Source organism: Sprattus sprattus (assembly GCF_963457725.1).
Source record: "Sprattus sprattus genome assembly, chromosome: 1".
In the NCBI taxonomy this organism is placed as follows: Eukaryota; Metazoa; Chordata; class Actinopteri; order Clupeiformes; family Clupeidae; genus Sprattus; species Sprattus sprattus.
Genome location: NC_137920.1, coordinates 51,394,995 through 51,533,576, shown reverse-complemented (window position 1 = coordinate 51,533,576; position 138,582 = coordinate 51,394,995). Strand labels below are relative to the sequence as shown.

General features: G+C 43.4%; 5 protein-coding genes across 5 annotated transcripts in view; 3 read left to right on the top strand and 2 right to left on the bottom strand.

Annotated features, from left to right (window-relative positions):
- Positions 1 to 2,968, bottom strand: part of LOC308370211 (scavenger receptor cysteine-rich domain-containing group B protein) — a gene marked incomplete at both ends in the record, with an annotated part of 10,775 nt that extends 7,807 nt beyond the window's left edge. The window contains one exon of the mRNA XM_080844830.1: positions 2,860 to 2,968. Within this exon, the coding sequence (XP_080700956.1) occupies positions 2,860 to 2,968 (109 nt within the window). The remainder of the gene's footprint in view (positions 1 to 2,859) is intronic.
- A 13,958-nt stretch (positions 2,969 to 16,926) lies between these two features.
- Positions 16,927 to 99,361, top strand: tspoap1 (TSPO associated protein 1; the record flags this gene model as incomplete). Its single annotated transcript, XM_080835784.1, has 30 exons — positions 16,927 to 17,955; positions 58,521 to 58,628; positions 58,960 to 59,088; positions 61,512 to 61,688; positions 65,403 to 65,537; positions 70,003 to 70,164; positions 71,711 to 71,794; positions 72,007 to 72,096; positions 72,695 to 72,817; positions 74,013 to 74,117; positions 74,836 to 74,886; positions 76,106 to 76,138; positions 77,802 to 77,976; positions 78,797 to 78,892; positions 79,798 to 80,006; positions 81,348 to 81,454; positions 81,559 to 81,668; positions 81,922 to 82,818; positions 83,067 to 83,218; positions 83,450 to 83,962; positions 84,297 to 84,626; positions 87,523 to 87,669; positions 90,099 to 90,186; positions 91,647 to 91,789; positions 92,530 to 92,698; positions 95,701 to 95,754; positions 96,802 to 96,917; positions 97,151 to 97,222; positions 97,681 to 97,818; positions 98,885 to 99,361. The coding sequence occupies 30 exons, from the start codon at positions 16,927 to 16,929 to the stop codon at positions 99,131 to 99,133; spliced, it is 5,991 nt and encodes a 1,996-aa protein (XP_080691910.1). The 3' UTR covers positions 99,134 to 99,361.
- A 14,675-nt stretch (positions 99,362 to 114,036) lies between these two features.
- Positions 114,037 to 116,726, bottom strand: supt4h1 (SPT4 homolog, DSIF elongation factor subunit; the record flags this gene model as incomplete). Its single annotated transcript, XM_080834032.1, has 5 exons — positions 114,037 to 114,166; positions 114,268 to 114,321; positions 114,425 to 114,480; positions 116,431 to 116,537; positions 116,658 to 116,726. 5 exons carry the CDS (start codon positions 116,724 to 116,726, stop codon positions 114,099 to 114,101), a joined length of 354 nt encoding a protein of 117 aa, XP_080690158.1. The 3' UTR covers positions 114,037 to 114,098.
- A 13,840-nt stretch (positions 116,727 to 130,566) lies between these two features.
- On the top strand, positions 130,567 to 133,121 carry hsf5 (heat shock transcription factor family member 5; the record flags this gene model as incomplete). Its single annotated transcript, XM_080834165.1, has 6 exons — positions 130,567 to 131,083; positions 131,212 to 131,562; positions 131,736 to 131,830; positions 131,943 to 132,443; positions 132,591 to 132,726; positions 133,066 to 133,121. 6 exons carry the CDS (start codon positions 130,567 to 130,569, stop codon positions 133,119 to 133,121), a joined length of 1,656 nt encoding a protein of 551 aa, XP_080690291.1.
- A 2,918-nt stretch (positions 133,122 to 136,039) lies between these two features.
- rnf43 (ring finger protein 43) overlaps positions 136,040 to 138,582 on the top strand; it is a gene marked incomplete at its 5' end in the record, with an annotated part of 72,770 nt that continues 70,227 nt past the window's right edge. Inside the window, 1 exon segment of the mRNA XM_080832923.1 lies at positions 136,040 to 136,279. Within this exon segment, the coding sequence (XP_080689049.1) occupies positions 136,040 to 136,279 (240 nt within the window).

Genomic DNA, 138,582 nt, shown 5'->3' with positions numbered 1-138,582 from the left:
CGGTTAACTGCATTCTAACCATCTTTGGAAAAGATTATAAAAAATACTGCAAATTAACTGATATAATTTCTATATGTGAATTTTTTTTTAGACAGATGGGGTCCTGTTGGTGACTAACAGAAAAGGCACTGTAAATCAGCTTAACTAAAAGAACAGTGAACACGTTTGATTTCCCTCATTCACCCTAAATAAAGTGGAAAGCCAAGACCAGTTGCCAGTGTATTGTTGTCTTGTGGCTGTTGTTATTGTTATTGTTGCTGTGGCTGCTCAAACTGATCTTTCAACAGGGCTTTTTTGCAGAGTGCGTCAGTATGAGCCATTAGAGCACTCGATGACTTCTGTGAAGTGAATTAAGGTCAAGACATTCCCATGCTCCTATAGACCTCATCTTATAAAGCACAGAGGAACTTGTTTCAGGTTTCACCTTATCACAAAGAAAGCAACAGGGTTTTCCTCAACAGCCATTTTAAAAATATAGGTCAACTCACAGGCTTTTACAAATGTTTTTCACCTAATGCCCAGCCCCAGGCGCCTGAGCATCAATAACACATAGTATACATGTTCACTGGTTTTCTAAGTACATGACGTTTCATAGTCTGTGCTTATATCTTGATATATAATGAGAATCTGAACTCACTGGGTGTGGATCTTCTTGTTACTTTGACATCTTCTGCAGAAAAGGGGAGAAATGTTATTGAATTCATCAGAACTGAAAGTATTTGACACTCAAATGGATTTCCAAACTATTTCCAAAACATCACATGGTTCCAAAACAGAGACAGAGGTGGCCTTGGTGCCTGTGATCTAAAAGCAGGTCCTCCTTTGCACATGACATGCCTCAGGATCCCTCACACTGACATGCCTCACACTGACATGCGTCAAAATGACTCACACTGACATGCATCAAAATGCCTCGCACTGACATGCCTCACACTGACATGCGTCAAAATGACTCACACTGACATGCATCAAAATGCCTCGCACTGACATGCCTCACACTGACATGCGTCAAAATGCCGCACACTGACATGCGTCAAAATGCCTCACACTGACATGCCTCACACTGACATGCCTCGCAAAATGCCTCGCACTGACATGCCTCGCACTGACATGTGTCAAAAGGCCTCACACTGACATGCAGCAAAATGCCTCGCACTGACATGCCTCACACTGACATGTGTCAAAATGCCTCACACTGACATGCATCAAAATGCCTCGCACTGACATGCATCAAAATGCCTCACACTGACATGCGTCAAAATGCTTCACACTGGCATGCCTCACACTGGCATGCCTCGCAAAATGCCTCGCACTGACGTGCCTCGCACTGACATGTGTCAAAAGGCCTCACACTGACATGCGTCAAAATGCCTCACACTGACATGCGTCAAAATGCCTCACACTGACATGCGTCAAAATGCCTCACACTGACATGCGTCAAAATGCCTCACACTGACATGTGTCAAAATACCTCACACTGACATGCGTCAAAATGCCTCACACTGACATGCATCAAAATGCCTCACACTGGCATGCCTCACACTGACATGCGTCAAAATGCCTCACACTGACATGCATCAAAATGCCTCGCACTGACATGCCTCGCACTGACATGTGTCAAAATGCCTCACACTGACATGCACCAAAATGCCTCACACTGACATGCGTCAAAATGCCTCATACTGACATGCGTCAAAATGCCTCACACTGACATGCCTCAAAATGCCTCACACTGACATGTGTCAAAATACCTCACACTGACATGCGTCAAAATGCCTCACACTGACATGCATCAAAATGCCTCACACTGGCATGCCTCGCACTGACATGCGTCAAAATGTCTCACACTGACATGCATCAAAATGCCTCGCACTGACATGCCTCGCACTGACATGTGTCAAAAGGCCTCACACTGACATGCGTCAAAATGCCTCACACTGACATGCACCAAAATGCCTCACACTGACATGCTGAAGAACTGACATGCGTTAAAATGCCTCGCACTGACATGTGTCAAAAGGCCTCACACTGACATGCGTCAAAATGCCTCACACTGACATGCACCAAAATGCCTCACACTGACATGCTGAAGAACTGACATGCGTTAAAATGCCTCACACTGACATGCGTTAAAATGCCTCACACTGACATGCGTCAAAATGCCTCACACTGACATGCATCAAAATGCCTCACACTGACATGCATCAAAATGCCTCACACTGGCAGAATGCCACTCACTGACAGAATGCCTCACACTGACAGAATGCCTCACACTGACATGCATCAAAATGCCTCACACTGACATGAACTCATCACTTAACCTCTTCCACAGAAGTGGCCCACAATGGCAGGGAATAAAAGAGGCTGAGAACACAAAATTCCACGAACTAAAATGTCTGCCTTTGATGCATTTCTGCTCCCACCCATACCCATGAGGACAGCCACGAGGTCATCATTTTCCGAAACACTCGAAAAATCATCACGCTATATCACCACTTTGTAAGTAGTCCTGTCACCTGCATGCAGAGCTATTATATATCAGTCACTGAATTTTCAGCTTCCTAAAAAAAATCAAAATGCAAGCTGTGTACAACAGATGAGCGATCAGAAAGATATTTCATGATTGTACTCAACTACCTTGAAGGTAGGTCCAAGCTCACACACACACACAACACACACACTGTCTCTCTCTCGCCTATCTTTCTTTCACACACACTCAGACACACACTCACAAACACATGCTCACACATGTCACACGCACCATAATCACAGATACAACAAGAATAAGAGAACAGATCTCCCTCTCTCTCTCTCTCTCTCTCTCTCTCTCTCTCTCTCTCTCTCTCTCTCTCCACTCACCATGCTGCAGCAGGACAGTGATGGACAGAAGAATAAGGCAGCCCAGCAGCAAGAGCAGCACACAGGCATCCAGCCTCCGACGCCTGCACATGCAGTCCTGAACACGCATAGCACTCAAAGTTGGGGGATCTGCCAATACACCTGAAACACACACACACACACAAACAAACACACACACACACACACACACACACACAGAAACACACACACACACAGAAACACAGATGAGTTGGTGTCATACTCACATTGCCCAGCAGCATTTTTGTATCATTATCCCCCTAGTATGTAGCTCCTCTGTACCTGTTTTTGTTTGTGTTTTCTCCTTGTTGTTTGTTTGTGTTGCCAGTGTCAGGGGAGGCCTTAGAGCACCCCTCAGCAGTCCCAGCTGCAGTGCCTGACATTTACTATCATCGTAGCCTGCACTGCTGTCAGGGTACTCATTGGATTCTTTTTTTTTTTTTTTTTGCTGGGACAGAGTACCTCTGAAAACCACAACAACAATAACGATAACCAGTCTGAGCCCTGCAGCCAGTTGGGCAGTGGCCTGCGTCAGTATTGATAGTGAGGTGTCAGCAGAGAGAGAGTACAGGACGAGGGAACACAATGTTTTTGAAATATCACGTGATTGGCATGTACACATGTATGCGTATGTATGTTGGTGTGAGTAAGTGAGTGTGTGTGCGTGCATGTGTGTGTGAGTCTGTGTGTGTGTGTGTGAGTGTGTGGGTATGTGTGTGTGCGTGTGTGCATGTGTGTGTGTGTGGGGGTATGTGTGTGTGTGTGTGCGTGCATGTGTGTGTTTTTATGTGTGTGTGTGTGTGTGTACGCGTGTGTGTGTTTGTTTGTGTGTGTGTGTGTTTGTGTGCATGTGTCCTCGCGATCGTGAGTTTGTATCAAACATTGTATGATTGATTGACACCAGCTACACTATGGTGCTCCCTGGGTTGCTGAGGCGTGAAGCCGGCCCATTTCCCCAGGCCTCACTGCCCCCTTCCCTTACACACCCTGCACACACACACACACGCACACACACACACACACACACACACACACACACACACACGCACACACACACACACACACACACACACACACACACACACACACACACACACACACACACCCTGCACACACATATACACACATACACACACACACACACACACGCACACACTACACCATGATGGCCTCAACAGTGGGGGCAGGTGGCAACATGCAAATCAGTGATGGGGAACTTGTCTGCCAACTTCAACTCAAGCACACAAGAATTATTTCACATTCTAACACTGCCATACTGAGCGCAATATTCATCCACTGACATTAGGCAACTTATGCTGTACGTGGTTCTTCGGGTGTTAAAGAGATACCAAACACAAATATGGTACCTAAACATATTGTGTCCTACTCTATACATTTAAATGACAAGGCATTTACTCAAAATGTTTCCTGATTACTTAAGGAACACGATTGGAAAAGAAATCCAACCCACACTCTATGATTGATGTTATCATGAGGACAGTAAACAGGCGTCATTGCACACTGTGTATTATATATACCACGGCAGCCCAGGTTTGAATCATATATTTTTTAATTTGTTAAGATTTGCTGGTACACCTACTCCACATGTTGAATATGAGATGAAGATGGTCACAGGAGGAGTATACTATATTATAATAACAAAAACAACTTAGTAGCTTATAAAGCAATAAAGCAAACTAGAATGCGTTTCGTGAACGAACTGCGAGAGTGTGCTTGCTCTGTTGCGGCCATGACCGAGAGAACAAGTGCCTTGGAATTGGGGCAGGTGTCAGCTCTCCAGCTCTCCCTGCTGGATGAGCATGCACAAATGAGTATGCACAAATGAGTATGCATGAGTGAGTATGCATGAGTGAGTATGCATGAGTGAGTAAACATGAGTGAGTATGCACGAGTGAGTATGCATGAGTGAGTATGCATGAGTGAGTATGCATGAGTGAGTAAACATGAGTGAGTATGCACGAGTGAGTAAACATGAGTGAGTATGCATGAGTGAGTATGCATGAGTGAGTAAACATGAGTGAGTACGCATGAGTGAGTACGCATGAGTGAGTAAACATGAGTGAGTAAACATGAGTGAGTATGCATGAGTAAGTATGCATGAGTGAGTATGCACGAGTGAGTATGCATGAGTGAGTATGCACGAGTGAGTAAACATGAGTGAGTATGCATGAGTGAGTAGAGCCCTGGTATGGAAGGTGTCTCTTAATATTCCTAGTTATACAGTTGAATGGAGAGGGACAGAGAGAGAAGAGGAACCGTGCGCAGGTGTCAGTGAGAGTTGTCAGTGAATCACAGGTGCAAGCCAGTTTAATGAGCCTATTATGATGTCATAATGCCTCAAAGTTCTGCCATGCAAGTCTATGGAGAAAAAAGGTGATGGAAAAAGAGGAATAAAAAAGGAGTGGCAAGGAGTACCGCCACGAAAAGTCATAGCAGCTTGCACCGGATCGGGCCGGACGTTTTGGTGTTTGAACGGCGTCTCTATCTCAATCGGGCGAGGAGTAGTTAGCTGCAAGAAAAACTACTAGAAAAAAAAAATAGTAAAAAACTAAGAACAATAGTGTGCTTCCCTTCGGACAAGCACACTAATAACCAAACAAACAATGACCAAAAAGGAACATTTATCTTTATATTATCTTTATTTATGTTTCTTTTAATATATCAGAAAAGGACTTCAACTGAACTCATATAAAATTAACCTGTTCAGATATCAGGACACATGCATGTGTCCTTCTGTCAAAGTCAAAGAACATTCTGTCCAATTCAGCCTCTAGTCTCTCAGCCAACCACCCTGAGAAAGAACTCTCAAATTTGCCAGATATATGTTGATCTTTGAAACTTTTATAGGGTCCACTGGCCAAGGCACGTTTCAAAGCTAAAAAAAACATCTCCCTCTCTACTTTGAAAGTAATGAAATTGTAGGTGTTCATATGAGAGGGCATTATACTGTCACAGGTGCAACGCTAGGCCAGCCATGCTGCTTCCAAGTACATCTGCTTAAGAATTTGAATTCCTGGGAATTACGGTTGGCAACAGCACGATTGGTTCATTGGCTCTCCTGACCAATCTCATTTCAAAACTGAGGCATTCAGCAGCATGTGATTTTCCAACAAATGTGTTATAAAAATGTCAAGGTCACACTAGAGCACACAAGGTCACACTAGAGCACACAAGGTAACACTAGACCATGCAACACTGCCTGAATAGCAGTCATGAAAACATTTCTGTAACAAATTCTGTAACTTAGTTTTTTACGCAGTACAGGGGGGATTATGAGTGGCTAGGGGCATGTCACTTTTTTCTGTTTTCCCAAAATCCCCTCTGACCTTACCCTGGAATGTGCACCAGTGTGGGGACGATTTTCAGGATCCCAGAGTGGGGAGAGAACTTGATATTCGCCGGCCGGAGATAGTGGACATTCCGAGGCCCGGGGCGCACAAAAAGAGGTCTCTGCTGTCTGTGGTCCCCATCGTCAGGGGCTAAACGCTGCTTCCTGCGAATCTGTCACTGAAATCCTCCGAAAACGCTTAGGCACCTGATGACACCCGAGGGGCGCCTCCTGTCTCCGCTGCTCGGGTCGGAGAGGGGAGCGCAGAGGAGTGGGAAAGGCTGAAGAAACGATGTGGACCACGGAGCTCTGCTACAAAATCAGGCTGTGTGCTCGGGGTGCTTTGGCCTCATATGACAACACTGTCATCAAAGACATTCCTCACACTTCCCACCAAAGAGTGATTCAAAGACTCTTATTGCTACTATAACTACTTCATATTTACATATTTATCTTGGCCAAATAGTATTTTGATGTTCTGGATTATGCCATATGTTGAAACAATCATGCTTAATCAGACCCCAAAAAGCAGGAGTTATATTCATTACTCCCAATCTCTTTATTCTCTGGTATGAGGAGGCTTAGCACAGACACTGCAGGCCTCTGGCTTGGGACCCGTGAGCACGGCACAGGAGAAGGGGCTATTGGCCTCACTGTCATTCCAATTAGGTTCTGGGGAGTTTTTAACACAGGCTGAGCAGCACACTCACTGCAGTAGCCATCCATCTGCGTGCCACCCTCACAAACCGCTCAGAGCTCGGCGGACAAATGGTTCAGTTGTGAGGGATGAAAAATAATCTAGTCCCCAATGTTATGTTTTTCAATACTCCATTCATAGCTGGATGTAGCGTGGATCCGCTGGGGAATAATGTCGCCTTTTGTGTCGGCCCTGCTTCCCCTCCCTCTTCTCTCCTCCCTGCTCAGGGAAATGGCTGAAAGATCTCGGCCCCCACAAAAATAACATCCTTAAAGTCGGAGATAACTCGAGGTATGACACTCTCTCACACATTCTAAGCAAGGGAGAAGAAACTTTTTGCTTTTTTAAATCTTTACTCATTATTTCTGTCAGTCTTTCCCACAGGCCCTTGTCAATCTACCCTGCTTATGAGACCTTTTTTGCATATCTAAGCAATCAACAAAGATAAAAAATACAGCACGGAAATCTTCAGAAATTGCCACCATCTGGCATATATAACGTTTGAGTGCATTATTCTTACATATCTTTTCAAAGTTATTACAACAGCGAAGAAGTTTTGTGAATTCACCTTTACAAAAACAGAAAAAGGTTTGTCATGGGCATTAAGCCTCCTTATACGTCAACAACACTTGACATTACCTTGACATTTGACATATCTTGACATTTTGATATATTTGAAAAAAAAAAAAAAAACGTATTCAGTCAAAACAACAACAAGACTGTTTTAATCCATGCATACACATCCATTAGAATATAAAGTCTGAGTAATCTCTATGTTTCTAAAAATCACAAGCCCCAAAAGCAAAGATATAAGAAAGCTTGAGCAGCATACCTGATCACCAGCTAGAGTGCTTCCTCACAACGCGAAAAAGAGTTAATTTCCGTAAACCGTAAATAACAACCTATTGGTGTGTTCTCCTCAGATTTGGAAGTTCACAGGACAGTTTCCCAACCCTCACAGTAAAGCCTTGAGAGTTTGTGAGGAATTGGGAGGAAAAAAAATACACTCATCCAGCTGTACAAGAACAAAGTCTTTCATCTCCTTCAACCTTCCGTGACTATAAGTACCTGGCCTGCCTCTAAAGTATTACGTATAACAAAAACACAACAGCATTGTATGGTAATGTCCTGTTGCCTTGTATCTGCCTGCTTTGCGTTTAAAAGAATAGGAATAAAGAGGGGAAGAGTTGAAAGCCAACCCTTTACAGGTAGCCTGGCATCTCCAGTTTCAGGGTAGCGCGCACGAAAAGGTGCTGTCTTGTTCATCTAAGGGAGTGTACAGTCACAGGGATATGAGGTGTGGGGGAGGGATTGTGTTGTGTATCAGTGTGGAGGGGTGTGAGATGTGTCATTCTCTCTCTCCCCCCTCCCTTTCTCTCTCTCTCTCTCTCTCTCTCTCTCGCTCTCTCTCTCACGCACACTCTCTGTATCACTGTGTGTGACAGTGAATGCGTGCATACCATAGGTGTGTGAACATCTTTCCCATTTCTGTGATGTTTGTGTGTGTTTAAAAAAGATCACTGCTGCACCCTGCTTCAGTAATGACCCCACTGGACATTACCTCAAGGGCTTGGTTGTCTCATTTCTCCTAGTCGTAATGGAGTATCACCTGCCTAGAACATGTGAGGTGAGCCAGTGGTGCTTCATCAAATCAGAGGCTAACATCTAATTAGCCCATTACCCTTTCTGGATCTTGTAATTGTCATGAGGAGGTGAAGAACAGCTGTCGAGTTACTGATGTACCTGTTGTCTCACATATCCCTAAAGGACAATGTCATTGAGGAGAAAAATGTTGGCTAACTGCAATATTCCTCAGTGGCTACGACAAAAATGTTTATGGATTATCTATAACATGACTAACTAGATTGGTGATAGTAAGACAGTGTTAAACAATATCAGCAACTGTAAATCACTTCATCTGGAAAACTAAAGTGATTTGCATATATAACCCCAGGTTTATTGTCATTGCTGGTTTTCTAATTGAGACTCTAGACCTTCCTTTGTCTGATTCATTATCCTAATCTTCCTGTTACACAGAATAAGGGAGCAAGGGGAGGTAGAAAAGCAGAAATGAACAATGAAAGAAATCGGAGAACTTCTCACACAATTTCAGTTGCTTCCTCACTATAGGATTTTGGTCAAATGTCATCCATATTTTTTGGCAAAAGGACACGTCAACAGATCCATAATGATTTCCTCATCCTCTTTCTAACCACGTGCCAGGGCAGTCTAAACCTACGGATGCTGGTGATGGCCTAAACAGACCTACATTGTACATTCAATCACCAACACAAGTGTAACCCGTCACTCTAAGGATTGATGTCATAAAATTAACAACAAAACAAAATGGAGGTGATCCGATGTCATCCCGGCATTCTTCTGAGCAAGCTGAGCGAGGCCCGCGGCCCCTTCTGAATCAGGCTACGGACTTAATAGCGATGGCCTCCCAAAATGGCTAATCCTGCCTGAGCCACGGAGAAACGTGCAGTCAGCGCCACTCCCATTGTTAGGGTTTCAAGGGCCAATTCAGGGCCTCTTCCTGTGGTGTCAGCCAGCTGAGCGAGCAAGTCAAAATACTCTGATTCTGTTTCAAATGGATAATCCCCGGCAGGAAGCCACAGCAATTGCAGACTTGGAAAACTGAACACCGCCACATTTGGGATAATATAGCCTGGATGGGCCGCAATTTTTTCATGAATCCTTTGCATGAAAGTATACAAATAAATCTGACGTTTAAAAAGTGTTAATTAAAATTGACTGAGAGTACTATTACAGAAATGTATGATAGACCAGTTCATGGATTTGTGCATTTGTACTACCTATACTATACATAAACCTGCTTTTACTTAAGAATACACTTCAACTGTACATAGACCTTTCTACGTTACGGTGCTGTGAACTATTTACTATTTGCTTTTCCCCTTAATTTTGTCCTCTCTCTTTATCTCTCTTCATCACTGTGATTTTGGAGGGGTCCAGACTCCGTGTCTCCCATCGGACGGGAGTGTGAGCCTGGCAGAGTGGTGAGGACACACCATTAGTGGCCTGGCCCTTTTACTCTCCCAACCTGTTTCTCACAAGCAGCCCCTACTGCCAGAAAGTAGGTTACGTAAAAAAAAGATGGAACAAACAAAGGGAAGAGGAGAACAGAAACGGAGCTGATTGTGTTCTGCTGAAGAAACTGGGAAGGTGATACAGGACAACATCCTGGAAATGGAAGCACAGAATTGGGGGGGGGCACTAACTTAAGGGGGGGGGGGGGGGGGGGGGGCACTAACTAATTTTCTTGAATCGAGAGGAAGAATTAAACTGATTAGCACATGCAGAAAGCACCATATTAACTTGATTCTTGGGTCATTTTCGTTTCTTGTCAGTGGTTTTGAGGTGCAGCTTCGGGGACAGCACTAGGGATAGATCTCAGCATTCAGCAGCAGTGGCATCATCAGGAAACTCAGGCTGAAGATACAGCCCCAGGCGGGAAGTGTTGTCTTTCCGAATATCCACACCCATAACTTTTAAGAGGTCATTCTGTAGGTCCATTATGGGTTAGGTGTAATAAAATAGGGTTCTGTAATATAAAGACATGAAAGAATTAGCCAATTTGTTGATTGTATGGTGCAAAAGGTCTGGAGATCGGTACAAGGTTATGTCATACTGCAACAAAGCCAAGTCCCAAATTCTCCAGCTTGATACATATCTTGTCTTGTGACATCCTGTTACTTTTTTCCAAGCAAGACATTATCTTAAAATGGGTCAGGGTATCAATTCCTCTGTACATTTTTCTAAATAGGCCCCATTTTTATGTGTATGCGTATACATATGCGGGGAATTTCCTTCCCAGTTGCACTTCAATAATTGCTTTACACAGTACAATTGCTACCAATAACAAACTACATTTTTAAAAGAGATCTTATTTTCTCCTAAGCTTCTACTAAACATTAAAGAGATTAAAACTAAGATTAAGGCCTACATCTGCTTCTAAGATTTCTATTGGACAAAATTTCTCCTATGGTGAGGAAAGATCTCAACAGGGTCACAAATCACACTCAGTTTTTACCAAATAGTTTATCATCCGTTATCTTTTACTACACTGATCCATAATTGAAACAACAATGATATCACATCTAGGTTTCCTGAGTTTCCTGAGAAGATCTGCTTTTGAGAACTCAAATGTTCCTATATGTATGCAGTATGGAATCCACTCTGAAGTTGTGAAGTCACAAAAGCTTCACAAAAAAAGTTACCTAGCAGCACGAGGTAGTCTTATCTCTGCTTGGTAAATGTTGGCTGAAGTTGCATATCATCTCAAATGTCATTTGTTATCAGAGCACGGCTAAAGGTGTTTATTTTCAGCTCAAAATGCTAAACTGCCAAGTAAAGCTTACATTGCCCTGAACACGCCATGGGAAAGATTCCAGCCCATGAAGAAGATGATCCCAGACCCAAGTGCCCCCCTCTCTGTCAGAGCACCAAGCACTGAGGCCCTGTCTAAACGCATTAAAGATATTTGGGCTGAGAAGAGGTGTCTGATGTACAGGACAAATTATAGAAAGTGTACCTAACCTGTTTTGTTAAGTGCCATATTATATGAAGGATCAAGCAAAGAAAGGTTGTAACTAGATATTTCATCTAATTTTAAACTCATCCCTGGCCTCAATTTACACACAGGTTTCGCAAAGAAAATCTGCAGGTTACTGATTGTAGTGTCAGAGAGTAGTGGCACTATCACCTTATATATATCCTCCACATTATGTATATCACTATATATATATATATATATATATATATATATATATATATATATATATATACATATAGTGTTGATGATGTTGTTGCTGGTGCTGTTGAAGATGGTGACCTTTACAATTATGACCTTTATAATCTTCATCATTATCACTGTTACAATTTACGTAAAATGCTCATCACGTTCACATTTGTCTTGCACACTTTGTGTTTTTTTTTTTTTTTTTACTTTTCTATACAGAGTATCTTTACTGGAAGTTTCAGGCCCTGTTCGTACTAAATGTACTGTTGCACATGAAAGGGCCACATTGTTTATGAAAATTGAAACATGAAACATGATAAAATGTGAATAGTTTTTGTTATATTTAGCTTTTTCTGTTCTTTCTGTAATCACCTACTTACCTATGTTCTTTTTCTGTGTGTGTGTGTGTGTGTGTGTGTGTGTGTGTGTGTGTGTGTGTGTGTGTCTGTGCCTGTGTGTGTGTGTGTGTGTGTGTGTGTGTGTGTGTGTGTGGGGGGGGGGTGTTACATATGGAGAATGGTAAACATATAGCTCAAGAAAGCTGTGCCACCATGGGGTGTGCCAACACTGGCAGGAGCTAATTTTCAGTAAACACATAATTGTTTACATACTGCTCCTAGATGCTCAACACATTTAAAAATAGAAATAATCGTTGATCAGATAAATAGAAGCAAATGTGTTTCTTGGTCGCTAGCTCATGATGTTCATCAAGCTTACCCTGGTTTTACACACTCTCTCGGCCTACCTTACAATGAAAGACTGACTCTCCTGGTCCCTGATGTGTCAAACTCCCTCAAAACTCTCTCCGTATTGATTTCATTGATTGATTTCAAAGTCTTTATGAATACTAATAGGAGCCAATCCATTTTTGGAGCCAGTCTCTATATCATAAACATCTCAAGCAGCAAAATGAATGTCACGCCAGTTCGAGTTCCAGCACCACACCTGCCAGGTCCAGACTGGGCCTCACTATGCTCACTCAGTGATGGACACGTTTGTCTGCTTGTTAAACTGCTGGCTGTTTTTTGACTTAAAACATTTAAATTAAATGACATTGCTTTCTTTTGTGTTTTCAACATTTCCATGTCATTTTTCATTTACTTTCATGTTAGTCCATTTTTACTGTCAATTCCACGTCTAGTTCCCTACTGCCTTCAGCATGCTACTAAAGAAAACAAATCTACCTGCCCGCCTGTTCCACTGCTGAGGTGCAAAGTGTGTGTATTTCACATACAGGTGGGGGCGCCACTAGGCCCCACATTCATTGGATGTGGTGCAGAGAGCACTCAAATGCAAAAAGAATTATAGTATTATTGGAGCTTTAGTAATTTTGTATTGGATTTAAATTACTTCTGTTAATTGGAGATTTATAACAATGCAAAATGTAAAATGTATGCAGGCCTACATTACATTCAGTTATTGTCAGCATTCTGATATGTATGTTACTCTGACCTCAAGCGTTTTACAACAAAGGGATTCTATGCATGGTTCTACACCCAGCCCCTCATACGGCTAAGAGCAGAGGTCACCATTTCCCAATCCCAGGAGATTTGCTCCTGACGTAAAAAGAAACTTAAGTCCTTCCTGAGAGTGAGGATATGTGAAACGACCAGCATTCAATGGTTTTTCTGGACAAAAAAAGAGAGAGAGAAACGACGAGAATAAAGCGTAAACATTTCACCCTTTCATCTTGGTCAGGTGAGTAAACAAGGTATAGATTTAGGTGGAATGGGAGCAACTGTGTTTTTTTCTTTTTTTCTGACAAGCTCAAACTGATGGGGTGAACCAGGGCATAGAGCCAGCGTGAGAAAGAGAAGTAGAGGAGAGAAAAGGAAAAACAGGTGGGAATATCAGATATTACTTTTGATGAAACTTGATATTACTTAGGGGCTAGGGTTCATGAATACTCAGTGGTGACACTCAACACTACTGTGTACTGTATGAAAACATATAGCACAGCAATGGCACAAGTGAAGTCTCAACTGTCACACATCTGAAATAAAAACAGCTGTGGGTGGAGAGGTACCTGTGTCAGTGGAATGTTCTGGGGTAAATAGAAACCAGAGAGCAGCTGTCCCAGAAACAAAGACAAGGGAGATCAGGACAACTGGGTGTGCACTCTTGTGCCAAATTGATCATGGACACTAACAGGTTAATTCTATTTGTGAGGTGTTTTTCTTTTTAAACTTCTCTACACAGCATACCTTTATTGGAACATGTCAGGCCCTGGTGTAACAACATGTCACAGTCCCCTGTTGTTTAAGATGACAAAATGTTATCTGGCTTCTAATTGAAACCTTAAAATCAGGCTGTGACTCAAATCAAAGCCTTTTAGGGGACTGTTAACCCCCTAATAAATGCCCAACTATTCAAATGTGTGTGTACCAAAGGGCACAATAATGACAAGTGAAGCCATTTAAAATGAAGATAGGAGTATTTCTTCTTTTGCTTGATCTTTTGCTCTTTGTACAATTTCTTACTTGATATATTGATTGCAATGCATGAGCACAATGTTATATAAACCTATGAGAACAAGGTTAAGGCCTGGCTCAGATGTCCTGCTAGTAGGTCTGATGCAATACCAGCACACTGTCTTAAACCCAAATTACAATTCTCACAAGCTTTTTAGATCATTTGTTGTTCAGAATGTTACAATATTATTATATTTTTAACCTTAATAAAGGGCTAAACTAGTAGTAGATCAATAAAAGCAACATATACAGGGAATTACTTACATATAGAAACTTATCAGAGGCTCCTTTACAAGTGGAACTAAGGGGAAGAATCAGAGTGATATTTCTGATGCATGGTTGTGATTCCCATCACTTAAATAGTAGCCTACGATCTCTGCTGTGCCATTGTAGATCACATTTTTAGTTATTGTTAAACTGTAGGTATTGTTTAACTTCTAAATTACAAGAACCCATGTGAGCTCATGTGAGCCCATGCGCTTAACCCCGTGTTAGGGGATTTCTCTAGACACTGCTAGTATCATGAACAATTGGCTTAGGCTTGCTGTAGTAAATTAAGTTAAGGTCTGGTGTCTTTTAGAATGCTAGATGTGCAGAAAAGGGAGTTAGACTCTTAGTCGCCATGTAAATGGAGGTCTTCCCTCTTATGAATATTACAATTTGATAATTCTGATTGGAGTTGGCCCAGAGCCAGTAAGAAATGAACAGATAATATTCTAGGATAACTGAGGTCTATATAAAGGGTTACACACTTGTGTATCATTAGAACGACTACGCGGGTCCTTCTCTTATTGTCTTGTCTGTGACAATAAACTAAGCTTCCAGCTCTTTTCAATTATGCCTCTCAAGTCTTTTGATTCCGAAGTAAGACACCAGTACCTAGACTGGCCACTACACCATATCAGAGGTATTTCAGAGTAAGGGGAACCTTAAACTAAATGTAAGCGAAAAGCATTGCCTTAAATATTAATAGTTGAAATTGAAAGTCCTGACATCTAGCAATCTATTTCACGCAGACCAGTAATTAAGTATTTTTTTTGGTCTAGGACTGTTTCTTTTCTTATGTATTTTACACGTGTGTTGTGAATTGTTAGATTCCACACCAAATGCTTATAATCCTGATATTTAGATTTGCACAAATTGTTTTAAATATTTCGTGAATTTCCCTTACTTTGAATACAACTGAGAAAAGGAGGCTTAAACTTATCTTTATTCACTATATCTAAACACAATTAGGCTACTTGCATCTTTATAAATGTTTAAACCAAAACAGATCAAAATCAAATGTTTAGAAAAAGCATTATTATCATTGATGTCAGGCTGGTCAATTCCGGCCAGAACCACAATAAGTGTATCCATGTTGCGTACATAACATGATGGATTCAAATTGGTTTTTTTTTTACTACGTGAAAACATCCTGAACAGTAAACCTTTGTGTCAGGACATTGTCACGACCACAGGTTGGCGCTCTTGTTTAAGCTAATCCACCTTCAGTCATCTTGATGACGGGACGCCTTGAAGTGGGGTCAGCTGGACAGCAGTGCCTGGTGCAACTGGTGTTTAGTAGCCTCCTCCTACGGATGTTGAACGTTCGTTCATTGAAAAAGAATGTACGGCTTTCAGTATTTCCTGACGAAGATTAAATGTTCCTTATTTTAAACTGTTAGTTATAATATCTGAGGGATATCTGAAGCAACCTAATGCTCTAGCTTTTCAAGTTGTGCTACCCTCCCGAGTGTGGGAGGTAAGTGTTTGTTTGTTTGTTGGCTTTCTCACCATGCTTTACCTGACACCTAACAGTAGCTCTCGTCCATGTGCATCTTCCACTCAACTGAATTAAGGCAAGCTGTTAAAAATGACGCATTACATCTTCAGCATGCAAGTACGTTTAGGAACAGTAGTCGCTGTGGAACGTTTCGAGGAATCCTCTTAAAACCCCGAGATGAGGCTAGGTGCCCAGCTAGCCACATTAGCTTTATCCTCTACCCAAGCTGTTATCCGCGAGACATTTTACAGTTACTTCGGCTGATGGACGTGTTTGGAGGTGTTGACCTGTTAAGCTAATTACAGTGTCTTTGTTACAGTATTCAGACACCATTTGGTTGTCTACCATTTTAGAGAGTTGAACCGTGTAGACTAGAGTAACTCAGACTTGTTTACCAAGAGTTAACACACAAGTTACAGTGTTTCCATACTGATGGCAACTCGGTCCCATTTCGTTCTCAGGATGGTTTAAGGTAAACCTTGCACATCAGTGTCCATAGCCTAGGTGAGGTGATATGTTTCGTTTGCAAGGCTGCATCTGAAAGTCTAATATCTAGGTAACTAGTGTAAGACCCATGAACAGGAGCGGTGATGTACCCTGCTCTTGGTTGGTTGGTATTGTTATCATTATGCTCAGTTGTGCACAGCTGTCTCAATTTTGAGTGATATTCATTGTATGAATGAACCGCAAGCAATTCATTACTTGACACAGTTAATGCCCATGGTTGTTTTTTTCATTTTACAATATCACAATGCTGGAAGTCCATTATACTGTCAATGTGTCTCCATGTCTCCACTGCTCCTCCTGACATTCATTCATCTCTGCTCTTTTCAGTGCCACATCATTCTACTACTGCATGCATGTGTTTGCATTTCACTCCCATAACCCTTTGCATGAGTTCCATTCCTCCATCTGTTTGCATGCCTGCCGCCTGAGACCGAGTGAGCCGCTCTCTTCAGTGCGTTGGCCTCCAATGTGTAAGGCCTCAAGCGTGGGAGCACAATGGGAAAGGACAAGGGTAACTCTGTGATTTTCTCCTCCAAGAGAGGCTCAAGGTGCGGCACGCGCTCCTGCGCCAGTCCTGGCGAGGCCGAGCGCGAGATCGAGAGGCTCCGCAGCGCCTTGGAGGTGGAGAGGTGCCGCAACAAGCAGGCCTACAGGAAGTACTCCCTGGAGCTGCGGCGTGTGCGCGAGGAGGGGCGGCACGAACGGGAGCGCGCCCTGCGGGAGCTGACCTCCAGGCAGGAGCGGCAGAAGGCCCTGGAGCTGCAGCAGCAGCGCGAGGCCCTGGGCAGGGAGCGCGCCTCTGAGTTCAGGCAGCTGCGCCACGTGAGGGACCGCGAGAGGGAGCGCAGCAACGTCACCTTCAGGCAGGTCCGGGAACTGCAGCGGCTCCTAGCCGAGGAGCTTGGTGGCGGCACCGGTTTGGGCAAGCTCGACCCTCAGGCCGTGAAGGGTCTGCTGTGCGGCCAAGGCAGCGGTGCCATCTACCGCAAGCTGGAAGAGCTGCTGGCAAGGCTACATGGGCAGGCGAGCGGGGAGCAGGCGGTGCTCCTGCAGGGCCTGCGCCAGGAGCTGGAGCTGGACAAGAGCCGCCTCATCTGCCACCTGCTAGAGAAGCACGGGCATCCTCAGGCCCCCAAGGTGGCCTCGACTCCGACCCCAGCGCCCAGGCGCCGCGCGGCCAGCTGTGTGCACCTGCCCTCCCGCTCTGTCTCACAGGGGAACCAAGGCGCTCCCGGCAACCCTGGAGCCCCCCTGTCTCGTGCCAGGTCTCAGTCCCAGAAGGCCCAGCGGTCTTCTCAGCAGGGGCCCCTGAGGAAGAGGAGCAGGAGCGGGCGCAGGAGCGCTGCACCCCTGGGGAAGCCGCAGCGCTGCTCCAGTCCTGTGGAGAGCCAGGCGATCCCCTCTCAGCCCTCTCCCCATGCAGACTGGGAGGTGAGGCCCGCCTCCTCCTCTTCCTCCTCCCCATCGGACCGGTCCCCTACGCCGGACAACTCAACCCCGTCCAGATGCTCAGAGGAGGACATGGTGAGCTCCTTCCCAGCCCTCACATTGACATGTAGTTCAGGCTTGTTTTGGTGGAAAACTTTGTTGCATAGCAACCCCCATGCACTAAGTATCCAAATAGAGCCTATTTCTGTCATCCAGTTTAAACCATAGAATATCAGCCTGGGCTTCCTTCTTTTGTCTTCAAAACAAGTTCAGTGTTCACTTCCTTTATGATTAACAGTCTAGCTTCAGGGAAGGATGTCGTTAACATAAACTAAAAAATGCAATCTTGCAGCTTTAGCCCTATACAGAAGGGCCAGTGCCACCCAATATATTCTGTTCTGGAAGGGATTCATGGAGGAAGTGGGAAGAGATGGGGCTTGCACTTAGAAGTAAATTCCTTGAGGATTTTACCTTGTTTTTTAGAGTTCAGGGGAATTCTGCAACTGCTGTTAAGAGCTGACATTGCCCATTCTCTATCCCTGCTTGGTTTGAAATAGCTCCCCAAAATTTGAAAGTGAGCTCTTTGTGCTGTAACATCCTAATCATAGCGTCCGTATGTGGTTGGGAGTGTTGTAGAGTCATGTCATATTTGCCAAACCAGATGAGACGGAGAGCAGTTTTCTGGAGCAGGGTGCACTCTCCTAAAATGCTTTGCTGTAGCGTTATGGACAGGCCAAATCTAGACAGATGTTTCTGTCCTGCTCAGAAAGAAAGAAAAGGGATGGTTAGTGCCCAATATTACAGTTACCCCCCTTTACCCTTATCGGTGTTGGACTGAGGGACCTGATGATGGCAGTGTATCATAAAAAATGTCAAAAGGCAAAGCACCTGGCTGGTATTTCCTGACTGTCTGAATATCCAGCTCTTATATTGGCTGTAAGAAGCTGGCTTACTGACACATCCTGTGTTATTATCTCCAAACATTTCATTATCATAACATTTCATTATTCATAATCAGATTTCTTTTCAGAATCAGAATTAATTGCACAAAGCGTAAGGCCACGAAGAACCTTAAGACCATTAAGCCGGTATGAAGCTGTCTAATCCATGATAAAGTGAAAGCAGAGTGTCTGACTTGTAGGACCCCCTCTTTGTGCTGTCACAGCGTCTGTTAGCTCCCTACCCGCTTAATAAATAATGGATCACACCATTGCAAACTAGAGAATAGCAACCCTCTGGCTGCTCTGTCTTTGGCTCCCTTAATGGCTGTCATTAATTTTTGAGGGGAAATTGCCATTTCCATTTGTGTCAGTTCAAAATGTTAGATTTGTGCTTTTACTTGGGAGTATTTTTGATTGCCGGGTTTTGTTTTGTATTGTTTGTTTGTTTTGGAAAATAACGACTTTAATCAAATGTTTAGCCATTATGCTATAGTATTTGACATGTTTATGCTTATCAGTGATTTGCATGCTTTACACCAAGCACGCGGTACAGTATTTGGACCCCCTGGGTTGAGGTTAATGTGAATCCCTGTGGCTTCCATACAACTGTCTTGCTTCCCATTATGCAAATGAAGACCACCCCAGTCCCACAGCCGTAACATGAGCACGGAGGCATGACTTCCCTTCAGAAGAGTGCACAGGCCAGTTTTTCACTCATTGTTCTTCTCCAAACGAAGAGAATCTTTTCAGTTTTCCTGGAGAGGACAAGCTGGTTTTCTTGCTCAGTTGGACCACATAAGCAGTGTCTTGTCCCAGCTAACACATCTTGTGGTGGTGGTGGGGGCAGCATGTGCATGTCTGTTTATCCTGTCTAGTCTGTGGCCTTAGCTATTTGAAGCTGAGGGGTATTTGTGGCCTCCGAGCCCTCCTGTCAGTGGCTGTAATTGAACTGCGGTTGTGAATGGTGATACTGAAGAGTCAGCTGACATGCAGAAGGACCTGCCATCCTCACAACCTCTTCTCTCCAAGCCACGCTGTCTTTATGTTTGTGTTTTACACTCAGGCAGAAAGACTAGGCATTTTCACAACCACTTCTCTCCAAGCCACGCTGTCTTCATGTTTGTGTTCAACGCTTCTGCAATCTCTGTCTGCTTCTCTTTTGCTGATGCGTGCCCTTTTTCCCGTTGGATCCCTTTTAGTGTCTGAATGCTAAAATGAGGGGGTGCTTTCCCTATATGTAGTAGGATTACGCTTAAAAGTCCCCCATAATGGGATATCTGTGTCCTAAGAGGTTGTGTTTGAAATGCACAGCTGTCTCTCCAGCCATGATGCCTTCCGCCATTCCCAGGGAGCATTTTTAGATTCGATGGTGATTGCCTCTACCTCCACACACACACACACACACACACACGCCCACAACTCGTTCCTCTGCCTGTTCCTCTGCCTGTTCCAGTGTTTGTCTGTGTTTGACCCTCGCTGCCCTCCGCCCTGCCCACATGTCCAGCATGCCTCTGGTCCATGCAGGCTGCCTCAGTTCTGGCCCAGGCACAGGTGGGTCAACACTCCGGCTTCTGAAACACCCCCGTCACATTCCCTGTGTGGGCTGTTCCTCCTACCGCAGCACACTAAATCATGGGGTTCCTACGGAAAAGACAGCCTCTCATGGCTGACGGGGCATATTTATTTCATGTCATTGGGATGGGCAGGAAGTTGATATGACGGTTTTACAAAACTTTTCCAAATATATAATGTTATGATCTTGTCTGTCAAGTATTACAATTTTATCTTTTCATTGTTTTGGTTTCACTTGTTCTAGATACTATTGGTAAGCTATCAGGGTTATAAAATCATTATAGTATTATGCTCAATGCTTCAATTGCAGTGAGAAGTCTGTTTTTTTCCTAGGCAGATGGATAGAATGAATCATTTTTCTCATTAGATAAAACGACTTCTGTGTTTTGCCAAGGGGATTTCACTTCAGTCAAAAAAGTTAACGGATTTGTAATAAATTGGATTCTATTTTCGTCTGTTACTCAGCATATTGCAGATAATAAGATCACTATAATCATACTGTTCCCAGCATTATAAATGTTCCCTGAACAGTAAGGCATTTAACAAGTGACTTTTGTGCAATTTGAGTCATCTTTGTTTACTTCTTCAATGAGATTTCAAACGATGAAATGGGAGTGTGTGACCTTATCACTGCCTCAGGCTTATGGAATCTGATCAATGCCATACATAATTTGTAATCTGTAATATAGATTTTGTATCTGTAATATAGATTTAGTATCTGTGAAACCATCTACACTTTCAAAACCTATCTACAGATACGGATTTCAAATACGAAATGTATCTACACTTTCAAAAACTATCTACACTTTCAAAAACTATCTACACTTTCAAAAACTATCTTCACTTTCAAAATGTGTTTACAGATACAGATTTCAAATACGAAATGTATCTACACTTTCAAAAACTATCTACACTTTCAAAAACTATCTTCACTTTCAAAATCTATCTGCAGATACGGATTTCAGTTACGCATTACGGATTTCTGTTACGAATTACAAAATCTTTTTGGCACTGTTTTTACAGCCTTTCAAAAGAGCCAATCAGCGCTTTTGGCAGATTTTCTAAAGCGCCAATCAACACATTGTATACTGTACTGACTAGCCAATCAGCGCTAGCTTGCTGGCAACTACTGGCCCGCTCATTATTCAATAGTTATAACCTAAATCTGCCACCGCTCTGCCTAGGGAGAGATCTGGGGTCTCCCCCTCACGGTTTGAATACAATTCGGTGTACGAACGCCGTGGGGGAAGTTAAACAAGCATGCCTTATGTCTGGCCCAAAGGGCTGATGAACACCTGTACTATTAAGTTAATCGTAGGCTCTGGCGATTCAGAGATCGCTTGGCTGCAGAACGCATTGTGACGAAGACTCCAGCTTGCTGCCTCATATATCTCTTCCACTGAGACGCTAGAAAACTCGCTTCCACAAAAAATACACAATAAAGCGTTTTCAAGGACTTCAGAAAATGGTTACAAATAGCCTACCCCAAAGTGCCATGAAAAGAAACGAAAATGACATTGCAAGGTGGTTTTGAAATCAGGCTGGTCATTATCCAGTTGTTGAGGATGCATATGCACTTAACGGTATACCCCCACCATTACTTTGCATGTGTCTGGAGAACAACACAATAGTAGCCTGGATACCAGCCTGAACTCCGCCCACAAAATTTTTGGTCTGGAGATTCAGTCTGGAGTCGAGTTAGTTGGGAGGGTTTAAACGGCCCCGAAAAGTGATCTGACCATTCAAATTGTAAGGGCGGGCTTTATACGTTGATGGACAGATATAGAGAGAATACCGGTATACATCGAACAAAGATGGCGCCGTCTCGGAAGCTTAGTGGGACATATTTTATATGATTTAAGCTATCTACACGACTTTTATATGTCTACATTGACTCGGTTAGTTGTGTATACGCAAAACGAGTGTTGCCCAGGATTATGGGTCTTAACTGAAGCACTCTAGAGCATTATTGATAGGTTATGCTAACGCGTAGAAAAAAAAACCATTCAAACGAATGGTAGCTTCTAGCCTTGAGTGCTAATTAAGTAACATCAACAGATATGACAGCGCATTCATTTTGAAAGAGGAACAGAGAAACGCGATCAAGGCATTTGTCGATTGAAAAGATGTTTTTGCCGTCCTTCCTACGGGATCAGGTAAAAGTTTAATCTATCAGATGGAAATACTACGTTGCTCTGATTGGTTCTAGGTATCCAATTCAGCGAAGAGGAATTTTCTTTCCTGGTTCGTTGAAACACGCCCCATAATCACAGCCCAATAGTCCGGTCTCAGACTCATATTCTGACTAGAATTATGAGTATGACATCGTCAGGCTAACACAATAGCAGTCTGTCTGCTAAATGTTCTCATCGTGATAATGGGTCATATGAATACTGTTCATGGTTAACTTAATTAAATGTGAATAGGAGATCGGTCACGAAAATGCTAACGTTAGCTTTCGTTGGCTACCAAAGCAGATCCTAATAACTTCCATACAACGACAAGGATCTTTGAAACAGGTGGAACGAAGTGTGGAGTGAAAACCACTGACTATGATTGTGCGTTTTACAATGACTTTATTAACAACTCCAAATATAGGACTTCTTACTTGTGCCATTTCTCGGTCTCTGATCCACGACTGCTGCATACACCGTTTCACTCAACTTTCCCAGCAAGCTAGCGCTGATCAGTACAGGATACAATGTGTTGATTGGCGCTTTAGAAAATCTGCCAAAAGCGCTGATTGGCTCTTTAGAAAGGAAGTAAAGACAGTGTCAAAAAGATTTTGTAATTCGTAACAGAAATCCGTAACTCGTACTTGAAATCCGTATCCGTAATGCGTAACTGAAATCCATATCTGCAGATAGATTTTGAAAGTGAAGAGAGTTTTTGAAAGTGTAGATAGTTTTTGAAAGTGTAGATACATTTCGTATTTGAAATCCGTATCTGTAGATAGGTTTTGAAAGTGTAGATGGTTTCACAGATAGAAAATCTATATTACAGATACAAAATTTATATTACAGATCAGGGATTAGAAACGGTTCAAAGAACGAAAACGAAAACAGGTAAAGAACGAAATTTTGTGATGAACGTAATCGAAAACCGGAACAAAAACAATTTCAGCTGTTCCGGAGTGAAAACAATATTTTCAATTTTAAATAACCGGTTAATAACGTTATTTTTCGTTCCAAATAACCTTTCTTGAAATATTGTGGGAATAAAATAATTGTTAAAATAAATCTTGAAATAAAGTTTTATTCCGGAAGTGATGGGCTTGGCTACCTGCCCGCTAAATGTTACCCAGACCGCCTTGCTGAAGTGAAACTACTGTTGACACTAGCGAGCCGCGAGTAGCCTAACAGATCTGCAATGATTGTGCTGCCTGTGCCCGTTACCTAGGTCAGTGTAGAGCGTGCCTTTTCGCCTCCCAAATATATCCTGTCTCCTTTGCGCAGCAATCTGAAGGAGAATGTTTTGGAGGACATACTTTTCCTTAAACTGAATAAGCAATTTGGTATGTAAGCTATCTGTTGTCCATTTCAAATAGGCTAACTCTCGAGTTAATAGAAGAGAGTAGGCATAGGCCTCTAGCTATGGACATGAGTTGTGTTTATTTTGCGCGTAATGGAGAACGTTTTGTTGGAGATGCTTTCCGAATTTGAATGTAGGCCTAAATGTGACCGGCTGAGTTTGTTGTCATTTTGTTTTGAATAGCCATGGGTCTAAGCTGCTGCATTTCTTGCTTTCTTTTTTTTGAACGGACTTCAGTTCGAAAGACATGTTTGCGTTTAAATGGTCCTGCAGCCTAATTTCATGTTGCCGACTGGATATAATGTTGTTTCATTATTTATTATAAGTTGTAGGCAAACTCCGTTTCCACAACGTTGGAAAAGTGCGCATTGCATTTAGCCTATAGGCTTCACGCACGCACCCGAATAATGACAAACATTAAGCACGCGCCCCCCCCCCCCCCCCCCCCCCCCCCCGCATAATGACAAACATTAGGCACGCGCACCCCCCCCCCCCCCCATGACATTTTTGAAAAGAACGTTATTAACCGTTCTTATATAAGGTTCTAACCGGTTAATAACATGAAGAGAAGCATAGGAACACTGGAACGGAACAGAAAAATAATGTTTCTGGTCAGAACGAAACGAAATGAAAAATATTTTGTTTTTAATCCCTGTTACAGATACAAAATCTATATTACAGATTACAAAATATTTATGGCATTGATCTGATTCCATACAGGCTCAGCAGTGTGAAGGCAGAGTTGTCTAGTGTTTTTTTTTATCCCGAGAGGATTTGGAGCAAAAGACTCTCTTAGCCTGTGTGTTTGGAAACACGGGGCAGGTGACCAGTGTCATGTCGTCAGACTCCTCTCATCTTTAATCTGGACTGAAGTCGACCTCTGCTTGTGCCTCTCAGTGAAATTGTTGTGATGGGGTCACACAATCAACTTGGAAAGCTAGCAAGGCACTATGACACTGTGTGTGTGTGTGTGTGTGTGTGTGTGAACCCAATGAATGAGACTGATAAAAGTGCTCAATTCAGTTGTAATAAATCCCACTTTCCAGTCCAGTCGAATAAATTCCCATTTCCAGATGTGCTTAGCATAAAGAGCAAAGTGCTAGTGTATTTAATAACTTGTGGAATGAATGAATAAAATATTGAGTTTGCTGAACCTACTTGACCTATTTTGAACTCAGTCTGAAAAATTCATAATATGTTTGCTGACAGCTTTATAAGTTTTATACCTTTTCCTACAGAGGTGGAAGTCTGCTTTTATTGGCTTGTAGAGTTACATATGCACTGCAAAGCCTGATTGTATGTACATGACTGAAAGTGTCGTGTTTTGTATTTGTATCTTCAATAGCAGTAGTAAAGTCCTGTGCGGTTTTTAAATCTTCTGTCTCCATTGGAGGGAAGTCATGTCAGTTCAATGGCAAAGTGTGTTGCAGTCAGTCACATTTTGGGAGGTCTGGGAGGGGTTGGCAGAAGTAGGTCAATGTACAGTACCCCTCCCAAAATGGCCTCCAGAATTTCTGGATGGGATTGTAAATAATTGATAAAAGGCTGAGTGCCACCCAAATGGCACAGCATGGAACGGCAAAGGGGGAATATTTGTTTTGTTCAGAGCATTTTAAACAGTTTCCATTTTTTTTGTGGTGGACAATGTACTAGCAGGGGTCTAAAAAGCCCTGTGTTTAAGAACCCTGACTACTTTATTCAGTGTTGTGATAATGGCTTGTGTCTCTTCCCTGGGATGTCTGCATGTTTTCTTTTGTTTACAGATGTAGCCTAGTCCTTCTAACTTTCTATGCCATGCTGCATTTAATCAAGTTTTTCCAAATGGAACATTGACAAAAGCAGCCATGAATTTGATTTGAAATGATGTTGTTTTTTTCGTGTTGCTGATTTTGGTATTTATATTTGAACCATTGCAATGTTTATCACTATTGTGGAACAAAACAATAGCCTGGCATCTTCAGTAGGATCACTCACAAAGCTGATCATTGTTGTGTTAATATTAATGGATATAGATTTGTGCTAAGCACATGCCAAATCTCTGAATATTACATGTGCTGTGAGCAGGATGACCTTCAAGTTCAAGTGTTTTTATTTGTCACATACAATAAATTGAAGTGAAATGTAATAGGGTATATGCTCCACACTGTTCAAAAATAAATCAAATATAAAATAAATGTATTAATTTATGAAGATAAAATAAAAAATGTAAATAAAATCAAATTTAAAAATAACTCAAATAAAAATTAGGTGTTGAATTAAAAATTTGAATTTAAGTGTCTCACTGCCTGTGGATAAAAACTTAAGTCTCTCAGTCCTTGAGTGTAGGCTTCGTAGGCGTCTACCCGACGGCAACAGGGTGAAGAGGCTGGCATTGGGGTGTGTGTCATCCCTCCTGATACTTTTTGCCCTCTTGTGATAGATGTCATTCACGTTGGGTAGGGACGCTCTGATAGTGCGCTCAGCTGAGCGCACCACCCTCTGTAGGTTGGCCTGGTCTTGAGCGGTACAGCTTCCGTCCTGTGAGGACGCTCTCCACAGCTGAGGAGTAGAAGGTCCTCAGGATGGGAGGGGAGACCTTGAATTTCCTCAGCCTCCGGAGGAAGTACAGCCGCTGCCTGGATGACTGTCACATGTTGTGTGTGGAGGGTCCAGGTTTGGTCCTAGGGAAGACTACTGAGAGGGAGAGGCTGGAGACCCACTGAGCATGCTGAGGTGCAGCTTATTTAGAGTCAAGGTCGTGCCTAGGTCTGTCTGTTTGTCTTTTACCCTCTCCCACTTGAGCAGCAAGCAAATAGTGTTTTAATTTTTTTTTCAAGCGGGAAGATAAATGACATAGCACAGCTTATCTAATAACAATGACTTTTGCACAACTCCTGTGTGCTGTTTTTATTTGTTATTGTCTGGGCATTGGGCTTTATCACTGTGTGTGTGTGTGTGGGGGGGGGGAACAGGAGACACTATGAGGTTATTTTTCAGGGAGGAATTGGAAATGAATGCTGGAATGTGAATGCAGGGAGAATTTATGAGGATGGAGATGAGCCTCAGGACTGACTTGTGTTACGGTTGCATTTATTAACATTGGTTATGTTTTGGTATGATCGAGATACTAGTCTTACTTGTGTGTGTGTGTGTGTGTGTGTGTGTATGTGTGTGTGATGGACAGAATGTTTTATTCAAAGCCATACTACCGGAATGCATCAATTTGCCACTTTTTTTTAGGGGTGTGTGTGTTTTTTTTATGAGCACCCACTCTCAGAATAGCAAAACACACATACTTACTTTCTCTCTTCCTCACACACACACACACACACACACACACACACAGAGTCAGTCAACACTGTACCCCAGAGGCCGTGTTATAAAAGCAGCTCCTTTAGTTTGTTGACTCGTGTACTCTACAGCCTTGAATAGGATCATACATGCGGCTGGACATTAATATCATGGATGGATGAGGTATGGCATACCCTGCCCCGCCCTGCCCTCGGGCCTGGATTCACCCCCTGCCCAACCCCTGCCCAGCGGCGGTCTGTCTCCTCCAGCTCTTGGCATGGTGCCATCTCTCCTGCAGGTGTTTATGACAGAAGAGGCTCTGCCTGATGAGTTCCACGGCTTAGTTTTTAAATGGGGAAGCGTGACGGAGCCATTGGCCCTCCCACACACTGCCGTAACAGTTTTAGGCAGATAATCACTCGCGCTTGCTTTAGCCCTGCTGCTCTGTGCTTGTTCGCTGATTGCAGAGTCCCAGGGTCTGCTTTTACCCAATAAGCCTTCATTAGCCCCAATTTCACAGTGAACGCTGAGGGTTTAAGACAGTGGAACAGAGACTGCAAGGTGGCGGAAGCATTGCTGTGATTCTTGAGTGTTGCTGTTAACTCAAAAGGCTTTCATTGGTTGGCTGTTATTGGGGTTGGTGTGAGAGGAGGCGCTGAGATAATTATTCATTTTAAATACTTAGGGTTTTATACTGATGAAGAACTAGAATGATCTGTTGAAAAAACGTGCTTGCTTTTTAAAACGTTCCATGTGAAATAACCTTATCTTTCAGAATAGGTTTTTGGTAGCAGATATGGTTTACATTTTACGAGATTTTATGGAATTGTCAGAGACCTTGGTACATTACATCATCAGTATGCTATACGAGAAAAGAAACGGTCTTGGTAAAATTCACTTTAATTTGTATTTCAATCGAACCGCATATTTTTGACTGCATGTGCCACAACAAACCCTCCCAAGACCCTGCTGGGACTGAATAGTGACCTTTCTGGTCAGATTGAGCAGCACACACAGCATGCTGGCCAGAGTGTCTAACTCTGTGGGGGACATGGAGAAGGGGAGAGTTTGTGTGCAGGGTGACATTGGCTGTCAGTTTAGTGTGGTCATAAATTGGACCCCATGACTCTGGAGTTATTGTCACAAGTCAATCTAGTGTGAGGCCTCCTGCGATGGATAACTGAGTGAGTGAAACGGCTGTGATGTGATTTGCAATAACACCCCCACACCCCCCTTAACGATGACTTGGTCTAAATGAAGTGCAGTCTGGTTTGAATTTTGTACAGCTCATTGGGTGGGCATGGTTTTTATGTTTTCTCAGTACACACACACACACACACACACACACACACACACACAGTCACACTCATAAAAGAGGCTTACCCAATTTTGGTGGAATGTAATCTCCCAGGAGTGACGATCCTCATCTATCTGTTTGCTATGCTGAAAGGTAATTAGTAAGAGAAGCAGAACAGCCTAATGATGAATCTTAATATCGGGCACCAGAGCGGAAGTTTTAAGTTGATCTGACATCTTAATTCTGTCACATTTAGTAAAACTGCCATGTTGCCGAGAGGATGTGAGTTTTCATCCAAACAGCAGTGGCCCATGTGATGGAGGATCACATGCTTTTTATTTGCTTTGCATTAAAATAATCTGTTAGGTTTTAATCAAATGTGGATCTTTTACAAGAAGGCAATGTTTTGGTGTACCTGTTATAAGTACAAGTCTAATATGGAGCATAAGTATAGAGCAAACATGGAGTGAAATGTTATATTGAGCAAAGTGGTGGTGAATATGTTTTGTGCGCGCACCATCCCATAGCTTTACTCCAGCCTCCCCGCAATGCTCTGCTCTGCCTCTTGAACAATCAATAGGCAGCCAACATCATTCCAGCGTCATCTCCATGGAAACGAGCTCCTGATGCAGTCAGGATTGGCTCCTTCCCAGAGCCTGGCCCTACGTGATTGGAGGATGGAGCCTATCTGCCCCACCCCCTCCCCACTCTTACCACAAACACACACTCACACACACAGTCTCCCATTTCCCTCACCCACACACAGATCTCCCCTCCTCCTCCTCCTCCTTGTCCCCGCATCTTAATGTGGTTATCAGCCCCAAACAGTGATTAGGCAGTTCATTGAACCTCAATGCACGGAGCGAACTACGGCAACGGACAACCAACATTTCTCTGTGGTCGTCGCTGGAGACAAGACGAGTGCTACACATGGAGCGACCCCCGCACAGCACCTGTCTTCATCTCACAGGCAGAGGAGGTGACTGAAAAGGAGACCTGTTAGTAAGGCTGGCTCTCCACTCCGGATTTTTTTTTTTTAAGCGAGGCGAGGACTGCTGATGTGAAAAAGCTCTCTCTCTCCCTCTCTCTCTCTTCCTGGCCGTCTTCTCATCCACCACTGGATTCACATGAGACGCACTGACAGATCGGGCTCTGTGTGGACGAGGGCTGTCATTTGCGGGAGCACAGCAAAGACATGGCCCTTAGTCAATGGAGAAGAGAGCAGGCGGACTCTGGCTATAAAGCGCAGTGAGTGTGTGTGTGCGCCCATCACTGCATCTGAGGTGGTTGAACCGCTCTCCTTCTCTCTTTCTCTCCGGCTTGCTCTACCATGCAGAAAGAGCTTCATGACAGTTACTGGCTCTTTCTGGAGAGAGGCTTGTCCTATTTTAAAAAACCTCCACAAGAACGCTTTCATTTTGCTTTGCGTCTTTAAGACCACATGACCGTTGTTTTTAAAACATTGACAGAGATGTTTCCATGCAGCAGGGAGGTTATTTTGGTCTGGTAGCTGTTGCTACTGATGCCCCAGTGCTGAGGTGCAGGCAGCTGCCAGATGGGGACTGCATTGTGACTGTGCCATTTTCCTACCATCAAAGGCATCAGCAGACTTATTAGACGCTATATTTACTCTCTGATAAGGCTGCTAATTGATGAGCCAATCGCACTGATCTTATCGCTCTCGTTTTGGACTGGATGTTCAAATTTCCTGGATGGGTTACCTTCTTAACTAAATAGGGGTTCCTGCTCTCTTTTGCTCTGTCTGATATCCCTGTTGAGAGACGGAGAGGAAGAATCGGAGGGCGAGTGTATTCCAGTGGTCTCCTTTGAAGTTGTTGGAAGTAATCTGCGCACCCCTCACCCCCTCTGCCACCACATCCTTGTCAATCAGCAGGCGTGTTGCCCTCCCGCTCAGTGTGTGGTCCTGGCACTGATTTGAATGTGCCCCTCATGTGGCTGAACTGATCTGTCTGGGTGTTTTGGCCGGAGAGAGACGGGGAAAGAGAGTGAGAGATGTACGACCTGTGCACCAGGCCAGAGCCTCCACAGGAGCAGCAACAGCAGCAGCAACAGTCCCCTCCGCCGGAAGGTGAGCCGGAGGGCCGAGGGGACGCTGTGAAGACCCCCACTGCCTCGGGACCGCTGGATGGAGATAAGAGGGAGCAGGGAGCAGACTCCAGCCAAGATGATGCTGCTGCCCCCACCAAGTTTACCACAGCGTCCAACGTTCTGGGGAAACGGCAGCACTCGCTATGTGAAGGAGTGAATGGCTGTGAAGTTGCAGCCTATGGGAAGGTAGGTGTGATGCATAGCCTTGTACACTTCCATGCAGGCATGGGGATGAACATGATGGAAGGTTCTATGGATCACGTACAATATGACAAGGAGAAAGGGATACGAGCAGGGTAGCGCTTCTGATGAGCAGTGACTGTGCATTAGCTCATCCTTTTGTTGGTTTCCCTTGATGATGCAATTAAGGTTCTCCCTGTGGATATGTGCCAGACAGAAAGCTGTGAAAGTCAAACAAATGGCTCACACGTCCCTGAAGAACTGGGAATCCAATAAGACAGCAGAGAGTGAGCAAGTGGGCAAGTGGCAGATGACATGGAGGAGGTCTGAATGTGGAGTTCAGTTTGTGTTCTGGGCTTGTTGTTTATTTATCCTCTTGAGCTCTAATCTTTAAAGCACAAATTGAGTTTGGATCTCGTGCAAGCATCGATCATGGGACACGGATGCCATGTTGCTCTGCTTGGTCACCTGTCTCCTATATAGGGCAGTGGCTCAGTGCTGCTGATGCCGTGATCGGGACGTCACAGTACACTACGGTTTGCCGTTGCTATATTAAGAGACAGAGGCTGACCTTAACCCATATTTCTCACGGCTGCCGTGCCAGAATGGAACAGTGGAGGATCCACTTAATGGTGTTTCATTGAAAATCAATGAGAGCAGAGCTAAGATTTCCCCTTGTTTCCATGTAATTGTGCTCAGCCGGCGTGGTGTGAGTGTTACATTGTTGCTGTGAATCACATAGTGGTTGTCAACTTGTAGGCTGTGGAGTTTCACTCGTGTGTCATTACAAAACACATGCACACATGTGCAGTAGATGACGTGTCCTAATGCAGTTGTGTGTGCACATATCAATTTGTTTACACACACAAACATCCAAGCACTGGCATACATTCGGCGGTGTGATACAGGCTAATAAACATGCTGGCCTTTCTTGAACAGAGGAAGTTGATTCAGATCGCTTGGCATATGTTGACTGAATTTGAATGGATATGAATGATGGTTGGAGCCTCCAACTGGAAAATATTCCAGGGTTGTAATTCTTATTATCTGTAACTATTTAGTTGTTGTTTGCCATTTGAAACAATTAATTTGATGAAACATGGCTTACAAGATCAGCTGAAGCTTACTGAAGAATGAATGGATGCTTATGAAACCTGAATCTTCTCATCAAGGACACAAGAGTTCATGGGGTACAAGGTGAATGTCTGTCTTGTTTGTCTGGTGTTGGTAAACATGAAGGAAAAAGCTCTCTTCCTCTTGCTTAGTCTGATGTGGAATTGGAGAGGGGCGATTTAGGGGGATGAATACAGAATGCAAACCACATGCAAGTGTGATCATTCCGTCGGGTCTCTACAGAGAGAGACAGACAATCACTTCTGCCTTGCATGCTTAAGCCTGCTGACCCCCACAATATTTAGGGGAAATTATTAAATTAATAATCTACCTTTACAAGTACATTTAGTTTTTAGCCTGAAACGCCCAATTTCATCCTCCCTGTTAAGTGCTGCGCTCTCTGCAGTGGCTCATGATTGTGTAATTGCATTGGTAGTGCTGGGGTGGGAGGTCCGAGTGATAAACAGGAGCCTGAGGGGGCATTGTGCTCTGCCTCTGGCTATAGCATCCGTGGCAGGTCTGGCTGCTTTGGCTGGGAAGACCAATTGACGTGATGCATTAGGGATGGTCTTGTAGACCTTTTAGCCCAGCGGGGAGTAGGGCAAATGGGGGCTGCTGGATACCCTCCGAGGTGACTATTTATTTTCGTGTGTGTGTGTGTGTGTGTGTGTGTGTGTGTTTGTGTGTGTGTGTTTGTTTGGGTGGGGGGAGGAGTTTTATCTGCTCATCACCATTTGCAGGCATAATGAGCTGATGTGGTTTTGTTTCATGGTCTGCGCCACACGCTGTAATGAGAACCTCAGCGTGAGGTGTTGCCGTGGGCTGGTAGCCTCTTAAAGCCCCCTACGTAGTAGAGTGTGATTGACTGTGGCAGTTAGACAATCGCCCTCTTCTCTTTCCAGATGCTGAAATGGATGATGCTAAGGGGTAGCAAGTGAAACATCGGGTGAATGTAGAAAGAGAGGCCAAGGGAGAAGGAGAAAAGTAAATGAGAAAGGATGGTGAGATGGAGGGGTACTAGAGAGGGGGGAGAGTGAGCTGGAGGGGGGAGAGTGAGCTGGAGGGGTACTAGAGAGGGGGGGAGAGTGAGCTGGAGGGGTACTAGAGAGGGGGGAGAGTGAGCTGGAGGGGGGAGAGTGAGCTGGAGGGGTACTAGAGAGGGGGGAGAGTGAGCTGGAGGGGTACTAGAGAGAGAGGGGAGAGTGAGCTGGAGGGGTACTAGAGAGGGGGGGAGAGTGAGCTGGAGGGGTACTAGAGAGGGGGGGAGTGAGCTGGAGGGGTACTAGAGAGAGAGGGGAGAGTGAGCTGGAGGGGTACTAGAGAGAGAGGGGAGAGTGAGCTGGAGGGGTACTAGAGAGAGAGGGGAGAGTGAGCTGGAGGGGTACTAGAGAGGGGGGGAGAGTGAGCTGGGGGGGTACTAGAGAGGGGGGGAGTGAGCTGGAGGGGTACTAGAGAGAGAGGGGAGAGTGAGCTGGAGGGGTACTAGAGAGGGGGGAGAGTGAGCTGGAGGGGTACTAGAGAGAGTGGGGAGAGAGCTGGAGGGGTACTAGAGAGGGGGGAGAGTGAGCTGGAGGGGTACTAGAGAGAGTGGGGAGAGTGAGCTGGAGGGGTACTAGAGAGAGAGAGAGGGGGGGAGTGAGATGAAGGGGTACTAGAGAGACGGGGAGAGTGAGCTGGAGGGGTACTAGAGAGACGGGGAGAGTGAGCTGGAGGGGTACTAGAGAGAGGGGGTAGAGTGAGATGGAGGGGTACTTAGAGAGGGGGGGGGGGGGGACGGGACTCCCCACCCCCACACTATTAGCTGCTTATTATGTTACAGTGCAAGCCACCTCATATTGTTCTTCTTACGGTTTATTATTATTATTCTGCAATAAAAAATAAATAAATAAAAATACCCAGTTTAAATGATATCAACACCATTCTGGAATTAACCAATCTGCCCTAATGCTTGGCTTGACTGCCTTTTTTTTTTTTTTTTTGTAATGTTTTTTATCGCTAACTTTCCCATTGGAAATGGATGGGGGCAAGTAATACGTCTCTAGTGGCACGTTTTAAGTATCATCGTTTGCCCAGCAGTAGTTTGCACAAACTTCTACACAATAAAATCCCCTGCAGATTTGGATTTGGACTACAGCATTTTCAATCAACTTTAAAAAGGCCTTTATTCCCTGTCCTTTTCTTAGAAGTCACACTGATTTTGCAAAATGATAGTGTAGGGGCAGAGTGTGCCACAAGGACATTCCAGACTGATGGGTCATTACCTTTTGACAGTGGGGACTGGGGACACCTAGTGTGTCCTTTTTTACAATACCTCAGCACCTCTGAAAATAGTTTTGTTAAAAACTGTTTACAGTTAAATTACCAACATTATAATAATTACATTCTTACTGCTCATAGCTTATTGTTGCTGAGTTCGTGCTAAAAAGCAGCCCCCTTTGGGATCAATGTTTTCATATTGGGGAAAAGAAATATAAAAATGTCAACAGTCCTCAGACTCCATAGGGGTCAACACTTTGTGATATTCTTTGAATGTAGGCGACCATGGCTGTCACTTTATTGGATAGTACCAGGTAGGTCATTCCACCGACGAGGTACCACTAATGACAAGAGTCTTGATTGCTTTCTTTTGCTCTGAAGGAACAAAGTGGTCAAGTTCTTCCTAGATCTTGATAATATGCATTGCCCATGGAGACTATCAACTCATTTTGAACATTGATTGATTCATATTTTAATAGCAGAGTGTGTGTTGTTTGCTGCCAGAATGTCAGTGGGTCATTGGTGTTAGAAAATCACTGCCTTAACCTTGTTACATATTTATTGCTCATCCATCAGGTGTTAGGAGAGTCAAACCTTTCTTTCACAGGGCAATGTGTTAACATCCACGTAATTGTCACATCTATCTCAGATTTTTTTGTGCATCAGTGTGTATTTCCATTCGTGTTTTTAGTTAGTTTAAAAGGAAACACCATTGTTAGTTCACTTATGCATTAGCTACAGTATGGTTGTGTGACATAGGATCTGATTTACCTCTGCCTCTCAAAGACTATAGTGCTATGTGTTTTTCTATTTCATCAATATTTCAGAGTCTGAGGCTTCAAAATGTCTTGGATGTTTAATTCAGGGATTTAACTCTTGTGGCATTTATATGAATTTGGACATGATTTACGACTCTGGTCACTTTTATGACCTAAATGCCCCTAAATAATTTAATTGAGGTCTTTCCACAGCATCAAATGGCATTGGGAGGCCATGAATAAATTCACATGTTCTTGTTAAATAGAATGAAAATGGGGCGTTTTTATACGTCTGCTTTAAAGTGAATTAAGAGGGCCTTGAGCTCATCATAGCATAGACATACCAGCCTTTGTCTAAATGCCCCCAGGCAGTATCTTGGGAGACCTAACATGTCTTTCCTGAGACTGTGTCCTCAACGCTTTAGCTTCCTGGAGCATCCCTGTACCTCAACCCCCAAATCTCTCAGTCCTCACCGGTGACATGATGACTGTCTTCATGAATAATTGCACTATTTCAAATCCTAACCCTCCCTCCCATTGTTTTTTGTTGTTGTTGAGTCTTTTTGTTGTTGTTGCTTCCCTTCTATCATCCTGGCAATTGGCTGAATCGCCTCGTTTGAAGGCCAGATTAGCTTTATGAAAGCTTGCTGTGTCTGTGTTTGAAGTTAACCTATTTATGGTTTTGGGTTTGTATGACACAACTGAATTCAGCTATAAAAATTAAGTCGTTGCTATTTTCTCCTCAGTAATTTGTCAGGTCTGACTGTGTGCAGTGTTGTTTATTTCCCTTGTCATACGGCTAATCCTGTGAGCTGAGGAAATAAGGTGCTGGATAGACACACACACACACACACACACACACACACACACACACACACACACACACACACACACACACACACACACACACACACTGCATCTGTTCCCCTGTCAAATGGTTGCTCTTTTGTCCTGTGTTGCCCAAGGTGACACCCTGACAAATGCAGCATATATGAAACTCATTCTGTTGCAGCGCATAGCGGATTCATTGCAGATTTGTGTTTTGTCAGTCTTTTAATTAAGTTTTGCTCAATGAGAAATATCTGGCATTGAAGGTTTTTAAATAAAGAAAGTTCTGTGTGATAAGCACTTGATGGGCGTTAATGGCCTCACAACAGTTTGAAGGAAGAATAATATTCACACTCCCTCACTGCTACATTTCAACCTAAAAGAGGTGGAATCAGGCCAAGAAAGTTGAACTCCTTCATTCCAGAAGTAAGCTAATTAGTGTGCTTGCCCGAAGGGAAGCACAGTATTGTTATCGTCAAGTTTTCTTTATTTATTCTCCCCGTTTTTCTTGCAGCTAACTACTCCTCGCCCGATTGAGCTAGAGACGCCATTCAAACACCAAAACGTCCGGCCCGATCCGGTGCAGGTTGCTATGACTTTTCGTGGCGGTACTCCTTGCCACTCCTTTTTTATTCCTCTTTTTTCATCACCTTTTTCCCCCATAGACTTGCATGGCAGAGCGCTCTGCCATGATGACATCATAATAGGGTCATTAAACTGGCTTGCAGCTGTGCTTCACTGACACCTGCGCCAAATTCAAGGAACCTCGTCTCTCAGTCCCTCTCAATTCAACTTTGAAAAAGAATAAGAGTAACTACAGTTTCTAACCTTGCTACCGTATTTCCACTTCGTTAAGGTGAGTTGAATGGCAGCATTTTCAGTGTACTGACTGAAATTTTAATGGAAACTGATGGTGTTAGCCGTAGCAGCTAACGTCTCCCATCCATGGGAGTATCCACTGGCAGTTTCAGCTAGCCGTAACAGGGGATACTTTTCCTTAATTCAAGTTGTGAAGTAAACCTTTTAAGTTATTCATGAATTTAGTTGTGTGGATATAGTGGGTTAAGGCTTGTATTCCTACTAGGTAACGTTAGCTATCCTAGCTGTGTTAAGCAGCTGTAATATCTGAGTACGGGGCTAAACGTAAGCTACCTAGACCTATACGTTGTAGATATGCAAAAGTAGCTTATACTAAAAGAATGGTTACCTTGTTAGCTCACCAGTTTATTTTGTTGCTAATGTGGTTGGAGAGGACCGATAGCGTGAGTTAACATTAACCCGTGTCCTGGGAGTAATGATTCATGAGAGACCTTGAACCATTAGGTTACCTGAAAAACGTTTGAGGATGTACCTGGACACAGCGTAGCTATTGTAGTGTGCTCAGTTTTCGAAAACTACACTGAAACTAAGAAGGATAACTATGACTAAATGTGACTAAAACTAATATGCATTTTTGTCTTAAGACTGAATCTAAAATAGCTGCCAAAATGAACACTGATAGGGGACCCCTTAATCTGCAATTCATGGTTGCTAGCTCTAATCAGATGTACTAACTAGGCTTATAAGAGAAGACTAACTTTTTATGCCAACGAACACACTAAACCCTTTCACAATAAACAAGCAAACATGAGAGAAAAACAGAGCAAGCACACTCTCGCAGTTCGTTCACGAAACGCATTCTAGTTCATTTTGTTATCTGATTAGCTTTCCTCTCAGTCATGATCCCTCAATTACATCCCAGGGAGCGATGAACTTGAGGTTTGGCAGCGTTTCAGAGATCCTTTCCCATCCATCGATCCAGCCAGCCGGGCATGTTTGCTGCTCCATTTCTGCTGCTAAAAGTTCTCAGGAACTTCCTGTTTTCAAAGTTACTCTTACAGTGTGGAATGCCTTTGTTGGAATATATTTTTTATGATTGATCTGTCAAATGTAATTTTCTCAAGAAGTCTTTGTAGTACATTATTTCTTTTAATCTTGTTGCTTCGCGGACATCCCTGTGTTATGTTCTGAATCTTTCATGTATTGCCGCTCAGTATCTTACTCTTTGACATGAAGGCACCAGATATAAAGGAGTCACAGGATAGAAGAGCAGAAACCCCTTATCTTTCCTCTTCAGTTTCATATTCCTATTTCACGTTATCAGTGTAGTCCACCCAAGAGGCCATGCTCCGTGTCCCGTCTAAAAGAAAATCATTCAGATCCCGGGTGCTTCTGCGCAGTGAAGCAGATAGAAACAAACGGGAGAACTTTCCGTTCAGTATTACTTGTAATTGTGGTAAAGCACTATGCAGGGTATCCAAGTATTTTAAGAATAACAAACTACAGGGGGTAAACACTGACACCTGCAAATGAGATGATTGACTGGGCTATTAACCCTTCATGCTGCATTTCTTCATCTGGTGTTTTAAACAGCACTTATACTGCTTGGAACAGGAGATACTTCCCCAACCTCCCTCTGTTTTTGGGTGTATATGTGATATATATGTATATGCCCCCCCCCCCAAACAGGCTCCTCTGTTGGGGTGCCAGTAACGCTGTCTGCCTTATTTGGTCTGCCAGCCTTGGGAGGTGTCTGTCACACTTGAAAGGAGTTTTCTTGGTGTTTGCCTCAGCCACTGGTTTCAAAGCCACTGGATGTGTCTCAAGGGAATCTCAGGGAGCTAAATGGCGAGACGCATCACAGGATTCCAGCCAGGCAGCGGACCGTCTGATCATGTTCGATTGAGCAATGTTCTGATAGCTGAAAAAAGGGTCTAGTCTGCTTTGTCCTTTTGTCCTGTTTGAAAATAAGCTCTTTCTTTTGAAGCTGTAGAGGAGGGATCAAGATGTGAGGCTCTTTCTTCCTCTCCGTCAGAGGCTGTGTGTGTTTGTGAGCCCCGCATCTTCCACTTTTAAATGAATGCAATTCCCTCATTGCCCTCGGTATAAACACATGACTTCTGTTCATCAAAAATGCACGCTGCTTAATGTTGATGAAAAAAAGATCAAAGCCTGACTCCATATTTATTTATTTATATGTAATCCACATCAGAACACCAAAACATGAATATGGATTAGCTTGGCTAGTCAACCGACGGTGCTGCTTCAGGCAAATTCCCCAAACAATTTGGCCAGCTCGACTGGGAATAGTCATGTCTTTTCAATGGAGGTTTGTGTGGGTGTATTTCACCAGGTTGATTGACTGATAACATTGTGGGATAGATAGTCCGTTCGTTAATGTCAACGTCCTAGTCTCCCACCCTTCAGAGCTTTGTTCCATAAATGTAGGCTGGGAACGAGGCGCCTCTGATCTCTATCTTCCCACACTGTGGCTCTCTTCCTGTGATTTGAAACCTTCTTATCTGTTAATGTGTTTTCTCCTTCAAATTGCCTGTGGGAGGGAGGAAACGGTAGCATTTTTCCGTCCTGCTTTTGGGTTTACAGGAATCAGGAATTTTACTACTTTTTTTAATGTACAATGTATGCCCCCTAGCAGCCATTACCATACGCATCAGTGTTCCTTTCAGAACAGTGAATTATATAACCCTCCACGCTTGTTGGCATGCCACTGTATATTGAGACCCTCTGATCTGGAGGCCCACATCTTCCTATAGTGGTATACTGATATCACTCACGCTTGTCTTCATGTCCCCATGGTCAGTGTCTTTGTGTTGTGGCGAATTAATGGGTCTGTCACTTATATCTCTTGTTAATATCTTGTCTGATTGCGATAAGATGAAACAGTTCTCTTTTTTGTTTTGGTAAGGGGTATCTTTGTACAGTACAACAGTGTATGTGTAGTGTTTGGCGAAGGCCGCCATCTCATTCTTTCTGGTAACCATGTCTGTGAAGGAGCTCTGCTTTCTTTTCTTTCCTTAAATACACAAACAGCCATTTCTCCATGCACTGTAACGTGTCCTCAGGTAGCTGGTTGGTGTGTTCTGTGCGTGGTCGGGTGCATGTGGTTTCTGTTTGTTTAGGGGCCTCTGCCACTAGCATAGAGGAGCTTTTTTTAGAAGATGGTGAGCTGTTTTTAGGAGCTGTGTAGGAGGGGCCGTTCTGTTGGGGTTAGAATGCGGTGATGAAATATGTGACCCTTTGCTTTTGTCATTCTCATTTTGGTCATCCCTGGGGGTCGATGACCCTACGTTATCCTATCCTATTTCAGTGATGACCCCTCCAAGCCCCTGCTCCAGGGATGAACCCAGTGTTGAGATTGGGGATTCCAGCACAATGTTGAGAAGAATATGCCCTGTCTCTCTTTGTACCAGTACTATAAATCTTGAAATAGGCTACACACACACACACACACACCCTGATACCTATTTCACTGGGTCTCTGGATGAAACAGAGTGGCCTTCTTTCAAAGAAAGTGTGTGTTGTTGCTTGTGATCGTGCATGTGAATATGCAGTGATTGTGTGTGTGTGGTTGGCCGGCAGGCAGGCCGTGAGGGTAAATAATTGATCAGAGCAGCAGAGATATTTGTCTACCCCCTAGTGTGTCGTCTCATCTCCTCCACACCTGACAGGTCAAACATCCACTCAGTAAGGTCCACTCCCGACAGCCATCTCAGACACAACAGGCTCTCTCCTGCAGGGGTGGAAAGGTCATTTGTGAATAATAGTAGGATATGCTGACGCAATGCTTCTGTTTCTTTAGTATTCACCGGCATCAAAAGCCAATTTGGTCATTTGTTCCTGTTTTTGTTCCTTCCAGGGTTATTTCAGTCTGGTCTGCCATTGTGTGCTCATAGAGCCAACCCCAGAGTTAAAGCATCTTCTGTGCTGTCTGAGGGCCATGGCCTCTTCAGTGGCTTTACCTACACCTCCTGGAAAATGTATTTGGGTTCTCTTCTATATCTGTTTTTAGAGGTACAATGTGTACAAGAAATCATTTTGGAGCGTGTAAAACTAGCAAGGTATGTAGATAAATCCAACAGACTTGCCTTGCAAGCATCAACAACAGCAAAGACTTTCTGTAAAATAAAGGACAATTTGAAGGTGACAAACATTGCACCTGTTTGCTTTTACCCTTATTAGTCTTTAATCATCCCAATGTCACACTTATTAGGTGTGGATGAGCCATGAAGGCAGAGTCCCCCCCCCTCTCTGTGTAAACACAAACACAGATACACACTCCCATTTACCAGCACGTATTCACACTGGCCCTTTCATTTGAGCTATTTAGCCTTTACTGTATACTGCTGTTGTGATAGAATGCCCTGCTGCTCCATGCTCCGTCAGCACATGTGGCCTTGCATTTGAATGCGACTTATAATTCACAGCCTGCGCCCTGTCAGTGGAGATGAATGACATTTTGTATCGCTTTCTGCAACCGTATCACTCTGACAAACCCTCCTCCTCCACGGGAAAATATGAACCCGGTTTGATTTTTTACCCATGTGTGTGTTTGTGTCAGTGCTGCAGACTGCACATTTGAAGATCCATCTATATTTTTAGACATCTATATTTTATGTGTATGTGTGCATTCTTTATTTTTATTGTATTGCACACAATATCATCATCTCTCTATTTTTGTTCCAATTCCCTCTCACTATCTTTCTCACCCCTACCCCCCCATCCCCCCCCCCCCCCCCCACACACACACACACCCCACTTCTTGTTGTTGGTGTTGAGCGTCTTATTTGCCTCATTAGAAGCTCGTTTAACCCCTCATTGCCTCAGACGGTAGGCTTGGGACTCCCCGTCTGTATTAGCATTCAGCTGAGGGGCCGACCCAGACGCTCACACAGAAGCTCGCGCAGACGGTCACTCTGGCTCACCGCCGCTCACCTGGGATGACCTGCCCTCTTTGACATTTCACTGACATTTCACTCAGCCCCCCTTTCCCAAAGGGGCGGGAAACGTCCCCTTTCTGAGAGTCATAGAAAGCACCGGACAATGATGGGAAGGGTTGGGGGTAGGAGGAAGATGGTGAACAGCCAAAGAGGATGGAGAGCACTGAATTACAGCGTCCTGTCCTTGCCTTCTACTTTTTATGCTGCCTTTGCCTTTGCAAAAGATGTTCTGTGAAATGATATGTCTCCTTCTCCTCTGTCCAGTGGTGCCTCAAGCGTATTATGGCTCCTTTGTTGGAGTTCCACAAATACTTGTTCGTTTCCATCCAACCCACCAGAATGGCCTCAGCATTTGCAGAGATAGGTTGGGTTATGATGCTATAGATTCACAGGCTTATGTCTGGACAGGTGTTGGGTTGGAGTTGACTCGAAGATCCTCATGAAAGGAGTAGTGTTTGATAGTCCCTACATGTAATGGTTGAGTAATCCAAGACAGCAGCTTATAACAATAGCAGAAAGAAAGGAGATGATGCTGTCCTGATGGTGTGAGTGGGTTGGGCTGGTTCCCCCTCTCCTTTCAGGGGGAGGACTGTGTGCTGTTCAGTCTGCTTCCTGTCTGGATGCATGGTCATCTTCATCATCTGTTTACTCATGTGAGTCTACCTTCAGCTATGATGCTCAGCTAATTATGTTTTACCTTTTGTGTTTATTTCCACACATATATTCAACCTTTTAGTGTTTTACTTCTGTAATTAAACACTGTGAACAATACAAGGTTGTGGCTTCATGTCTAGAATGAGAGAACAAAGCAGCACATAAGCTTGTGGCAGTCCCATGGCTTGCGTGTCCTCAAAATGATCAGTAATATGTCAACACACAGATCCACTCCCCTCCACTTTTCTTGTGATGGGCCACATCTACCACAATCAGCAGTCTGTGTTGTCTGGTGTGGATCATCCAGTCTGGAACACCGTTATGAGGATTGGTGGAGAGAAGCTCTTGTCGTCGCATCAGTGACATTGATGAATGAGGGGCTGGGCGTCTTGGTGTGCGTCTTGGCTGGCCAGAGCAAGTTGTTTGTTATCAGATGGAGGTCACTCCTACTGATTGACACCAGGAGACGAAAGCCCTCCACATGTCTGGCCGAGAGGAGATGAACGCCCTCCACATGTCTGGCCGAGGCACTTGTTTAATACCATTTTGTGCTTTTCATTCCGGCTTGAAAATACAGTGAACGTGTTTTCACTTCCCAGAGTTCAGCCCTGCCATAGATGGTTTGAAAGCAAGATGGATGACTGAAGAAAATAAGCCCAGACAGACACAAAGGTCAGGCAGCATGTCCTATAGTGCGGGGCTTTAAGGCTGGTTTGTGTAGGTGACATTCAGTATCGTAACAAAAATACACTAGACCCGACCAGACTTTTAATAAGGCCCACATATTTGGAATGTTGAATAAAGAGCAGAATATACTTCATATTGCAGGCCTTTCAGATCTTCCTTTAGTTCAGTGACAGGTTGCTAAGTACCTTGCTGCACCTCAACCCACAGGATTAAGCTGACAGGCTCCAGATCTCCTTGTACAAGCCCCAGGGTGTTATTTATTATGGCTAGACTGTGTCATACAGTGATAGGAAGAGGCTCTTTCCCTCTTCAAGAGCCTTCCTATCTGAGCGGGAGATAGGAGCTGCCGCGCTGCAGGTGAGCACCCTGTGGACTGGTCTGGTCTGGTGGGCTGCTTTCAACCCGCACCTCCTCCTGTGGGGCTTGGTGGAGAGCAGGGCCAATCAGGGCCACCCCAGCCTCCTGCACTCTCTGTGTCTGCCATTGCTTACAGTGCAGCAGAGCTCGGTTGTCCATTCCGTTTTGGTGTTTGATTTTCAAGGTGGATATATGAGCTAAATGATTGCATCAGCCTCAACTTTAATTTATACAATTAACTTGTTGTAGTGATAAGAATATGATGACTTAAGGAGATATTAGGCCGGTAGGTTGCAGAAGTTTGGATGGTAATATTGGCTATTTCACTTTTAGGTTTTGCTCGATTTATTTTTCTACATGGATCTGCAGAATTGTACGTTTACCATGCTGTGCTGAAATAGAGGTGAGGGGGTTATGCAATTCTGTTTGAATGTTCTGTCAGGATTAGGCTTTATATCCTTTTGAAGCCTAAAGGGTTTGAAGACATGGTTGTGGGGGGAGAAGAAATTAAAACTGCCCCCTCACAATACCCGCAAATTCACAGCCCCAATTTTATGCCTTCCCAGTGCTTAAATGGAATAATTTGCCGACCCCCATTTTGTCCTTTTTGCCTTTTCCTTACTTAAAAGGGTCCAGACGGCTCGTGCTTATTTTATCGTGCTCGTGCTTTTTATCACTTCTGACCTTGTGGCAGTAAATGGGGTTGTGTTTATTCAGCTGCCCCAGTGATATGATGAGGGGGGTTCGTCGGCACGTGCCGTCTGAGCAGTAATTGCTCAGCTCTAAGGGCATCGGAGTTCAGGGGGGTGGGGGTAAATCAGAGACGCCCTCACCCGTCGTCTTAATTGAAGGGAGATTTGTAGGACGAGTTGCTGAGCTGCCATAACCAATTTACCACCTGCCACTCGTGTGGAGATGCCACGGCAGCCGTGTTAACACCAGCAGCGGTGAGGTTGTTCAGTTATGGCACGGGATTCGATTTGTTTGTGATCTGTTTTGTTTTTCATTTGACATAGGAACAGCATTATAATGGTAGCTGTTGTTTCTGATGACAGTTTGCTGTTGCCACCCATCTTCATTATTACCATGTGGCGCTGTATTTGCATTCCATTAAGACATGTGTCTAGCATGACGAGGAGAACTGGCTGGAAAATGTGCTGGTTTTGTTTTTGTCCTCAACTGAAGGTCAAGACAAGCCTGGATGCTAAGACAGTAGGGTTGCTTAATAATTCTCCCTGGCCAAAATATTATCGGAACCCGCAAGATTTAGTTTTGGATTTAGTTTTAATTTTAGTAACTAGTTTTAGTTTTAAAGTTTTAGTTTTAAAACTTTAGTCTTAGTTTCTAATTTCTTAGTTTTGGAGACTCTACCCTGGAACATGTGCTGTGATATGAATCTTGCTTCCACTCCAAACCAGTGGTTAACTGCAAAAGACTATTCAAGGACAGAGATTAGCACGCCTTTGTTGGAAAGTCTCTCCCCCTGCCCCCCGCCTGTCCCCCAAACCCCAGTTTTGCAGATGCTCCTGAAACATATGGCTATAAGCCTGCACCTGGGGCCATGTGCCGATTGGCCATTTCAATTTGAGCCACAGCCTGAGGGGAGACCGCCACAGTCGGAGGCCCCATCCTCTGGAGCCAGTGGTGTGTTGAAAGGGGAGGGAAGAAGGGCATGCACAGAGGGTGTATGAGCCGGGCCAGGGGAAGTGATTTTTGGGGAGTGAAAGGAGTGGAGGAAGAAGTCTATTGTTTGGTTGCCGAGCCCCACCGTAGCCTCCGAAACAACCATTGTGAGGTGTCCGCAGGCAGTGGATCCATGACGGATCACAGGGGGGAAGAGATGCGGTGTGGAAGATGTCCACCTCATGTTTAATAGATGTGGAGAGAGTGATGGGTTAGCAATTTTAGCTCCTACAGCATGAAAATAGACTACCGCTGATTTCATTATCAAGGGCCTCATTCAATTTGATCCCGTAAGAAATATCTGGTAATCCCCTTTTCCTCCCCACTCTCGGATTGAGAAATTTAACCTCAGTGTTTCACACCGGCCTGGCTAAGACCTCTTATATACTGCAGATATTAATTAGACAGACAAGTATTAATCTGCTGTCACTCTTGGCAATCTTGAAGTGACGTTTTCTCTAATCTGTTGTCATTGGAAAATCTCACTGAAATTCCAACTCCTGTGGTTTTGCCTGAGCTCCAGTTTGCTCTTGAGGGGGAGTAAGTAGACACAACTGTGTTTGATAAGGAAGAATAAATTGACCTTTTGGTTAGCAGTCCCTTTTGATTCCAGAAGGCTGGTCAAACTGAATGGACTTCTTAAAACTGTACCCCCAGCTCTGAGCCGAACTCCACCCACAGTATCATTTTGAAAAATGCTCAGAAGTCGGCGAGGAGCTGAGAAGGGGGGTGTTAACATTCTTAACACTGGAGAGGCTGATTAGATGGCGTTAGCATTCTTTTTTATATGTATATACATTTCATGATTAGCATCGACATCAGCCTTTCAAGGTTCAGGATCATTTTCAACCCATAATATGCCCATTTTATTCAAATGGTGAGTTTGGTAATACTTACAACATATTCCAACCCACTGTCCATCCCTTTACTGGCTATACTAGCCCCATGTAGAGACGTAACAACTTATATATTCTGCACTATCACTTTGCTCTTTGCACTATCCCTTCGCACACACAAGCACAAGAACACTTTATTTCTTTGCACTATCCACACCAGCAGCACAACAACACTTTCCTCCTGGTCATCGACACTGTCACAATCATTGCATTCTGTACCATAGGGTCAGACCCGTTCTTGTATCTGTAAACACCCCCACTGAATATGTTCTCCCTATGTGATTTATGTATGTATGTATGTATGTATGTTGGTGAGGTGTATAAGCTACTGGAGGACCTACATTTCCCTCGGGATTAATAAAGTGTCTGTCTGTCTGTCTGTCTCTGCATGCATTGATTTGTTTCATCACAGTATACCACTCTAATGGCTCTGCCAGTATCTTGACAGAAGTTGGCCTGTGACTGGAAAAGCTGTCATTTTTACAGTAAAAACTTCTACATGCTGAAAGCGTCACATGGGACCAGGAAGACTTGGCATCTGCAAACTGCTGCCAAAGAGACTTCTAACACAATGGTGATCCAGATTAATGGGGAAGATGTATGATGGGGGGGAAACTGCTGAGTCTGAGGCCAGCAAGCCCTGCTGAATGTATGCACTTCAGTGACAGTTTGAAACTAAATTTGACATAGATGTTTTACTATGTGGGGCTGCATGATGGCCTTGTGGAAATAACCACTTTCAGATTTTACTACCTACCAGAGAAGATGTTTCTGTGATGAAGAGGCTTTATTTTAATATGATGCATGCTGAGATGATTACACCAGCAATTTTTGTAGAGAAAAGTGGTTAAATGTAGAGATCTTACTACATTTTCATCATTTAAATGAAGCTCTTGTCTGGATTTCTGTCAATGAAGTAGAATCTTTGGTTCAAGATTGTGGACACTTCAAATGGTTGTTCAGTGTTCTGCAGCTATCACCATGACCACATAAGTTTATATTATACAGCTGCTGCTTACCAGTACGTGGCAAGCCTTTCCATAGATCCTTTTAAATACAGATGTTTGTATAGACTAGTTTATGTGAGCCATATTAAAGTCCCTTACAGCTCTCTAATTGAGTGACAACGTGTGAACACGGGATGAACATATAAGTCATTTTGTACAATTTTGAAAGAGCCAATACCATCATATTCATTCTGTCTGTCTGACCAATCGTAGCATCACTTATTGGAATTTCTCATCACTCATTTCATACAAATCATCATGAACTAGACCAGGATACAAGATTAGTTTGTCTGATTGTACTGACCTACTTTTAATAACTGTGACCTATTTTTCAAGGACGTGCAGCTGTTTCCTTGCAGATGTCAGAGGTTTAAAATACCCATGGCATGACTACTCCCAGTTGACAGGCAGAAATATTTAGCCCGACATTTAATTTACAGAGTATGACAGAAATGGAAATGTCACATTTCCCATTCAATAGCCAGTGAAAAACTGTAACTCATGCAGAGCTCATTTAGACCTGTCCGTGTTCTAGTTCAGTTGGAAATGAAACCTTTCCCCCAAACCACATGAAGGAGTTTCTGTGGCGATGCTGGTTTTATATAAAGGCCGAGTAGATCTTTAGATCTTAGGTAATTTTTATTATGTTTTATTTTTTATTTTTAAAAACTACCATGCATTTCATATGCCTACATACAAAGATCAGTCAGTTAGCTAGATATATTTATATCCTAACATCTGACTCTGTGGGATCACACACATACGCTGTTGCTCATAAAACATCAAAGGCTTGGGGACCAGAAACCAGCAGCGTGTTAATTGAAGTTACTTACGTGTCACATGATTTTAGACATTAGACTATAGGCATTAAAGCCTTTGATCTGTCCCACTAATCACCAATGAGATATTGCCTGGAAAGAATAGGCAGTAACATGGTGTTCAAAAGGTGCAAGCATCTTCAACCCTTTAAATCACATGCCTCGTTTTTGTGTGCTTATTGATTTATTTCTCTTGCTTAAAGTTTTTGCCACCCCAAAGGAATACACAAGCTTACATTCACACCGTCTCCTAATAGCTACATTTGTACATTTGACATCCAGATGTCTGAGGATCAGTCTGGCATTAGTAGTTAGCTGAGTGAATAGTCTTTGTTATTCCGTAGCCTATGATGCCCTGAAATGTTTGCCTTCTTTCCACTGGCAGATTTGACCCTCAAATAAAAACTGGTCAGGCGAGGATTTTACGACTAGTGCTCACACCATAAAAATGTAAGGACAGATTTTGTGGGTAGTTATGTTACAAACATCTATAGCACCCATAATCGATAAAATGAACAAATTCAAATGTCATTACATTCAAATTACAAATTCAAACCTATGCCTACAATTACTACATGACATCTGAGGTTCCGATCTGTTAGTGGTTCTTCTGAGGCCACTCTTGGCTAGCTAGCCTGTGTGCTGTACAGAACATGATAGTAAGTGTAGAACATGCTTGCAAGTTCTCTAGTTAAAGAATATTCAGATGTGCACATTCGATACATCTGTTATAATGTCCAAATATGGCCCTGAATCTTAATTTTTTTGTTAAGTTAGCCAAGTTGCTTCTGCCTCAGGCTTTTAAGGGTCCTGTTTGAAGCTCTGTTGAGCAAAGAAATTGGTAGGCCATGTTAAAGACTAGTGGGATTTCTTTTTTCAGGTTGCAATGAATATTTCAGGTCTAAATTCAATTTTATCCTTGGCTAACTTTTGCGGCTCTGCGTAGATCTACAGAACAAAAAAAGTAACCTGGCAAATAAATGCCTTGAAGTGTGGTTTGGGACAAAGACAGTTGCTTTAACCAGACATGCATCATGTAGTAAACCAATACATCTATTTGAAAACCTTGAAGGGCAGTACTAAAGGTTGAGAGAATTGAATTACTGATGTCTGTCCTTAAATATTAAATTGATTTTGGGATAAAGGAATCAATCGGCGGGCACTGGTTATTTATTGAGAATCTTCTATACTGTGGCTGCAGGCTGCATTCCCAGACATGTAGCTCGCCGATGTGCAGCATCAATCGCTGCCATCGCTGGTCCTCCAAAGACCTCACAACATGATCCGATTTATGTGGCAGAAATGAAATCCGCTCTCATCATGGGTAACCAAAGGGCGAGCGGTGGAGATGGAGCAGAAGCAATAATGGGAATTCTCTCGAGGAGGAATGCTGTGTGTGGGGGGGCAAAGCCGCCATGATGGAGAACATGAGCAGTGTGTCATTGTTATGCAGATCCGAATCACAATAGAGGACTTCAGAGGAATGTCACTGAGGCCTCTGTTATTTATTTCCCCCCTCGCTAAGGCAGTCGCTTTCTCAATTTGCTTTCTTTTCAATCGCTAATAGCTGATTTTAATGGAAGGCTCTCGGATCACAATATATTTTGATAAAGCGAGGGGTTTAAATCTAGTTTTTGAGGCACACAAAGTGGAACTCATTGTCTTCAGAGGTCTCAGACATTTATGGACTGCCTCCTCTGAACACCCATGCACTTATCTACCACTTACAGACCGCCTCTTCCCACCAGCAGTCAGGCACGCACACCCCTCTGTCAAATTAAAACCATCCATCATAATTGACAAATGAAAAATAACCCTGTTAGCAAAATGTCCAATCTCCAGTCACCGCACATGGTTAATGGATTAATGGGGGTCATTTAATGGCTTGCACTAAAGTTTTAGTCTAAGCTCGAACGAAACAGCCCCCTTCAGTATACTCCAAATTAACCATTTGTGATCCACGAATAGCTATAAAATTGCTTATTTGAAAAGGATTTCTCTCGAGTAAGTATAGACAAAAACCTGGAATAGCCAAACAGGGAAATCAAACAACAAACCATTACTGACTTTAATAGCTCTAAGGGTGTGGAATATGTCTCTTCAGTAGTGGACAGTCTGCCAAAGGTAGAACTCTCTCTGTTTGTGCGGTTGGCCTGAGGCCATTCAAAATTCAGGTTCGCTAAATAAATGAAAGAAAAAGAGGTGAAAGGTTTTTCATTGTGCTACAGTGGATTTCCGTGAGCTAAACGCAAATATGTTGGCCAATGGTTTAACATGAGCACCACCTGCCTTCTTTTGAGAAACTTGCACTCTTCAAGTCTGTTGCCACCTGAACAGTAACTACTCTGGTTAACTAATGGATAACTTTCGTCCAGAATCACGGTCAGTTCAAATTCACCTGTGATATGTAAACACCCCATTTCTTCTTCAGATGTATTTGTGCGCAAGTGTATGGATGGTCCTATATATTTGTAATACTGGTATGCACATGCAAGGACAGGTGTACATTTCATTACTTGCCCATTCAGGAAATGGCCTTGTTGATGATCATATGACAGTTCTGAATTGTGCCCATCAAATAAGCAAAATAACATATACAGCAACATTACATATTCTCAACCAGTGGATTCCCAGTTCATTAACTTGCTTTTACAAAACAACTAGGCTGCATCTAAGCTAACAGCTACACCGATATCTAAATAAAACAGAGCATCGATTCAAAATCCTGGGCCTTAGCTCTCTATCTGTCGGAAACAGGCCTGATATCAACAAAGCATCCCAAGTAACCCCATTATGAAGCTAATGATTCAGTGCGGTTGCAGGAATGGCACAGAGGGAGCCATTGATTTGGGATGCCATCTTAACGAGTCAGTGGTGCTCCATGGAACTCCGTTCAATGGAATGCAATTATTTCCTGTCCCTTTCCTGGGCCATTGTTTGTTTCCTTCCTCCCTGCCTGCCTGCTTAATTAAAGCTGGGTTGCAGATCAGCAGGGCTCCCTGTGGCTCCGTTAGGGAGACTGGGTTGCAGATCAGCAGGGCTCCCTGTGGCTCCGTTAGGGAGACAGGGTTGCAGATCAGGAGGGCCCCCTGTGGCTCTGCTAGGGAGACTGGGTTGCAGATCAGGAGGGTTCCCTGTGGCTCCGCTAGGGAGACTGAAGCAGGGGTCATTTTCCATCCATTAGCACAGAGGTACAGTAAATTCAGACATGCATCCGTAAATCACTGGACTAATCAGTATATGGGGCAGCTGTGGCCTACTGGTTAGGGTTTCGGGCTGGTAACCGGAGGGTGGCCGGTTCGATCCCCGACCAGTAGGAAAAATGTGGGCGGGGGAAGTGGTAGAGCACTGCTCTCCCATGCCCACATCCACGGCTGAGGTGCCCTTGAGCAAGGCACCTAACCCCGATCACTGCTCCCCGGGCGCCGCTGAAGGCAGCTCATTGCTCCGGGTTAGTGTGCTTCACTGTGTGCCTCACTGTGTGTATCACTACCCTGGATGGGTAAAATGCAGTTCCAGAGCCTGGTTTTCACAGGACACGTTTTCTGTAGAGGGAGGGCAGCCCTACTTAATAACTGAGCCAGAAATTCCCAGTTTGTTTTCGCTTTTGTTTGCTGGGTAAAGTTGGTCAGCCGTCCTTTGTCCAGTTCAAGAGATTTCCCAAGATGCCCCTGCGATGGGACTCTGGTCAGTACAGCTTGTGAATCGAATGAAAGTGTACCGCACCTTAGCTATTCTTTCCCCAAATCGTTGCTTATCAGCTTGTTCCTTTCAGATCCTATTTGGGGGGGAAAGCAAAGAGACAATAAACGGGAACAACACTCTGGACACCTTGTCTTTCTCTGACAAACAGGCTTCAGAGAGTCTCAGTGGAAATCAAGGCTTTTCAGCCAAAGCCTTTATTTAGCTTTTTTGTCCTTTTTTTTTGCTCTGAGACAATCCCCTATGTATGCTTTCTCATGTCGACTAACACGAAGAAAGCGCTGATGCCTGTGTTTTGGGGCAAACCCTACAGGGAGCCGGCATTAATGTGTCGGCCCTATGGATCTTTAACATAATCCAACCCAACACGGGTGTTGCACATGTGCCTCCGTGCGAATAAGCTATTCATCAATTTCTCGTGCACAGTACCCCCTCAGAGATTTTGCATGTATGTATGTGTCTCTCTTTGTGGGCTTCTTTTGTTGTTCCGACTACATGTATTTGTCACAGCATGAATTGTCTTCCATACCCCAGTATTCTTGCTGAGGTTGCACCTCTGGGAGCATGATGCTGTGCTCCACTACCTGCACAGCAAAACATGGAAATTCAAATGTGTTTTTGAATGCATTAGGCAAGGGTGACCTGAATTATCATATGAAGGCTTAAGTCACTCGTTACGTAGAACTGCTAGACCTTGGCTAAGCAGAATATATTTACACTACTCTATGGATATCACTCCATTTGTGTTTTAAGCTTTCATTGAAGAAGCGTCCATTTGTATTAGAATGTGTTATTGTGTTATTATTATTGTTATCTGTTTCCCATTGCACATGGCTGGTACCGCTAGGGGTGGGCAATTATTTTCCCCAGGGGGCCAAATGAGCAACTGAAAATATTTTGGAGGGCCGGGCCAAAATGCCGAACTCAATTATGCATAATAAGAGTAAGAGTTTATGTTATTATTTGGCAATTCAAATGTGATGTTAGCTTTCAAAAATATAATTTATTAAAATTGAATTTCCAAAATGATAAACAAAATGTGTAACATTTGACTCATTTTCATTCACATTAATAACAAAGGGCATTTTGAGTTTCATATACTATTGAAACAAGGATTTTCTTAGCTTTCTAAAGACATCACATCATCTTTGTAGCCAAAATAAACAAGACAACAAGTCACTGATCTGTGTAACTGTGTAAAGAAAATTGTCCCAGTTTTGTTGCCTTTTTGACTTTATATGCCTACATCAGTGGTCCCCAAACTTTTTAGGCCTAAGACCACCAACCTTTGCCTTGGTGAAGGCAAGATCTACCTATTGAGGCGTTGAGTAAAAAAGACTGTCCAGACTCCAAACTGTACTTACAGCTTATCTTTGTATTAGGCCTTGTTGTAATTGAATTAAATCAAACACTTTGGTCCAGCTTTCAAATTAATGTGTCCAAGAACACATTTAACCAGGGGTTCTCAATTATATCAATTATCAATCCATCTCAAACTATAATTTTTCTAAATTATTTCCACAGCCCATATAGAACCACAGACAGCAATTATTTTATTAGTTTAACGCTGAAACTATGTGTCATATTTCATCTTCATATCCAATTTGAAATCTCTGTCTGTCTGCAATACCGCTTGCGGCCACTACGCAACTTCGGCGCTCTCAAACTTGCCATGCATACACAGTAATAGAAAGCGCACGCAGCATCTACCGTTTGGGCAAACCAACAGGTGTTTTTCGCCTGGAAGTCTCTAGATATCTGGCACCTTATTCAATTTCAAGTTCAATTTCAACACTTCAGCTGTGTTCAGAGATATTTTCTGATTATGGTATTCCGAAGTCCTTAAGAAAACAGTTTGAAATTGAAAATGATTTTTTTGTAAAAAAAAAAAAAAAAAAAAAAATTCGAATTATCATGTAATCTTTCAGAATCACCCGGAGGGCCGTATTTGGCCCGCGGGCCGTACAATGCCCAGTTATGCGCTAGAGTATGAGTCTCTATGTCTGCATGCTGCTGTCAGCCCAGCAAAACAACATATGGATTCATGTCAAGTTTCATACAAGATTCAACACATCCTCATGATAGCCTGATGCGTATCGGTTTGAGCTTATTAAATTATAAAACAGAAACATCCTTGAACATAAAAACGCTTCAGAAGGCAAATTAAAAATTGATCGCGAGGCTGGTAGGAAGACTAGAGTAGCCTATAGAATGTAAATGGTCCTGATGTCTGTGCAGTGCCACTTAGCTATTTTGACATTAAATCTCATCTGTGTACCATCTCTGTTCCGTGTCTGAAAACGTCTCCACCTGACCACAGAGAGGGGCTTTTAAAATGGAGGGATTCTCATTATTCTGTTTATTTGATATTGCTCTACAGTTCTGTAGGTAGAACACACTGGTATTTTAATGGTTAGGGACAGAATGTCCAACTGAATCCGTGTAAAATCTCTGAGAATTATGATGCCAAAGTTATCAGAGCATTATTGCAGTCTCCATAGCCCCAGCAGCAGCATGACTGTAGTAGTGGTGGGCTACGTGTCTCGTTTTTTATGAACGCTACAACATTTAGCTTTATTCGCTTTCTTTTTTTCTGTCCTGTTTCATTGCCTGCCTACTTATCTGGTCTGCCTGGTGCGCTTTTGAAGAGGAAAGCTATCGGCTTCATAGACGTAGTGTATCATGCAGGGAATATACAGCTGTGTGAGTGTGTGTGTGTGTGTGTGTGTGTGTGTGTGTGTGTGTGTGTGTGTGTGTGTGTGTGTGTGTTTGGGCGCGTGTTTGTGTGTGTGCCCCTGAGATTAGCTTGTCAGTGTCTTTCTCTCATCCTTTCTCTGCTTTTCATTCTGTAAGATGTCAAAACAGTGCGCACACATGCTACATTGTATTGACCCAGCTCTCTGAGTGACATTGCACATCCCTGTCTCCTGTCCTAGACTGGCTCACAGTGCTGTGGCCTTCTCCATACTAACTCCTTTTTTAGTGTCTTTTTGTGGTGGCTTCGTGCTGGATTCATGGCAAAAAAGGGTTTCCATCATAAATCAACAAGTCACAGGTTATGTGTTAATGAAGTTCATGTCAGAGTGTAAGTCATATGTTATCTACTGATTTCATCTTGAACAGTTATGAACATTTTATGATCTCCCAAATAAGTCAGGGGCAAATGAAGCACCCCTCATCTTTTATGAAATAAATTAAATCATTCATTCTGCTTTGTAATATTCAGTTTGTTGGCTCATTCTTGCCATGCTAAATAATTCTAGCTTGTTTTAACTCTGTGCTTAATGTGCTTGTGTAAAATTCAATGAGGAGCTTTTTCTTTTCCCCCCCCTTGTTATAGTTACCCAAGTACTGCGTCTGACATTTTTTAGTCTATTACAATCAATAAAGAACAAGCAAACAGTTGACATTTTTCAGCTAAAGAACATCCGTGATCAGTGCCCTTGTTAAAGGGCTCTTGCCTACTACCGCCTCCTCTGGAAAGTGTGTTTCCATGGAAACCGCTGTCGTCCCTGGCAGGGTGTCCTTTTGTTGGCCACGTAGCTCTCAATTATGTGTTCGTATCCTCCCTGATTGCAGCCTGGCACAGCGTTAGGGGAGGCGGAAGTAAGGCGGCCATGGACACTCCCAGCCATGCTCTCAGTCTGTCCCGGACATCTGCACTTCTGTGGGATGCTTGGTTAAGAAGAAGAAGAAGAATGGGGGGAGGGAGGACTGAGGTGTCCTGTTGTGAACCAGAAGTGGCCTGCCAGCCTGTGGTACACAAAGGAGTTAAGCACATTCATTAATGCTGGGAGCTGCTTGCCAGATCTAACAGTGGGTGTTCGTGTTCATTACCTGATAGCCAGAGGCTCCTCATTGCCAGAGTGGCCACTCTGATGTATGTCCTGTCTTGGAAAAGCACACTGACCACATTTGCCCTCTACACCCAAAGCAGGCGGGCAAAAGCCAGAAGGCCGAGCTGGAGAGGGGTCCTGAGAGGGAGTCGCCACGCTGTGTGGATGGGCTGGGATGTGGCGCCCTCCTGAATCAAGGAGGAATGGATGTGAATTAAGACTCTGGCCTGAGAGCTGAGCATGCGCAGTGTGACCGAGTTCAGAGAGGAGAGTTGTGGGAGGACAGAGAGGCTGAGGGATCGATTTGGCCCTGTGTGTGTTGGAGTCGATAGTGACAGCGTGGCTTAAAGGTGTGTTCCCAAAGGCACTCGAGGACACCTTGCCTGGGCCTTTGTCTCCTCCGTCACATACTGCCATCAAGTGTGTGGTTGCTGAGAAAAGCTTTAGGAAGGATTACAGTGTGGCAGATTCTGATGATTGCATTTCGTTTATCCCACCTGTCTTACCTCCTGCCTCCTGAGGCCTCTTGGTGTGTCAACGCCAACCCCTCTGATGTACTGGGGTGTGCGCTGCAGTGAGCATCTGGCCTACTTCTCAAACCCTCCTCTGTTTATCCTTCTTTGATGAAGCTTTGATCATTTTGCAGATTCAATTAGTAATTAAAGAATTAGTAATAATGTTTTCCCCATCATTCTGATGACGGATGCATCATGAAATGGTAGGGACATTGACCTTTTCTTTTTCTCTGTTGTGCTCTGTTGTAGTGCTTACCATTAAGCAGACTAGGCCTCATCCTCCAAGCTTGGAAACCCTTTTGGTGTCGTTGCGGAGCTAATGGAGTTTCACATTTTTAAAACGAGTTGGCCTTCATTCCAGAGCATTCGCCCAGGGTGGACCAGACTGCTGATGCACCCTTTAATAGGCAGGCATCGATCATCGCAAAAGTGCAGCGTCCCCAGGCTATCACTCATGTCAAAGTGGCTGAGTTCACGTCAGCCTGTCAAGTAATCCCCACACAGGGTGTGGTAGATGGGTCTCATTTATTCACACCTTGTTTAGTGTGTGCTTCACATGAAGGTCATGATGACATAGAAACACTGTGTATCTGAAATAATGTTTTCCTCTTGTTTTGGCTGTGCTAGGTTGTATTGTTGGTGAATAATTATTTTTTAATAATTATTATTTATCCTGGTTGTGGCAGTGTGATTCTACTTATCATTGCAGATGGTGGCTACAGTTGAAATGTTTTGTCTGTGTCTGTGTTGGCAGTCCGAATGTTGTGTCTGCTATCGGTGTCTGTTTTCAATCTGGGACAGCTGGGATTACTGGCACCAGATAGGCACTGATAAAACACTCATGAATCTCCTTGGCAAGAGAACTAAGAAACGCCACAGCTGTAGGCCCAACCAACAGATGATCATTAGTCTTGCCTGAAGAGGGAGCTAGACAGTAGTACTTCCAGTGGTTTTAAATCTGTATCCCGCTACTCACTAAATATTTGTCTTGAGTTTATCCATTTTATAGTCTTCTCTCGATCTTATCGCACAAATCTATCTTACAATTTTTTATCTAAAGTAGGCCTAATTGCTTTGTAGTGTTTTGACTGACGTGTAGTTAATGATTAGCTAAATGCTTCTCTCGTACTAAATGGCCAGAGCCAGACCGGTCCCCTCATGTCATTGCTTTGTGTCAATACCACATTGCATCCTCAGCACCCTATCGACTCTTACAGTCTTCTCTCTCATAGTCTTCTCTCGATCTTATCGCACAAATCCATCTTACAATTTTGTATCTAAAGTAGGCCTAATTGCTTTGTAGTGTTTTTACTGACGTGTGTAGTTAATGATTAGCTAAATGCTTCTCTCGTACTAAATGGCCAGAAGAGCCAGACCGGTCCCCTCATGTCATTGCTTGGTGTCAATACCACATTGCATCCTTAGCACCCTATCGACTCAACATTGGCCGTATGTGATGCAGTGAGTGGCATGTGATAGTAACCACCATAAGTAGCCATGTTACTGTTCATGGTTGGCTCTAGGTTGCCTATCCAACTGAGTACATCTGTGTATCATACAACACATTGTGCTATGCCAAGTTTGAGGTTAGAATTCTGTTTCCAGGAAAATGTGGTGTCCATCCCTCCCTCTCCCTCTCTCTCCCTCAATCTCTCTCTCTCCCTCTCTCTATCTCTATCTCTCTATCTCTATCTCTCTCTCTCCCTCCCTCTCTCTATCTCTCTCTCTCCCTCCCTCTCTCTCCCTCAATCTCTCTATCTCTATCTCTCTCTCTCCCTCCCTCTCTATCTCTCTCTCTCTCTCTCTCTCTCTCTCTCTCTCTCTCTCTCGCTCTCTCTCTCTCTCTCTCTCTCTCTCTGGTGGGCCACTGAGGGCACAGCAGCAGCCCTCTCCAGCTGGCATTGACACGTCCCTCCCATGGTGCCCCAGGATCTGAGGCATTAGAGCCGTGTGGAAACCAAAGCCGCCACTCGTGCAGTCCATCCAGCTGGCCCTAATCTGAGCCTCTGTTGGTTATGAGCATGTTCCTGTTGTACCCGACAGCTCACAAGGTGGCAGGGTGCCTTAAAATGAGGGGAATTGGGAATCGAGGAGTCTATGTTGCTGCTCACACAATATGCTGACTTTGCATTCAGACAGAACTACTACAATGGTTGAAAGCTTTCTGAAAATGTGATACTGTAATACAGTGCCTATTTATGGTGCTTAACCCTTCAGCAGGGGAGTTTTAAACATTCTAATAAATGAATGCATCAACAATGCAAGATTCTAAAATTCCACGTTATATTCGATGGACCCAGATATTCTTTCGAGCGTTCATTCTACAACATTCTATCACTTTCACTCACTCCAGCTGCATCTGTGCATTTCAAAATCCTGCTGTTAAGTCTGTGCATAATCAAATAGTCTCTGCACGGTTGAAGATGGTCTTGTCTGAAAGAGCTGATGTGCCATTTATCATGCTGGATGTGCACTCAGTGCAGTTATAGATGAGCTGTCTGTTCAGACATCAGACAGAGGATGCCAGTGGAGAGGAGCTCTGGCTACCTGAGGACGCGTCTCTGGAGTCCTGCGTCAGGGAAACTCATCTTAATTATAACAATGAATCACAGATCAATCAGGCTTGGAGCTCTGATGTCTGCAGGGCACCGTGAGGAGAGATTCAATCTTGCACCACAGATTATCCGTTAAGTTTTGTGTGAGAGATGCTTCTGCAAGTGGTGTGATGTGAGTGTATAAGGGTGACAGGATGCAAAGACTCATCACACCAGTGCATACCAGGACACCACCTCTGACAAAATGGTGGCCGTCTGGGTGAAATGGTAGTGATTGGCAAGTTTCTTTTATGGCGTCATTTGTTTTTCTCCTCCCCAGAATGGAATGGACTATGGCTTCCTGGTGCGTCAGAACTCCGAGTTGCTGCGGGCGCTGGATGACCTGGAGAAGACCTGTGCTACTCTCAAAGAGGAGAACAGCCTTCTGGTGAGAACTCTGCAAGAAAGTTCACTGAAATTCAAGCCATTTACATAATGAATTATAAGGAATGATTAGCAAAATGGACCAATATTTTAATCCAATTGTGATTTATTATTCCTGGTCTGACTGTCATGGAATGTAAATGGATAACATATAGATTTTCTTAAACAAAGATGGCAGCCTCCCAAAGCTCTTGAACTCATGGCCCCTCACAGTGGTAAAGACGACCAAGTAGAGGGCAGAAGTGGAAGTCATTTGCAGGGCTTGATCAGTGCAGCTGTTTCCCAGCTGACCCCTCTGACCCCCCCCCCCCCCCCCCCCCTTCCTCCCCGTGCAGAGGAAGAGCAGCTCCCCGGAGACGGAAGAGAAGGTGAAGAGACTGCGGAAAAAGAACACTGAGTTGGCGGTCATTGCTAAAAGGCTGGAAGACAGGGCACGCAAGCTGCAGGAGGCCAACCTTAAAGTGGTAGGCTCATATGGAGTAAAGCATTTGCTGTTTACACCTCCATCTCTGATGTTTGTTTAATAGGTTCCTACCTGATGATAACATACTGTATTAACCTGGGCCCTTTTTTTAAGATCTTTTTTTGGTCTAAACTTTTACTAAGGACATTCAATTAGTAATTTAAATCCGTCCAGTATTCGAGTTAAAACGCTATAACCGGCAACCACAAAATGGCTATACTTTGTGAAAATTCACCCTAGTTACTTCAGGACTCCGGAGTTGTCAATCAATATATTTATTCAACAAGAACAATTGCAATCTGGCTCACTCACAGCACAAGGATGAAAGTGAAGCCATGATAAACACATCGCACAAGGTTTATATAGACAGAAGTTTAGTTTTCAGCAGGGATAACCACGTGTTGGATCTCTGACGTCCGAGGCAAGGATGGAAGTTTTGCAAGGTCGGAAGAAGCTTATCACCTCTGGTCTAAACATGCTCTTGTACCAATGCAGACTAAGTGGCACCTAATAATCTAAGTAAGACACACAGAAACACAGAAAAGCCATGTTCCTGCTTACATAAGTACATGATTTATATAAGGTAATCAATAATACAAGGCACTTGATTATTTTATTCTTAAATCATTAACCGTCTTTGGAAATTATCTCCATCACTATGTAATCCATGGGGCAAGCATCTGCGTGTCTGTTGGCATGGAAGGGATCCCTACAGAGATAGACCTGTGTCTGTTTTCCTCAATAACTGTAAAGAAACTGTGTAATGTCTGTAATGTCTTAATCACAGAACCCACCCCCATCATGTGTTAATTTGATAGATAATCTGGGTTGTATGACTCCGTCTGCTCCTTCTTTGTGACATACAGTTAATGTTGGCAAGATCAGTGTTTTCAGACAAAGATTAATGTCACCGAGGGGTATCCCACTTTATTTTCTTTGTGTCTCCCGTTTGGTGAGATTGATTACACTGTTAGTCAGCCACAAACATCAACAACAACAACAACAGGCTCAACAACTCGTCTTCATGAGAAACCATCAGAACACATTTTTTTGTTCTTTATTTGTTTGTTTTGCTCCTGGATGTGCAGTGTGTTTGGCTGTGCCCTTCCTCTGCATTGCCCACATGCTCCCCATAGAGCCAGGCCGCAGATCAGATGTCTCCAATGGCAGCTAATGAACTTAACTAGGCAATTCAGCCTGAGATGAATGGGCTCCCTTGTCTCCCCAGTGAGACCCCAGGCAAACAGCAGATTGGGTCATTATGGGTAGTTATGTGAACGTAAATAAATTCTCTCTCTTGGCATTTGCACATGCCATTCAATGCCAGCCCAGTTATGCTCTTTCAGTGAAACCCTATATGCCATGCATGGGCATTTGGAGCAACAAGAACCGTTTTAAATGGATAATTAGTTTAGACTGAAAGTTTCTGTCACAGGAGTGAGAGCAGAGAGTGCAACCGGACTTCTCCTTTGCTTGGGTTTGAAACGCTTTGTTTTTACACTGCCAAATCAATCCTATAATATTTTGCATACAAAACCCCAGCGCATGTGGCAGGCAAAGGAGCATATGCTAAAGGCTTAATTTGGTGAGATCCTTCCCTGGCAGTTTTTTGCGGGAGGGCAGCCCCTCCCCCCTGTTGCCCTGGTGAGGGTTGCTGAGGAACCCTCGCTCAGAAGGCCACCTGCACGGCCACCTGTCGCAGCCCTGGTGGCCATGTGCACCGGCCGGGTTGGTCTCCCAGAGCACCTGTTAAGCACTTTGTAGCAGAGGGTTGTTTGCAGACCACCACAGCACTCATTCATACACACACACACACACACACACACACACACACTGATACAGCTGACACAAACACACACACATGCATGTATGCACATTCAAAATTTCGTAAAAGCATAGCCATGCTCAAATACATTTACATTATCCAAAGGCATTCCTCCATAGAGTCTTCTTTCAGTACTGCAACACTGGCAATTTAGAAGTTTTTACTTTTGAGCTATTGGGGTACTGAGGTTTCTCACTGTGTGTGCAGAATTGAGTTTATTTAACTCTGCTTATAAATGCTTTCTGATTCACTTTGCATTTGGAAATGCAAAACTACCTCTGATTAGTTGCCCTTGGCATAGCATAACTTAGGAGAGGATAAGTGCAGTTTTTAACATTCAGGGACTTGGTTTTGTACATCAATCAGGCTTTACTGTTGTTAAATTAGAATCACCTAATTTGATGTCTTATCCTCAAGTGACACATTTCTGACTAGTCCAATAACATAAATGCTAAGAGAAGGTCTGCTTTTTAGACAGGAGGGCCTCAAGGGATGATACAGGCACATCCAGTGTGTTGCATAAGCGAGGAGTATTGCTCATCTGTAATGACCCCCAGCTGAGCCTTTGACTCCTCTGACTGCTCTTGTCCGTGCTGCAGGTGAACAGCCCTTTCCCGGTGAAGGCTGGCGCAGTGGAGCAGTACAAGAGGGCGTTTGCACGGCAGAGGGCGAGGGACCTGGCCCAGCACGCAGACACGCTGCTCCACAAGGACAAGGAGATCGCTGCCCTTCAGCAGGAGTGCAGGGAGCTGCAGACGGGCCTCGGACAGGGCAAGGTACGGCATGCATTACAGCATGACTCGTCAGACCCACCGACAACATCCTGGAGTCTGCACACTCTTCATGCTCAAGTTATGTCTAGCTTGCCCCCTAGTGGACCATTTCAACATTACACTAAAGTTGGAGCTGGCATCTCTGTGTGGTTTGTGAGGGTCCTATGGTGATGTTCACATCATTGGCTTTTGGGAGAGGTTAGAGAGGTTGTTTTCAGTACATTTTCATCTATGTAAACAGTCCTGGGGTCAGTCATTGCTGTCAGTTAGCCCCAGGAGCCCCAGTAGTCTCAGTATATTAGACAGTAGCCTAATTCATTCAGCATGGTAAAGAAGCATGTTGCACACTGCTGGGCCATAAATGTGCCTGTCCTCTGTTATATCCTGAATTTAACATCCTTCAAGGCAACTGTGAGTCTTAATAATCACATGTAGAAATACAAATTCCAGAAATTTACAATTTTGGCGGTTATTAAGGATTCCCGCACAAGCATGTAAAAGCATTCGTTTTAAATGTCCTGCTAAGCACACAATCATTGGCTAAATGCAGATGGATGTGCTGCAACAGTATTGTAAGCTGTTTGAAAATGTCCACTAGGTGGCAAACGTGTAGGAACACAGTTAATGCAACGGGGCAATTCAGGCAACATCACAGAACACAAAAGCAGTCAATCATTCACAAAAGCACTCAATCATTCACAAAAAGTGACTGATTTACAGGCAGGACATGACTGCTATATGAGTGGAGGTTTTATTGCATGTGTAAAATTTGTATGTTTTTAGATATATTAGATATTATGATTTTAATTGAACCTTATATATTATATATACTAAAGCATTTTAAAAGCCTTATTATTACAAAACCTGAAAGGAATTCGTAATATAAAAATGTACTCAATTTTCCTCATATTCTTAAAATGAACAGAATAAAGATTGTCCCTGTAGTTCAGGTTACAAAGCCACTTGCACCGTCAGCAGTACAAGAAATATGACATTAAAATTAGTATTAATAAAATTACTTTTCCTTTCATAGTATGTAACACTACAGTGCCCTATGCATGGCCCAATCTCAATACTTCCCCTTACCCCTTATCTTCCCCCTTACCCTTGAAGTTGCGCGTTCATGTGAGAGCTAGTGGTGTCTCAATACCCAATTTGATCAAGATTAAGTGGTAAGATTAAGGGGTGTATGGCCCTCATTTTTGAGATGATCGGAGAGCTACCTTGCTCCTCCAAGGGCTATCCCAGAGCACACCGCGAAACCAGCTCGGGAATTTTCAAAAAAACATGGCTGCTTGAAGCGAGGAATATTTTACATGAATAAAGCTATCTACACAACTTTTTATATGTTTATAATGACTCGGTTTGATCTGAAATGTGCTACTCGAACGATGCATAGTATTGTAGGTCTTAACTGAAGCTTTCAAACGGTAGTTTTAGGATACAATTAGCGCGTATACCACCACTCCATTGGCTTATATGGTAGCTTGCCAGCTATCATGCTACATACACTACATGTTAGTATTTTTGGCTTATAATTAATTTAAAAATGACGACAGTCTTGTTTCGTGCTCTACACAGTTGTATACATATACAGCCGCGGAAAAAATTAAGAGACCACTTCAAAATTATCAGTTTCTCTGGTTTTACTATTTATTGGTATGTGTTAAAGTAAAATGTACATTTTTGTTTTATTCTATAACCTACTGGCAACATTCCTACCAAATTTCAAATAAAAATATTGTCATTTAGATAATTTATTTGCAGAAAAATGACAATTGGTCAAAATAGCAAAAAAGATGCAGTGTCTTCAGATCTCGAATAATGCAAAGAAAACAAGCTCATATTCATTTTTAAACTACACAATACTAATGCTTTAACTTAGGAAGAGTTCAGAAATCAATATTTGGTGGAATAACCTTGATTTAAAATCACAACTTTCATGTGTCTTGGCATGCTCTCCACCAGTCTTTCACATTGCCGTTGGGTGACTTTATGCTACTCCTGGCGCAAGAATTCAAGCAGCTCGGCTTCTTTTCATGGCTTGTGACCATCCATCTTCCTCTTGATCAAATTTCAGAGGTTTTTTTATGGGATTCAGGTCTCGAAATTGGGCTGGCCATGACAGGGTCCTGATCTGGTGATACTCCATCCACACCTTTACTGGCCTGGCTGTGTGGCATGGAGCATTGCCCTGCTGGAAAAACACTTCTCAGAGTTGGGGAACATTGTCAGAGCAAAAGGAAGCAAGTTTTTCTTCAGGGACAACGTTGTACTTTGCCTGGCTGAGGTTTGTAAAAGACCATAAGGATTGAACCAAAGCGGACTGGAGGGTCTCCTAGTTCGTCTTCTCTGATGAGTCCAATTTTCAGCTTTGCCCAACACATGGTCGTCTGATGGTTAGACGGAGACCTGGAGAGGCCTACAAGCCACAGAGTCTTGCACCTACTGTGAAATTGGACTCATCAGAGAAGACGAACTAGGAGACCCTCCAGTCCGCTTTGGTTCAATCCTTATGGTCTTTTACAAACCTCAGCCAGGCAAAGTACAACGTTGTCCCGGAAGAAAAACTTGCTTCCTTTTGCTCTGACAATGTTCCCCAACTCTGAGAAGTGTTTTTTCCAGCAGGGCAATGCTCCATGCCACACAGCCAGGCCAGTAAAGGTGTGGATGGAGTATCACCAGATCAGAACCCTGTCATGGCCAGCCCAATTTCGAGACCTGAATCCCATAAAAAAACCTCTGAAATGTGATCAAGAGGAAGATGGATGGTCACAAGCCATGAAAAGAAGCCGAGCTGCTTGAATTCTTGCGCCAGGAGTAGCATAAAGTCACCCAACGGCAATGTGAAAGACTGGTGGAGAGCATGCCAAGACACATGAAAGTTGTGATTTTAAATCAAGGTTATTCCACCAAATATTGATTTCTGAACTCTTCTTGAAAGTTAAAGCATTAGTATTGTGTAGTTTAAAAATGAATATGAGCTTGTTTTCTTGGCATTATTCGAGATCTGAAGACACTGCATCTTTTTTGCTATTTTGACCAATTGTCATTTTTCTGCAAATAAATGATCTAAATGACAATATTTTTATTTGAAATTTGGTAGGAATGTTGCCAGTAGGTTATAGAATGAAACAAAAATGTACATTTTACTTTAACACATACCAATAAATAGTAAAACCAGAGAAACTGATAATTTTGAAGTGGTCTCTTAATTTTTTCCGCGGCTGTATATTTGCAACCATGTTCTTCATTAGACTTTTTTTAAATCGCTAGTTTCATAGCTCATACAGTCACACATGACGTACCCGAAACCGAGTGGCGTCTCATTTCATAGGGGAAAGATCTCAGCCCTTGGCCCTTACACTTGCAAGTGCTAGGCTTAAGACAAAGACAAGACAAAGCAAAAGGGGCAAGGGGAAGAATCGAGATTCGGCCTTGGGCCTACACTCTTGCTACACTCTTCCTTAAACTTGCACATTTTAGCATCTTGAATTGAATGAAAATTCTGTACATTCTCTCTACGGTCTCCGTAAGAACATATGCACACACACACACACACACACACACACACACACACACACACACACACACACACACATACATATATATACACACAGGTCATCTTTTACCTGCTGTGAGTGCAAGAGTATATCATTGTGTGTGTGTGTGGTGTGTGTGTGTGTGTGTGTGTGTGTGTGTGGGGGGTGTGTGCAGGGTCCCTGCGCTGTGGCTGATTTTGAGCGTCTGCTGCGTGAGTCTCAGAAGGAGGTGCTTAGGCTGCAGAGGCAGCTGTCAGTCAGCGCTGCACGCGAAGCCAGCCACACCGTGGCCCCCGACTCCACCGACAAGGTGACACCACCAACCCCCCCCCCCCCCCCCCCCCTCCCCCCTTTAATCCCCCCTTGCACAGTCCCAGGGAGGGTTGCCTAGTATGCTTATGGTATTACCACAACGCTAACAGAGAGAGCATTCAAATCAATACCCTATCATTTAACAATTAATTTGAATGCTTCAGGTGGTGATGTTTTCAGAGAGGAGTTGTTTTCCTGCTTAGCTAGGGTTTCCTATCTTTTCTTTCTCGTTTCTATTGACCTTTGGCTGTTCTTGGGTTCTTCATCCGGGCCTCAGAGGTGTCCGAGCTGAGATATGGCACTGGAAATGGGGTTGTGATGGGGAAAGGGGGGGGGGGGGGGGGGGGCATGACCGCATGGACCAGCTCACTCACTCTTCCGAGGCAGGGGTTGACCTTCTAAGACCATGATCGGGATTATGAGTGTTTGTTAATATGGAATTTGGTGCGATGGGATTTTTTGGGAGCTTAGCGTATGTTTACACTGACATGGATGCTGTTTTGCTGTGTTATATAATGGCTTTCTGGTGGACAAACTGCCAGTAATCTGCTGTAAGTCATAATGAGCTGATTCCCTATCTTGAACTTGGGCCTGTGAGCGAGCGAGTGAAACCGAGAGGTTGAGAGAGGGAGAGAGAGGGAGAGAGAGGGAGAGAGGGAGAGTGAGGGAGAGAGAGGGAGAGAGGGAGAGAGAGGGGTGTGAAATTCCTCTTCTAGCAAATGTTCTTTTAGCATCCTTATTGTGTGGGACTTTAAGGACACTGCATAGGAAGGAGAAGGCAGGATATGAGTCTGAGTCTTGTAGATACATGTAGTAAATCTTTTTAGGGTCCATATAAAGGATTAAGCCTGCCCTGCCCTGCTTTATCTGAGTAGTTCAGCATTATTTCCTGAGCCCAATTGTTGAGAACATTTTACAGGTATGACTGCTATAGGAGTGGTGTTTTAGTGCATGTGTAGAATTTATATGTTTTTAGCTATATGACTTCAATTGAACCTTATTTATTACATATAGTTAAGCATTTTAAAAGCATTATTATTTCAGAATCTGAAAGGAATTCGATTTTCCTCATATTCTTAAAATTAACAGAATAAAGATTGTCCCTGTAATTCAGTTGACAAAGCCACTTGCACCGTCAGCAGTACAAGAAATATGTGGCATTAAAATTAGTATTAATAAAATAACTTTTCCTTTCGTATTATGTAACACTGCAGTGCCCTATGCATTACTTGGGCCTACACTCTTGCAAGCACATGCAATTCACTTAAAGTTTTTTTTTCTGTGAATCTCACCCCTTCTCTCTAAAGCTCAGATGAGAATGCCAGTACTAGTAATCTGTCATTTGTGAAACACACACACACACATACACACACACAAACGCACACAGAAAGGGGCCATGTTGTGTGTGTGCGTGTGTACATGAGTGTGTGCACACGCTAATCCCCCCTGGCAACAGAATGGTACAGTCCAGTAATCCTTTCTGTGTCGCCGTGGTTGCGGTGAAAGGGTTCTGGATGGTAGGTAAGACTGTAGCTGGACCAAAGACTTCTCAAGCGCACCCAGCTCTGGACAACAGGGAGCTGGGGACGGCCTACACGTTTCCACAAACCTCAGGAGAGGGGTAGGTCCCCTGCCGTACGTATGTCTGTATTTGTGTGTGTGTGTGTGTCTGTGCACATCTGTGGAATAAGGCTAAGAACTACAGTGTTTAGGGTGCAGGCTGTGCCATGCCACCAGGTTGGCATTTAGAGATATACGCTGCGTGCACGCTCTGCCCACGTCATGGCAGGGCCAGATTCTCATGCAACGCGCAAGGGCTGTTTTTCTCTCTGCAACTTATCTCTAGGCGCTCAGAGTTTAGGCTGCACCAAAGGATGCCGGCCAGATTATAGCTCTCTGTGCACACCCGCGACTGTTTATTATCGTTGTGGCCCACATACTGCTCACCAAGCTTTACATTTAAGTGGATTTCTGCTGTCCATACATTTGCATTGTTTTCTGGATCAGAAACGTGGCGGTATCTGTGTCTCGGCGAGACCAACTTCCCCCTTCTTTAGCACACGCTAGCTGGAGCAGGGAGAGGAGAGGAGGCCTAGTCAAGTGACGACTGACAAAATCTCTGTTTTGTAACAGTCCGAGGTTTCCGTGTCCAGATGTGGGAATTTAAGTGGCGTGGCACGGCTCAAGACAAGCCTGACCACTGGGCCACACGCTGTGCGATATCTCTGCATCGATATGTATTAAAAAAGAAAGCGTAGCACACCAGCCAATCCATTAAGGTGCTTTTAAAAGAAGTGATCCAGTTACCCGTTTCAGTAGTCCATGGGGATTACAGCAATGTGCTTATGGCACCCAGGGCCTGCCCCATCTGATCTGTGTGCCTTCGTAAGCATGGGCTAGGACTGGGTGTACCTTGGTTAACACGCCGAGGAGCCGGCAGACGAGAACGTCTAATATTGAATGGTTAGCTAGCACCAGGTCCTTTTTAGCCATTATGAAGAGTTATGTGCCTTGGGTGTTACACTACAGGATGTTTGAAGTGTCTTTGATATAGTGGGAATGGTAGAATGTGTTCTTTAGATGGAATAAAACAGATGGTGCTTAGAGTATGTGTGAAAGTGCTGAAGCACTTTCAGATCTGGTGTCAAGCAGATCCAACGTTTACTTGTAGTTGTACGAGCTCAGAAATATCAGTTAGAAGTTTTCAGAAATGGTGACATCAAGGGGTTGGGATTATCATGTTTCCCATGGGAAATCCCCAGATGATTAGATTACACACTCTCAAAACTCAACGTAAATATTCATGAATAAACTGGTTGCATGTTGCCTTCCTAAAAGATTCAGAGGGTTGACTTTGTAAGATCGTACAGAAGACTGTTCATCCATGGCTACCCTCAGCCGTAGCTTACAGTGCCACTGCCACTCCATGTTGAGGGTTGAGATGTTGGTTTGTGGGAGCCATGGAGTCTCAGACTCACGGGTGAGATGTTCCACTGGGTGTCACTGGTGCAGGTCAGCCAAGGCGGCAGGTAATCATCTCAACACGGAGCCCTGAGCTGCACTCTCTCTCTCTTTCTCTCTCTTTCCTCTCTCCCTCTCTCCCTTTCTCCCTCTTTCCCTCTTTCCCTCTCCCTTTCTCCCTCTTTCTCTCTCTCCCTCTCTCTCTCTCTCTCTCTTGAAGGCACCATGTCTCTGGTGCCTCATGGCTCTCCCTTTCCCACAGAAGTAATTTACACTACATTTTTGTGTAGATTGGAAACCTACAAACTTCAAAAAGTACAAATTCAGACAGTAGTTGCTGATTTGGAACGCTTCACCATTTGAGTGTTGTTGTTCTGCTCCTGAAGTTCTAAAACTACTCATTTGCATATTCCAGGAGTGTCACGCACATCAGTCAACATCCACTTTATCACTCTAAACTTTCTCAACGTTACTTCAATTCTGATGCTGACTCTTGACACCTGCCTTCCTGTTCTGGAGTTCCTTTATGCGTGACTGGACTGGACTGGACTTTGCCCCTTCCTCCTTGGATATTGACAAATAGTGTTCAACCTATTGTTGAATTATATTAAACTTGTCTAAACCTTGCCATCTTATAGCCATCTCTGTTTTATGTCGTTCAGAAATGGCTAGACGTATATACACATACACTATAGTATCTACTAGTGTTAAATGTTGGGCTCTGTCTGTAACTGTAGTTCAGTTTAACACTATACAGACTTTTCTAACTATATCGTTTTTCATAAAGTATAATAAACCTCAGTTGAATTGCGCTGAAAAAAAGTCATCAGTCATGTTGTAAAGTTGGAGCGAATGACGTATCAGCCCAGCTTAAAGGCAAAGCCATGTGGTGAGAACACCCCTCGCCCTCTGCGCTGCTCATTTGATCCTGTTACTTGGTCACGGCCTTGGCTGCAGTGGCATAGTTCTGCCGAGAGCATTAAAAGGTGTGAGTCTAAAATTAGCCTGATTCTCGACTCTTAGCCCTCTGAGGAGAGAGAAGCTGACAGCAATGTCATACGTTTGTCCATGTCCAGTGCTTTCACTCCTGCCGGCCACCCCAAGGTCATAGCCAACGGTCTGCTCTGGGGTTTGTTATTTCATTATACAGACGGTGTGAGCTCCATTTCCTGTGCCTAGACAAGTGGAATTATCCTTTAATACAATGTCGCAGTAAAACAGAAGGCAGGGTTGTTAAATGTGCGGTTGTCCTTCATCTCGATTTGAAAACTTGCTTCTGAGACCTTGAATCTCTTGGACAGGAAACTTTGCTGTGCTTATGAGTGGTCAGAAGTACTATTGGGATATTGGGTCTAAAATGTAAAAAAAATGTTTAGGTGTCTCTCTTGAAGGAACACTAGTACTTATCTGATAGTTTTATCATTTCCTCTCCTTGTGGTCTGTCCAGAGGTGGTTTGTGGTGATAACCTGCTATGGTGATAACGTGATTTGACTCCCCGCAGGCCGCGGCCGAGACCCCGCCCCCAGCGTTAAATGAGGCTCCTCCGAGGCGCGAGGAGACTCCTGCAGAGGAGGCGGAGCCGGGGCCACAAGTAACGCCTCAGCCGAGTCCCAGCCCCACCCAACCGGAGGAGCAGACTGAGGAGACGCGTTTAGAGTTTCTGGTGAGGACATGCAGAATCCCCACAGCACTTCACAGGTGCACGTAGACGCACACTGATACTCGGGATACTTAGTTGGAATGGCGTACACAGACCATATATACTGCGGCTTGTCAACATACTGCACACAGACTGGAGCAGAAACTGTTGGCCTGTACTCTTGCTTTAGAGGCATGTTGCTGTTTGTTTCATGTTTGAGCATGCAGTAATGGCTGACAGGCAGGTAACCGTTGGACATTAAATTGCTTTTGCACACAAATAATGAACATTGATCAATTGTGCCACGTTCAGAAATGCTGATATTAAACTAAAACTAGATATACAATGCTGTTATTTATCCCTGTATAGATTAAATAGCCAAATAAATATGAATATTTTCTTGACGGCACATTGGTTAGAACATTTTATAGGCCTGAGTCTCATTGATTCTTATATGATGACAGTCCACAGAAACCCAAAAGTTCCAGAAAGTAACTGGCCCTCAGATTTCAATATCCTGCATTGGAATGACCGTTCATAGAAACCAGCATACAGAATGTTATTATTCATTTTAGTTTTGAACAGATTTCACATACATTGTTCTCAGGGTTTCTATTGCAGTGGTAGCTGTAGAGTGCTCAAGATGACCTCTTCTTTGCGTATCTGACCCAAGTCTAACTCTTCCTGGTTCCCCCAGGGGGCGATTCAGAGTTGCAGCAAGGGGGGTGTGGGTTGAGGCTGACAAAACAAAAAGCAAGAAACCTAAACGACCAACTCCAGGCCAAGTTTTCAATAGCTCTAACAGCACAGTAACCTATGACTAGCTTATTTGTTGATGAGTTTATAGCCTATTTTGTATATATATAATATGGCCAGGGCCTACCATTTAGCCTACATGTTAGCAGGCACCTCACATGAGGTGTATGGATTGATCATCCAATGAGAAGTTAAAAATGTTTGATTGATAAAATTAAAAAAATAATGTTTAACTGTTCACATGTAGACAACAAAGAGATGCTATGCAACAGCTGATGGCTTCTGGGTTTTAGTTTCATTAAAAGGTCTTTTTTGGCAAAGGGGGGGTGCCTGCCATGACAAGTCTGGGAACCCCCTGCCCTAGCATGGCAATTAGCCCCTATTCCGTATTCCGTATTCATACGCCAGTAATAGTTGATTATTTACCATGGCAATACTGAAATAAGCTGATTTCTGCTTTTGTTGGGCCTGTGTGTAAGCTGCATTTAGAATAATTAAAGGATGCTAAGCTTTGTAATTCCTTGGCGTTACTGTGCCAAAGGTCAATATTTAAATCGCGCGCTTATTCTTCCAGGATTTCAGACTAATGCAGTGGTATATATGCACCATCATTCTTGACCCCACACAGCAGGTGGCGTTTACGCTAGATTTTTAATGAAACCTTTTGAAATCTCAAATCTCATGTTTTGTATTTTACTGATGATATAATGGCCCTAGTATTTGTTTTGTGTGTCCTCAAGAGAGTATGCAGTTCATTTATTTCTCTGAACTGGTCATTCTATTCATAAATGAAATGCTTTTTTTATCATTGCAGGAAAGTGAGTTGAGCAAAAAGAGAAAAGAATGTGAAAGTCTTGAGCATGATGTTAGGAAGAGGCAGAAGAGATGTCTGGATTTGGTAAGTAGTGCTCCCTCCCATTTCCTAATGCAGCTAGAAACCTACTGTGTTTATGCATCACGGCACTCAACAAATACATGTGTTAGGGTTAGGTCATGTTTAGTTTAGGCGATGCACCTTAAGCCTAGTAGTAACCCTTCTGTTTGCTGGAGTAAGAGTAAATGCACAGTATTGTCTTGTTGAGTTGTAAAGTGTGGTTGTTTTGTTTTCAGGAGAGCCAGCTCGATGACGAGCGAGGCAAAAATGAGAGATTAGCCGAGGAGACAGAACTCCTCAGGCGGAAGGCTCAGCTGCTTGACCAGGTGAGTGACCGCTACTCTGCCAATCCCCCTACCCCCTCTCGCTCTCTTCCTCTCCTTCTCTCTCCATTCATTCAGCTGAACATCCATGCAAGAGGTAGAACAACTTGTACAATTGCAGCTGACAGGAAGTGCATTTTGCACCCCAACTATGGCAACCTTGGATTGGCTGCATGCATCATATCCTGTCCCCTTCTACCTTTACTGCAAATGCAGATATTGATCATTGTGGTGTTCACATTAATTTACAAATCAGAAGGAGTCGTTTAGCAATTGGAAGGTTGCTAGTTCGATCCTGACTCTAAACCCCCAACTGCTCCCAATGTGCAGGTGGACATCTTAGATGGCAGCCTCTGCCGTCAGTGTGTGAATGGGTAGATGTCCGAGGCATTCATTTGTAAAGCACTTTGAGTGCTCTTTGAGTAGAACAGCGACTTTGTAAATGCACTGCATTACTAGTCACAGCTACTTGGCTTCCTAGTTAGAGCACCCATCGTCTATCCCCAGTAAGGGTTTGATCCTCATGACTGGAGAGGCAACATGGCTGTGATGTGATGTGACGTGATGTGAAGTGACCTGATTCGGTGTGTTTGTTCCTCAGTCCCAGGCTGAGAATGAGGAGCTGAGGCAGGAGCTCTCTGAATTGAGCGCTCAACACAATTCAGTTCTCAAGGAGAACCAGAGACTCCGTGCCAAACTGGAGAACTTAGAGCAGGTCCTAAAGGTACGGTCTCAACCACACCAGGAACCCTTCTTTACACCTCAATTATCCTGAAAAAAAGATAATACTGTTTTTTTTGTGAGAAAACTGTGGATTTGTGCACAGATTAAAGTTTTTAAGGGCCAAAATCACTTAATTTGTCTCTTTAACAGGGGAAATGTACCCCTTAAATAACACCTATAAAGGCTCTTCTTTTTCACATTCAATTCCAAATAGTGCATTACAGTAATTTAAGACATACCATACAATATTCAACGTATAATATGCAAAGTATGTATATAATCCCTTGAGTATTTTTGTGTCTACTTTTATTTCACCAACATATATATATATAGTGACTCTGTGTTGAACCACAAAGTGATGCATTCTCATCTCAACTGTGTGCCACTCCTGTTTTAGTTGTTTAAGCAAGATCCACCAAAAAATATGTTAAGCAACAGTAAGTTTTGGACTAAAACTAATGAGCTAACTACTTCTAAAGCATGCAGAAACCCTGCAAATACCACCAACAGATCAAGTTGGCACTGATAAAAGATGGCTAAGGTGCTAACTGGTGTCTTTTGGCAGTATAGCTGGCAATGTCATACTGTGAAAGCTTGCATTTTGAACTGCATCAGTTTCCAACAATACTCTTGCACTAGTGTTCACACTTACGTTTGCACAAAAATTGTTCACACAAAGTAGGCTAAGTGTAGTCGACGCAGACCATATGAGTAGGTCCTTGAAATAAATCTTTAACATTTAAGGTATCTGTCATTAAAGTATAATTAAGATTTTGCCTTCAATCTGTTATCATGTAGCTCCACAATAATCCCTTGAATTTTGATGAACTCAGGAAAAGACCTTAATCATGCCTTTCTATCACATACTTCAGGACATTTTTTAAGGAGTAACTAAGGGCTTGGCTAAATCCAAGGTGAAATTAAGGGAGCATGTGTGCAAATTTTGAACCCCTTAATATAAATAAAAGGCTTGTGCATAGTTTCAGGGTAATGTAAGTGTATTTAAAGTGTTTTATTTTCTTAAGTGCACAGAGTCCACATTGTAATCAGGGTGTGTCTGTCTGTGTGTGTGCGTGTGCGTGTAATGTTTTGGTGTGTGTGTATGTGTTGGTGTGTGTGTGTGTGTGTGTGTGTGTGTGTGTGTGTGTGTGTGTGTGTGTGTGTGTGTGTTTGTTTGTTTGTTTGTTTGTGTGTAGCACATGCGAGAGGTCGCTGAGCGGAGGCAGCAGCTGGAACTGGACCATGATCAGGCACTGGCTATCCTCAAGTTCAAGCAGGATGAGATCAAGCGGCTGCAGCGGGTGAGTCCCAGCCCAGCCCTGGCCTGGTCAGCACCCCCAGGCCCTCAGGACGCACCTCTACACAGGGCTCATTCAGCAGTCTTGGACACATTGTTTGGACAGAGCTAGTTTATTTACACCTGCAATATAGCTGATGGTGAAACAATATGTTGTTGTTGTTGTTGTTGTTGTTGTTATTATTATTAAGCCTTTACATATAAAAGCAACAACAGCGAATAAATGAGTCACCCAGCTGAAACCAAACCTTATTGAAGATGATGCTATCAATATGAGATTATGTTATTAAGGTTTGTCTTGCAAAGGCCCCCTGTCACGATGAGCGGAGTCCCCACATGTCATCTGGGTATTAGCCACGAGCAGCACCAGACTTAGCCCACTTCAGTCAGCCTCAGGCCCCCATTAGCCAGCTGAGCCCCGCCTGCTGTTCACCCAGCCAATAAATAGGAGTCCAGCAGGGGGCGCCATCAGGGCCCCAGGCCATGTTGGGCTCCGCTTCATTATAGAGGCACCAGTTTAATCCCTTTACTGCAAACAGAGTGGCGAGCACACAGAGCACATAATAAACACACTGCTTAGTGAACACACTCTCTGGGCACATGCAAGTGCTTTTCATACACAGGGTCATGGCATGTTTGTTTGGTTTATTTTTTCATTATATTCTTGGTATAATAGTGTGCATGAGTTGTGGTGTCTGAACTTTTGTTTGTTTGTTTCGCAGGCCCAGGTATTTGCCAAACGGGAGCATGAGGGTGTCGTTCAGGTGCTGGAGGTGAGCGACAGTCTTCATGGCTGCGTCCCTGCATGTGTTCCATGGTTTCAGCCAAGCCCCCAGCGTGTCCTTAGGAAGACTTTGGAAGCGTTGACACAGGACAGAAGATGCTTGATTTCACTAAGAATACACTCTGAGCACCTCATTAAAATATCTCGCGCGCATGCTCTTTACCCTTGATGTTGTCACAGCTTTACACAACATCAACAACATTCTTTTTTTCTTTGCTGTAGTTTAATATGTTCTGTCTATTGATGTGGGCTAAAAGCCATTGAGGGTCAGGCTGAGTGTGTCTGCAACACTGTCTCTGACTGTTGTAATGGCTCAAGTTCAAGACACAAGTGGTGAAGCCTCAGCTGGCCACCCCCCTCGCCAAGCAAACGGAAATCCATTCATTATTTACAACCAGTTGTCTCCCTCGATATATATATATATATATATATATATATATATATATATATATATATATATATACATACATATATACACTGGCGCCTCATTCATATTTAAACATGGTTTTCGTTCTATCTCTGCTCCTAGCAGACGACACAAAAGGCCTCGGCCGCTAATGGAGATTGAATGCATAATTGATTCTTTGTTCTCTGTTCAAACACCTGTTAGCACTGATGCAGTTCTAAATGCCCGCCTACATGTCGCGTCGTGCGTGCCGCGCCACACCGCGCTCACCACTCATCAGGATGTACGCCCCTCAGCGTGTACTTTCTCCCCGCCAACTTTCTTGACTTGTTTTCCCCTCTCTCTCTCTCTCCATCTCTCTCTCCATCTCTCTCTCTCTCTCTCTTTCTCTCAAAGGATCCCCACCCCTCGCGTCCCTTGTGTTCTGTTGCTCAAAAAGAGGAAGTAGCTCCTCTCCTGTGTCAAATGCAAAGTGCCACTTCAGGCGCTTATCGCTGTCCCAGTGGTTTCTTGACGTCCCCCCCCCCCCCCCCCCCCCCATATCCCCATTACAAGCCAATCCAGCAGTATTGTGCTTCATTATGTGTGGGGTACAGACAAAAACATCATCAGTGTTCTGTTACTAAGTGTGAGTGCATCAGAGAAGACGCCAGTGGGGCCCGATGTTAATTTCACTTAAAGTCTGAAAGTGAAAATGTGTTAAAGAAACCTTCCAACCTACGTAAAGTGGTGTTGTGCAGTAAAGCCTGTTAGTGCTCTGTCCCCACACAATGAATGAAGTGTGTGTAATTCTCATTTGTAGGAGTTGATCCAGCTTGTGTTGCGGAGGGAGCTGGTACAGTGTTGCCTCCAGTTTTTTAAAATGCTATCTTTCGCTTTCTCACTCCTACTCTCTTTCTCTCTCTCTCTCCCTCTCTCTCTTTCTTTCTCTCAGCCATATCACAGTGACATCCTCTCCATATTGTTTAAATCTGATTGAATAGCCTGCAGAGAGCCTTTTTTGTTCTGTTCAAATTGATTTGTATCAATCCAATAATGAACTTATGCACTGAATCTCAATCTAAATCTGAATGAGTTACACATCACATGTCAGATCAGAATTACAGCTAATGCTGCCCCTTTGTTCTGAGATGTCAGGTTTCAGACAGAATGTTCACAGTGATGTGGTCTGACAGGCCTCTGAGTGCTGGAGTTACACTAATGACTTTTAACCACGTCTTCCTCCCCCCCTGATGTTTAACGAGCATGCATGACGTTCTGAGGTGTTCTGTTTGTGTCTTTGTGTGTGTTCTTTTTTGCTGTACTCTTTGGCTGCTAATCAGAACACACTGGACTGCATGCAGGTATTAGCTCAACACGAGTTTCTCATCCTTTGTTTCATTCCTTCCTCTCCCTCACCGTCAGCTGTTATTCTGTAGTGTAATCCCAGCCCCTAGCATCAACCAAACCATGACCACTACTGTGTGTGTGTGTGTGTGTGCATCTGTGATTGCCGGTGTGTAGGGGATGGGAGTGTTGCATCACAGATAGAGAGGTTTAGCCTCCGTGTGGATGCCTTTTGCGCTCCGTATATCCATATCTAGTGTGAGGGAGCAAGTGTGGTCCTGACGGGCGCTGGAATCCTCTTTGAATGCTAAGCTGTCCTGCCGTGTCCTCTCCCATGCTGCATCTCCAGCAGGAGTGGGCCTCTCAGCCCTCCATTAAAGGCACAATGCCTAATTTTGAATGTACTGTAGCAGTAACAGCATACAGAGATGCACAATTTTGAATAAACAACATCTGTAAGTTCTCCATTCATTTGTCATATTGTGATCTTCGATATAGTGTGCTCTACACATTTGGGTGTGTGGTTGTGTGTCGACGAGGGAGATTCTGGAGTGGGTGTGTGCATAGATGCATGCTCATGAGGTTGTGTGTATGTGTTTGTGTGTACATTCATTCTCTAGTGTGTGTGTTTGTGCGTGTGTGTGCTTTCATGTGCGTGCTTGGGTGTGTGACAGGAAGCCCCACCGCAGCCGGAAGCCAAAGCTCAGCTTCGCACCCCTCTTTCTCTCTCTCTCTCTACCTCTCTCTCTCTCTCTCTACCTCTCTCTCTCTCTCTCCGAGCAGAGGGGAGCAAACAAAGGCTGCTTTGCAGCTCGAGTTGCACCATGTGCTGCACATGACCGCCATGCTTGCGCTCTACATTACAACTGCCTCTTACTTACCGATACCTTTCAGTGTCTCTTCCTGGAAGCCTTTTCATCTGTTACTTGCCCTTTCAGTGGTTTTGTATATATATATATATATATATTATATATATATACGAAGACCGTTTGAACATCATATCATTTGAAGTACTGTACAGACATGCTAACTGTAGAATGAGATATGGACTATTAAAGCCTGTTAAGCATTTTTCTCTGAATATACAGCAGAGATAGAGGCTTTAAAAAGTTGTAATTTTGATGTGCTAAGCATAGCGTCACCCTTTTTTACTCTGTCTCTCTCCGCCGCAGTCAAAGGTGCGTGATCTGGAGGATAAATGCCGTAGTCAGAGCGAGCAGTTCGGCCTGCTCTCTCAGGAGCTGGAGAAGTTCCGGCTGCAGGCCTCCAAGATCGACCTGGACAGCTCGGACCTGCTGTCCCACCCCAGCCTCGCCCACCTGACCAACGGGCTCCCGGGGGAGACAGGTAGCGTCACAAAGCCCCTCTCCCTCATTTGAAAGCCAGGTGTAAATGTAATCAGGTTAAAATCATATCTAGATACAATCCGGATAAGAGACGCATTTGAAAGCCAGGTGTAAATGTAATCAGGTTAAAATCATATCTAGATACAATCCGGATAAGAGACGCATTTGAATGCCAGGTGTAAATGTAATCAAGTTAAAATCATATCTAGATACAATCCGGATAAGAGACGCATTTGAATGCCAGTTGTAAATGTAATCAGGTTTATATCATCTAGATACAATCCGGATAAGAGACACATTCGAATGCCAGGTGTAAATGAGGTCAATGAGCCTCTAGGCATGGAAATAACTAGACTCCAGTGCAGTATTGGCATAATACCCAGCTTTAATACAAGATCTGACCTCTATTGGGATGGCATGCACTGAAATATTGAGGTTTGCTTCATAGGATATGCACATGCCTGATTGGCTGGTAGGATTCAAGTATTTTTTGTAAAAGGGGACACACTACCAGATGATGCAGTATGTTAATGCTCTTGATAATGCCTACCACGACAACTAAAACACTAAAGAACAGTAACCAGTGTTCAGGACCAGACACATATCGGCTTAGAAAAGAAAGCCCTACCAAAGAAAACATGAAAACCATATGTCAAGCATGGTGTAATGGTGTTCACCATTTCCCAGTACATGAAACAGTTGACTCAGAGAAGGAACTCCGCTCCTCATGCTAGATGCATTCCAGTGATGAAACGGAGGCGGTCCCGTGCTGCCAGCCCTCCAGAGACCTCTGTTGTGCCTTGTACTGTCTCTCTCTGTAGGCGCTAGTGACGCAGAGGTCATGCTTTCCCTCGGCGATATTGCCTTCTGGACTTTGGAGGGGACCGATGTTCCCCCCTGTGCCGCCTCGGAACAGGGTACCCACTCCACCCAGAGCCTTTTAGTCATCTGTCACGGTCTTGGTCCCGGTCCCGGTCACTTCCACCTTTGTTTTGGTGTTTTCCTTTTTTCTTCCGTTGCATGTTCTGCTGTCCCGCAGTCAACTGCATGATGAGGAAACCCATCACTGTGCCCTGGAATGGTCACAGCCTGGCTTCAGTGCACTAGAGCAGGTCATGGTCATGGTTATGGTCCCTTTTACCACACCGCTGTGGTCAAACACCATGCATGACTGGAGCATGGGAGACTGTGTGTGCAGCTCTGTGTGTCTGCAGGTGGAATGATGTCAGATTGAGATTGATTTGTATCTGGGTTGCCCATGTCTTTTGTTTTTGAGATGTGCATTAACACAAATCCCATTTGAGCTTCAGATTATACTATGAGTATACCATTTCAGCCGTTTTTGTTTTTTTTGTCGTTTCTTTGTCTGGTTGTTTTGTTCATTTTGCAAAAAAGTCTCACATTCTGACCTTTTATATCCAGACAGATTAGTGTTGACAAAACACACACTATGTGTAGGAGTTTAATAACATTTCAGTATACACTTCATCCCAGTAGTAGTATAGTCCATGAGCCATGCTGCAGTACTGTACTTTACTGTACTGTACTAACGTGTTGGAATGTGTAGCGGTTAGAGTGTCACCTTTTTGTTCCCAGGCATGCATAGATAATTTATTTATATTTATTTATGTTTGACTCTGTTGTGTGTGAAGGGTTTAAATGAACATTGCTCATGAGATCTACTGACTGTGGCTTTGGCAATTGTGTGGAAACACATTTTTATTCAAAAGCGAGTGCTGTCTCAAATGATTTTGTCTCTGAACTTTCTCCTTCTTTCCTCCTTTCTCTCTCTCCGGTGTCAACTCTGTGTGTGACGGTGCAGTGGACGTTGAGGCCATGCTGAGGGCCGGCTCCACCCCACACGCCGTAGGGCTGTCCAGGCCAGAGCGTTCCCCCGCCACCAAGCACCGCGAGCTGCCCACCATCAGCGCCAAGTCCACCTCCACCTCCAGCACCACAAAGTCCGACACTACCCACCTCACACCTCAGTCCCGACCACACAGTCCACGCAGGGCCAGTCCCACACGTGAGGTGAGGAACGAACACACACACACACACACACACACACACACACACACACACACACACACACACACTCACACACACACTCTCTCTCTGTGGCATACATTCATACTTGACTCACATACATTAACATGCACACATACCGTGATAGACAGACAGAAATAGTATTATGTAGGATAGGATATGCACAAGTATTTGTAATTTCTTTTTTTTTTTTCTTCTTCTTCTTTGGCCATAGTTGGATTGCTTGTTGAGATTACAAAGCCAAAGACTCAATCACATGTATTGCATGGATTTTGTTGGTCTTGATGGATTTAAAAGAAAAACTCATTAACTATTCTGTTGCCAAAAGCCAAACACACACACAGGCCTCATACAGGCCAGCATACAGGCTCACACTCACTCTTTCACACGCACACACACACACACACACACACACACACACTCACACACACACACACAGGCCAGCATACAGGCTCACTCTCACTCTTTCACACGTACACACACACACATACAGGCTCACACTCACTCTTACACACTATTCTGTAAAGCTAAAGACTGGCATGGCTCATATTTGTACAAATTCACGGGTCAGTATATTAAACAATGCTGTGCTCCCCATTGCGTGATTTTCACTTTCTTGATGGAGTCTTGCACATGTCCACCTCGCCTTTAGAGGCCGACAGCCTCACACCCAGCTCGCAGCTCGCTAAATCTCATATTTAGTGAGATAATCTTTTGGCCACGGTGGATTATAAAGGGCGTAGTAGTTGTAAGTGATTATCCTGAAAAAGTTCACCCGGTGAGCTATCAATATACACAACAAGACTGATTTGATTTTCTTTATTATTTGTATTGGCTCGTGCACTAAATATATCCATTTACTGTAGACAACCCGTTAGCCTTAGCTTTGACCTTAGCGGTGGCAACAGCACCGCAGGCTGTCTGGCCAATATTTCTGAATGATGAAGCTCTACTAATGCGACCGGGCAAAGCACACTCTCTTTAAGCAGCTTGTTATTATGAAGCCGTGTTCCTGAACTGTGCTTCCCCCCTGAATCTAAACCTCATTACACAACCGCCCCTAGAATCAAATGAGTCAGAATAGCTGCGGGAGAGTCTACACATCACTTGTCTTGGTTGGAAAGACAAACACAGGCCTGTGTGAGCGTCCACACAGAAATCATACAACCAACACCCACAGAATCCACATGCTGCTGTTCATAGCTATCGTGCCTCAACTGATTAACCAACAAGAGTTCCAAAACCATCAGTACAGACAGGTCTTCACATTGTAAAATAAAAAAGGTTTAGAAGCTAACCGTATTTTGGACATGACTTGTGGTACAGGTGGATACAGCCAGTGAAGTAGAGGAATTGGACATTGATGTGTCTCCTGCTCCCTATTCTGCAAGCAGAGGGGCTGCCAAACTACAGGTCTTCATTTCCAGATACAGGTACTGGTCTCAGCGGTACTCCTCTACACTCGTACTCTACTCGGTCATGCTTGTGTTATAAACTGTGATGGTTCCTCTCTGTGATGTTTGTTTTTCTTGTGCAGCTATAACCCCTATGACGGCCCCAATGATAACCCAGAAGTGGAGCTCCCTCTCACAGCCGGAGAGTATATTTATGTGTATGGGGATATGGATGACGATGGCTTCTTTGAAGGTTAGTTTGATTGTGGCCAGTCTATGGTCTCATTTGTTGAATTTGGGGAAGTGCTTACTCCTGGTTTCCTCATGTGAAGAATACATTTCTTGATGACATTCGATTCTGATAATCAGATTTTTTTCCAGATAAAAAATGAAAAATACATACAAAAGGGCCTGTTTGCCATATAATATGACAATTTGATTGGTCCTACATGGACATCCATGTCTCAGACCATCACATTGTCTCCCGATCTCTACCCCTCCTGCAGGTGAGCTGATGGACGGACGGAGAGGGCTGGTCCCCTCCAACTTCGTGGAGCGCGTGTCGGACGACGACGTCATGAGTGCCCAGGCTCACGAGGCCGGAGAGCAATCCCACAACTCCTTCCAGGACAGCAGCCTCCACAGCGGCAGCGAGCGCTTCCAGCACCACCACCAGCACGTGCGCTTCTGCCCCACCACCACCTCGGAGCGGGCCAACGCCCCCTTCACTGCCCCCTCCCCCACCCCAGACCCCACCCTGGGCAAGGCGTCCCCCACCCCAGCCCTCACCGTCCCCATCACCAACGGCCTGGACCTGGAGCTGGAGGAGGTGGACGTAGTGCCTTACCCACGCAAGCTCACCCTCATCAAGCAGCTGGCCAAGAGCATCATCATCGGGTGGGAGCCTCCGCTGGTGCCGGCCGGCTGGGGTTCCATCTGGAGCTATAACGTCTTCGTGGACCAGGAGCTGCGGCTCAACGTGCCGTTCGGCTCCCAGCACAAAGCCGTGCTGGAGCGGCTGGACGTGGGCCTCAAGGCACACCGCGTGTCCGTGCAGAGCCTGACTGAGCGGGGCAACTCGGACCAGCTGCGCTGCAGCCTGCTGGTGGGCTGCGACGTGTGTGTGGCGCCCACGCAGCTGCGGGTGGAACGCGTCTCGGCCACCTCGGCCACGCTGGTGTGGCTGCCCTGCAACAGCAACTACGTGCACATCGTGTCCTTGAACGAGGAGGAGGTGGAGCTGGTCAAGGCCGGCTGCTACTCGCTCTGCCTCAGCAACCTCACGCCCAACCTGCACTACTGCGTCAAAGTGGAGGCGCGGCCGCACCGCACGCCCTGGGAGCTGCCACAGGATCGCCGCGAGCGCAGGATCACAGTCACCTCCTTCAGCACGCTCCCCGCTGGTGAGGACGGATGGGGGGAGGTGGGGGGGGGAGGCAGACAAATAGCCCAGGGCTGGTCCTGTGAAGACATGGTTCTGGAAAACTGTTGCCTTTACGTGATGTCTAAGCCTGTAGCTCAACAACTAGTTTTGTTCTAATTAATGATTTGATTGTTGACTTCAGTATAGCCCCCCCCCTGCATCTGATCTCTCACTTGCTCCCTCTCTATCTCTCTATCTCGCTCCCTCTCTATCTCTGCTGACTGGCAGGTCCCCCAGACGCCCCTCTGGACGTACAGCTGGAGCAGGGGCCGTCTCCAGGGATCGCCTTGGTCAGTTGGCTGCCTGTCACCATTGACGCTGCTGGGACCTCCAACGGGGTCGCCGTCACTGGCTACACCATTTATGCAGACAAGAAGAAGGTATGGTCAACTACTCTTTCCATTACATACCTTTGCATTTACTGAAGGACCCAGGGTTGGTCTCCCTTGTGGGATGCAGATGGATCTATATTTCTTTGATCTATATATATTTCATTGCACTGTGTGTCTGTGTCTGTGTCTGTGTCTGTGTGTGTGTGTGTGTGTGTCTGTGTGTGTGTCTGTGTGTGTGTCTGTGTGTGTGTCTGTGTGTCTGTGTGTGTGGACCTGCAGGTGCTGGAGGTGGCATCACCCACGGCAGGCAGTGCTCTGCTGGGCCCGTCTCAGATCCAGGCGGTGAAGGCGGCTCAGGAGCTCACCGTGCGCACCATGTCCCCCCACGGCGAGTCTTCCGACTCAGTGCCCATGAACGTCCAGGCCAAACTCGCTGCCATCATGACAGGACCCGTGCCCCCAAGCCTAACTGTGCCAGTTCTGACAGCCGCCACCGCTGCTGCTGTGCCCACCTCACCTGCCGTGTCGCCCCACCTCGCCAATTCGCCTGCCAAATCGCCAGTGCCCTACAGCTTGCCGCCAGATGCACACACGTTGGTCCCCGGCAGGGGGGTCTATGCCAACACTCCCAAAGCCATCACCGCGAATGCCCCCCTGCCCTCCGGCTCCTACACGGAGGCCTGGGCAAATCCTCACGTGTCAGTTGCCTCCATGCCCATGGCCATGGCAGTACAGCAGCCTCCAGTGTTACCACCAGCTTCTGCCATCAGCTACCCAGCGGTCTGTGTACCGGTAAGTAACCCAAGAACTTAGTAGCACAGTAGCATTACTGATAAGATTCAGACTTTCTTTGCTATTCAGTTCTCAATCCTGCTGCTGCGCCCTGACCTGCACTAGAAACCCTTTGTCTTGCCTTGCCTTCCTTCTGAGCAAACCTGATTGAAATCAGCGTAATTAAAATGGTCTTGATTGGCTAAAGCAGCTGTCCTCTGCAAATTAAGACTGATGCTGAGCTGAGGCACTGAAAGAGAGAAAACATGGGAGTCTCCAAGAGCTGGACCAGCAAGACCAGATTAAGTTTTGTTTAACTGTGCTCATACCCGTTCCCCCTCTCCACTCCTCTCAGCAGGTGAGTGTGGCCGTGCCATCCTGCGTCTCCCCGTCGCTGGATCCCCGCAGGGACACGGAGAGCACCGCGGCCGGGCGGCCCGTCATCTGCATGTCCGACTACCTGGAGGACCCCCGTGCCAAGCTCCACCATCCCGAGCCCTGCCCCGTGCCCGTGCTCCGAACCGAGGCACCGTACGAGGACTCCCTCAACCCCCCAGAGACACACCCGATGCGGCCCCCCTGCCCGTCCCCGTTCGGGTCGGAGGCTGAGGAGGACCTGGAGAACACACGGCTGGTGTCCATTGAGGAGTTCCTGGGCCACGGGAGGCCTGCTGTCAGACACCAGGTCAGGCTTCTGTAGGCAGATAAACCTAAACAGCTTTACTAAAGCCAGCCTCTAGCATGATTCGCTATGTGGAAATAGCTTTGTGTTGTGTAGAATGTGTTTTTACGACACTTCTGTTTTTTTAGTGCAGTAGAACTCCTAAAATTGTAAGACTGCCATAAGGTTATTCATGTAGTATATGTATGTTTTTAATTGTAAGACTACCATAAGGTTATTCATGTAGTATATGTATGTTTTTTGGGAAGTCAATGATGGCGACGAATCAGTTTTTTAAGCTGATGCAGAAACTGTTCCTTAAAGCAACAGTATTGCTAACATGCTAACATGTTATCTGGTGTATTTTGGCAATATTGTTTGCAATGTCCTGCTATGAAGGCTTTTCTTTCATTTTCGGCGGGTGTGGTTATCCCGGACTACAGCACTACATAGTGCATAGCCTGGACTGTTTGTGGTAACAACGTTTATCTGTCCTTCACGTGACCAGATATCATCAAGATGAATTTGAAGATGATGCCAAAAGTAGCTGTTAAAAACATCACCTTGTTGCATCGTGTTGCTTTAACTTCAGTATGACTCTCCATTGTGATTGGGGCAATAAGAGCAGTAGTAAAGAGTGGCAGAGAGAGTATGTGATGTGTTTCTGTTGGGCATCCTCCATGTGTGTCCGCTGGACTGCTATCTGTTAGTCCCTGTGGCTGGGGTCAGGCCTATGTTCAGTGATTGGTTAAATGAGTGGTAACCAGCTGTAGGTCACATTCCACAAAGCTCAGGTTTATCAGGGGGAGGCTTTTGGGTCTTGTCTTGTTTGTGATATTGGGCCAGCCGTAGCTGGGTTTCCATCCAAGTCATTTGCATGTTTTAAGCGCATTCTTGAAAATTCGGCTAAAGAAATGAAACAGTCTGTGCGTGTTTTCATTCACTGTATTATACAAAATAAAAAATGAACACTCTCTCATCAAGGGAGCAGTGCGAACAGCTAGGATCAAAAAGTTAGGTTGTCAGCTCATAAACCTGTTTCCATCAACCTTAGTAGCATTATACCCTAGGCAAATCAGGGATTGATCCAACCCCCTCTAGCAAATCGAATTTGCATTGGAAAATTGTATGCGAATTTCAAGCATTTCCAGTCAGGATTTCTTATTCGAATAGCCAAAATACGCATTTAAAAGGTGGATGGAAAATCTTTTCAATAATGGTACCGTCTTCGATAGTGGGGATAATCTATTGTCTGTTGAACTGGGCAGGTCATTGTTGTTCGGAGGGGATCAATATCAGACTGAAAGGTGTAGTCTGTATTTGTTGTCAAAAAATCTCCATTTTGATTATGGATTGATTGTGATGATCATCATAAGTTTGTTATTGAAAGGAATAGTTTGGAGAACATTAATGATAGTGCCATATACTCATGTGTCAAGTAGGGTTGGGCGATGTCTCCTTATTTGGCAGAAGACGATGTTTACATTGAAACATCGTGATGGACGATGATATCGTCGGGGGGGGGGGGGTGTACTACTCAGTCCCATTCATTTTTTTAAATGCCGTTACGTTACCAATGTTGAACAGTGACTAGCGGTGAGGTTCGTGGCTGCGGTGAGGTTCGTGGCTGCATCGACTCTTGCAGTGTCATATTTACAAATAAATGAACCCATTCAATTGGTAGCTTGCACATTGACAACTGGTTGTTTTTCATATTTCATATCAGCATTCTTTACATACACATGGGTAAGGTTCATACAGTTGGCAGTTGCTAGCTTGTGATGAATTCGTTTTAATATCTGGATATTTGAACTCGTGAATATGAACTGTTTCATACGGAGTTGCAGAGGCACCCTGAGGGTTTCCTACCAGTCTCCATTATAATTGTATAGTTAAGTCGAGGAGACTATAACATCAGCTAGATAACTAGCTGTCATTTCATGCAAATTGAACTCTTCCATTTAAATCGTTGAAGGTAATTTAAAGTGTCCTTAGCTAGCTAGTAAGCTAGCATAACAGGTATTTAACCGTAACAACCAGGAAACAACTTCAGCTGGAGTTTAATTCCTCAAAATCAGCTCACCAATAAAAGCAGTCTTTGGTTCAAAGTGATCACAACCACTTGTATGATGTTAAATGGCTTCACATAGATATGAAACAATCCTCAGATAAATGACGGAGCAAGGACTATACTGATAACAATGTAATGTTAGCGAATGAGGGGTGAGAAGCTCCCCCTTGCTAATATTTAGTCTCCGCTGTTCGTTCAAAGCCAAATATATCCTCGTGGTTCCAAATAGCAATTTTGCTTTGAATGTGAGTAGTTGATCGAGCTATCTTCTGTCCCTTCGTGTCTATTCTATTTTGTAGCCATTGCACTGAAGTTAATGCTTTCGCTAAAGTTGAACGTCATATTTCTGTTGACAATGAGCAAGTTTCCCGGCAGGAGCAGGCTTAGATAACGTGAATAACATGAAATGTTTGACGTGGGAAAAACGAAGAAAAGCTGTAACCTAGACATAATACCCTAATACTAATAAAAATAATAATAAATTGTATAAGAATAAGCCAATTAGGCATATTGTAGCAGTAGCCTATTTCATTTTCATGCCTGACTTTAATTCATATGGGGGGGCGTGGCATCACGATGGTTACCATCCATCGTGATGATGGGTCAAAAATGACGATGGACGATGATATCGTCCATCGGCACAACCCTAGTGTCAAGTGCAACCTGCTGCAACTTTGAATTGGTTGTACATCATGTGAGTCTAACTCCTATTTAATGTTATGCACAGTTCTGTCTAGAGATATACCATTAAAACCGAATTATCCAAATATAATAAATATGTCCTTTGGCGTTAAAATATTGTCCTTAAAGTGGCATATGTGTTTACGTAGTTGTGCAATTGTTTTCCAGGCTTATGGCGGCAGTGTGGCAGAACCGAGCGTTGACTACCAGCTGGAGACCAGCCGAGGATCGGACCTGTCTGACATCCTGGAGGAGGAGGAGGAGGACATGTACTCAGAGTCCCTCGCAGAGGTGCAGGGCAGGGGCTACCTCAGGGTAAACACACACGCTCTCACACACACACACACACACACACACACACACACACACACACACACACACACACACACACACACACACACACACATTCACACACACACACGCTCTCACACACACACACACACACACGCTCACACACACACACACACATTCACACACACACACACACACACACACACACACACACACACACACATTCACACACACACACGCTCTCACACACACACACACGCTCACACACACACACATACACACATACACACACACACAGACACACACACGCACACACACGCTCCCACACACACACACACACACACACACGCTCACACACACACACACACACACGCTCTCACACACACACACACACACACACACACACACACACACACACACACACACACACACACAAACACATGCGCGCTCACGTACATAGACACGTACACAAACTGTTGTGAGTCCAAGCCTTTCTTTGTCGCCTTCTTTGTTTTCCTCTATTATTTCAGTCTTTAAAATATGTTCTCTTTTGTTCTCTTTCTCTACACCCTACCTGTTTTCCCCACTCTTGGGTCTTGGTGTGTTGAATCTTCGGGGGGGGGTCACCACACTCGCACCACTATGCTCACCTCAACCACTCACTGCCCAACCCCCACCACTCCCCTTCGTCACAACTCGCCCTCCAAAACAGCGGCGCCAACAACGTGACACGTGGGAGACCGACAGCGACGAGGACGTCCGCGAGCGCATCCTGAAGCTGCCCCCTCCGGCCCACCGTAGAGAGCAGCTCTTCAGCATCGCAGAGGTAACTGAGGAGGAGGACAACTGCATGGATGAGGCCGAGCCTCAGCGACCTCGAGCCCGTGCCCGATCCAGAGTCGCCCCGCACCCCCAGGCTCGCCGCGCCCAGCCTGTCCCGCTCCAGTCTAGCCTCCGGGCCACCAGCCATCAGGGCCGCCGCGCACAGCACCGCGTGCACTACGCCGACGAGGTGGCCACTATCAGCTACCCCGAGGTGGAGGACGACGCCGGGTCGGACAGCAGCCTGTACGACGGGCCCGACAGCCACCAGATCCGGTCGCACCGGGAGACGATAGCAGCTCCCCAGCGCTCGGCCGTCCATGGAGGTAGAGGAGGAGGAGGAGACCGGCTCAGGAGGGAGGCGTTGCTACGTAGGCAGATGATCTCGCATGCGGCCGAGAACCCCGCTGCCGCCGGCGATGGAGCATACCTGGTGAGCCGCACGGTGCACCGGGTGAAGTCGCCCACCGGTTCCAGGGTGGAGATCGACGTGGAGTACGGCACGGACAATGACGAGGATACGCCATCCTTCGACCCTGGGGAGGTGGTTGTGGATCAGATGAGCTCGGAGTGGTGGGTGGAGGAGGGCCACCATGAGTGCCACCGGCCCGTGCCAGCTCCCCGGAGGCCACCGGCCCAGACGCGGGCTCTCCCATCCTCGGGGCACCACGCATGGGTGTGTTAACATCCCCCCCCCCCCAGAGTAACCCCCAGCTCTGCAGTACCCCCTCTCTCACCTCAGGGAAACAGGGATGAAACCTTTTGCGTCCTTTTGAGTGTGCGTCTGTGGAGCCATCCCTCGTTCATTTGAGCCAACATGGAGGAGTAGGTTTTAGCAGTGCAGTTGCCAGCATCTCCACGCCACTCGCTCCTCATGAAAAGATTATCGCACGATCCCAACTCAAAGGGCAGATGCAAAAGGTTTTAGCCAGTACTCGTCTGTCCCTCTGTGGCTGTCTCTCTCCCACCCACCCACCCACCCCGTGTAGATGTCTGGTTTCTGATCCCATATCTTCCATAGCTCCTGCAAACGACTGGCTGTCTGTGTCCTGTGTCTCTGACCGCTTCCTCCTCCGTCTGGCCGTTGTGTCCAGCTAGAAGTTGGGAGTCCCTGTGTTGCTCGAGCCGTAGCACTTCCATGTGGTGTACGACTGACTCCCCTCCCTCTCCGTCAACACCAATGCCCTCTGCTTTACTTCCTTGCTCTTCCTCTGCTGTGCCTTTTGTCCTAGTGACTTATTGAAGGAAAGAGGTTGATTTGGTGTCATCCTAAGGACATGGGTTTGGAGCTGTTCACAGAAATGACTATACCGTTACTAGACAACAGTCATTGATTGGTCTTAGATTGGTCTTAAAGAGCCATGTAAAGGTTAGCCAAATCTCCTCGATCTCTGAGAACAACTCCAACTGTCCTTCAGAAATGTTACGTGTGTGTGTGTGTGTGTGTGTGTGTGTGTGTGTGTGTGTGTGTGTGTGTGTGTGTGTGTGTGTGTGTGTGTGTGTGTGTGTGTGTGTGTGTGTGTGTGTGTGTGTGTGTCAGCAAGCGGGTGTGCTTATTTGCTGAAGGTTAGTGTGTTAGAGTGTTAGAGCTCTAGTGAGGCCGTCCTTATCCTGACTCTCATTTCCCCCAGGATGCCACAGGCCAGCCCGGCCCTGCATGGGGCCCTCAGGAGGAGATGGCCCCTCAACTGACCCGCTCTGAAGCCAGGCACATGAAAGGTGACTACTGTCCTCTCCCCCATGGTTCTGTCTCTCTCTTTCTTTCTCTCTCACTCTCTCTCTCTCTTCGCTCTCAGTCTGTCTTTCTCCCTCTCTTACTTACTCTCTCACTCAGGTTCATACTGTAATGGACTAGGTGTGTGAGATGGAGGTGTTGCTGTCTGTATCTTGGCAGTCCTCCCCCAGTCCAGAATGATGCTGTCAGATTATCAATCAGCAGATAGAGAGAGAGAGAGAGAGAGCGAGAGCGAGAGAGCGGGGGAGGGGGAGGTGAAGAGGGGGAGGGGAGCTCAGCTGGGGTGGATGCAGAGCTCAAAGCTAAGAACAGGCTTAACCCAAACTGGCTTGTCATGAGACTGGAGGAAGTGGCGACTATGAAAATAGTAACCCAGATTAGCCAAGCCACACCACTACACCCGCGAACACCCTTTTTCTCATGGCATTCTCTCGCTCAAACACACAGCTGTGCCAGAACGTTCCCATCACTCGTATGTTCCCACCACCTGTATGTGCTCTGCAGCAGAGCTGGAAGAAAGAAGCGTTGTGTGCGCACACGTTCATTCAGCACACACACGTGCACACACACACAACAGCGTGGCGTAGTTTGTCCTGCCTGCCAGTCCATCCTTGACTGTTGGCCCAGTGCAGATGGACTGATCCTGCCTAATGAGATAGAAGGCGTCTCATTGGTAAAGCCAAAGTCAATCAGAGACACTAATTGCCCCTGTTGTAAATTTCAGTCAAGCTCCCTACCCGCCCTTCTCACTCCCTCTCAAGCCATCGCCAGTGTGGCCCCTGCACCCAGCCCAGGCTGTCCTCTACACACACGCACGCATGCGCACACGCACACACTGAGCTAATGTTCGGCACCTTCAGGTCGGATGTCCACTGTGGGCAGAGGCTCATGGGTAATCAGGCCGGAAGAGGGTAGAGGGAGTCATGGTCCCCAAGTCGCCCTTCAGCCCGTTCTGTAATTTGCTCGCTCATCACATGAGCCGTGTCCCTGGCACGTGGTGCCTTGTGTTACTTTCGCTGCGTGGTGATTTATGAGCGCTTTCTCAAGCCTCAGAGAAACATTCTGATTTATACATCGCGGTGGGGATGAATATGTATGAGGTTTGAATACGATGGTGGATCGATCTTTCCACTTCCGCTCCTGCTCCTCCTCTCTCTCTCTCTCTCTCTCTCTCTCTCTCTCTCTCTCTCTCTCTCTCTCTCTCTCTCTCTCTCTCTCTCCCTCTCTCCCCTCAGGATCATGAACGCACGTTCCTCAAGCGGCTCACATTGGCTTAGGCTCAGGGGGTTTAGCATGATTACCTCTCTTAGGGACACGCCTGGGCTGTGCCATTACAAGCACGGGGGTGGCAGGCAGGGGGAGGAGGTGGTCGTCAGTCGACACGTGAACATTGACACTGTGTGTGTGTGTGTGTGTGTGTGTGTGTGTGCTTATGTTCGCTCAGAGGTTGAAGAGGCCGGGAGACTGATAGGAGAGAACACGGTGAGGGTTTTTGTGGCCCTGTTCCCGTACGACCCCGTCAGCATGTCACCTAATCCTGACGCGGCCGAGGAGGAGCTTCCCTTCCGAGAGGGTCAGATCATCAAGGTACTGGCCAAACATTGGCACACCACCACCACCACATACCACTCAGGCCACTCACCCAAGATGGCCAAACACTACCACACCACCACCACCACCACCACAACACAACACAACACTCCAGCCACTCACCCAAGATGGCCAAACACTACCACACCACCACCACCACCACACAACACTCCAGCCACTCACCCAAGATGGCCAAACACTACCACACCACCACCACCACCACGCACCACCACCACCACACAACACTCCAGCCACTCACCCAAGATGGCCAAACACTACCACACCACCACCAAACAACACAACACTCCAGCCACTCACCCAAGATGGCCAGACACTACCACACCACCACCAAACAACACAACACTCAGGCCACTCACCTAAGATGGCCAAACACTACCACACAACTACCACCACACAACACTCCAGCAACTCACCCCAGGTGGGGAGTATAACATGACAAATACAACTTAAGCTTTATGCTAGTCCATAGCCCCAGTATCTTCCTCTTTCAGGTTCAAGTTTGTGTTAATTCATTAAAATCACTAACCCTATTTATATTCATGCGCCCAATCTCCATGTGCAGTTGCCAGTGTTTTTATATACTGTGATGTACAGTGTATTTATATTATATAACAAAACTTGATCTCGTTAAGTAATGAAAACACGGTGTATAAACTGCAACAAAAACGTATAATTGCCATCCGCCCCTCCTCACACACATCCATGTCTTGCTGTAGGTATACGGTGACAAAGATGCCGATGGTTTCTTCCACGGTGAGTGTAACGGCCGGATGGGCTACATCCCCTGCAACATGGTGTCTGAGATCCAGGTGGAGGACATGGAGACACGTGACCAGCTGCTGCAGCAGGGCTTCCTCACCACAGAGGCGTCCATGGAGAAGATAGGTAGGCCCAGGTGTCAATCATCCCCTTAACCCTGATCCCACCCCTCACCACATGCGACCCTTTCATCTTTTCAATCAGCGTCAGCCTCCATCAAGAGAAAAGCTCTCCCACAAGCTGCTTTTGGTTGTTTCGCCCTCCTAATGGCTGATTCCAGATCAACTGTTCCTAGTTCATCAGAGTAACAGTGGATATATGGTATAGGAACAGCTGTTAAAGGAGTAACTCACCAGCATGCCTGAACTGTTTCTCATTGTATTGATCTCATTGATGTTGAATGTGTTAAATGGAATTGCCATCTGTGTATTGACCTTTTTCTAATGTTACCATCACATGAAATTGTTCTGGCTATCATTATTGGGGGGTGTGGGGGGGGGGGGGGGGGGGGGTTCTGAGGATCCCGTGATGGCTTTTGTTGTCCACTCCTCACATTCAATCTTTGTAATCTGTAAGTGTTCATTTGTCTAGATGCACAGTGCAGCTGTAATGTTTTGGACAGATGTTTGCAGTTCCACAACTGTCAACAGCTGTCTGAAGCTACTCCATTTCCTCCACAGTTCTGAAGTCAACCAGCCGCTGAGAGTATTGTTTATCCACCACATTGTTACCAGAGTACACCTGTTACTCTTATGTGTTCAGGGCCTTATTGAAATCTAAGATAGCCAACTCTGGATTGTAGGGGTGTGCAAAAAAATCGATTCACATTCGTATCGCGATTCAAGTGCTCCCGATTCAGAATCGAGTCATAGATTTCCAAAAATCGATTCATATTTAAAAAAAAAAAAAATAATAATAATTTTTTTTTTTTTTTTTTAAGATTAACATTCTTTTTGGCTTCGCAAACTTTGTAGTAGGCTAACGTTACGGTTTGAGTGATGGTGAGCGTGATACGGCGAAATGGTTGATAAAAAGCTTCTGAATAGAAAGTTTACCTTTAAAAGTTGTGTTGTGCAAAAGAAGCAAGCTTCACTGTTGTCTGAAAATGTCAACAGGCAGCTGGCTGAAAGCACAGAAGTAGTAGGCTTACCTTTTATTGGTAACCTTACTTCTATGTTCACAGCAAACTTGAAAAAAAATATTAAGCCATGGTTTAACTGCACTATAGGCTGAGTCTGAAATGTGCACTTTATAATTTTATTTTGTACCGCCCTGTTTGGCAATGTTATTTTTCAATAAAATAAAACATTGGATAAAGCAAGCCAATCCACTTTTCCATGATAAGAGCATTAAAATAAAATTTGCGATTAATTAATTTGCGATTAATCGTGATTCATTTTGAGTTAACTATGACAAAAATGTGATTAATCGTGATTAAATATTTTAATCGTTTGACAACACTAACATTTACATACTGTGAATACATTTTTTTTTAATCGAGAATCGTTTTTGAATCGAAAATCGATTTTGAATCGAATCGTGAGCCTAAAAATCGGTATCGAATCGTGACATTTTCTGAATCGTGCACCCCTACTGGTTTGGTTGTGCCATTTGGCCTTTTCACAGAATACATGTTAAAAAAGCATAATTTAAAGCCCAAAACAAGCTTAGTTTAGCTGTTAGAAAGGGCTGTTTGGCAGAGACCTTTTTACCCTTATAAAAGCAGTGGGTTAAAACCGATAATGGCACCACGAGTTTCATCATCCTTTTCAGCCCATGTTGGGATTAACACTTGCTAGCCAACTGACTGCAATGCCTTCTCTTTTAGAGAGAGTTGCCACCCCAATCCTTCCCCCCCTAGAAGCTGAAGCACTCTGTGCCTGTGGTGGTTACTCGTGCCATCGTGCTGCTGTCAAACTGTGGCTTTGCAGGGAGGCCCTGTGTCCTGTTTCTTCCTTTTCAGAATGCTCTGCTCTGCAAAGTGTTTAACCCCTCTCTTTTTCACTTTGGCTCACTGCCTCGTCCGCTGCTGGTTGAGTTCCTCTTTTTTATTTTGATTTATATATTTCTTTTATCATTTGGTTTGCCTTTTATTTGTTCTCTGTGCTCTCTTCACTCAAGTCTGCTGTCTTGGTCTGCTTTTTTTTGCGTTGCTTATTTTCTGATTACGTGTCAATCCCCCCAAAAACCAATCCCTCCATAAAGGCACCACTCGCTCACACGCACAGCTTCCACGCCGCCCTGTCCCGCCGCCGAAACCTAGACGATCCAAGAAAGGTGTGTCTCAGTGCTCGCCGTTTCTCTCTCTCTCTCTCTCTCTCTCTCTCTCCCTCTCGCTTTCTCTCTCTCTCTCTCTCTCTCTCCCTCTCGCTTTCTCTACCTCTTTCTCTCTCTCTCTGTCTGTCTCTCCCTCTCTCTCTGTTCTCTCTCCCTCTCTCTCCCTCTCTCTCCCTCTCCCACTCCCTCTCACTCTCTCCCTCTTTCTCCCCCTCTCCCTCTCTCTCTCTCTCTCTGTCTCTCCCTTTCTCTTTCTCTATCTCTTATATACTGCCATTTAATTTTTATTTTCAATGTGCTCTGCTTTTGCAAGCTGTCATTGTTACATAAACACCCTCACACTTAGAAGTCGTATATAAAGCAGTGGTATATTGTAATATAGCTTATGGCCAGACAAATTAACCCTGCCCTCTTTTCTTTCGTATTCATTGATAATCTTTGAATGCTTGCTGGCAGGAGATCATGCCACTCATACTCACCATTCAGCCTTCCCCACCATAGCTATACACATTAGGACACACTTGTGATGGCAGAGCTGGAGTTGGCCATATAACCTTCCCTTCTAACCTTCATCTCTGGCCCCCTGTCTCTGTTCTGTCCTGTCCTTCCCTTCCTGGTGTGACTGGTTGGGAGGTCCCTAACCCCTCCCTCATGACTGGATGTCCCCTGAAGTGTGTGTGTGTGTGTGTGTGTGTGTGTGTGTGTGTGTGTGTGTGTGTGTGTGTGTGTGTGTGTATGTGCGTGTGCTTGGGGTTTTTCCCTGGCCTGAGATTGAAGTGCTGTGCTGCTCTCTTGGCTCTCTGTGTAAAGCCCAGAAGCACCAGGCTAACCTGCTTGTCTTTCCTGTTCAGTGGAATCGGCTGGAGTCTGGGAGGACAGCTCTCTGGTTGACTCTTCCAGTCAAGGTTTGCCCCCTTCAATCCAACACCTCTCCGTTTGACACGCGTGCTCTCCATTGCTCCACCTCTCTCCGGCCTCGTCTCCAGCATGGGCATGGTTGGAGGCAGGGGTCGGGGATGTCTTCTGACTGTAACTCTTAACAGCATGTGTATGGACTGCATGGCCAGTGTGTTGCATGTGTGTCCACTCTGATGTCTAACCTCTTTTAACACTGTGTGTAAAGGTCCATGTTCACCTGCAGGTCTCTTCTCTCTTAGGAGCCATCTGCTGAGTGAAGATCCATTCAAGTGAACTCTCATCTCATTAACCCAGTAAAATGCATGAGTTTCTTAACTGATAACTTTTTGTCCTGCCTTTTTTGACCATCCTGCATGTTTCCTCTCTCCCTGTTGGATTTGTAACCCACCTGATATATGTGTGCATCTGATATATGTATGTATGTATGTATGTATGTATGTATGTATGTATGTATGTATGTATGTACAGTATGTATGTATAAATTAGTGCTGCCAGAATTAGCACGTTTATTTATGTGATTCATTTGGCATTGACATTTCGTTTTAAATTAATGCAATTAACGCAGGGTTTTATTTTATTTCTGTTTCTGCATAAGTAAAAGTTTAAATATCTGAGGGCATCCAATGTATACCAGACATGGAGCTTAGTTGAATTCACAAACGTTCACGTTTATTAAGCACTTCAACTTACAACTTACCCAGGGGGCTGCACACCACGTTCTTACTACTTGACCAAATGACCTAGTCGCTAGCTCCCTCTAAAGTAACATTTTTATTTAAATATACTTCATTTGTGTAGGCTCCACATTCATTTTGTGATTTTACATTAAAATATCCATTATTATAAGCTTCAGTCTTAAGGGGGGGGATGTGCTGAGTATGTTGAGTATTTTTTATTTCCTGCTCAGTTTTCATGGTGTATTCCTAGCAGTTTTTAAGAGCTTAGGGGTTGGAGGTGGGTGAGAGAACACTTCTGATGTCAGGATGACTAGTGCTCAGTCAACAGGGGGCTTAAATGCTATGTTGTCATTACAGACCGGAGCCAATCAGGGGCAGCCATGGGGAACCCAGGACCCGTCCACCAGCCACGCAGAATGGTGGCCATCTTTGACTATGATCCACGAGAGAGCTCTCCCAATGCAGACATAGAGGTGAGGACCCACTAGATATTGGCTTGGTAGTGACTTACTCCTCAAATTGAACAACAACATGAATCCACTCAGAATAAATGAATAACTGTTCTGTTTTATTAAGAACATATGTACTGATCCCTGTGTATTTTGCCCTGTACCTCACTGCACCGTTGCAAAGTTTGAAGCCATGAGTTCACAATTTTCATTTCACATCTCATTCTTTTATTCTCCCTCGCTCGCGCCCTCTACAGGCCGAGTTGACCTTCAGTGCAGGGGACATCATCTATGTGCTTGGTGACATGGACGCCGATGGCTTCTTCTATGTGAGTGGGTGTAGCGGAGAACTGGCCTGTTTTTCTCTCGTTTCTCTACAGCTCTGTTTCGAAACCATGCCTATCTGTCTGAAATAGCTTTTGCATGGCAGTGAATTTCCCTTCATGGTCTAAAACCACATTACATGTTCTACCTCAGGCTGCTTTTTATAGAAAAAAGGCATGTTCTAGGAAACAAATCTAGTCTGCCAAAAATATTAATAGTAAGCTGGTTTAAATAGTATCATAATTATTAGTCTCCCAGTCTCCCAAATATGCACATTTTAAATCCCACACAAAAATATATAACCGCTAAGAAAGGAAAACACTGATCAGTGGCAGAGTGTCCAGCCTCTACACTACTGAGTTGTTTTTGATAAAGTTGCCAGGTATTACGTTGACTGTTGAATGGCTGACTGTAGTAGGGCCTGGAGGTTGACTTAACTGGACGTCTGTTTGTGAACCTGCAGGGAGACCTGAACGGACACAAGGGCCTGGTCCCGTCCAACTTCCTGCAGCCTTTCCCTGAGACGGCGGAGGAGGGGGCTGGGGCTGGGGCTGCAGCCATGGACCACCTTGTCGTGATGGACGCCAGGAGAGACTCACAGGTGAGCCAATGAAGGCATTGCATCCCTGAAATGATCCTTTCTTTTCAAACGTCTGCAGCTTTCTATCGCCCATCACTCTTAGCATGGCATGTATCGCTTCTGGTTTCTGTTTAATTACTGTGTAGTGGAGTTTTGCATGCTTTCATTTTTCATTGTTTTTTTTCCATCCTCCTATTTCCTGCATGCCCCAATGCAGAGACACAGGCGCAGTGTGCACTCAAAGCGTAAAGCGTAAGTGTGTTTTCTGAATGAGTATAGACCCACCCTCATAGTGTCCTTTGACCCCGTAGCATTCTCAAACCCCTGCAGTTAGCAAGACCCTAACATCATTGTGACCCCTTTAAAATCATAACATGCCCTTATCTGTCTGTCTTTGGGACTCAAGATCGTGCCCCATCATTATTTTTGTGCTGTGATCATGTAGCACCTTGACTTTGAATTACTGTTTCTGTTGTCCTCCCTCTTCACTATGTAGGCTAAATGTGTTCACAGTGAGCAGTAGAACAATATCACATGACAGGAAGTGCTTTTATGATCGATATCTGCGTAGATGTGATTCTAAAGACAGGAAGCCGAGCACCACGAATGATCACGTGCTTATTTATATAACGCATTAACGGCACAACCTCAAGCATGATGTTGCCTTTATACAACTCTAGGGCTATTACTGACAATAACAATACGTTATGAATATTATTCATAAATTAATAATATGTTCATGAATATAGTTAATCCCTTTCCCAACTACCAGTTAGATAAATGAATATTTAGTGCACATCTTTGTGCCTGTTTTTAACTCAGCCCTCATGGAAATCCCCCTAGTACAGCCTCATTACTTTAGCACAACCAGTTGAGTTGTTTAAGTCAATGGAGGTAAGTAACATTACAAAGACCAAGTGGTTCAGCTCCAGTAGCACTGTGTTCACAATTGTTTAAGGATGACTCCCTGTTTCCATCCACACAAGTTGGTGTAAATGTCTTAGTTTTACCTCCCAGCCTCTGGGTTAAACATTTCTATGGAACCCCCCCCCCCCCCCCCCCCCCCCACACACACACACACACACAGATGAGTGAGGCAACGTCCCTGCAGGAGGACCCAGTGGTGGCTGCTGAACCAGATGAGTCACCCACACCAGAGCCCAGCCCAGGCCCGCTCCCTGAGACGCTGGCCAGCCCCAGCTGTGGCCCTGCCCTGACGCCAGCCTCCGACGGCGCCCTGCTCACAGACCCATCACTCTCCGGCAAGAAGAAGACGGGCTTCTTCTCCAAAGGGAAGAGGCTGTTTAAGAAGCTGGGCTCCAGCAAGAAGGAGTGATGGCTGTGACTTTAGTTTGTTTGTTTTCCTCCCCACACAGGAAGCACTTTTTTATGTTGGTTAGTCTTAAATTAAACTTATTTAATTGTAATAATGTATTATCAAATAAGACTAGTTTCACTGTGTCAGGCTCTCCTAGGCGAAGCTTTCCTACGAATATATAACATAATATAACACAATACTTAAGATAACATCATCTTAAGAATCAGCCGCACGCTGCATGGCTCTATAACGTGTCTTCTGTCCCATGGCAAGACACTAGCTAAAACAAGAGTAGTAGACTCGGAAAGTGGTGTGCTTAGATTAAGCAGTGGTCTCAAAACACTAGATATACACTAAAATGCATCCTTTATGTAGGTCCATTTTGAAGAGGCTGAGTATAACAAGAAACAGTGCGGAAAGCATAAATGTCTGTTAACCTTTTCCTATACACTGCACACCCACTCAGAGCCATCTGTGGGGTTTTAGATGCTTATGACATTATGCAGCTTCTGCTCTTAGAAGGACCAAACTCATTGTTGTCTTTACTGTCGCAAGGAAATATATATCCTATATTTTCACGCTTTTTATCTCTCTGGTACACCGATACAAGGGACCATAGGAGAGAGGTCTGTCCTTTCAGCATCAACCCTAAAAAGTTGCGCTTCACCAGAATGATGGACGTCTTTAGAAAAGCAATTGGTGAACGCTGTGTGAGATTTAGTCTGCTCAATCTCTGAGAACAAGCATGTGAGGCTGAGGTGAGCGTGTACGAGTGAAGTTTGTCTTTGCCTTTTTCAGATGTTGTCGCGGAACTCTTACCTGAGTGTGGTTTATTTTTTTGATGATGGCGTGCATGTTTGTGTGTGTGTGTGTGTGTCTGTTTGTACTTGTGGGTCTGTGAGACGCTGTTGCAGTGGTCTGCCTTGAGCCTGTCATTATTTTGTTTGTGAAAAGATCAGTTACTTTTGTTCTTTTAATTTGCCTCCGTTTTAGGAGTGATGAATTATTGTAACGATTCTACAGACACTTACACTTACTCACTAACACTATAGGCTACAGATTTTCCATTTTCCATCCACAAATAGTCATAGGACCATGGACTAAAGACACGTGGGTATAGCCAAACTGTTAGTTCATTGGTACCACCACTACAATATGCAGTAATCGTTTTTGGAATGTTTTCGTTTATTTGTTTTTTTGTGGCATTACAGGGCTCATGTGAAATCACTTCTCAGGTTGAACTTGTAGTTTATCAGCTTTGTGTGTTAAGCCGTGGCTGTTTGAACAGCAGGATCTGATTCTTGCCAAAACATTAGGTGCTCGGCATGTTACTATGACAACTAGACACCTATCATCGAACACCTGCCATTAAGTGGGGGGGGGGGGGGGGGGACTGTACCAACGCAGTCTTGGTTGAGTACGGGGGTGGGACAGAGGTTGTTTGAAAATTGCTGAATTGTACAGTCACTCACTACATATTCCTCAATGGCCTTTAGTCAACCTGCACTTTCCCATGCAGCGCTAGGCAATAGAGTTCACCATTAGCAATGCTACGGCACGGAATGCACAGACCCAGTCTGCACACACACCCATAGCCCTCCGCCGGTCCAGCTCCGCAGTTTCACTAGAAGACGACCGCAGCACTCTAGATTACCAGCTGTAATGTTTAGCCTTATAAGACGTTGTTTAGTCTTAAGTTGTTGTTTACACTGTACTTGTACTGACTGCATGCATAATGACTTTTATGCCCATGTTTGGCCTTATGGATTTATTTATATATTTATAGTTTGACCATTTTGTTGCATTTTGTTTGCAGTGTGTTTTGTAGTATTTGGGGAAGGTGGGGGGGGGGGGGTTAGTTAGTACATGCAGAGGAGAACTAGTGTGTTTGAACTGAAACTGCAGAAGGCAGGTTTGTATATAATGTAAAGTGTTTTGGTCCCAATCAGTGTCACAGCTCTGACTTTTGGTATGATATTTTTTCATACACCGAGAGACTTTATTCTTTTGTCCGTTCAAACTAAGCTTGTTTCCATTTTTTTTGTACATTGAGGTTTTTATTACCGATTTTTTTTTCGACACTTGCTTGTAAATACGATTGTTTTTTTTTGTTTTCAGATTTGTCTTTTTGCATGATAAAGCAGTGTTTTGATTGAGGAGCAAGAACAACTTGTAAGTGCAGAGATTGCTTTCATCTTTCAGTATGGACCTTTTTACGAAAAATAAAAGTCTATTTTCACATAAAATATTAATGATGGTGTTGCACAGTGGGTTTGTTCTGTGGTGTGGTGTGGTGTGGTGTGTGCATGTGTGTATGACTTTATCCTCATTTTAGAATAAGAAAATTATTCTTTTTGATTTCATTCATAATGCATTTATTTCAGCAAAAAACATAAAATCCACATACAGGTTATTTATGCAACTAAATAACTCTAAGAAACCATAAAATAACTTTGAACAACTTATTTTCCTTGCATCATCATGTCCTCATCCAGCCATGGAAAGGAGTCTCTGCAGAGTTTCGACGTGCGTGCACAGTTCACGTGGCTGAGTGGGATGTGTAACACAGTGACTTGTGCACAGCATTCTGAAACAAAGCAGCTTCCCTTTTCTCTCTCTCTCTCTCTCTCTCTCTCTGCTTGTCTCCGCGTCGTTGTGCCTCTCTGTTGCCAACAGTACCCTCATCCATAAAGTAGGAAACACTACACTTTGGCCTAGGGGGTTAGTAGTGCTTTCTACTTTATGGATGACTGTACTGAATCTGCCGGGGTCCTCTTCTCTGGTGTCAACTGCAGAGCTTCCTTGACCCCCCCACACGACATGGAGAACATGGACATTCACACTTCGTACTGCAGACACAGCCCCACCCAAAACCTCCCAAATACCATTTAGTCTTTGAATGCTTTGCCTGCACTCTTTAGTACTGTGTTGTTATATACAAAGCTACAAACAGTACACATTCAATGACATGTAACATGCCTAGAGTTCATCATTTCATTGACAATAAATGGAAAATAATAAGTAAGACGTCTGTACTCGGTTTGTACTTCAGAGTACACTTATCCTGTATGAACAGATGTTGTAATTTAACAGTACAGTCATTTGTAAAAGTGGATTCAAATATTAAATGAAGTATTTAGTACAGTTACTTAAAACAAAACAAATAATCATTTTTAAAAGACTCCGCTGGGATCCTTTGCACACAAGAATGGAAGCCATTTTGTCTGGCGTGAGTAAGCTTTTTTTGCATTGCAACTGAAGTAAAAGAATATAAAAAGGCTTTTTCTCCCCAGTGACAAATGATTAAAGAAAAAAACTTACATGACAATTTTACATGATTTGACAAAGTAGCAAACAAGCACTCAAACGTTTCCCACTTGGAGGAAGGTTACTTCTCATAAGTAGTTCTTTCTTAGTATAAAAAAAAAAATGGCCCTTTCTTCCTGACTTTAGTCTTGCTAGAAAAGCAAAAATGTGTAATTGCAACAGGTTCCTCAAATCAAATTCCAGCTAATAATGCTTTATATGTTTATTACAGAAGCGTTTAACAAAATTAACATTGACCTCCTATCTCCTAAAACGTGTTGATGATAATAATAATATATGCAGAATACCCCTCTGATGCTTCATAGCCCTTACCACACATCCATACCTGATCCATTGGTGGCTCTTTTGTTCCTCTCAAAAAAAAGTAGTGGTCTTGTCCTGAGAGCTTACCAGTTGTCTTTGTCTTGGCTCAAAACGTAATGGGGCACAGAAGGAGAAGTTCTCCTTTTTAACCCCGTCTTACCCCACGTGGTCCAAACCACAGGAAGAGGTCTAACAGTCACAGTCTCATCCTCTCACACCAAGAGTTGTACTCTTTCTCTTTCTGATGAAGTCCCTGACACGTTTTTTTTTTTTTTTTTGTCGCAGAGACATAGACACATATGCTGGACGACTTGAAACCAAAACCACAAAGAACTCCAGAGGATTATTCTAAAGACCCGAGGTTCTGTGTGTGCAGTCAGAACACTACGGTTACCCACTCACGCAGAACCCCAGCGAGACCAAAAAATGCCCATTCCAGCAACTGTCCTTGTGTTCAACTTGTAACCCTTGTTTACTAAAAGAACATATGCTCTGATCATCATTTGGATTCAATAAGCACCCATTAGATCTTAAAGAAAAGAACATTTGATCTATTCCAAGTCTGGTTAGTTATTTCCCTGCCAGGCCATACATCCACTTCTCATTTCTGGCCTATAATTCCCTTATTAACATGTCTGCCCACTTGCTCCACTCCAATCACTCACTGCCATTCATACCAATGCTGTCCCTGAGGTCACATGACCAGGCATCTCCATTTCCTAATTTACTGTGTTGGGGATTGTTGCAACACAACAGCTGTAAAAGTGCTGAATTTTCTCATATTTGGGGCATATTTTTCTATGTAGAACACGCAGTGGACTGGCAAGAGCGCAGTCATTGGAACACCTTCCTAATGCTGATCCTTGAGTCAGAAGGCCCTTGTATAATGCAAGTACAAGAGCACAGTAGCTGGTGTTTTTTGACTGAATATGATTATATATGCTCGCCTTATAAATGAAAACTTAATGGCAAGGGGTTACTCCAACTGATGATGCTTTTGTTGAGAGTCTACTGCACACAGTTCTTTCCTCTGCATATGGTTGACAGGAGTGCCTCAGATTGACATATAGTCCCAATAACAATAGTCTCTATACACATTAGAGGCCTATGGATGAAGTTACACACGTCCCTTTTTTTAAAACCATAACATGGTCTTCCTAGAAGTTTTTTTTTTGTCCTTGCCATCTGGCTGAAGTTTTGAAACTATTACCATCACTTAAGACATCAGTGACCAATGGCCGTTTAGGTAAGCATATAAACATGCATTAAGTTATTTACCTACTTGGACCTGAACTGTCCCTACCATGCACTGAGGACTTGTTTTGTGTAGATGTCTGATATACCTTTCGAGTCAGAGCGAGAGGGATAAGATGTCTGATACCCATAGGCCTCAAAGGAAGCCATTTTCTGGCATTGTCTCAGCAAAGAGTCAGAGAGAGAGCGAGAGGAAGTGGGGAGGGGTGCACCGCAGCAGCAGAAAGTGCGCTCTTTCGATGAGAGGGGACTTCACACATCTCTGTTTTCCCCAGGTTTGCTCAAGGACATCGTCACAGATGAATAATTACAGAAACGCTCTTAAAAGGACAGTGCTTGCAATAACAGTGACTGTGGGTTGTCTTTCATTTTGTTGATTTACACAGGTTTTACACTAAATGTTGCTGTTGGGTCCATATTCATGTTTTCTTTGGATTCATTTTATATTTAGTTTCATGTTCAGATGTGTACAGAAGTGTATTTGTTCACATTGTCCGTCACTTATGGGTTTTCACATGCTGCTAGGGACCTGAGAGCTATTATCTGAATATACAGAAAAGTTTCAATTCCCAATCTAATGTGTGAATGCTCGGAACGGTAGCACAGTGACACTGCTCGTAGCCATGAGAACGTGCGGACGATTAGATGGGAGGAGGGGCCTGAGGTTGAGGAGGTTATTGAAGCATGCTGGAAAAAAAGGTGTGGTAAAGGAATGTGCGATCTACAGAGGGCTGCTAGGGTTTCAGTATTACTTGCCACACGCCTCCCACTCTTCACCCACAAGTCTGGGGCCTCCTTTTAGTTCAGATATGTGTGTTGTCAGTTAAGACAGAAACTCTGGTGGAAAATGAGTGTACCCTCACTTGCAGGTTACACTTACAAGAGGGCAAATACAAGGTGCCGCCTCCTGTTATGAAGAAACAGAAATGCTGATTATCACCGGTTGTTATTGCAAGACTTCTTTCCTCAAATCTGGGAAGGCAAGGGCCGTTACATACAAAACATCAAGTAAAAACAAAAAAGCACAACATGGTGGATTTCAATAGCACCAGAGTGGAGAGTTTAAAAGCACAACATGGTGGATTTCAATAGCACCAGAGTGGAGAGTTTAAAAGCACAACATGGTGGATTTCAATAGCACCAGAGTGGAGGGGTTAAAAGCACAACATGGTGAATTTCAATAGCACCAGAGTGGAGAGTTTAAAAGCACAACATGGTGAATTTCAATAGCACCAGAGTGGAGGGGTTAAAAGCACAACATGGTGAATTTCAATAGCACCAGACTGGAGGGGTTAAAAGCATTATTTCAATCTGCATGGAAACAGAATGAGGACTTAAAGCAGCATAACAGAACAATTGCTAATCGCTAATGAGATGCTAAAACTAGCAAAACCTCTTGAAATGTGCTTACTTTGACACTTTGACAAACTAGTTAGTCAACAACTGTCCACAGTCAAGCATCAAGAAAGTGGAAAGCAAGACGGCCAATAAGCTACTTACTAGTTCGGCAGACAGTAGAAACCGGGCGGCTTCAGGCAAGCCTACATAACCCAGTAATATGCCTACGGACCCTGGTATGGCAATGGCCCGGAAAGCGATTCTCCATATTAAGTCATTTTAGCGCCCCAATTTTTTTTAAGCTGTTATTTTAAGGTCAAACTGCTTATCCTAACCCTTACCCTTATCATCTACTAACCCTTGATTAGTAGATGATAAAGACTGTAGGGTTTTGGCTTGTCTTTGCTTTTTCAAAAGACATTACAGAGTTCTTGTCTAAAATGGCTAGCTAACTTTCTAACGGATGTATTTCAGCAAAATGTTAAGCTACACCGTGCTGTTTAAACTGTTCTTCCTCTTTGGCGGGCCTCCTTAGCTAGTGCACAAAACTACATAGTGAAGAGCGTGGGTGGCTGATGGAAACATCAGGTGTGTTTATCTCTGTTTCACATTCCATCTATAATAGAACAACTCCAAGGACAAGTGCCCTATAAACTCGAACCAACCCTATATGTTCAAAGCCTCCAAATGTTTTTAAACTATGTTCAAAAGCTTTCAAATGTTTTTAAACTATGTTCGAAAGCTTCCAAATGTGTTTAAGTCATGTTTACAATATATACAAAAATCTTTCTCTTTTTCAAATAAACAATTGCTACGAATGAGAGCATGTGTGAGTGTGTATCTCTTACTAACTGGCATATTTTTTACTGACAACCATTCCATTCACTATCCTGGCTATGTTTTATTCAGAGAGCATGTAAGTGCAGTGTATGCACTGCGAGACCCAACATGACATGTTCCTAATGCATTTGGCAGCAGGTTGAGATGACTGTCTGTGTGTTGAGCATAAAGCGTAGGCCTTAATGAAGACTCAGTGGAGGCCCAGATATACCTTATCTGGGCCCGCAGCCATTTCCCCTCCCAGCTTCTCTCTGTCTCTGTCTCAACCACGTGTGACATTCAACCACCCTGCCTGCTACTGCAGCCGATGAACAGAGCACACTGGAGCTCTAAACCGGTCTCTGTGTCACCGTGTACAGCAGTGCATAGCTCAGCAAATGGAAACACCAGAGAAAAGACAGAAACAAGGTCATCTCATTCACTGGCAGCTGAGTTTAGACAAAGGGCGTTATAACTGTCTGCTGTATAATGCTAATCGATGTCAGTCATGTACATGTATGAAGCATGGTTATGAGTAACACTGTGTGTGTGTTCTCGGTGTGTCTCTGTCATTTGAGTATCTTAGTCCCTACAAGAAATATTCACCTCAGTCATGTGTCATACAATCTGCAAGTACTCCAAAACACCTCCAAATCTACTCAAAGATTCTTACCTGCAATGCACAGATAGAATGAATGAACATACATATCTGCCATACATTAAATGGTCAAGTCAACAGACAAGCCCAAATATGGAGTCAGCCACGAGTCAGCCAATGAAAAGTACTCTTGCCGTTGTCAGTCGTGGTTAAGAAGCGAACTTGCTGGCCTCTGGGAAATGGCAAATGGCGGCAGTCTGAAAGCCTTTGGTGACATCAGGAAGGTGGGGCTGAACGATGAAGCGTCATTTACAGCGCCTGTGGTTAGGGGCCTTCTGCACTAAGACACAGATAGCTGCTAGCTTACTTTTGGTATTAGTCAGTTGGGGATGTGAGCCTTTTCACACCTAAATGGAAGGCATATGTGATCAAAGTCACACACGGGTAATTACAATGATGTTTATGGTTTACAGTTAGGAGGTGAAACATATGTCATATTGGACTGTAGCAGAAATTGCAGTTCCACACAGAACAAACTAGAATTACTTTAAAAAAAAATAGGAAACATGACAGTCACCATTTACCCAGCAGGAAATGGAGATGGTGATGACACTCCAGGCTTTCATAATGTGTGGAAGACCTGGGGAAGTCACAGGGGTGTCAACATAGGAAGGAAGAGCACTGACACGGATATAGGGTTCAGCGGATTAGGCACGCGTCTCATCTGGCATTAATGTCCCATGGAAATGATGTTCATTTCTCCAATGACATATGCAGTACTGTCTTTCCCTGTTTCCACCTATCACTGTGAATACTGTGCCTAATGTACGCTATCCTTCACTTCTTTCACTCCATTTGAATATTAACTGCCAAGCTCACAGAATATACAGAAAGGGTTGGCATATGTGATTTACATTTTGATACCACTGCCACACAGAATTTCTTGATGTACAGTACAGCACACATATTACCCAGAAGATCTATTCTAAAATGTCCCACTGACATGATTTTGAGATGCTTTTCAATTATATATTTATGATGTAAGGTGATACTATAAAGAAAATGACCCAGGATCCACAAATTCACTTTAAATTACTGGTCAGCATAAACTGCAATTATTTTTCATATTTGAATATAAACACATTTCGCATGTCTATATATTTTTATTTTTATTTTAAATTGTATTACACAAAACGTAGTATATTATTAAAGCAGTATGACAAACATTAAAAAGAAGAGGTTAGATATCAGACTAAAATAACAAATGATCTCAACCTTTATTTTTAGTCAACCTGTTCAGTACACACATAAAGGTCGTACATAAAAAGTTCGGGGGGGAGCTGTGGCGCAAGCGGCAGCAGCAGCCCTATACCATAATATATATGAATACCCATGGGGACCCGTTTCGAGTCCGACCCGCGGCCATTTCCCGATCCCTCTCCCGAGTCTTTCTCCAGCTCATTTCCTGTCTCTCTCTACTATCCTGTCCGATTAAAGGCATAAAAGGCCAAAAATAAATCTTTTTAAAAAAAGTTCAACTGCCTGTGGTCTAAGAGGGAGGAACTGAAAATCCAAGGTGTCCAATGCTGTTCATGTATACTCTACATGCACCTGTGAGATGCACCTGCAGTCAGTCGCCGGCCGAAATTGACGTTTTAAACGTTATTTCTATTTAAATGTTTTTTTTTTTTTTAAGATACATCTGTATTATGAATCTGACTGACTGGCTAGCTAACCTTTCTCGCAATTTTAAGGTTTCCCAAAGAGAAGCAGTTGAGGAGACAGTGGGAAGTGGCTGTGAAAAGGCAAGACTTTTCTGCCAATGAGAGGTCAATGCTCTGTAGCCAGCACTTTCAGCCGGAGGATTTTGACCGGACAGGCCAAAATGTCAGGCTCAGGGATGGAACTAAACCATCTGTGTTCAGTTTCCCAACACATCTCAAAAGAGTAAGTGCATCACTAAGCTTGCTGAAAATGGTTTTATTGTGTGTGTGTGTTCATTTGGAATGATTGAGAATGAGATACACCTGTTCAAGTATTTTGTTCTTCTGTTTTAGAAAGTGGCAGCCAGGACTACACAAGCCTCAAGGAAGGCTGAAGCGAGCCTTGTAATTGACTGTTCTTTACAATCATTTCAAGTCACTGAACCTTCACCTACCTACCTTGTGAGTATTTACACTAGCTATGCCCCAAAACAGCAGTGAGCATCATGGCATCATAAACATTACTCACTACTGTTTTGTCCTTTTTTACTAGGAACACACTTATGCATTGCCTCCATCTCCCACTCTTCTCAAGACTAGACTCAATGAAGCCCTGGCTAGGGTGGAAAGTCTTGAGAAAGAGATGAGGAACTCAAAGGCCCGACAGACTGGCAACAGACTGGCAACAGTTGAAAAAAGCTCAGCAAGACAATACTTTTTAAAGGGTTCTAGCCTAGATTCAATTATTATATTATATCATATATTGTGTGAAATTATATATTGTGTCAATTGCACTGCATAGATGTGAAAATGTTATGAGCATGATTGTATATTATGTCAAATTGTACAAATGTACAAATGTACAAATATATATATATATATATATATATATATATAGTACTGTGCAAAAGTTTTAGGCAGGTGTGAAAAAATGCTATGAACTAAGAATGCTTTGAAAAATGTAAACAATAAATGTTTATTTTGTATCCATTTACATGGTAAGACTGAGCACAGCAACAAGACACAACGTAGTTATACTGCATCAGCAGGGTCTCTCCCAGACAAAGATTTCAAAGCAGACAGGGGTTTCAAAATGTGCAGTTCCAGCTCTTTTGAAGAAGACGTTGAGGATCGTAGACGCAGTGTTCAGCCAAGGAAACTTAATGCAGCTGATGAAAAACACATCAAGCTTATTTACCTTCGAAATCGGAAGATTTCAAGCAGTGGCATCATCTCAGAACTGGCAGAAACCAGTGGTACCCAGGTACAGACATTTACTGTCCGGGGAAGTCTGGCCAGAAGTGGTCTTCATGGAAGAGTTGCAGCCAAAAAGCTCTACCCCGACAAGGAAACAAGGCCAAGTGACTGAACTAAGCACGTAAACATAGAAACTAGGGTGCAGAAACATGGCAGAAGGTGCTCTAGACTGATGAGTCAAAATTAGAAATATTTGGCTGTAGAAGAAGGCAGTTTGTTCGCTGGAGGCTGGAGAGAGGTACAATTATGAGAGTCTGCAGGCAACAGTGAAGCATGGTAGAGGTTCCTTTCCAGTTTGGGGCTGCATTTCTGCAAGTGGAGTTGGAGATTTGGTCAGGATGAATGGTGTCCTCAATGCTGAGAAATACAGGCAGATACTAATCCATCATGCAATACCATCAGGGAGGCGTATGATTGGCACCAAATGTATTCTGCAGCAGGAACATAACCCCAAACATACAGCCAATGTCATTAACAACTATCTTCAGCTTAAAGAAGAACAGAAAGTCCTGCAAGTGATGGTATGACCCCCACAGAGCCCTAATCTCTACATCATCGAGTCTGTCTGGGTTTACATGAAGAGACAGAAGAATTTTAGGAAGCCTACATCCACAGAAGATCTGTGGTTAGTTCTCCAAGATGTTTGGAACAATTTACCAGCCGTGTTCCTTCAAAAACTGCGCAAGTGTATCTGGAAGAATTGATGCTATTTTGAAGGCAAAGGGTGGTCACACCAAATATTGATTTAATTTAGAATTTTCTTCTGTTCCTTCACTGCATTTTGTTAATTTATGAAGAATTGATGAAAATAAACTGTTAACACTTCCATTTTTGAAAGCATTCTTAGTGTACAGCATTTTTTCACACCTGCCTAAAACTTTTGCACAGTACTGTATATATATATATATATTATATAATATGAATATATTCCTATACTTAAAATATATTATATTATATTATATTGTTTCACATATTATATATATCATATATATGTTATTCCATTGCACATTATACTGAGTCATTATATTATATTGTATTATATATATGCTATGTTATTTATATTACAGTTCAACTATTGAGATGTGTATGTATATATTGAGATGTGTATATTTTTACTGCTATAGAAATATATAGCTTTTTTTTGTAATGTTGATTTGTGAAATAAATGTGTATTGCCAATTGCACTGTTCAAGGTTTCTTAATGCACATACTTGAAAAGGAACTATTAAACTATGAAAAACACACTGACTGCCAGTTTCTCACTATTTGATGTATGCTCTTTCTCTTAATGATGGTCAATACGTAGTAACTAAAGAAGCGCTATTTCGATAGTTTATAGATCTTCTCAGTATTTTCAAAGTGCACGGGCTGTGCAAGAAAAGTGAGCGTTTATCATAGACCCATGCACATGTATGACAGGCGATTTAACTAGCGAGATTCAAAGTAACGTAGAGGCAAATCTTTTTCACACATTTCACGTAGAGCATAAACCCTTTAATACTCCATTAAATTGGTTGCGAAATGTAAAAGGTTATCGTGATTTGTATCCAGATAAACCGCAGCTCCTGGCAACTTGCGCTTGTTTGACACGTCTGACAGACCTCTGGCTTCAGAGAGCTCCCGAAACAATATGGCGGCGACGCGTTTCGCCGAGGCAACGGGCTGAAGCAGTGGAGGCGGCGTCTACCTATATGATGTCTATGGCCTACCCTGCCCATAGACTCCAATGCATCTGCCTCCCTTGACGGCACGTCCATGTTCATTGGCTGATCACTGTCACTGGGAACCGGAAATGCTCAAATTCAGCGATTTTGATAATAAAAATGCTCGAAATGATCGGAATCATGCAGAAATGACACTCGTAACACAGATAACTAGAGAAATATGAATATTTATTTTATAATACATAAATATATATGATTATATTATAAAACATTTTTTTTTATATTTTTAAAACATTTTTTTTTTTTACTTTTCAAAATGACAGGCTCTGCCTCCCCTGCCTCCTATGACTGCACGTCCCTGTGTATTACCCCTACTCAGTCTGAGTTGTTCCAAAGAAATGGAATAAAATGTCAACAAAATATCAGCACTTCACACACATTCACTCAGTGGTAGCATCCCAACAGTTCTCTGTTGAGAGAGAAAGAAGTGGAGAAAAGCTCCTAAAGTGGTCCCCTAATGACAAACCTAAAGAAGTCAGCGGTGGACACAACCAATGACCAATCTGAAACTCCTTATGTCCGAGTGGTAAAGATGACCTAGTCAGTGGTTCCTCTTTTCTGTGGTTTAAATGTGTTTCAGACGCATAGAATGTCACTGGTTCCTAAAGATCCCACATTGCCCAACTGTTCTTGTCACATTCTAACTGCAAGGTACATGTGGGTTTATACTGAGCCAGTGGGGATGTATGTATGTGCGTATATCACTCTATACCTCTACATGTTACCCATGTAAACCTACATTACTGCAGGTGCTGCAGTGGCAGCCACACACAACAAAATACTACAAAACATCGGGAAAGATGGCATCTCTCAGACATAAAACACATGAATACTTCCTATGTGTTGTATAATGCCTCAAAAGATGTGCATATGGTCAGTATATTATCTATTATGGAATACAGCAAATACAGAAATAGGCAAAGGATTATCTGTTGTTAATATTACGGTTAATATGTTCTCTATGAGCTAGTGGAAGTCAACTGGGTGGCATGTTGTGGCACTGCAGGGGACAAGCCTATAACTGAAGGTACTCTCCTCTATAGATGGAGAGAGGTCGAGAGGCAATGGCCATAAAACAGCCCATGAGACATGAATCAAATTAAATATATTATATTATATGTAAGATTATGTATTAAGTATTATAATACATTTTTTGTTTATCATTTTTCGTATGTTTTTAAGATGAAAAACAGAAACAAATCGTTTCACAGTACACAAGATTTAGTGCATTACGTCTTATTGGTTACTCTTTGTTCATAAATGGTACATTTTATAAATTACACAAAGAAAGGGAACATTAAATGCGTGGGTGTATGAAGGAGATTGATATTAGAACATTCTAGAACAGTCATCTGGAGCTGAGGCTGGCAGTGCTCGTTCAATTGGTTTTATTAGCTAGCAATAGAAATTCTCTGCATACACAGGATGTTTATCTTGCTCTGTGAATTTTCAGTGTGCATTTTGAAACGCTCCTTAGGGGTACAGACTTTCAAAGTGCAGTGTGTTTGCAAACAGAAAACCAAACCAAACCAAATCTATGAACATTCATAATTAATAATTAACCTTGGGCAGCTTTGTCTGTGCACCTGTGTGATTTACTGCTATATCAGGGAAACTTTAACAAGACTTCATCTTTGTGAGTGGCAAGATTTAAAGTTTGACACTTCAAAGATAGATGAGCTTGTATTACCTTCCTTACTAAACAAGTGTGCAATTTAAAACCCCAACCCTTTTCTTACTCTTTTTGGGGCATTTGTTTACAGATATACCTTCAGACTGTTGTGTCAACAGCATTAAGTTAAAGGGATTTTTAGTTTAGCATACATAACTCACATTGGTTAACATGTGATGCAACACTGTAACTAGCAACTTCATTAGTTGAGGTCATGATATTAGCTTGATTGGAACAAAGTAGATCTTTGCTACCCAACTGCATCTTGCACTGCACTCCAAAAGTGATCAGACAGTTTCACTTTATTTTCAGTTTGAGCAACAACGCCACCTAGTGCTATGGTTTGACTATACTACAAGGGACTATGAATGTAGTACTCCACTTGTATTTTAAATATTTTGCACAGACTGCAAAAGTGCCTAGTACCATATAACTATTAAACCATTTAACGTTTTCATATATTTTCTACATAATCTAAACAAACCACTGATGTTACCACATTAATAAGCCATGACAAGTGTGAATATCTCATTGCTTAGAACACATCTCCACTGAAAGAAAATATTCTACTGACTCTTAATATTGTACTTGTCATCCAGTCCTTGTTTCGTTGTCTCTGACTCTCCATCATGTGGAAACCTTTCTCTGAGGTCATCTAATTAGACGGCAGCATAGTATCCAGAGAGCAGCAAAGTGGTTTTAGAAGAGAGAGGCATGACGGAGTAACTAGAGACTGTCTGAAACCATGCATATATATATTACACTATGTGTTTATTAAGAACCTGTATTTAAAAAGTAATTCAACAATTCTGAAGTTAAGTTTGTATCTTTATTAACATGCTATTGCATCAACACTTCAAACAATTATGAAAAAAAAAAAAAAATGTCAGTCATAACAAAATTACAAAATTATAGACAAACCATGGCAATATTTCTCTGCTTCGAGTTTAGCCGTATTATACAATGGACTGAGTTGTAAAAATCAGGTTTATGTGTTCACAGATGTGTCTCTGGACTTGTAGATCACTCCTCTGCCTTTCAGCTCTCTAACCACCCCTGCAAAAATAACACAAAAAAACATGCCGTCAGAAACCCCATATCCACTTTAGGAATAGGCTACACCACAAGTTTGTATGGGTTTGTATATATGAACACACCTGGGGGCAACCGACCAGTGACTGTTACTGCATAAACTCCAGGCTTGAAGTTACCTGAAAACAGCAATAGATGATTTAGGCCTAACAGGTAAACTGGTTCCTTTCACACGCTTGTTATGTTCTGAGACAGTCTGTCACTAAACACATAGGCACTTACTTATTCTCTGCCATCTGGCAACCCAACTATCCTCAGGATTCATCTGGGCCACAACTCTAAAAAGGAAAAACACAGTATGAAACGGGAACCTGAGTCTGAAATGTTGATAATTGTAAGCATTTATTTACAATACATATATAGGCATACATGGGCCAGTGTGGTTAGTACGTCATTTCCTGTTTATTTATCTTTAGGACAATCTGTGTGTCTTTACAAGTGTTTGTAAAGAGCTGAGCGCTCACAGCACTGCAACTTAAGAAAACACATGCAAATATAGTTGCAAGCAGCAATGAAGGGGCCAAGCAGCCCAGCAGGGCATAGTTACCATGGTGAGTAACTTAATAGCATTATGCCAAGGGCATGACTATATGCCCTCACAGCAAGTTTCATGTCAATTGACCAAAGATTTCTGAGATATGAGCTCACTTCCTGTTGGGAATTCAAAAGGCTGTAGCCAAAATTACAAGTGGTTTTGAGAAAAAGAAGAATCCACTTGATAACTTTTGGAAGGCTTGGTCTGATCTGTAGCGAATTTGGTGAACATTGGACAAAATGTATGGCAATATTTTACATTTTAATTTGTTAACACATTTTTCACAGGCCATACACTAACTTCAGTCAGTTTTTATTGTCACACAAACGACACACAGCAACACACACGTGCATACATATATATAGGTGGCGACACAGGACACACACACACACGCAGGCCGAGTGCAGTGAATTTACTCTCTGCTGTTATCCATTCCTGGACTGTCCCTCCTCCGGGACCACAGGAGCAGTGGGCAGCCTTCAGGCACCCAGGGAACAAGTCAAGTGATCAGTCTTGGTCAGGGACGGACAGTTCCGTTCTTCTGCATGTTTTTCTGTTGGGGTTCTTATAGAGGAACCCCTTGTGAACACGGGCAAAACATGCATACTCTACAGAAAGGCCCAGGAGATAGCCCACTGGAGGCCTGGGGAGAACATACCCCGCAGGACCAACAGCGCTCCATGCAGGAATTGAACCCAGGACCTTCTAGCTGTGAGGCGGCAGGGCAAGCACCTGAGCCACGTGCCACAATGTTCGAGCATATCCAAAATGGTGGCTTCATCAATTAGGTTGATTTGACAAGTTGTCATATCTCGGCCTTGGTACCTCCTACGGTATCACCATGCACAAGAATAATTTCTTTAAGTAAAATACAGTTTATTAAAATACAGTTATTAGCTTTGATACAACAAAGCACTGCTGAAGTATGACCTAACTTCCTGCACGGCAACTTTACGACCAATATTTATTCGCTGTGATGGACACTTTCGAATAACAAAAATCCGTGTGATAACTTCTGAGGCTTGACCTGAAGACCATCTGTGCCAATTTCAAGAGTGGCCGGTCATTTTTTATCAACTTTTTAATTGCCAATTTTGGAAATTGACTTCATGGGGTACTTTGAACTTGGATGGATCTGAGGAATCCAATGGTACCATTTTCATTTTTGAAAACCGGGCATGCCGTTCAAACCGTGCTTAAAAGCACCTCCAAATTTGACCAACTGATGTCGCACAGCACTCGTGGTGCAGTCATGAAACTTGTTGAAAATAATGAGACTGTCCCCAGTCAAAGTGATAGGATGAGAAGGGGTGGGGCAGGTCAAATGAGGTTGATTTACTGTAGAGAAGCAAAAGGCCAATGCTAAGTTAACAGCTGATATCTGCAATAATATGAAAGTAAACCAAAAACACTTACATTTGTGGTCTTAACTTGCTTGTGTTTTGTCTATTTGCATGTGTTTTGTTAAGTTGCAGTACGATGAGATCACGGCCACCATATGTTTAGGCTACTTGGGCTTTGCTTATAGGTCTGCTTTTTTTACAAGAATATAGGAGTATGTAGACCATGCACAACACGTAGTGAGAGTGAGAGAGAGAGAGAGAGAGAGAGAGAGCAATAAAAGCAGGTTTAGCTATTTTTTAGCGTAGTTGTATGATCACAAGACAGCATGACAAATCAACACCAATCTTACCCATCAAACGACGAACTCGTGCACTCATAAACCATCTCACGATTTCCCTTCATCTGTAAATACGTTTCGCAATTGTCGCAGCCATCATACTCAAATTGATCTATTGTCTGTAGAGACAGATAAATAAAGTTAAAGTTAGAAAGACAAGAATGAAAGGAGAGCTAAGAAGGTTTCAATGGTACGAGGCAAGCTACGTTTTCTAGATATCTAATGGCATCAAACGTTACCTTCACAAGAGAGCACAAAAGACATGCCCGCAAATGGCGCAAATCCTTCGGCACGGTGTCTAATGCCATTTCAGAATCACAAATACATAAACTCGAAACAAAGAAACGAAGAAAAGCTATGGACAAGTCAAAAAACACGTTTCCGCGTTAATTTTTTTGATGACGTCATCAAGAAGCGTCACTATGTAGCGTCTCAAAAAAGTGAAGCAACTCAACCACAGGTCTAGCGCCCCTCATGGTACAATGTGCAACATCAATTCCTAAGGTATGTGACAGGACCACTATCAAATTTTATCTATCACATTTCCCTTTACCACTATGGTGAAAAGTAGGTAGTGCAATAGAGCACTGTTTGCCTTTTTGAGAGGAGTGTCTCTTTGGTCAGCGCTAGTACTGGGGTCTTTTGCAAAAAGCTTGGTACACAGGAAAAATGAGAGAGTATTTTTTTCAGAGTTACCCTTATTTTCCTCTAAAAGAGTAATTTTTACTCATTTTGGATTGTAATCATTTCCAGTGGCCACTAGAGTCGGAGGAAAAAAATAGAGTAAATCTTATTGGAGTAAAATCAAGAACACGCCCACTAAACTTTCTTAGGTTTCGTTTCTGCCGCCATTTTCTATCGCAGTTGAGGTGAGCGGCAATTGTGGACGGCGTTGAGACAGGTAAGTCAGCAAACTACTAAATTCGATTTTATTTAAGATAAAATGTCAGCAAAATTAGTTTTGGCCTACTTGAAATGTAATGCATGTGAGTAACATTGCAGCTGGCGAGTTTGTGGGTCTCACACTGCGTAACTGCCAATGTCGATGCTAACGTTAGCTTCAGCACAAACTATAATGTTAGATGTGAATTTAAACCGAGCCTCACTCTTGTTAGCTTCATTTACCACATTTATGCTTTCACTGAGCTTAATATTTACGGACCATTTTATCGAAGTTTTTCTCTGAATTTGGTTTGTGCCCTCGGTTAGCAAGTGTGTTTTAATTACATTTTCTATGGATCAGTCTAGTATGTGTGGACTGTTTTCTCTGCTGTTCGATAAGCAAGCATGTGTTGAGTTGACTTTTACCAGTTTGTCCTTTGGTTAGTAAGTGTTTTTTTTCTTGTGTGGACCGCTCGCAAACACGTGTATTTTACTCTGAATTGAGGCATTTACACCGACCGTTTTAGCTAACTGACATGTGGTAGCCTATCGAGCCTACCTGTACATAGGGCTTTAGCTAATTGTAGCATTGTAGCTTAAGCTAATTGTAGCATGATGCATGAATTGTTGTGCTCTATATCATCTTAGTATCTTTATCTTATCAGTAAGCTTAATATTTACTGACCATTTTATCGAAGGTTTACTCTGAATTTGGTTTGTGCCCTCGGTTAGCAAGTGTGTTTTAATTAGGCTACATTTTCTATGGATCAGTCTAGTATGTGTGGACTGTTTTCTCTGCTGTTCGATTAGCAAGCACCTGTTGAGTTGACTTCTACCAGTTTGTTCTTCGGTTAGTAAGTGGTTTTTAGTGTGTGGACCGCTAGCAAACACGTGTATTTTACTCTAAATTGAGGCATTTACACCGACCTATCGAGTCTACCTGTAGGTAGGGCTTTTGTAATACTCATGCTAATTGTAGCATTCAGTGCATGAATTGCTGTGCTCTATATCATCTTTCTTAGTAATTTTCTTTTTTCCCCCGTAAAGGATGTATGCTGTAAGAGTGAAGTACCGAGAGCGCCAGAAATACATTTGTTATGAAGGGCAACTGGCCTTCAAATCATTTTTGGAGTGTGGTGAGTGAAACAAATTGCAGAGCCTACTGGGTGTCATGTGTAAATTAGTGGTGATGTCTTAGGTATAATGTATTTGATTTTGGAACCCCCATCTGTAAATGTTGTTTCGTGTACACTGAGAAAATGAATGATTTGAGGTAATGTTTGCTGTAAAAGTATATTCTAGATTTACAAAAATCTTCATGATTAAAAATAAGAAATAAAATGCAGTTTTGCAAGCTCATAGCATTGCACTCGTTAACTTATAAAATCGTTGTTTTAAGTGGTTCAGATGTGAAGTGACACAGATGTGACCTATAATAAAAATAATATGAATCTTGTGCAATATTTTTTTGATTTCAGTTTCCAAGAAATTTGAAATTCCTACCTTGGACTTAAAAGTCTATGATGATTTGAACACTGAAGTTGACGAGGACGCGTTTGCGTTTCTTGTAATGAAACCAGACCTGGGTGTGCTTGAAGTCTGTTTGCCCAAGGGCTCAGATTTTGAGGGTGAGTCACTTGTTAACTTGGAGTCACTTGTTAACTTTAGTCCTAACCTTGTAATGCAACATAGTAAAGAGAGACTTATCCACGTTGCATGACATTTTGAATAAACATGCCCCTTCAGACACTTAAAAAAGCATCTGAGGAATAACTAGCTTGGTGTGTGGATCCATCCTAATCTAATGTGATCTTTTACATTACTCTTATCACAGATGATCCCCTCTTAATAATGACATGTTATTATAATCACACCTGTTATGTTAACATGCTAGAATCAGTGAGCCCCTCTACAAGCCACTCCGTTGCCAGCAGCAACAGCTCCTTCCTCAGCTCTAGTGCAGAAAATGAAGGGGACTCTGATGACACCATCATTTTACAGCCTAGTCCTGGCCAAAGAAACAGATGACCTGGCTCGTCTTGCTCGGGTAAGCTTTGCAGATGGAGAGATCAAGATGTTGATTCTGATAAAAGGGGTAAGGGGGGGAAATGGCCAAGCAAATTGGGGCATGGTTTACATTTTTGTAAATACTGTAAATGTAATTGGCCACCAAATCCACAGACCTGCCAACATGTACGCATTTTGCGTACCTGGCACGCATTTTGACATCAAAGTACGCTGGTACGAGTTGATGGTCTAAAAGTACGCATAACCAAAAAAATATATATCTTTTTTTTTAAGAACGCATAACGCTCAATAATGCATTGCCGGTTTTCAACGGGTTCAAACTTCACAGTCTGTCTCGAGTCACCAATGCGTACATAGGCAGCTGCAGCAGAGCAAGAAGCAGAAGAGGAGTTTGACCAATCACAGACCCCCTGCCGTTACTATCCCCTGTATGACCATCGAAATCAGAGAAGGTTACTTGTGGTCAGAGGAATCAACCGCTGTTTAGGTGTCAGTTAGCGATTTTTCATTCATGAATACTTACCTAACTCTCCCTTCCCGACCACATCTGGCCAATTATTCAAGTGATGACATTAAAAAAATCACTTAAAGTTAAACTAACGAGTAATGTAGAGATAAGACGTTAGAAATGTATTTAATTTTAGCCCAACGATGTTAACCATGTGGTTTTCGTGTTCGCCATCGATTTAAAATGGCAAGTGTCTTGGCTGTGTTAAAAATGGTTTGACTTTACGCTTTTTGGGTTTTTTCAAACTACTTATTTTAGACAAACTCTTGAAGTATGTTACCATGGCAGAACCACCGGATTAAATAAAAAGATTGCAAAAAATCATTGATAGTTACCGGGAGAGATGGCCATGCCTCCGTTCTTTTCAGACATCTCCCCACAATGCTTTCTGCAGTGTGCAATGTCATTATTGACATCAGTCACCAAGGAGCAACAGGTAACGAACACAGTAGATGCATATTATCAGAAAATCATAGGCCTATCTGTCAAGTTCATGCTAGAGGTCCGCGGCAGCCTTCTACGTACAGTGTCCAAACATGCTTACGCACAGCTGTTGTCATGTCACAGTGTAAAAGGCTATATGTTTCTAATAATAATAATAGGCTAATGATAATAGCAGACATCCAAAGTCTCCCGGAAGTTCCGGGAGTCTCCCGCATATTGATAACCACTCCCTGATGCCCGCAAATGACTTAAAATCTCCCGGAATCTAGAGCGAGCGACGTGCTCCAAACAGTGTTAGCATCTGTTTAGCGCGCGCACGACAGAGAGGGAGAGGGACCTGGAGACTGTGCGTGTGTGAGGCAGTGTGCGTGTGTGAGGCAGTGTGCGTGTGTGCCTCAGGAGCATCCTGATTGGCCTGTTTCGGTAAATCAACCAATCTATTTTCAGTGTGGGCGGCCTTTTATCTCTTCTCCCGAACCGAATTAATCAGTTCAGTGTATCTAGGAACAGGGGCACCATGGCACAGGGAGAGTGCCCTCTAGGGTTGGGCGATGTCTCCTTATTTGGCAGAAGACGATGTTTACATTGAAACATCGTGATGGACGATGATATCGTCGGGGGGGGGGGGGTGTACTACTCAGTCCCATTCATTTTTTTAAATGCCGTTACGTTACCAATGTTGAACAGTGACTAGCGGTGAGGTTCGTGGCTGCGGTGAGGTTCGTGGCTGCATCGACTCTTGCAGTGTCATATTTACAAATAAATGAACCCATTCAATTGGTAGCTTGCACATTGACAACTGGTTGTTTTTCATATTTCATATCAGCATTCTTTACATACACATGGGTAAGGTTCATACAGTTGGCAGTTGCTAGCTTGTGATGAATTCGTTTTAATATCTGGATATTTGAACTCGTGAATATGAACTGTTTCATACGGAGTTGCAGAGGCACCCTGAGGGTTTCCTACCAGTCTCCATTATAATTGTATAGTTAAGTCGAGGAGACTATAACATCAGCTAGATAACTAGCTGTCATTTCATGCAAATTGAACTCTTCCATTTAAATCGTTGAAGGTAATTTAAAGTGTCCTTAGCTAGCTAGTAAGCTAGCATAACAGGTATTTAACCGTAACAACCAGGAAACAACTTCAGCTGGAGTTTAATTCCTCAAAATCAGCTCACCAATAAAAGCAGTCTTTGGTTCAAAGTGATCACAACCACTTGTATGATGTTAAATGGCTTCACATAGATATGAAACAATCCTCAGATAAATGACGGAGCAAGGACTATACTGATAACAATGTAATGTTAGCGAATGAGGGGTGAGAAGCTCCCCCTTGCTAATATTTAGTCTCCGCTGTTCGTTCAAAGCCAAATATATCCTCGTGGTTCCAAATAGCAATTTTGCTTTGAATGTGAGTAGTTGATCGAGCTATCTTCTGTCCCTTCGTGTCTATTCTATTTTGTAGCCATTGCACTGAAGTTAATGCTTTCGCTAAAGTTGAACGTCATATTTCTGTTGACAATGAGCAAGTTTCCCGGCAGGAGCAGGCTTAGATAACGTGAATAACATGAAATGTTTGACGTGGGAAAAACGAAGAAAAGCTGTAACCTAGACATAATACCCTAATACTAATAAAAATAATAATAAATTGTATAAGAATAAGCCAATTAGGCATATTGTAGCAGTAGCCTATTTCATTTTCATGCCTGACTTTAATTCATATGGGGGGGCGTGGCATCACGATGGTTACCATCCATCGTGATGATGGGTCAAAAATGACGATGGACGATGATATCGTCCATCGGCACAACCCTAGTGCCCTCAAAAAAGTTTCATTTCATGTGCATATTATTCATGCCGGCTAGTTGCCAGGGCTACATGAAAACAACAAGCTCCTTAAACTTTTTGTTTAAAGTTGCAATGGAATACAAATAAAAGCAGTTAACATAAATAGGATAGTATTAGCAGCATATAATAAATAGTAAAAGTAATCTACATATTTAAACATAATTAACAAAGAATTGCATAGGGCTATAGCCTATAGAATGATATTATGCTTTAATAACTTTTAGGGACCACAACAGTAATACGTAGGCCTAGGGGGGGGAATACCTCCCTGAAATGACTTTTTGCAGGTTGGGATGTCTGTAATAGCCTAAAAAACTCTTCCACTGACTAGAATTTAATTAAATAATAAAGAAGCAAACACAGCGCCATCATTTGGTCTTAGCAGTTGTCTAGTCACATGTTATTGGGCTTGCATTCGAACATCAGACGTGGGGAGAAAAAAGAATGATGAATCATGACACTTGATAGGTAGGAGGTAGGGAAAAAATACAACATGACCATTGTGTGAGAAGTTCCTAAGGAGCCTAGAGTGAAATAACATCCCAGGCTACAAATTTGTTGTCACAGTTATCACTTATAACTGTTATCACAGTCTTTTTATTTTATTTCATTAGGCCTTCTAAAGTGGTTCAGAACTGCATTATTAATTAGCTCAGAATGTTGTCGATTGGTTCAATCATGCAACAACAGCATTATAACTAATAAAATGAACGCCACAAAATCTTGCCGCGCCGCACCGCACCGGGGTGGTACTCAAACACATTTTCCAATGTTGGCAGGTCTGAATCCATGTCCCTCCCCTCTTTTTTTTTCCCCTCACACTTAGATGATTGAAAAGATTCTGAGGGAGAAACCTGGAGGAGAGAGGATCCTTAGGGCTCAGATACACATACGCGTTTTTGTAAAAACGCGACGCTAGGAAATACATTGATTCCTATGGTACGGCGCGCTTTCACGCAAAGCGCCCCGTACCATAGGAATCAATGCATTTCCTAGCGTCGCGTTTTTACAAAAACGCGTGTATCTGAGCCCTTACAGAGTACGCTCGGAAAAAAAGCCTAACAGATTCCAGAAGACGTGACATGGTGAAGATATTGGTTGCACACATGGCGAGTGAACATGGGTATGTGGTCATGTAATTAACATCCAACCCTAACATTTATGGCTTTATTTGGTTCAGACCAAGTGCAGTAGGCATCGGTATAGGAGTACTTTTGTTTGGATCTCATATGTGTGTGTGTGTGTGCATACTTTAGGACGAGCCCTTCAAGGCGTGTTAAAGAGGACTACGCAAAGGGCATCACTGCCTTGTTTCCATACCTGGCCGATCCCCAGGGCACTTTGGGCTATGTAAGTAAATAAAACAAGTCTAACCTCTTCACTCATTCCTTCTAGTATTGATCAAAAAACCGAGTGAGATTGCAACAAATTATTAACATTTCTAAATGCTGACCTTGTCTCCTAACCTCAACAAGTTGAACACAGCAGATGTCAGACTGGTTGACCTTGATTTCATCAATTCTCCAGACAAGAACATGTGTTAGTTTTTTAAGGAGGAAAAATAAACACTTTCTTGGTTTTTAGGAGCATTATTACAATCCAGTAGATGGGGGTGGATTTCTTGCATGGAGAGTGAAAACGCTTCAAAAAGACGCCTCAGAGGGACAACAGAAAAGAAACCCTCAGCCACTGACAGGTACATGATTTTTAGTGTGTTAGATTTTTTTTTTTATGAGTTCACATGTTCAATTCATCTTTAATGTGCATAGTGCTTTTTTGTTACAGTGATGTGCATCGCAGGGGGTTTAGCAAAAAGACGATTGGCCGTTTGTGTAAGGGGTGAAAGTGGCTTAACTATTTTGAGAAGTAAAGCAAGTATTGCATCAGTATGTGGTTTCACTGTTACAGGTCACTGTTCACTGATCATTGTTACAGGTGGTCCAGATTCTGGTGACAGAACCCTCTTCAGTAAGGAAAATCGGCTAACCACAGAAACCCAGTGTTGTGAGGCCATCGCACTCATGAAGCATACAACTGATGAAGCAATCATCAAGGAGAAGATGAAACAGACCTTCATCCATCGCCAAGAAATGGTTCATGACCCAGTGAAGTCCTCTGAAATATTCACCACCTTTCCAAGATTTCTTGACATCACGGGAATGGTATGTTGCTCTTCGAATGCCTTGCATTAAAATCAAGCTGAAATGAAAAATGACTTAAACGGATCACATTCCTGGTCAGCCCAGGTGCACCTATTAACAATATATGCCATGTTGTTTTCTGTATTCCATCTTGTCTGCAGATAGTGCAGGATTTCAGTCTGATGTTTGGTGATGACATCTCTGCAAAGTTCCTGGAGAAGTGGCCTACTCACTACAGGCAGAAAGTCCTTGAACAAAGCCGTGGCCTCACCCAGACAAGCGACCTTGAAGAGCTCCTTCATAATGCTGAATCCACAACAGAAGAACTGGAAGATGGTACACTCAAATTAAAGAAATAATAATAATGGAAGAAGGAAATGGTTTGGAACAAAACAATAAACATTTTAGTAAGAATGTCTTTCTGAATTTTCTTGTATTTTCAGGATGGGACAGTGAGATGTCCTCCATCTTGCTCCTTATCCACCTCATGCCACCATCACCTCATGGCCGCAACAAGAGACCAGGAAAGCTCTCTGCCAGACAAGCCATTGACCACCTTGTGAAATTCATCAAGGTAATGTTACAGTTTAATTAAAGTTTAGAAGGGCTCACTGTTCTGTCTGTAATAATACATCTTAAAACTATACTCTTGTGAAATCATGTGATGACCATGCTCATCTGTAATCAGCGAGTGCCGTGTGATATTTCTCTGATTTGGCTCCCCACAGATCGATCACCATCAGGCCCAGATACGCTGATATGAATAAATCTATTTATTTTACATTTAGCAAAATAAAAAATATAAGGCTGAAATCTTGCATTTTGTGGCAATAAGTGATTCTGATGGTGATGATTGGCCCTAAACTGCAACAGATACATTTTAATAGCAAGACTGATTAAGTTTTCTTTTCACAGACTGGGACCAGTATTGAAGGGCATCTGGACAGCATCACAGAGAGCCGTCAACCCTATCTACTGGCTGTGGGAACCAAGAGGAGCGCCACACACAAATATTTTATTGTCGACAAACATGCAATCCCGTGTCAGTCACCAGATTCTCTTTCCTCTTTTGACAAGCTTTTTAAAGCTCATTTCGTCTTCGCTACCTCGTACAACAGGGATCTGGCCAATGTCTACCACTTCTTGCAAACCGCAGTTTATCAGATTGATACTGCTACCACCAAGGTGAATCCCAGGGTCAAAGAGATGAGAGCTCGGATGCTGCACTGATTTTGATACCTTGAGATGTTTTGTTTTATTTGCAAAGGCCCTCAAGCAAATGACAGTTCACTAATTAAGCACTTGAAGGTGATCCACAGACTTTGTTCAGGAAAGACACTTCGTCTGAAATGTGGTCAGCCTGCTTGTTCTCGTTTCTTTGCTACTTTTCCAGGGTTTCGAAAGCATTTTAAAGCACATGGACCTTGTGATCCTGGTGAAGGCCCCTCAACTGAAGATTTAGCTGTAAGTTTTGTTGATGACTTTCCATTTAACAGTGCCCCCTCTGACCCAGTCCTTCTTAATAAGAGTCTTGTGGACAGCTGTGCTGCGACAGTGGCTGAACTTAAAGTGGCAGGTGTAGGCGAAACTATCATTAACTGTTTGGTTACTTCAATGGAAGAGATTGTTGATGTCCATAATCAAGCAAAAGAATCTGTGAAGCAGTGTCTATCTTTACAGGAACCTATCAAAAGTGAGGTTGAGTGTAAAATTGAGCAGTGCTTTGAAAAAATTTAAAATCCTTTTGGTGTCTTAAATTCTGAAACTAAGAGAAGGTAGTATTTCACAGAGAAGTGGGGAAGGGTGGAACCCGTTGAATGTGTTCTTGGTACAAGATTTGATACAGGGCGCAATCGGACTACTGGAACTTATGATCCAGTTGTTGTCACTGATAAATTGGTTTATATCCCAGTTTTAAAAACATTAGACTTCATTTACAAACACCCTAAGATAAAAGAGATGATGCAGAGTCATTCCAGTTCAAGAAAAGATCTTCTTAATGACTTTTGTGATGGAGATCTTTTCAAGAGTCATCCTTTATGCAATTCAGCAATTCAGTTGCAACTTTTCTATGATTTTGAATGCGCAAATCCGTTGGGGAGTAAAAAGGGAATGCATAAAATAGGAGCAATCTATTTCACCTTGCGCAATCTTTCTCCAAAGCACAACTCAATGCTGCTTAATATTCATTTGGTCGCTTTATTTCATGCCCAAGACATTAAAACATATGGCTTTTCTAAAATACTTGATCCAATTGTGCAAGACATTAAAGAGCTGGAGACTAAGGGAATTCGGGTCCCACTGTATGAAGAAAATGTGTATGGAACTATTGTCCAAGTTACTGGTGACAACCTGGGTCTTCATAGTTTGTTTGGTTTCGTAGAGTCATTTAGTGCCAGATATTGTTGTCGCTTTTGTCTAGCTGAGAAAGAGGACTTTCAGACTGAATACACAGAAGATTCGCCCAAGATAGTGATGCGAACTCAAGCACTTCACGCAGAACACTGCCAAATGATGGAGAAAACTCTTAGTCTTCCCTATGTGATGGGTGTTAAACATTCTTGTATTCTAAATTCCTTGCAGTACTTCAACACATGTGAAAACTCCTCTGTCGATATTATGCACGATATCTTGGAGGGCGTGGCACAATATGAAATGAAGCTGCTTATACTATATTTGATCAAAAACTACTCAACATCAAAGGAAATAGACAGGAGAATTAAGAACTTTAACTATGGCTACATGGCTCAAAACAACAAGCCACCTTCATTGAAGTTGGTAGAGGGCTCAAATGACTTGGGTTTAAATGCGATCCAATCTTGGTGTTTACTTCGCAATCTCCCACTTATATTTGGAGACTTGGTTTGTCCAGATGATCCACACTGGTATTTGCTTCTGTTGTTGCTTCAAATAGCAGATATTGTATTTTCTCCCATGTTATCAACTGGCATTACCATTTATTTGAAACATTTGATTTCAGAGCACCATGGGTTATTCAAGCATTTGTTTCCCTGCAAGAGGCTCCTGCCAAAGCATCATTTTATGGTGCATTATCCTACATGTATTCGTAAAATTGGACCACTTTTGCATACCTGGTGCATGCGCTATGAAGCGAAGCACAATTTCTTTAAAAAAACAACTAAAAAGCTTCAAAAATATAACTAAAACATTGGCAAGGAAACACCAAAGTCAAGTAGCATATAGTTGGCAGACATTTGAGCCAGACAGACTGGTGCTTGGTCCAAGTAAAATGGTAGCTTTAAACGTGATGGACAGGGGCTGTGAGATAGCAGAGGCTCTTTAGGTATCAATTGACACTAAGGTGTTGGATGTTAGATGGGCCAAACACCATGGAAATATGTATCGTCCAGGTTTAGTTGTTTGTCTTAAAGTGCTTAATGAGATGCCAGTTTTTCCACAAAATTCACCGTGTTGTTCTTAAAGATGAGAGGCTACTGTTGTGTACATTTGCACTCCAAACACTGTGTATGGATGAGCATTTTTATGCATTTAAAGTTGTGTGTACTGCAGAAGGACCTCATGTTGTTGATGTCAAAGAGCTTTTTTTGTTACAAAGCATTCGATATGCAGATGTCATACAGTAATGATTCAAGTTTGTTTATTGTCCCATACTGTTTCCTGTGATAAAAGAATCGCTAAGCTCTAACTATTGCACTGGAGATGAACAATGGAATTCTGAATTTCTTTGCCCATAACTCAAATTCTAATTTATTCATATTTTCTCCTGTTTTATCTAATCGACCCAATTTCAAAGAGCACATTGTGTCCAAATTGTGTCCAATATGTTTTGGCTGGGCTGATGGCAATTGCAATATTTTACAGCTTTATCTGCAGCTACTGATGGTGTGGTGATAGTGTGCATGCCGGTTTACGATATTGTGTCACCCTGAAAGACTTTTTTCCCCCCTCATATATTATGGGTGCTCAGTGCATGTGATATGCATTTAAGAAAAATAAAAGTGCATTGTTGAATATTCATTTTCTGGTCTTTTTTATTTCAAACATTTTAATCCAGAGTTATTATTAAAAAACACGAGTAAAATACAACTCTTGAGTGAAATAGAACTCTAGTCATAGTAGAATTAGACTTCTATTTTGAGGCAGTTACTACTCTGTACAGAGTAAAAAACAACTCAATTAATAGTAGAATTGGAACTCTATTTTGAGGCAGTTACTACTCTGTTTAGGGTAAAATACAACTCTGTATTGAGTGAAATGGAGTTGTTCTCACTTTATGCTAAATTGAGTACATTTTAATCTTGTGGAGTAAAATATGAACTCTAGATAGAATAGAAATAACTCTGAAAATGTAACTCTATGACGGGAGTAAATTTTACTCTCTTTTACTGTCTTTTTGGGAGTAAAATTTTACTCAAATTGAGTAAAATTTACTTTTCAAAATTTCCTGTGTAGAAGCTTGTTGTTTTACTTCTAAGTCCTCACACCTACACATAACTCACCAGAACATTTCTGTTCTTGATCTCAAGGAGGGAAAATATATGTCTATATTTCCAGGAGAGCAAGCTCACATTGCCTGCACTGCAGACATTGTGTGGGCTAGTCTATTGATTAACTCACTGATTCATTGTGCCACCTGGTCGGGTGACATCATAAACAGGACATTGGAGTGCATTTGTCTGCTATCGTCTGTAGTTGTCCATTACTATTTCATTACTAGTTGTCCATCACTATTTCCATGGACAGAAGTGATTAATGAGTCCATTTCAATTTCAGTAATTGTAATTGTGCTATTTAATTAAAAAAAGTATTAAGTTACGTTACTAGTTAGTAGTTACTGTCAAAGTAATGGATTAAGAGTGATGCGTTACTTTGTAACGTGTTATTTTCAACACAGATTGTTACATGGAACTACTGGCATCTGCACTGGATGTTACATTTTTGATTGTCTTTATGCTTCTGGTTGGCCTTCTACATGGTGTGCATGCGAAAAATAAGTGTTATGTGCTAGTGCTAAGTCAGAATCAGAATCAGAAAGGTTTTTTACTGCCAAGTAGGTTTTCACCTACCAGGATTTTTTTTGTGAGACGTTGGTGCAAACAAGAAACATACACAATAAACAATACACATATTAAGTTATTATACACATATTAAGTTATTAATCATAGGAAAAACTAAATATAAAATATATTAAAAAATGTACAGAATATGTTAAATGGAAAATGCAGGACTAGTGTGTAATAAAGAGTTCAGGATTAGAGTCCGTGTTGGGGGGCTGGGGTCCAGAGCCTTGTTAATGAGGCCAGCCGCGGACAGGAAGAAGCTGCTCTGGTGTTTGTGACCAGGGTGGGAGGGGTCGGCCATAATCTTCCCCGCACGCCTCAGGGTCCTGGATCCATACAGGTCCTGGAGAAATGGCAAGTGAAGCCACAGTAGATCTTTTATATTAAATGTATGGACATGTCATGTATTTTCCAGTGCTGGCAAGGTGCATCCACCGTAATGTCTCACAATGTATTTCAACGAACAAAGGAGAGGGTATGACTTTTAAGTGTCAATGAATTTGTTGCTAAACATTTACATGATGCCACCATTTTTCAATCAAGGGCAAAAGAAAGTCACTATGCAGCATGAAAACTCAACTGAACTCCATGAAAAACATTTCACTGGAACTCATTGGCCGAATGTGCTCCCACTTACTAATGACAACATGACACGGAATGACCTTCATGTGTTTGGAACTTGTGTGCCACCCAGCAGGGCAGCCATAGACATATGTCTATGAGGGCAGCAACATTCATCCAATTGGTTGACATGACTCGTGACATTCTGTATGGAATTCAAACACATCTGATGAGATCGCGCATAACGGTTCGGGAATACTTCCAACGGTTCTGAGAAGGCACCTCAAAACTCTAGATTAGCTGTTGGAAGACGTAGGTAAGTTGATAATTCTACCAAATAGTAAGAGACAGGTACATTTTTTTAAAGACAAATATTAAGCCTCCATCAATTATAACTGGTTGTATAATAAATTCGCTGATCTGTTTAGAAATCGGACACTTTATTCTTCTCACTTAGCTTTGTAACTTAGTTATAGCATAGCTTTGCTAGCTAACTTCGTACTGTCATAATATTTTGTGTGTTACCTGTAGCTGGACATCCATGTTAGCCAACACTAGCAAATGTAAGCGAAACTAAGCCAGTGCCATCTAAAAAGGCTTGAAAAGTCCGATCATTTAAGTCGGATGATCTGATCTGAAAAAGAGTCAGTGACATAATTAATATTTATTTTTGCAGCGATCAATTTACCATGGAATTCGAAGAGGCTCTGCTTACCATCCCTATCAACCCTAACAATTTCCCCGCGAAGCTGTGGCGTTTAGTGAACAATCCCAAAAATCGTTCTATTCGATGGGATTCTTGTGGGGAAGGAGTGATGATCGATCAGCAGCAATTTGAAGCAGAATTGCTGTCACCAATGAAACCCAATGGAGAGTCATCGGACCTTTTTAAAACAACAAACTTTACCAGTTTCATTCGTCAATTGAACCTTTACGGATTCAGAAAGGTGGTGCTCGCGCCAGGCAATTCTGAGAGGCCTGGGGAAAGAGACCTCACTCTAATGGACGGAATTCAACACCACTTCCATAATCCGAATTTTAAAAAGGATCACCCAGAGTTATTAGTGAATCTTAAAAGGTTAACCAGCATGAATAAAGCAAAACTTGAAGCAGGATTGGAAGTTAACTGCCGACCACCAAGTCGTTTTAGAAGGCTCCTGGTAAATTCTCCAGACGCCAACGACAGAGACCAAATAGAAAAGCACGGTAAAGCTAAAATAATCATACTCAACAGTTAGCTGTAGTGGATGATTTGGGTTGTTTAGATAAAGTAAACTGTCATATTAGACCTTTATTACATTTGACATTTTGGTGTGTTTCATTATGTCCATTAGGTACGATGTTTTCTGGACCAATTCATCGGGGGCTCTCTCGGGATAAAGTAGCCCCCCATCCTTATCATCGCGGGCTAGTTCAACCTAAAGAGTACGACAGAACCCCTATTCCAGCCCGTGGCTGGATAATGGGCCATGGCGATGCTTCCTCTCCTACTACATTTTACACCGACAAAGGGATACCTGTGTCTGTAATACGCCGATTCATGACGGATCCTCCTTGCCCTGTGCAGTCTAGCCCTACCACTGTACATGTCCAGCAGGGATCACAAAGTGTTTCAATCAATGGGCAAAAACTGAGTGGTTTCGCACCTCACCATTCTCAATATCGGCCTGGATTCTATTCTGCTGGTAAGCAAGTGTCATTACACACTACATGCAAAATAAAATGATGTACCCATCATTTTGTTTTTTGTTAAAGGGGGAAATACAACAACCACATACTTGCAGTATTAAAACTATACATTTCCAATTGTTTCTTTAGACACTATGTTGTTTTTCTAACAAACTATGACTTGTTGCAGTGTGTCAGTGCTGTACACCAGGAGCCATGGACACAGATATGAGTTCTTGTGCTCACCAGACTGCATCCTCATTTCCGCATTATAGCTATTATCAGGTAGTTTTTGTTTAGTTGTTGTACTACTATGTTTGCTGCTTCTCTTCATTGAAAAAAATATTTAAAAGTTTGATTTGATTAACATAATCATTTTCAATTTTATGAATTTTAGCCAAATTATCAGTTGGGTTACCTACATCCCAGTAACCAGAACCAAGACTGGCAAAGCACAGAGTTACAGGATACAAAGAAGAATGATGTTAACCTGGACACCGTCTTCCAAATCGTTGATGAGCTTCAGGCCTCCCCAAAGATTCGCATGGTGAAAGTGGAGACAGCAGAGGAACATTACCGTCCTGCCCTTCCTGCAGAGTCACATCCTGAGTGCACAGTCTACGGTTTGTCTGCCCAAGCCTCTTCACAGGGTGATGCTGGTGACTCAGTCAACAACGCTGGCATGTCCATTGCCATGGATTCTAACACTATGGCTCCCTATGCCCCTGTCACAATGGGTGGAATCATCATTGCTGTGCCAGGGAATGTGCCATCGGGAATTGCCATCACTGTGGGTGGCACTGCTTCCAATCTGCCAGAGGCCGTCTCAGACGGAAGAACTGAGCAGAGGCCTTGCCTGCCAGAGCCTGCGGAATCCACATCCACTTATGTCAACCAGGTTAGGGTGTCCTTCTGTATGGTTTAATTTACATGATCTCAGTTCATCATCAGCACAAAAAAGAGATTATGGTAGGGATGCCACTGAACATATGGACTACAATGTAAAGAGTTTGCTATAAAGATAACATGTTTTATATATCTCCAGGTGAATAGCAATGCTGTGCATTATTTGGGGACCTCTGACAAGGCACTGAAGGAGGAGGAAGACACCACCATTAACCTGAGTGACATTACCATGTGTCAAGAGGGCAGAAGCTCCAGAAAGCAGAGCAAGTCACCTGGTGAGACTTTGGTTTTCTATAACACCTACTCTGAATGTTCTTAGTCACGGACTCAAAGATACTGGGGTTGAGATGTGGTAACTGGGGACATGCAAATTACAATTCCTTGCTCATGTGTGTGGATTTGAAATTGGCCTTACACAAGAAGAGATGCACTTTTTCTATAATTTTCCTGCGGGACAATTAAAGGGACAGTGTGTATTTTTTAGCGGCGAGGTTGCTGAATACCTTTTCCTTTACAAGTGTGCGAGTACCTACTGTGACCGTCAAATGCCATTACAATGCGAAAAGCCCTCTCTTGAGCCAGTGTTTTGGTTTGTCCGTTCTGGCCTACTGTAGAAATATGGCGGTGCAACATGGCGGACTCCGTGGAAGAGGACCTGCTCCCTATGTAGATACTAAGGGCTCATTCTAGGCTAATGAAAACGCAACGATTCATAGTTACAGGTAATTATACACTAATGAAAACATAATTATGATACCATATTCCATATCTACTAAAAGAAGCCACTAAAAACTACACACTGTACCTCTCATTTATCTTTAACTGATTGCCTGGAGGGTGGTATAGAAGTGGGTACAAAGGTACAGACTGGGTTTCTCCTCCCGTCACCAACCCTTCTTTACATATTTGGTTTTAAGAAGAACAGAAAAACTGTTTTAGGAAAAGGTGAAAGCTATTGTGCCATCTCAAGGCTAATGAAAGAAAAATGGCACTGAACACAGTATAGTAATTGAAGGTAAAAGATACAAGGCATAATAAACATTTCTACATTTTGACTAATATATATTTTACAGATATCAGTGAAAATAATGTCAGTCTTTTTTATGAGTATGACACAAAAGTGTGTGACATTTGGGTAACATAGGTTTGTTACACTTTATGGTAACGGGCACATGCTTTTGGACAGCACGCTTTATGTGTACAGAGTTTTGTTAATTTTGATCTATTTCATTTGTGCATGTCTGTATGTCTGCTTTGGTTTTTTCCCCTCCCCTTTAGATCTTAACATGTTGGTGGATGTAGCCTGCGAGCAGGATCCTTAATGGTCACCAGTCCTCTGATTTCAACACCAGCAGCGCTGCTAAGAGTTCTGCACAGTTCTGCAAGTTTTCTGAGTTTCCTATGGTTTAAATTCAAGCCCTATTTTAGAAAACATGCCTTATGACATACTATATCTGCCATGGAGAATGTATGGTTTAAGTTATTTAACTTTGTTTTGACATGTATGCAGTTATGTTATTTATGTATTTATTTATTGGTTTAATTAGTTGAGTTCATGCTTTTCTAAACGGTTTTAAAGTAGCCAGGGACTTATAGTAATAAAACTACATAACAAGACAATCAAAAATGTAAACATTGTGAAACATAAATGTGCTTACATTCATTTTAATGTGCCCTCAGTGTTCTTTATTTTTTAATAAATGCAAATATGAATATTCATTTTTATTTAAAAGAATATTCTGGTTTAATCCAGATTCTTTTTTATGTTATATAAAATACGTATTTTTTAAAATCATTTTAAGTCTAAATTATTATTTAGCTAACAATTAAGATGTGCCTCCTGAACAGTGATTCTCATTTTTACTTTGTTTTATTAAAACACTGAGAATATTTGTCTAATATGGCAATTCTGTCCTCTCTTTTGTGTTCGTTTGTTAAATTGCACCTATACCAAGCTAAACTCAAAATTAGTGCACACGGCGTTTGAAGCGAATATTCTAAAAATACAATTTTCCGCTGCTAGTAATTTGGCGTACCTGCTCTCTGCCAATGTCACCACATGAGGTCGTCAGTCAGCCCCTTTTCATCCGAATGGCTGACCGCTGCTCCACCCTCGGTGACAGGCAGTCAGCAGGTAGGCAATCTATGAGATCCCAGGGGAGGGCGACTCGGGTAAGAGTCGAGACTTCGCAAATGTACAGCTCTGCTGGAACTCAATTTTTAAGGAGAACGACGCGTATACTCTGGGATTTTGAAAAAGTAACTTTTCACATCAACAAACAACTTTTCTGGTGCGCTGTGTGTCTGACAGTTCTGAAGTGGGCCTTTTGAGACTCTCGAAAATATCCCGGCATTTAGGAGCTGTAACTTGGGAGTTAAGGAAAATACACTGTCGTACGTGCTTGGGGACGGAGCAGGCTTTAGATGCTGTTCAGAATTTTGATTATTAATTTACTTCAAGTGGATACAACATCAGCAATTATCACGTGTGGCAGGGAGTCAAACGTTCGTGGTTAGTTAGATACTTACTGGTTGGTAAAGTAATGGTTCCACAGCCTATGTGAATCATTTCTGAAAACTCGAGTTATAAGGTTTTGACGAATACTACGCTCGACTTGCCGCATTGGAGACCACGGAACACGTTGTAGCCACAGTGTATGTTTAAAATGTTCTGTTGCTCCGTATCCACGAACAGAACTTTAGCATGAACTTCTATGTTGTATCAGTTTCAGATTAGCAACAATGATGTGTGGCATACCTGTTTTTTTTTATATGAAGCTTCGGTTCCTGTGGAGATATACCATATGCGCTGGAGTTTCAAAGTGTTTCGAAGAGGAGACTTGCGTTGGGAGGATTTCAGCAACCTGTTGAGTTGCTACATTAAAATTTGCTTTGGAAATGTAACTTGAAAGATTTGGAATAAGCTGTATAGTGATGTGACATGACGGGTCGTTTGTCGAAATTGGATCAACATTATTCATGTTATTTTTATCAGTCTAAATTGTGAAACTAACTGGATTGAATCGAACTTTGTTTAATCAAGTAGCAACCTGCACTTTTTAAGTGAAGAGGTAGTGTACCTCCATCAAGACAAAATACGTGTCTTTGAAAGGTGGAATTAATGCACGTTTTCAAGTTCGAATTTTCAGTAATTGCCCTCATGATTCATGTGTGTGCTTTATGTTTGGCCTCTCCTGTAAGCGATACAGGGTAGCCAACATTTATTTACCATTTAATTTACAGTAATACTCATGCTGATGCTTTTTCCAAACACAATGATATTATTTTTAAACTGAGCTGATGCGTGCCTGTTTTAAAGGTTGACACAGTTTACTATTGTCTCTGGTTATGAGATCAACTCTTTTGCGACTATTTTCTGAAAGAGAAAACATTCAGGACATGGTGTGAAACAACAGACTCTCCGTGTGCAATAGAATGCAAAGTCTCCTATTTACCAGCGGTTGTTGTAGTATTTAGATTGGACAAATAGATTGGTCGGAACATTTTCCCCTTGACTCTACTCGTCGAAGGTTTGACAGCTTTGTTGTCCACAATGTGCGGCCGGAGCCCGCCGCTGCAGCCGGTGCAATGACCGTTCTCCAGCGGCGATTGGCCGGGCTCTGGCCGTGGCTGCTAATGGCGGCCCTTCAGGTGGTGTTTGGCCAGACTGGCTTGGCGCTGGCGGCTACAGCGGAGACGGAGAGATCAACCACCAGAGCGGTCATCAAGGTGACTCTTCTCAAACACGATCCGTCAGGGAGGCCTATTACTCTGGAAGGGGTGTTTGCTGGAGGGAGCGCCGGCTACGCAGAAGGGAAATTAATGCAGGTAGGTGTCAGATTTGTTTGTGAAGTTTATGGAGCAGATAACTTGACACATTCAATTCAATGATAAGATTCAATTGTGAGGACATGTCTCAAAAAGTAGACCAAATTAGCGTAGGAGCCTACGCTAAAGCTAGCCAACAGCAAAGGGCAGCCTAGCTGTCACTGTGCAGTAGGCCTCGTGAAATAGATTGTTGGGCATGACATTTTGGCCTCATACACCTGTCAGTGGTAGGCTACCTGCCTGTTTTGATACGTCCTGGCTCGAACTTATTATTTTAAAAACGTTTTCTTTCCTCTGCAATCAGGGTGTGGGAATATAATGCACATAAGTTACAATACTTTCTGAACACTGTGTACAACTCTTGTGAAACGGTACTGTGTCCATTATTTTGCTCCTGTTTGCTTAATTTGTGTAGGGAGCATTTCATTGATTTTTTTGTATTGTTACCTTTGGTTATGGATCTGTTTGCATTTACCTGTGTTGATTATCAGCTGTAAAGTGCATGGGATCATCGATAGATAATCCTAAAATTTGGCCCTCAGAAATTCTTTGCTCTCAGCAAAGTTGGTCCATATCCCTAGTATAAGTTGTTTGTGCATGTGCAAATGCAGTATTGAACTGTACTGATAGGTGCAGTTGTCATGTCAGTCATCACAACTAGAGATATGGAATTAAAGATTGTGTGTGTGTGTGTGAGTATTTCTGGGTCCTCTTTTTAGAAAAGGGTTCTCTCACCACACAGAGACAGTGTTGTACTATGCGAGATGCTCTTTGTTGCAGTGCCAACCTGTTGCAACAGGTTTCTGTTGCCTTGGCCCGCCACTTTATGTTATCTCTTTCTAGTCCTGTCCCTGAGGGGATTGGAGGGGGGGAAGGGTGCAGGCAGAACACTGAGTGGAAGAGAGGCGATGGGACATTCTTTGGCCTTCTGTCACCAAGTCTCCCATCACTTAGAAAAATTGTAAAAGTTATGAAGGTTATAGTATCCAACTGGGGTGGGGGAATGGGGGGTGGGGACTGGGGGTGGTTCTATTGATTTTAGTGCTCCCTGGATAAACCGTCTAACCGAACATTGATTTGTGAGTACATGTGTGGCTTTACCCTTTCGACCCGAGTGTTTTGAAAAAAATAAACACACAGACAGAGAACTATCTTCTCGAAGTGAAGCTCACACTTACCATTTAGGATTAGCCTATTTCCCCCCCTTTTCTTTTCTCAGTTTTCAGGCGTGTCTGACTCGCTATCCCCAGGCTACTCCGAATTGGACTCACTCATCCGTGGTGTAGCATGACAGCCAGTTTTCATAACCCACAGTAATTACACCTCTCTGACCACGTTTGATCTTCTTAAGCGTGTTGTTTCTCTAGGCCACAGGTTGGCGAGGAGAGCCCCTGAATTTTCCTCTTTTTCTGGCCTGTCGGTGGATCACAGAGAAACACAAGATTAGACATGGTGGAAGCACTTTATTTTAGGGGAGAAGAACAGAGAGAGCTCTACTATTGGCCTTTAATAAGCTTATTCTCTGTTAGGTTGTTGAGTCTAAGTTACAGAAATGTTACCCAAAGTCAGGCGAAAACCTGAATTCAGAATGCTTCAACTCAAGCAATAAGACTCTTAAAGTTTGTGCGTGTGAGGTTGTGTCTCTTGGCTTTTGATTTTTTTTCTCTCCAGTAACTCCATCAGTCAATGGCATGATAAACATTTGTGACATGGTTATGTTCTTTAGACCACTGGAAAGTTGAATGGTAAAGTGATCTGAAGTGGACACCAGTAGGCTGTAAGCAGAGACATTATAAGGGAGGAGACAAGTCACTGACAGGAAAATCAATGGGGGAAATAGGAGGCAATCCATAACGCTAGGCCTAAACATGGGGTATTTGTAAGAGCAAATCACATTTCAGGTAACAACATAACTGACGTTTCTCCTCCCTGCACGTTCTGTGTATTTCCACTGTTGCCATAGTAATAGTCGTGCCATGAAATTTGGTGCATGCACAGTGAGCAGGTCAACTCGGAGAATAGTCTTTTCTAGCCTTATTTGAGCAGTTAGGGAAACAACATTCACACCGTTTATGTCAGATTTAAATGCAGATTCACGTGATGTACTTTCAATGTATGTTTGACCATCCTATGCGCAGTTATGGATCTCTCCCCATTCCTTTAGATAGAGGCCTGATATTGTTTGCCCAAAATAGCTGCCTAGAGGCATTGCCAAGATGGCTACTGAGTGGCGAGACTGGCCTATAAGGACTTTGCTGTAAGGCTTTATCTTTTGCGTGAAGCGTCTGTGTCAGTATAGTAGT